This window comes from Elaeis guineensis, chromosome 14, assembly GCF_000442705.2.
Source record: "Elaeis guineensis isolate ETL-2024a chromosome 14, EG11, whole genome shotgun sequence".
Taxonomy (NCBI): Eukaryota; Viridiplantae; Streptophyta; class Magnoliopsida; order Arecales; family Arecaceae; genus Elaeis; species Elaeis guineensis.
In genome coordinates, this window is record NC_026006.2 from 23,431,938 (window position 1) to 23,576,116 (window position 144,179).

General features: G+C 38.8%; 2 pseudogenes; both read right to left on the bottom strand.

The window, feature by feature from the left end:
* Positions 1-3,468: 3,468 nt before the first annotated feature.
* On the bottom strand, positions 3,469-16,190 carry LOC105034675 (uncharacterized; annotated as a pseudogene).
* A 286-nt stretch (positions 16,191-16,476) lies between these two features.
* Positions 16,477-72,129, bottom strand: LOC140853749 (uncharacterized; annotated as a pseudogene).
* Between the last annotated feature and the right edge of the window lie 72,050 nt (positions 72,130-144,179).

Genomic DNA, 144,179 nt, shown 5'->3' on the forward strand with positions numbered 1-144,179 from the left:
TTGAGAACCTAGTACCACTTTACTATGATAATACTGGAGTAGTTGCTCAAGCAAAGGAACTAAAATCTTATCATAAATCTAAGCACATTCTAAGGCACTTCCACTTCATTCGTGAGATTGTCGAGAGATAAGATGTAGTCGTTGAACGAATAAATACAAAAAATAACATAAAAGAACAGTTCACTAAAACTCTACCATAGTAGTAGTTCGATCACCACCTTGATTGTATGGGGTTAAAATATAAGGATGATTGACTTTAGTGCAAGTGAGAGATTGAAAAAATACACTACAGTATGATGGAGCTTTGCTGACGCAAAATTACTCCATTATCGATGCTTATAAGCATCACAAAAAAATACCTCGATACTTTCAAAAGCGTAAAACATGCATCGTTAAATGAAGTGTGGAAACTATTCTTTCGGATACTTTGATAAAGTATCGTTAAAATCAGAAATATTTTCAATGTTAGCATTTGCGTTGGTATAAATATAAATTCTAACACTTATAAGCGTCTGCAATTTGTAAACTATTTTTGATGCTTTAAAGCATCAGTATTTACTAAATTTGGAAAAAAAATAAAAAATACATAATCCAAAAATAATCTGTATAATAATATATATACCTATCCAAAATTTATTAAAAATATTGAAACAATATGAACCAGTTTCATATTTAGGCAGAGCGCAAAAACTTTGGAATCTCTCAGGTTGCATTTGCCTTTTTACTTGCTCCTTTCAAACTCATCTCCTTTTTTTTCCGCTTTCCGCCTCAATGGTCTCCTTCGTCTCTCTCTCTTTTTCTTTATTTTTTGTGATTCTATCTCTTTTAGGCACCTAATTTCTTCTCCTAGTTGATCATATGCGGCCTTCCAATGGTGAACTCGAGATTTTAGTTTAAAGATGTCAAGCCAAGAGTTGAAGCAGATGCTCAGTCTGAAATTGGATGCATCCCGCCAAAGCATTCCCAGCAGCGCTCGTCTGTTACTAGGAGATATTTGGGCTGCTCACTGTTGCATCCATCTAAAGCCCTGGCATTAGAGGAGACCATTTGTAAAACTATTTCAAAGACCAAAGAAACCCTCTGACCTCTAAATTGTTAGGGAGTATAATTCCTGCATAAAGCAAACTTGAGTGGCCTCTGTATGATTCGCCCCCTTGCTTTTCCTGCTGAGGATGCATGTGAACGACTCTGCCCTCTTTAGATCCATCATGCATATGAAAGTAATATAATTCCTGTAAGTATGAAGTCATATAACTTATGTTGGTAATCAGATTTTGCACTCTTTTGAAGCAAGGACCTTCTTCCAAGCACCTGAAACCTGCTGACGCATTAATTAAAATGGAATCATAAGTAAACCCAGCAGTCCATTTAAACCCTGTTTGAAACCAGTGTGAAGAATAAAGATTTCAACAACAGCAGATTAGTGGCATTAACATCCAGCTAGCATTAATCCTTCCCTGTTTTCTTCCCTGTTTTCCTGCCAGATAGAGAGGGATGAATTAACTTCAATCAAAACTCGTCAAGCTTTAAAGATGATACAATTTTAGTTTGTCCCTTCCCACTAATAAACTTCTGGTATCCATGCAACTGATCTGAGTTACAGAAAAAGAAATAATGAATCAAAACCAATAAGCCCCCTCTCTTTTACATTTACCATCATGTTGGTTAGCTGGTCCTTAGAAATGCAAGTCTTGATGTCAAATGGGCAAATACAAAAATCCAGAAAGCAATGCTGTAAGCATTGCCATACGCAGAAACAGTTAAGACACAAACAAGAGAAATAAAAGCACTGCAAACAAAAGGTTTAACCATTAGTACAATGCATTTTAGAGCTGTTAATGGATCGGTCCAGACCCGAGACCCGTAGATAATTACCTGATGGATCTGGATCTGGTATTAATATTGGACTCATTTATCCGGACTCGGATCCGAATCCGATAAACCATCATGTAAACAGATAGGATCTGAATATTTAATACCCAGATCTGATAGATTCGAGACCCGAATAATATATATATATATATATATATATATATATATATATATATATATATATATATATATATATATAATAATTATATATTGTTGTTATACTTGTATGTTGTTATGTTTTTGGATGCTTTAATTGGAGTTTTACTTATTGAATTTGAATAACTTTTATATTTTTATTTTTATGATCATATGATTGTATAATTTTTAGGTGTTTTCCTAGGTTATTGTATAATTTTTAGGGTTTTTTTTTTGAAACTTTAAATATGAGTTTTGGGTCCTGGAATTGGATCCGGATATTCGGGACCCATTAGGGTCTGGATCTGGTATTTCAAAGCTAGACCCGTCGGGTATCCGGTTCCGGATCCGATACCAATAACTAAGATCGGGTCCGGATCAAGATATCCAGGTTCTGACTCGAATTCGATCCGTTGATAGGTCTATTTCGTATAGTTAAGCTCTCAGATCTCATAGCCCTATAAATTTAACGTGGGTCAAATAATGGTATTTCACATTGACCATTTCATGTGCAAACAGAAGATGTCGTAAAAGAAGAAGAAGAACAAGAAGAGAAGAGAAAAGATGGCAGCCATGACAATGAGTAAAAGCAGCAGCAGCGGAGTCGGTGGTGCCGTGGTGGTATAGCAAGGGCACACTAATGCTCAAAAGAAATAGCCATACAGCCACTCCATAAACATGTTTCCATCATTGGGCATCATCAAAGTTCAAGACTTAACAAGAATCCTGCCAAATAAACACCAGGAAAACAACCTAAAACGGATTTCTACTTAACAGTTTAATATCTTGCAAGTTTGAATCATGCCAAAATCCAACATCTCAAAGAATCCACACTTTGATTCAAGACATGATACCGAGATATCATGCCAAAATGATTGGACAATAAGTGTCAAAAAAGCGACATGAACAGCCTTCGATATCGGGCATCCGAATAAACCATAAGAAATCCCATCTTTTTGTTTGTTCTTAAAAGAAAAAACATGTCAACAAATCCCCCAAAAAAAAAAACTGGACCTACAACTCATTCAAACTGGACCTACAAGAAACTGCCTTCATCAACAACAAAACTTCCCAAACACAACTCATTACCAACTCATTCAAAAATACTAGGAAACCCCACCATATCTTACTACCATAAATTTAGATGCAATATTTTGACAACCATTATGAAAACAAGAAGTCAAAGTCTCAATAATAAAAGGAAAGATGGCATGAAACTTACACGCTCAAATCGGTATATACTTTCATCATGAAGGAGCACGCGAGCATTTTCATGATAAACTAGATCCAAAAAGAGAACTGTAGGTTAGTATAAAATACATACAGCTGTCTATTATAATAAAATTCAAATAGCAACATAAAGTCATAATAACATTCCATATCACATAACAAAATCATGATTGCACTGTCCATCAAGTTCATGAATTACAAAACTCAAAATAAAGATAGAGGCATGGGCTATTAGTCATCCATAGAAGTATGATTGTCATTGACTCCACGACTGTTGAAACTACTAGAAGCCTACAACAAATGTATAAAAACTTCAGTGTTGAAAATACAAAAATCATAATGTAAATTAAATAATAAGTTTATAAACAAATATAAATATAATAAGATATGTGCCCTAGAAGAGTCCACAAAAGTATTTAATGCAAATGTCAGCCGATCAATCTAAGTCTTCAAGGTGGATATCACAGTGTCATAGTTCTGTTTTATCACCCCCATCTGTGCCTCCACCTGTGCCTGCACCCGTGCCTCTACCTGCTCTTCGATCCATGCCTCCATGCGAAACTCAAGCATAGAAATATCAACATTGCTAGAGCTCTCTCTAGCATCCTGAGTATATCGACGTTTGTCAGATAACTGAGTGAGGATGACTCCAACTCTATAATCCCTTACTCGACCATAGCGATCCGGTCCCAGCAGCTTTGTCATCACTTGGGCCTTAACACAACTAACCTCTGTAGATGCTGAGGACTTGCCCACACGCTCTGCAATAAGAGATGAAGCTCTCTCTTATATTCAATATATATATATATATATTATATTAATTTTATAATTAAAAATAAAGTATAAATCATTGCACTAAATGATTATAAATACATACAAATATATCTCTCGACTCATCAGTAACAAAATAGCCATCTCAATGAACATGAGTTATCTTGTAAAACTCCACCTGACCAGGCTCTCTACCATGCTCATCCATCTACAAAAAATATAAATTTCATAAAATATACAATCCATAAATATCAATCGACAAATATTTTCAAATTGAAGGAAACATGTAGTAGTGCTATGCATGCAATTTTAAAATTTTATGCAGTGAAAGAATAAGATTAAATATTTTAATCTAAATTATATACATAAGATCTAATCTAGACTATCATGTCAAAATAAATAATATAAATTATGATGCACTTTAGATCTGAAAACAAATACTCGCATCAATCTCATCAATGCTACAATCATAAATCTAACTATTAGATCTAACAAAATAATCAGGATAGGTTAGAAACAATTACCAAATCACAAAAATCTTGATCTTTACTTGTCCAGCACTTAGAGAACCTCTCCTTCAGGTTGCTTGCAGCTACACGAAGTCATCTGGCCTCTACAGCATGTCCACACAAAGATTGGCGCAGATCAGGATCCTTGGAGGTGCTAGCCTGTAAGGAACTTCGAGGCTGATTTTTTCTTTCTTCTTCAAAAGCTTTGGATGCTCCAAAGGATGAAGAGATCTGGAAGAGGAAGAGAGGAAGAGGAGGAGAAGCTCTAAAAAAACAAAAACTAACAAGGGAACCAAAGATAGGATGCCAAGAGAGGAGACCCCTTTAAATAGAATTGGGATTAGGGTTTTCATCCAAGGGAGGGCGCCACAATCTCCATGCCAAAACATAATTTTGGGCATCCAAAAATTTCTAGAAGTTGGTCTTTGGCATCAAGAGGAGATTTGGTATCTCACACACCCAAAAACACCTTAAAGAAATTAAGAAAAAAATCATTTTGGCACCTCAAACTTTCCTTATTTGAAAAATCACTGTCCTTCTTATCACCTTATCTGTAATTCGGATCGCATTCGAATTAGGCAGGAGATAGGATTATGACTCATCAACCTTTGCTGCCCCCTCTTATTGAGCTCTCCCTCATGATGCCAAAAATCTCAAGCCAAATCAAATTTGACATTGAGATATGGGCATGGGTTCCGGTGTGGCGGAAAAGATAAGGATAGAGTCCTTATCGATTGAGACTCTTCATTTCCAAATTAATTCTAAACCAAATAAAATATGATTTGAATCCAATGTTAGAAATGAACTCAATTAAATTAGAAGCCCAATCATCTCAATAATTTTCTAATCCAATTAGAAATTAACTGAGTCCAAGTCCTGATCGAATCAGAATCAAATTTTTCTTATAAGCAGACTTGATCATATCAAATCCAATTTGAGTCAAACTGAATCTGATTCAATTAGACTTGATCCAAAGCTCTTTACTCAATCAAATTAAGTTAATTAATAATCTAATTATTAATTAATTCTCTATTAATAGTAGAGTTTCAGTCCAGTTGGATTCACCTTCAGAGTCTCAGTCCTAGTGGGACTCCTCACCAGAGTCACAATCCAATTGGACTCTTCAGCCATCAGATCTGATCAAATCTCTAATGTGTGTGACCCTATAGGTTCAAACCTAAGTTGGTAGCATAGGAATAATTTTCTATACCAATCGATATAACCATCTAGCAATGGGATCTGATGTCTAGATAGGTCGAAAGATTGCAAAACAATATTCTAGAACCTACTGATGTATGGTTACCATATAATTCATTCCTTTGACCCTAATGCTCAAGATGACTTAGGTTTTAACTATCAATCCTAATTTAGTCGACCACATTGTATTTAAACCTTTCAAATACATCATATGGATTATCCTGATCAAAGTTTTACTAAATTGAAATACACTGATGCATATCTCTTACTAATTTAGAGAGGTTAATTTCTTCTTAGCTCATACACCGACTTGATAAATATTTGACTGCACCTAGTGTCCTTCCATCACTGAGTTAGAAACTCAGATAGTCTGATACTAAAGTACAGTGAGTTGCTTACAAGTCACTATGGTGGTATCAGATCTGAGGGATACTTATACCCATATCCTTCATGAGCTACTCTTGACAGCAGAGTGCTCGGTAAATGATTACGTTCGATACGAATGTACTTCTACATTCTATCTGCATGCCATAATAATATCTCCACACTCCTTGATTAAGAGGAAACCAACTCATATGGCACATAACGATCTATACTCGATATTGCTATCATTCTATTAACAGTATATCATTTGGTCGCAAATATTTTTAAGGACTAAACGACAAATCCTCTTTTGTCGATTAATTATAATCCTAAGGATTTCATTATAACACAGGAGTTCAAAATAAGATGGACAATTTGTAATGAAAAGGCCAAATAACTTTATTAATAAAAAATCATATACGATTTACAAGAATGAGCACAATTGTCAACAGACTGGTGATTGGCTTTGGGACACATTTTTTAATAACTCTCACTTGGACTAAAGCCAATCAGTATAGTATCGTATACCCATCTTCGACTTTTGATCATCGAACTCTTTAATTTTGAGAGCTTTAGTAAATGGGTCGGCTAGGTTCTCCTTTCTGTCAATCTTTTGAAAGTCGATGTCATCTCAATCCACGATCTTCCGGATGAGATGATAGTAGTGTAGAATATGCTTGATGCGCTGATGGGACCTCGACTCTTTGACTTGAGAATGACTCCAGTATTGTTGCAGTATAGCAAGACAGGGTCATCAATGGAGAATGTCACTCCAAGCTCGCTGATGAACTTTCAGAATGATACAGCTTCCTTCGCAGCATCAAATGCCACGATATACTCTGCTTCACAGACAGAGTCAGCCGCAATATGCTGCTTGAAACTTTTTCAGCAGATCGCTCCATCATTCAGGATAAAAATATAATCCGACACACTCTTCCTATCATTATGGTTTGACTGAAAGTTGAAGTTGGTGAACCCCACTAGTTTCAAGTCAGTTTTACCATACATAAGCCATTGATCCTTAGTATTTCTTAAATACTTTAGAATGGTCTTTACGACCTTCCAGTGGTTCTCTCCTGGATCAGATTGGTATTTACTCACTACCCCTAATGAGTATACTATGTCTGATCTTGTACATGTCATGGCATACATAATAGAACCCACTACCGAAGCATATAGAACTCTACTCATATGCTCTCTCTCTTGAGGAGTTATCGGATAATCCTTCTTCGAGAGAGATATTTCATGGCCGATCGGAAGATAGCTTTTCTTAGAATTCTCCATGCTGAACTGTTTCAGCATGGTATCTATATACGTAGATTGAGAGAACTCGAGCAGCCTCTTAGATCTATCTCTATAGATCTTCATCTCTAGGATGTAGGCTGCTTCTCTTAGATTTTTCATGAAGAATTATGATGACAGCCATACTTTTATCTCCTGTAATGCAGGGATAACATTTCTGATTAAGAGAATATCGTCCACATATAAAATAAAAAAATATAATTATTGAACTATTAGCCCACTTATATATGCAGGATTCTTAACGAAGCCATACATTCTGATTATCTTATCAAAATATATGTTCCAACTCCAAGATGCTTGCTTCAATTCATAAATAGATCTCTGAAGCTTGCACACCTTGAACTCATATGTGGATGTGAACCTTTTAGGTTGTATCATATACACCTCTTCGTTCAGTTCTCTATTTAGAAAAGCTGTCTTCATATCCATTTGCTAGACTTCATAGTCCAGGTATACTGCTATCGCAATCTTGATCTGAATGGACTTGAGTATTACCACAAGAAAAAATATCTCGTTATAGTCAATACCATAACACTGACGATAATCTTTGACAATCAAATAGACTTTATAAGTCTCCACCTTTCCTTGTGCATCCTTCTTTCTTTTGAAGACTCACTTACACCCTATGGGTTTAACTTCTTCAGGTGGGTCAACTAATATCCATCATCGTTGATCTTCATGAACTTCATTTCGGATTTCATGACTTTAAACTATTTATCAGAGTCAGACCTTTGCATCGCATCCATGTAGGTGATTGAATCCTCATTGCTCTCATCAAGTTCAACAAGATCTCCATCTCAGATCAAAAAATCATAGTATTTATCTGGCTGATACAGTACTCTACCAGATCACCTTAAGGATGTTTGTATATTAGGCTCCAAATTTGATCTTATCGAATCCAATTTAGATTTAATTATTGATGTTGGTTCTTCTACCTGTCGAACTTCGTCAAGCTTGATTTTAGAGACACTTATTCTTTCACTAAGAAATTTCTTTTCCACAAAGTGTGCCTTATTGCTGACAAATACCTTTTGTTCAACAGGCAGGTAAAAATAATATCCTCTTATTTCTTTGGGATACCCTATGAAATTACACTTATTGGATCTAGATTTGAGCTTATCAATTTGTAATCGTTTAACATAAGCTGGACACCTCGATACTTTAAAGTAAGAGAGGTTCAGCCTACACCCTAATCATATCTCATATGGTGTTTTACTAACTAACTTGCCCGAAATATTATTGAGCATAAAACAGGCTATCTCAAGTGCATATCCCCAAAAAGAGATCGGCAGAGTTGCAAACCCCATCATAGACCGAACTATGTCCAACAAGTTTCGATTCCTCCTTCTGAAATGCCATTATGCTGTGGTGTCCCTGAAGGGGTCCATTATGAGAAAATTCCATTCTCTTCTAGATATGTTAGAAATTCTTTAAAAATATATTCACCCCCTCGATCAGATCGAAGAGTTTTAATATTTTTTCTAATTTATTTTTCTACTTCATTACAGAATCATTTAAATATTTTAAATAATTCGAACTTATGTTTCATCAAGTAGACGTATCCATATCTAGATAGGTCATCTGTAAATGTAATAAAATAACTATGCCTTTCTTTGGCATATATGCTCATGGATCTACATACATTAGTATGTACCAGACCCAGAACATCACTGGCTCGTTCACCTTTTTCAATAAAAAGTGACTTGATCATTTTTTTAGGTAGACAAGACTCACAGGTAGGTAATGATTCATAATCATTTTTATCAAGAATCTCTTTTTGAGCTAACCTGTTCATCCTGTTCTTGTTGATATGACTTAGCCTACAATGCCAAAGATAGGCATCCATACATTAGGCCTAGATACAACATAGATATCATTATTCAACTATCCATATAATATTGTAACATCATTCAAAATGATATCATAAAAATTTTTCTTTATTAATATTTCATAATTTGACTTGGCCAAAAAGCTTACAGAAATAATGTTCAAAAAAAAACTGAGACAGTAATGACATTTATTAAGAATAATATATTGAGACTCAAATACAAGCTTGATGATTCCTTAAGCTAGAACTGGAATTGATCTTCCATCTCCAATATTCATGAATCTCTCGCCATCTTCAAATCTCCTACTGACCTAAAGATCTTACAATGAATTACAAAATTAATAGGGCTATCGGTATCGAATACACAGGTCATTATATCAAAAAGAGAGATGTTACAAGGTGTTATCATATAATTATCTTGTCTAGTAACTGATTGCTTCTTCTTCTTTGGCCTACTCAGGTCAAAGAAAGCTATATACTGAGGACAGTTCCTCTTCCAGTGATCCTGTTTCTTGCAAAAGAAGTACTTTGCCTGACTTTGATTAGCCTTAAACTTAAGTTTCTGGGACTGACTCTCAGCACCTTGCACCTTCTTATTTTTCTTATTTTTCTCTTTCTTAAAGGGACGATGACTATCCAAAAAAGATCCTCCCTCTACATTCACCATCTCCTTGTGGAGCTGGTAATCATTCTTAAAAGACTATAACAATCCTAACAAATCATGGTAGTTAACTACAGGCTTCATCATTCTAAAATGACTGAGAAACGATAGGTAAGACTTGGGCAAGGAGTTCAGGATTATATCTTTCTCCAACTATTCGTGCAAGGAGAAGCCGAGCTTGCTCAGTTTCTCAATCTATTCGATCATGTACAATGCATGATTGATGACAGAAGCACCCTCCCTCATCTGAGAATTAAAAACGATGCAATTAGTCTTGTACCATTCAACATCATCGAGAGTACCAAAGAAATCTCTCAATACTTAGAGTATTTTCTCTGATTGAGCCTCTTTAAATTTTTGACTGAATTCGTCATTCATGGAGGCTCACATAATACAACGAACCATGGTGCGATCGTTAAGCCACTTCAAATAAGTATCTCGAACCATGCCATGGGCATTGGGAGCAGGCTTTTCAGGTGTCGGATCTGTAATCACATACAGGATCTGCTCGTGCTCCAGGACGATCTTGAGTTTTTGATACCAGTTATCAAAATTTGGTCTGATTAACTTCTCACTGTCCAATAGTGATCGGAGCGACAAGTTTGAGGCCATATCTACACATACAAGAAAAAATCAAAATCTAATCAGTATATGAATTTATTAATCCTAAAGATATAGACTTTAGTCTAAAGATTCTCTCACTATTTTATATGAATTGATAGCATCTATCTCTAATTCGAAGAATTACGTTAATTCTTTAGCAGGTACTAGAATCTACTTTAGACTGCATACAAGTCCGAAGATGGCTCGATCAACTCATATGCACCTATAGGTAGGTTCTCAATCAATTATTTCTTCAAATAACTTCTAGTAATTAATTTAACCTCAGATTTTATTTCAGTAGGCGATGAGTCTCTACTGAAATTTCAGTTAGGTCAAACCATTAACATAAACTTATTCAGTGATTCTAAATAATGAATGATGAAGCTCGAGGATGGCTTGATCAATCTAACCATTTATCAGATAGTACAATAGAGTCATCATATGATGAATAATAATTTCATTATTCAGAGAGAATACCAGATGAATGGCACCTACAATGTCAATAAAAAATAATGGACCCATTATCATTCACCTTAATAAAAGACTATGATTTAGTTATCACTATAACTAGCTCAGTTTAGGGACCTAATAATTTAGAGAATTTAATTAATTTTTTAAAAAAATAAAGAAGAGATCAGACCACAATCCTTCTACTGACTTCATCAAGTCATTGAATCGGATTAAGGTCATACTGATTGAAATGGTATCTATATCAGTCACACTAATCAACCTTAATGGCATGGGTTAACTCGAATCACTTAACAATCTAATCAAAATCTAATTCACTAAATTGGCCAGGCAAGTAAGATCGATGGGAGGGTCTACTAAGTTTGCCTTAGACACCATCAAAATGATCAAGTAAGTCATTCCCAATTAAAAATCACTGGTCGAAATGCCAAACTTACCTTAAACATCAATTGATTAATTAATTTTGATTTGATCAACCTAATGATTCAGGTTCAACTACTGAGCCACAATCAAAGTCCATTTGGTCTAATCAAAGATATAGACTTAACCATCTACAACTATTGTATTAGAGAAATCCTGATTAATCTAATTCAATATTTGATTAGACTTAATCAATTTCTCTATATGATCAATTAATTCTTTGATTCTAACCTTAGGTCTAATCCAATTAATAGGATTTGATTTGAACTAATGCATGCCTCATGTTCTATGCAATGTTATTAGATTTCAATTTATAATTTTAGATCTAATCAATCCAACACTTAATTCTTAATTAAGTTTTTGCATCAACATGATTTAGATTTTGAAATAATTTTTGTGTAAATTTTTTATATTAAATCATAATTTTTTTTTGGATCAAATCTAAAATTTTTATGATTTTAATTAAAATAATTTTGATTAATCAAGATTAGATGTAACTAATTTCTTGGCAACTTGCATCACATGCAACAATGCCTAGGGTTTCAAGATCTAACATTTTGCAAGAAAGTAAATTTTTCTTCTTTTGCTTTCTTCTTCATGGGATCTTACCGTGGCACCCCTATACGCCATAAAAGTATCCCATTGAATGAAAAGAGAGGATCATGTAACCCTACTTGTTTCTATGATCGGACGGCCTGGTGATTATCCAGTTCGAGTACTTTGCTACTCAGATCATCTAATCTAAACAAAATAAAATCAGATTTAAAAATAAATATATGTAGATCCAATCTAAATCATAAATAATCAGATCTAAAATCATAAAATTAGATCTAAAGGCATAATAAATCATATTATAATCAACCTAGCTCTAATACCAATTGAAGAAAACATGTGGTAGTGCTATGCATGCAATTTTAAAATTTTATACAGTGAAAGAATAAGATTAAATATTTTAATTTAAATTACATGCATAAGATCTAATCTATACTATCATATCAAGATACATAATATGAATTATGATGTACTTTAGATATGAAAATAAATATTCGCATTGATTTCATTGATGCTGCAATCATAGATCTAACTATTAGATCTAACAAAACAATCAAGATAGGTTAGAAACAATTATCAAACCACAGAAATCTTGATCTTCACTGGTCTAACACTTGGGGAAGCTCTTCTTCAGATTTCTTGCAGCTACACGAAGTCATCTAACCACTATAGCACATCCACATGAAGACTGGCACAAATCATGGTCCTTGGAGGTGCTAGCCTGTAAGGAACTTCGAAGCTAATTTCTTTCTTTTTCTTCAAAGGCCTTGGATGCTCCAAAGGTTGAAAAGATTTGGAGGAGGAAGAGAGGAAGAGGAGAAAAAGCTCTAGAAAAACAAAAACTAACAAGTAAACCAAAGATGGGATGCCAAGAGAGGAGACCCCTTTAAATAGAATTGGGATTAGGATTTTCATCCAAGGGAGGGTGCCACAATCTCCATGCAAAAACACAATTTTGGGCATCCAAAAATTTCCAAAAGTTGGTCTTTGGCATTAAGAGAAGATCTAATATCTTAAACATCCAAAAACACCTCAAGCAAATTAAGGAAAAAATTATTTATGTGCCTCCAACTTTTCTTGTTTGAAAAATCTCTTTCCTTCTTATCACCTTATCTCTAATTCAGATCGCATTCGAATTAGACAGGAGATAGGATTATGACTCATCAACCTTTATTGCCCCCTCTTATTGAGCTCTCTCTCATGAGGCCAAAAATCTTAAGCCAAATCAAATTTGACATTGAGATATGGGCATGGGTTCAGGTGTGGCACAAAAGATAAGGATAGAGTTCTTGCCGACTGGGACTGTTTATTTTCAAATTAATTCTAAACCAAATCAAATCTGGTTTGAACCCAATGTTAGAAATAAATCTAATCAAATTATAAGCTCAATCATCTTAATAATTTTTTGATCCAATTAGAAATTAATTAAATCTAAATTTTAATCGAATCAGGATCAAATTTTTCTTGTAAGCAGGCTTGATCATATCGAACCCAATTTGAATCAAACTAAACTTAATTCAATTAGACTTGATCCAAAGCTCTTTACTCAATCAAATTAAGTTAATTAGTAATCTAATTATTAATTAATTTTTTATTAATAGTAGAGTCCCAGTCTAGTGAGACTCTCCTCCAGAGTTTCAGTCTCAGTAGGACTTCTCACCAGAGTCACAATCCAATTGGACTCTTCAACCATCAGATCTGATCAAACCTTCTAATGTGTGTGACCCCATAGGTTCGAACCTAAGCCAGTAGTATAAGAATAATGGGATCTAACATCCGGATCGATCGAAAGATTACAAAGCAACATTCTAAAACCTACCGGCATATGGTTACCGTATAATTCATCCCTTTGATCCTAATGCTCATGGTGACTTAGGGTTTAACTATAAATCCTAATTTAGTCAACCACATTGTATTTCAATCTTTCAAATCTATCACATGGATTATTCTGGATAAGATTTTACTAAATTAAAATACACTGATGCATATCTCCTGCTAATTTAGAGGAATCAATTGCTTCTTGACTCTCACACCCACTTGATAAGTACTTGACTGTATCCAATGTCCTTCCATCACTAAGTTAAAAACTCAGATGGTCTGGTACTAAAGTACAGTGAGTTGCTTATAAGTTATCATAGTGATCTCAAGTCTAGGGGACACTTATACCTATACCCTTCACGAGCTACTCTTGACAGTAGAGTACTCGACAAATAATCACGTTCGATGTAAATGTACTCTTACATTCCATCTGCATACCATAACAGTATCTTCACACTCCTTGATTAAGAGGACCATCAACTCATATGGCACACAATGACCTATACTCGATATTGCTATCGTCCTATTAACAACATATCATTTGATCGCGAATATTTTTAAAGTCTAAACAATAAATCCTTCTTTATTGATTAATTATAATCTTAAGAACTTCATTACAACACAGAAGTTCAAAATAAGATGAATAATTTGTAATGAAAAAGCCAAATAACTTTTATTAACAAAAATTCATATACAATTTACAAGAATGAGCACAATCGTCAATAGACTAACGATTGGCTTTAGGATATATTTTTCAACACAAATATAATTCATAAAATTTGTAATATGCTAAATATTTTAAAATACACTTACGTATTCTTGTTTGCATTGTACATAGCTCTTGGACCTTGATATATGAGGAATAGACTAAGCTGCTCGTGCAGCTCTACCAATAGCAGAACATGCCTACAAAATAAATTAAACAGTGTAACATCTCTTGTATATATCTAAATTATCTATATTAGTAATCAATATAATATAAGATATATGATGAATGTATATAATTACCTGTTCTTCCTTAGAAAACCAATAGTGGACAAGCTCCCTCCACTGATGAGGATCAATATTAGGAGGACAAATATGAACAACATCATCCCCCACCAAACCCTCTCTCTTGTAGTCCTTCTTTAGCGTTGCCTTATATTCTTTTCATTTTCGATTAAGAGACTTCAACATCCATTCATGGCTGTCTGGAGGGAGTACAAATGTACTCTACATTGAAGCAATGAAGAATATCCAATTATTAAACAACATAATAAATTGGGTATAAATAAATTAATATAAATTATTAAGTCATCATTTTACCTCTACTAATCATAGAATCTCAAGCTTATATGAGTGAAGAATATTGTTCCATCTAGAATAATTCAAAGGACAAAGCTGACCCTTTCGTGCAACAGTACCTAAGAAGCTTGTCAACAATCTAGCTGACTTGTTGATGGGCTGCCCCAACTGATTGCATCGGATGACGACCCTCTCACCCTCAGCTAAGTGCCAAATATCTCTACCCCATGTGGGTCCACGTCTAACCATGATCTTTCGGATGCATCTACAACAAAAACAAAATGAGAATTAATATTAAGAATCACCTAACAAAAATTAATACTCAAGTCTAGATAGTCATGAATATATAATATTTGTATCAAAATACCCTGGATATATATCTCATCCATAACAGGATTCTCCTCAGTTGGAAAATCCGATTGTGACTCAAAAGGATCGACATCAGACTGTTGCAGGAATGACAAAGGACTGGCCTCAGACTATTGGGGCTGCCTCGACTATTGGGATTGAGCAGAAGACAATCCACCCTGAGAAGTATATAACTCCATATCATCGAATCTTCTGCTTCGAGGCATGATGTCACCTAATATTCACAAATAGAAACACAAATCAGATAACATAAGTTATGAAATTATAAACACAATATTGATTAAATTTCTAATAAGAAGCAAAATCTATTAAACGAACATGAATATATAATAAATGTGCACATCTTAAATCTTTTATCAATTCAAAATCAGTCAATATTTTTTCCTTCAATATTCATTCTAACCAAGCTTGTAGCATTTAGATCATCAGTCGATGTAAAATTATAAGGCATACGCTATGTATAAGTCTCATCATCTTCTACTTCTAACCCCTTTCCTATATCATACAAGTCTCGAGGTTTTGTTCTCACCACAACAGCCCATTCCTTATCTTTCAAGTCTTGTACAAAAAAAACTTGATGAGGTTGAGATGAAAAAACAAATGGATCATCCTTTAATAACACACTAGTATGTATCAGCCTTGAAAAATTTACAAGTGTAAATCCATTCATATCTTGCTTTAAGCCCCTTGGGAAGTTTATATCCACTCAATTATATCGAAATAATACAACTTTAAAATTTTCATAATAATCCAACTCAAAAATATTTGTAAATATACCATAATAAGTCTTTCCATCTGCTTCCACCATGATGCCACTGTTTTGGGTTTTTCTAAATTTTTCACATTCTTTTGTATGAAATTTAAATCCATTAATGATGAAACCATTATATTGTTTACAATATTATTAGGACCTCAAGCAATGGCAATTAATTCATCTAAATAGTTACTCTAAATCATCATTGGTACCTAAAAACAAACATGATAAAATTGTTAATATATTATTTGATGCTTATAAATGTACTCCAATATTAATCTTTCATCTCACATAGATGACTAACTTATTTAAAAAGCCATTTAGGGAATAACTCGATCAATCATCGTTGCTCAATCCTTGGATTGGGTTGAATGATATGGTTTGCCTGTCTCTGAATAACCAAAAATTCACTACAAAAAAAAATAATTCATTAATTAAGAATATTATATATGATGACAATGAAATAAATCAATATATTATTGTTGCTCCTTGGATTGATTTTGATGATTACAAAATATTTGAAGAGGTACTAATGATTTTCACTTGAAAAAGACTTATTGCTTTTCAGGGGCAAAATTGTAATTTTACCAAACCCTGATTTGAAAGCATCAAGTGATAGAATAAAAGATTTGTGATCCATTAGTGAAAATTTTATTATTTTTGAACTTGTATTTTGAAAGATATTCATATTTGAAAAATATGAGTCGACCCCATGAGTCGACTCATGGCACAATGAGCTGATTGGCACGCAGATTTTTTGGGTGGCACAGTCTGTGAGTCGATCCCATGGGGTCGACCCCCAGGCATGAGTCGACCCTATGAGTCGACCCCTGCTGTTTTTAGGTCAAAAATTACAGAACCTTATTTTCTGCTATTTTTCCATAGAGGTCGACCCATGAGTCGACCCATGAGCATGAGTCGACCCATGAGTCGACTCCTGTGATGGGAATGTTCTGCAACGGCTAGTTTTTAACCCATTTTAAGTATTTTTAATACTCATTTAATGTGATCTAACAGCTCTATTTCAGCCCAAATTATTCTCCACCATTCTTTAAAGCTATAAAATGGACAAAAAGATGGGAATCATCAACAAAAATCAAGAAGAGAGATTTTTGAAAAGAGGATTTCAAGCAACTTTTCAGCCCTAAGCAAGAGCTCACTCAAAGCATTCAAGAAGCCTTTAATTCAAGCTCACCAACTCCTCAAGTGCACATTCAAGTCTCCAACCACCTTGAAGAAATCAAAAAGAGCCTTCTTCTCTTTGAGTAAAGTGTATTTAAAGCCTCATTCGCTCATTAAAGGAGCTTTCTTTTGTATTTACTGAGCTATTGATTGTTATAATCTGTTTAAGCTATTGTTTTTGTTTTGGAAGGGTTCCAAAACAAGGGAAGGTTGATCCGAACCTTGAATCTGAGTGTATTGGGTTGGTTTGTATCCGAAAAATAAGTGGTCTAGCTTGGGATAGCTAGAGTTGGAGTTTTCGATGTTTGTATTTAGGTTGAATACAAGTTAGTGGATTGGAATTCTCAAGTAGGAGCTTGGAGAGTGGATGTAGGTGTAAGGTTGGCACCGAACCACTATAAATCCTTTTGTTTGTGTTGTGCCTAATTGCTCTTCTTTAAAATTTTCTTATTCTCTTGCATTCTTGCATTCAACCATTAGCCTTGAATCAACTATACTCTCCTCATTTATTTAGCTATTATTAAACATTTATTGTAAGTCATAAGTTAAGTTTAAAATTTAAGAAACCCAATTCACCCCCCCTCTTGGGTTGCATAGCTGGGCAACAAGTGGTATCAGAGCCCGGTGCTCTAGCCCTACTTTGATCTAACCAATCAAAGAGCTAAAGATCTATGGCAACTCAAGTTGGCACTTCTCTAGCCGAGGGGCAGTCCACTAACCGACCTCCACTTTTCAATGGATCCAATTATACCTATTGGAAAGCTCGGATGAAAATCTTCATTCAAGCACTCGACTATGATATGTGGAGTATCATAGTGAACGGCCCTCACACACCCACTAAAATTATTGATGGTGTGGAATCAGCCAAACCCGAAAAAGAGTGGGAAGAGGTTGATAAGAAAATGGCACAACTAAATGCTAAAGCTATGAATGTCTTGTATTGTGCTCTTGATGCAAATAAATTTAATCGTATTTCAACTTGCTTGTCTGCTAAAAAAATATGGGATATATTAGAAGTAACCCATGAAGGTACTAATCAAGTAAAGGAGTCCAAAATTAACATGCTCGTGCATAAATATGAATTGTTTAAAATAAAGCATGATGAGTCTATAACTGAAATATTTATTTGCTTTACTGATATTATAAATAGTTTAAAGAGTCTTGGTAAGTCCTATTCTAATAGTGAGCTTGTAAGAAAGATTCTCAGATCCTTACCAAGAGCTTAGGAAGCCAAAGTGACCGCCATCCAAGAAGCCAAGGATTTGAACATTCTACCCTTGGAAGAGCTTCTTGGATCATTGATGACACATGAGCTGAGCATGAAACAACATCAAGAGGAAGAAGTAAAAAAGAAGAGAACAATCGTCCTCAAATCCACAGCTCCACCAGATGAAGAAACTGATGACACCAAAAATGAAGAGCAGGATGAAGAGATGGCACTCATTACTCAAAGGTTCAAGAAGTTTTTGAGAAAAAGGAAACAAGGAATGAGGAAGAGGCCATTCACAAAAGGAGAACAGAGCAAAGAAAAGGATAAAGACCAACTCCTTATCTACTATGAATGCAAGAAATCGGGATGCCCACAACTGAAGAAGGGTCCCAAGAAGTATAAGAAGAAGGCCATGATGGCCACTTGGAGTGGGAGTGATGACTCAAGCTCCGAAGAGGAAGACTCAACTGAACAGCCAACTTGTGCCTTATGGCACATGAGAATGAGGTAAATTTCGAAACTCCTAGTGACTTTACATTTGAAGAACTGCATGAAGTTTTTTATGATTTAATTGATGAACTAAAGAAACTAGGGATAAAGAACAAAGATCTAAAATCAAAAAATTAATCTTTACTGAAACAAAATGAGAGCATTTCAATTGAAAAATCTACCCTGGTTCAAGAAAATCAAAATTTAAAGAATGAAATCGCCAAGCTAAAACCAATAGTTGAAAAATTCATCTTGAGTTCTAATAAACTTAATATGATTCTTAAAAATCAAAAGGTCGTGTATGATAAGGCTGGACTTGGCTATAAACCCTTGAAGAAACAAAAGTATCTAAAAAATATCTATGTAAACTCTTCAAGTAACAAGTTTTCTAATATTACTTGCTTCAAATGTGGTAGAGTAGGATACAAGTCATATACTTGCTTCTCTAACAAATCTGTAAACTCAAATGTAAAGAAAATATGGGTTCCAAAAGGAACCATTATGACTAACCAAAAAGGACCCAAGAAAGCTTGGGTACCTAAAACAAAAACTTGACTTTTGCCTGCAGGTGTGTCTAGCATCCCAAGGAGAAAACAGAAAATGATATCTTGATAGCGGATACTCGAGATACATGACTGGTGATGAATCCTAATTCATCACACTTGATGCTAAGAATGGAGGGATGGTCACCTTTGGAGACAATGGTAAAGGAAAGATCATCGGTATAGGTAACATTGGTATCACTCCCTCCAAATACATTGAAAATATTTTGTTAGTAGATGGTTTAAAGCATAATTTACTAAGTATTAGTCAATTCTGTGATAAAGGATATAAAGTTATTTTTGAATCTTCTGTTTGCATTGTAACTAGTCCTATTAATGAAGGCATTAAATTTGTTGGACATAGACATGGTAATGTTTATATGGTAGATTTGAATGATCTATCCAAGATAAACATGCAATGTCTAGTATCCTTGAATGCCAAGATTAATGAGACTAGTTGGCTTTGGCATTGTAGGCTTGCACATATTAGTATGCATTCACTTTCAAAACTCATTAAGAAGGAATTGGTTCTTGGTTTGCCAAAATTAAATTTTGAAAAAGATAGAATCTGTAATGCATGCCAACTAGGTAAACAAACAAGAGTTTCATTTAAATCTAAAAATATTGTTTCAACTTCTAGACCTTTAGAGCTATTGCACATGGATTTATTTGGACCTACTAGAACTACTAGTCTAGGAGGAAAATGATATGGTTTTGTAATTATTGATGATTTCTCTCATTTTACATGGGTTTTCTTCTTGGCACACAAAGATGAAACTTTTCAAGTTTGCTCTAAATTTTATCGAAAAGTCACAAATGAGAAAGGATTTTCAATTCTAAATATTCGAAGTGATCATGGAACCGAATTTGAAAATCAAGACTTTGAAAAATTTTGTGATGAAAAAGGAATAGGTCACAATTTTTCAGTACCTAGGACACTCCAACAAAATGGGATAGTAGAAAGGAAAAATAGAACCTTAGAAGAAATGGCCCGTACCATGCTATGTGAAAGCAACCTTTCAAGATACTTTTGGATGAAAGCTATTAACACAGCATGTTACATTTTAAATCATACTTTGATTAGACAAATTTTAAAGAAAACCCCCTATGAGCTTTGGAAAGGAAGAAATCCTAATATTGCATATTTTCATATTTTTGATTGCCGATGTTTTGTATTAAATAATGATAAAGAAAGACTTGAAAAATTTGATGCAAAATCAGATGAAACAATCTTTCTTGGTTACTCCTCCACTAGTAAAGTTTTTAGAGTTTTCAATAAAAGAACCTTAGTAGTAGAGGAGTCAATACATGTTGTCTTTGATGAATCTAACGATCTTCCTTCAAGGAAGAATGAAGGTGTTGATGATGCAGATCCTCTTATAGAAGGAATGAAGGAGATCACTCTGAAAGATTTAACAATTCAAGATGATGAGGAACATGAAGACAAACAGGATGAGGGAGATGAAGAACATCAAGAACAACCTCAAGGTACAAATGACCTACCCAAAGAATGGAGGTATGTTCACAATCACCCTAAGGAGCTAATTATTGGTGATCCTATGCATGGGGTAAGAACTCGTTCTTCACTTAAAGATGCATTCAATCATTGTGCTTTTGTCTCTCATCTTGAACCTAAAACCATTGAAGAAGCTGAAAATGATTATAATTGGATTAATGCAATGCAAGAGGAACTTAATCAATTTGAAAGAAATAATGTATGGACTTTAGTATCAAGACCTAAAAATTATTCAATAATTGGCACAAAATGGGTTTTTAAGAATAAATTAGATGGACATGGAAATGTAATAAGAAATAAAGCAAGATCGGTTGCTAAAGGTTATAATCAAGAAGAAGGAATTGATTTTGATGAGACCTTTGCACCTGTTGCTAGACTAGAAGCAATTAGACTTCTACTTGCATATGATTACTTTATGAAATTTAAATTATTTCAAATGGATGTCAAAAGTATATTTTTAAATGGATACATTGCTGAAGAAGTCTATGTAGAACAACCCTTAGGTTTTGAAAATCATGCCTTTCCTAATCATGTTTTTAAATTAAATAAAGCTCTATATGGTTTGAAACAAGCACCCAGGGCTTGGTATGATAGGCTAAGCAAATTTTTACTTAATAATAGTTTTTCAAGAGGTAATGTAGACACAACCCTTTTCATTAAAAGAAATCAAGATGATATATTAGTTATACAAATATATGTTGATGATATTATTTTTGGGTCTACTAATGAATCTCTTTGTCAAGATTTTGCAAAGTTCATGCAGGGGGAGTTGGAGATGAGCATGATGGGAGAACTTACATTCTTTCTCGGACTCCAAATCAAATAAACAAAGGAAGGAATCTCCATCATCCAAAGCAAGTACACAAGGGAATTACTCAAAAGATTTGGAATGGAGAACTCTAAAACAATTGGCACACCCATGAGCCCTTCATGTAAGCTTGACAAGGATGAAGAAGGTAAAAGTGTAGACTTAAAATATCATAGAGGTATGATTGGCTCTCTGCTATATTTAACTGCGAGTAGACCTGATATTATGTTTAGTGTCTGTCTTTGTGCTTGATTTCAATCTAATCCTAAAGAATCTCACTTGAATGCTGTTAAAAGAATCCTTAGATATTTAAATGGTACTCAAACTCTAGGATTATGGTACTCTAAGGACTCATTAATTGATTTAATAGGATATTCAGATGCTGATTTTGCTGGATGTAGATTAGATAGAAAAAGCACTAGTGGAACTTGCCAATTTCTTGGAGTTAACCTAATCTCCTGATTTAGCAAGAAATAAAATTCGATAGCACCGTCTACGACCGAGGCTGAATACATTGCAGCCAGAAGTTGTTGTGCTCAAATCTTATGGATTAAGCAACAACTCGAAGATTTTGGTATCAAACTTAATGAAACACCCATAAGATGTGATAACACTAGTACCATAAATCTTACTAAAAATCTAATTCAGTATTCTAGGTCTAAACATATTGAAATCAGACATCATTTTATAAGAGAACATATTCAAAATAAAGACATAATTTTTGACTATGTTTGTACTGAAAAATAATTAGCCGACATCTTTACAAAGGCCCTAAGTGAAGATAGATTCTGTGAAATTAGGAGAGAACTAGGAATCCTTGATCCATCTGCTTAAATGTCTCTCTAATCCCAAGGGTTCAATGTCAAAAACTCTTTGAACTCAATTCTCATCATTTCTCTTGGGCTTAAAAGCTCAAAATTATCATTCTCATAATTGATCATTGAGCAAATATCCTTCTCCTAAAGTTTCAAATTTTTTGAAAATTGTTCATCATTTTTTCTGAATTTCTGTGAATCATGAGTCGACCCTCTAGGGTCAACCCAATGGCAAACTTGTAGTTTTGGCCAAAATCCCACGGGCTTCTTCTTCTTTTTGTTAAAATCCCATTCATTGAGCTGACCCATTCCCCCGTCTTCTTCCTCCCTCCAAAACCTTAAGTCCCCTTCTTCTTCCTTTCCAAATCTAAGTCCTACCCCCAAGATTCTTCTCCCATCACACCTCTCACCTCAAATCGACCCTTAGGAATCGATTTCATCCCCATCTCATCCCTTATTTGGAGCGGTTGGAGCGTGCCCTAGCTTCCACCCTTTTTCTCCAAATCGGGGTTTCACTCCTCTAAAAATCCCTATCCTTCCCCTAAAATCCCTCTATCTCTTTACACATTTGACCTCCCAAGACCCCTTGCTTGCTCTGGTGGTGGAAATGGCTCCAAAAATGAAGCTCCCACAAAGAAGGAAGTCGGTCTGCGAGTTGGAAGAGGGCGTGCGCAGGAAGAGATAGGCTTCTCAGACCTCTTCTGCTTCCATTCCTATTTCGGCATCTGCTCTAGGTTCTTCTCGGTCTCCATTAAGCCCCAGTAAAATTTTCTTATCTGTTAGAAAGGTAGAACCCGAGAAAAATGTAGACTTCAGATTTTTTGAAAAAGAGGGGTTCTCCATTGGTTCAAAAATCAAAGATCAAGGTTGGGGATTTTACTGCTCTCTTAAAGAAGTTACCTATGTAGATTTGGTTAGAAAATTTTATCTGAACTTGTGCTATGGCAATGGAACAGTAACATCCACTGTTAAGGAAATAGATATCTGTTTAGATACTGTACTTTTGGAAGAGATTCTTCATTTACCCTGTGAGGGATACTCAAACATGGAACTCCCAGTCAAGGAAGAAGAAATTAATGTGATTTTAGAAGGAACCTTCTCGGGAAGCCTAAACAAACTAGAAGCCAAGATCCTATCCATTGAGATGAGGATACTACATCAATTGGTAACAAAGCTTTTCTTTCCTAGAAGTGGTAGACATGACCTCCTCTCAGGCCGAGACATCTGCATCATGTTTCATGTGATTACCCAAACCCCCTTAAACCTCGCAGCATTAATGATAGAAGCTATGAGGAAAACCCTGAATAGATTCAAGGCACATCTACCTTACGGTATGGCCCTCACTTTGGTATTCAGGAGGTTTGGAGTTAGTTTTGAGGGGGAGGCAGCAGCTAGGCTTTCTCACTCTGACACCATCAACCAACATACTTTGCACCGCATGGGATTTACTAGGACTGATGGTGGTTGGACTAAGGGTGCAGAAGAGAGAGTTGAGGACAGAGCTGAGAAAGAAGGTTCTTCATCACCTCTCCATGATATCAGGGCAGCATCTCCAGACATTCAGTTCGTTTCATATCTCGAGGCTGGCCCATCAGAGTCTACTAGGAGGCACACTCCAGTCCAGTAGCCAGACAGCAGAGCACATCCCTCAGAGATCAGATTGGCGATGACCAGATTGAGATGATCTCTTAGCGTGTGGCTTCCTTACTTTCTCGACAGTGGGGCACTTCAGCTTTTGCACAGGGATCCACATCACATGATGTATCTGATCAGACTTTGATCCCTCACATCTTCACTGTCTTTCAGATGATCTCAGATCAGTCAGTTCACATTCAGCAGCTTGAGGGTTATATATTGAGATTGACCGGGAGAGTACTTGACTTACAGGGGCAAGTGTTAGCTCTGACACATCCACAGCCACAGGAGTGCACCACTGAGGTCTCAGACCTATCTATGGAGGCAGCCAGACTTAGAGGAGTATTGGAGAGTGGATTTAATTTTCTGAGGAGAGAGATCAGAGGCTCTAGTGAGCATGCATCCACCTAGTTCACTGCACTGCTACAGTCTGTTTCGAGAGCTCTGAACCTTCTGGACACCATCAGACTCTCTCTTGCAGTTCAGTCTGTTGCTTCTCAGCCTTCAGGATCATCTCGCCCGCCCACTCGTGCCGGCACCTCCACTCGTGGCAAAGGCAGATGGGGTAGAGGACGAGCCCTTGGTCATGATCCTTCATCTCCCCACCCCATCTCCGATTCATCTGACTCTGATCCATCCAGTCATGATCTCTACTAGATCCTTGTAGTTAGTCTTATCTTTTGTCTCTTTCTAGGATCTATCTTTTGGGCCATGTAATGATGTTGACTGGTTGACTTTTGTATTTTGATATTTGTATTGGAACAACTATATGGTATCAGTCACTTTTTGATTATATATATATCTACTCTTTGACTTTTAATGTATGACCTTTAAATTGAGTTACTTTCAATTATGTGCATACTATGAATTGCAATTTCATATCTATGATATCCAATGGTATATATTTTATGTTTGCTGTATTCAGGGAGAGTAAACAAAAGTAACATTAGTAAAATTATTTTCATCAAAAGCAAGAAATAGAGAAAATATATTCAAAAAAGGGGGAGTAAACAATTTTTTTTTGATGTTGTCAAAAAGGGGGAGAAATTAAAGAATCAAAAGTGTTGGGTATAAAATACCCACAGCCGGAACCCTCAGCGGAATCAACTACAGAACAGCACCGCCCGGACTCCTACGGGAGCCGGGCTCCGCCTCCGACATCAACTACAGAACAGCTCCGCCCGGACTCCTACGAGAGCCGGGCCCTGTCGCCGACATCGACTACAGGACGGCTCCGCCCGGACTCCTACGGGAGTCGGGCTCCGTCACCGACAACTCCAACAGTTACAAACAGAACAGCTCCACTCGGACTCCTATGGGAGCCGGGCCCCGCCGCCGACATCGACTACAGGACGGCTCCGCCCGGACTCCTACGGGAGCCGGGCTCCGTCACCGACAACTCCAACAGTTACAAGCAGAACAGCTCCGCCCGGACTCCCACGGGAGCCGGGCCCCACCGCCGACATCAACTACAGAACAGCTCCGCCCGGACTCCTACGGGAGCCGGGCCCCGCCGCCGACATCGACTACAGGACGGCTCCGCCCGGACTCCTATGGGAGCCAGGCTCCGTCACCGACAACTCCAACAGTTACAAGCAGAACAGCTCCGCCCGGACTCCCACGGGAGCCGGGCCCCGCCGCCGACATCAACTACAGAACAGCTCTGCCCGGACTCCTACGGGAGCTGGGCCCCACCGCCGACATCGACTACAGGACGGCTCCGCCCGGACTCCTACGGGAGCCGGGCTCCATCACCGACAACTCCAACAGTTACAAGCAGAACAGCTCCGCCCGGACTCCCACGGGAGTCGGGCCCCACCGCCGACATCAACTACAGAACAGCTCTGCCCGGACTCCCACGGGAGCCGGGCCCCACCGCCAACATCGACTACAGGACAGCTCCGCCTGGACTCCTACGGGAGTCGGGCTCCGTCCTCAATAACGACTGCTGGTAATCCCCGTCCAGACTCCTACGGGAGTCGGACTTCGCCTTTAACTTTAATTGCAGGGAGACTTCGCCCGTACTCTTATGGGAGCCGGGCTTCATCCTCGACGCCAACAACTGCAGCCGCCAGCAGACTCCGCCCGGACTCCTACGGGAGCCGGGCTCCGTCCTCAACAACGACTGCTGGTAATCCCCATCCGGACTCCTACGGGAGCCGAACTTCGCCTTTAACTTTAATTGCAGGGAGACTTCGCCCGTACTCTTATGGGAGCCGAGCTTCATCCTCGACGCCAACAACTGCAGCCGCCAGCAGACTCCGCCCGGACTCCTACGGGAGTCGGGCTCCGTCCTCAACAACGACTGCTGGTAATCCCCGTCCGGACTCCTACGGGAGCCAGACTTTGCCTTTAACTTTAATTGCAGGAAGACTTCGCCCGTACTCTTATGGGAGCCGGGCTTCATCCTCGACGCCAACAACTGCAGCCGCCAGCAGACTCCGCCCGGACTCCTACGGGAGCCGGGCTCCGTCCTCAACAACGACTGCTGGTAATCCCCGTCCGGACTCCTACGGGAGCCGGACTTCGCCTTTAACTTTAATTGCAGGGAGACTTCGCCCGTACCCTTATGGGAGCCGGGCTTCATCCTCGATGCCAACAACTGCAGCCGCAAGCAGACTCCGCCCGGACTCCTATGGGAGCCGGGCTCCGTCCTCGGCCCCAATGGCTGTAGACAAATTTAGTCCGGACTCCTACGGGGGCCGGACTCCGACCGCTGTCGAACTTCATCCGATGTATCTGCACCCCCTGGCAGGCCACCATAACGGCCACGATCCTGCTCCACTTCCTGTGGCGGATTCCACGCAGCTCCATCATTCCCTGACAGGCCGCAATAACCATCGCCGCTCTGCTCCACTTCCTGTGGCGGATTCCGCACAGCTCCACTACCCCCTGGCAGGCCACAATAACGGCCACGAACCTGCTCCACCTCCTGCGACGGATACCGGGCGATTCTCCCACCCGCTGGCAAGTCACGACAACGGACGCTGCTCCACTCCTCGCAACTGATTCCACGTGGCGAGCTACGGTGATAGCCACGATTCAGCTCCACTACCCCTCGCAGTAAATTCTCCCTGACTATGGGCCGCCCACGACCAGACGGTTACAGACGTCGCCATCAATCCGTTATCTCCTCCACCTATAAAAAGGGGGGATCCAGGTATGTTATTCTCTAAGCTCATTTCTTATCTCAAAACTCTGCTAAATTCTCCGTTCGAGCACTCCATTCTTGTTGAGGCAGAGAACTGACTTGAGCGTCGGAGGGTCTTGCCGGAGCAACCCCACCTCCGATTTAGACTTCCCTTGCAGGTCTCGGCGGCGACCGCGGCTTCTCCGACTCCAGCTTCTCCGGCGCAAGCAGATTTTTGCACCAACAGGATTGGCGCTAGAGGAAGGGGTGTGTCTTCGCAGCACCCTTATTCTTAAAGGAGTGTTCAACAGAGCCGTCTCCGACCGTCTCTCCGTCACCCACTCCTAATCTCCCTTCGCGAGATCGACACTCGATGCCTCCGCGCAAGGCATCCACCCGGCGGTCTACGGCCTCCGCGGCCAGATCTCAGGCTCCGGCCTCCCCTCCAGTTTCTCAGCCTCCTCCTCCTCCCCCTCTGGTGGCGGCGGTCGGTGTGGAGCAATTTGACTTGCTGGCACAGCAGGTCAGAGGCCTCGTCGAGGCCGTACAAGCAATGCAGCAGCAGCAACCGCAGGCGTCGGCGCATCCGGAAGGGGCATCTCCGGAATGCCAGAACCCGACGGCGGGGCGGGCCGCCTGGGCCAGCCGCTCCGTCCTTCTCGGGAAGGCAAATTCGAGGGTAGAGAGCCCTCAATCGGATCACGACTCCACCCCTGGAAGATTCCTGCCCCCGTTCTGCCAAAGGACCCTCGAGACTCGAAGTCGAGAGGATTTCCTGGATCGGAGGCTCCAGGAGATGAACCGGCAGATTGAAGAACTCCGCCACGCGCCCCCCGCTTATGGTGAGGATATTTGCACTGACCCTCCCTTCTCCCAAATGATTATGCAGGAACCGATCCCGCCAAACTTCAAGCTTCCCCAGTTCGAAAGCTACGACAGGACTTCGGACCCGGTTGATCATCTAGAGGCCTTCCGAACGATGATGCTGCTTCACGGCGCTCCTGACGCCATCTTATGCCGGACTTTTCCATCTACTTTGAAGGGAGCAGCGAGGAACTGGTACTCGGCTCTGAAGCCGGGTACCATCTTTTCCTTCGATCAAATGAGCCACCAATTTGTGGCCCATTTTGTCAGCAGCCGGTGTCTCCGAAAGGGTTCGGAGTCCCTCATCAACATCAAGCAGAGGGAAGGGAGTCCATACGGGCCTACGTCAACCGCTTTAACATCGCAGCGTTGGAGGTCCAGAACTTGGACCAATCAGTTGCCATGGCCGCCCTGAAAGGCGGCCTTCAGAAGAATGATCTTTTGTACTCCCTGGAGAAGAAGATCCCAGAAATTTTGCCGATTTACTGGCTCGGGTTGAAGGATACGCCCGAGCGGAAGAAGCCTTCAAAATGAAGGACGAAGAGACAGTAAGGGAGCGTCAAGCGGGAGATTCGAGTAAGCCCGCAGTTGAGAAAAGGCCCAAGAAAGCCCGACCGCGTTCCCGATCCCCTCCTGGACATAAGCACGCCCATACTCCACCCCGGGCACGCAGGCAGAGAAGCCCGGACCGCGGGGTTCGGCGGGACTCCCCACCAGGGAGATTTTGCAACTACGCCCCCTCAACGCCTCGAAGGCCCAAGTATTAATGGAGGTCAGGGAGCAGCTCCCTAGGCCGGAGAGGATGCGCACACATCCCGGGAAGCGCAACCCCAACAAGTTCTGCCTCTACCACCGCGACCACGGCCACGACACCGAAGAATGTATCCAGCTCCAGGACGAGATCGAGGAGCTCATTCGGCGAGGTTGACTCGACAGATTCATCCGCCGTAGGCCTGAGGGTAGAGGAGACCGGCCAAGAGCCCTCCCACCGCCTGAACCGCAGAAAAGGGAGGAGCAGCCCGGGGACCGGCCTCCCATCGGGACCATCGACTCCATCACCGGAGGGCCTCAAGGAGGAGCGAGAAAACTATAAATGTATCACTTACTATTTCGCCTTGAATCTACTTTTCTTTCTGCCTAACGTGCCCCTCCCACCTAGTGTGGATGTATTATGACTGGATATGATCCCTCCAAAAACACAGCCATATCAGGAACAGGAGGAGAACCTCATCCTGACATGAGCAAAGTCAAAGGCCCGGTTCTTTTAGACCGGATGGGGGGAGAGGCCTTACAACGTCCTAATGTGCCCCCACAGCCTTGTTAGGGACAGGAGGAAAATCTCGCCCTAACTTGAGCAAAGTCAAAGGCCCGATTCTTTTAGATCGGATGGGGGGAGAGGCCTTGCAACGCCCTAATGTACCCCCACAGCCCTGTTAGGGACAGGAGGAGAACCTCGCCCTAACTTGAGCAAAGTCAAAGGCCCGGTTCTTTTAGACCGGATGGGGGGAGAGGCCTTACAACGCCCTAATGTGCCCCCACAGCCATGTCAGGAACAGGAGGAGAACCTCGTCCTGACATGAGCAAAGTCGAAGGCCCGATTCTTTTAGACCGGATGGGGGAGAGGCCTCACAGTGCCCTAACGCTCCCCCACAAGCCAGGCTGGTAACGCGAGGAGAACCTCATGCCGGTTCGAGCAAAATGGAAGGCCCGGACTCCTACGGGAGCCGGGTTCCAACGCCAGGGAAGACTTCACCCGGACTCCTACGGGAGCCGGGTTCCAACACCGGGGAAGACCTCACCCGGACTCCTATGGGAGCCGGGTTCCAATGCCAAGGCAGACTTCACCTGGACTCCTACGGGAGCCGGGTTCCAACGCCAGGGAAGACCTCACCCGGACTCCTACGGGAGCCGGGTTCCAACGCCAAAGAAGACCTCGCCCAGACTCCTACGGGAGCCGGGTTCCAACGCCAAGGCAGACTTCACCCGGACTCCTACGGGAGCCGGGTTCCAACGCCAGGGAAGACCTCGCCCGGACTCCTACGGGAGCCGGGTTCCAACGCCAAGGAAGACCTCGCCCGGACTCCTACGGGAGCCGGGTTCCAACGCCGGGGAAGACCTCACCCGGACTCCTACGGGAGCCGGGTTCCAACGCCAGGGAAGACCTTGCCCGGACTCCTACGGGAGCCGGGTTCCAACGCCAAGGAAGACCTCGCCCGGACTCCTACGGGAGCTGGGTTCCAACGTCGGGGAAGACCTCACCCGAACTCCTACGGGAGTCGGGTTCCAACGCCAAGGCAGACTTCACCCGGACTCCTACGGGAGTCGGGTTCCAACGCCAGGGAAGACCTCGTCCGGACTCCTACGGGAGCCGGGTTCCAACGCCAAAGAAGACCTCGCCCGGACTCCTACGGGAGCCGGGTTTCAATGCCAAGGCAGACTTCACCCGGACTCCTACGGGAGTCGGGTTCCAACGCCAGGGAAGACCTCGCCCGGACTCCTACGGGAGCCGGGTTCCAACGCCAAAGAAGACCTCGCCCGGACTCCTACGGGAGCCGGGTTCCAACGCCAAGGCAGACTTCACCCGGACTCCTACGGGAGTCGGGTTCCAACGCCAGGGAAGACCTCGTCCGGACTCCTATGGGAGTCGGGTTCCAACGCCAAAGAAGACCTCGCCCGGACTCCTACGGGAGCCGGGTTTCAATGCCAAGGCAGACTTCACCCGGACTCCTACGGGAGTCGGGTTCCAACGCCAGGGAAGACCTCGCCCGGACTCCTACGGGAGTCGGGTTCCAACGCCAAAGAAGACCTCGCCCGGACTCCTACGGGAGCCGGGTTCCAACGCGAAGGCAGACTTCACCCGGACTCCTACGGGAGCCGGATTCCAACGCCAGGGAAGACTTCACCCGGACTCCTATGGGAGCCGGGTTCCAACGCCAAGGAAGACTCCACCCGGACTCCTATGGGAGCCGGGTTCCGCCTACAAGGAAGACTTCGCTCGGACTCCTACGGGAGCCGGGCCCCATCCGCGACTTCTGTGGCAAGGGTTAATGGCGACGAAACTCGGCCGCCTAACATGATCGGATGAAAGGAAAAAGCCCCCCCCCCGACGACGTCTACATCAGACAAGTCAAACATCAAGAAAGGTTCTGCAGACAACAATATTAGCGCAGCGTGCGGACGAGGTAACGCAAAATGCTCTTTTCATTTCATTTTCGATATATACACACTACAAGGCCAGGACGGCCAAGGAAAGAAGGACAAAACGACAAAAAGGAAATAACTGCATGATAAGACAGAAAGACAAAAGAGCTCTAAGGAGGTCCTGCTCCCTCCGACCTAGGGTTATCTACTCCATCCCTCAACCAGGACTGCCTCAGGTTCTCTATTGCTTCTTCTAGTTCTTCCCTCTTCCGCAGCGCATCCTGGAGCGCCCGACGAAGTTGCTGGCTCTCAGCCTCCGCTTCTCGATGCCACTTCCGCAAAACTTTGGACTCCGCCTCCGCATCTGCGACGGCCTTCCGCTCAAGTGCCAGTTGGATCTTCACTTGTTGCAGCTCGGCCGTCTTCTCCCCGAGGGAGACAGAAATCCCTTCAACAGTGCCTCTCAGGGCCTGGAGCTCTTCGGAATCTTGGGCAGAAGTAAGCTGCGCCCTATTAGCCAGCTGTCTCTGGAGACGAACGACTTCGTCAGCCACCGTCCGGAATCTCCCTTTATACTCTTCCACTTGCCGGCGCTAGCTGGCCTGCTGCACTTCGTGGCTCATCTCGGCGTCTTGAAGCTGCTTCTGAAGGTCGGAGACCTTCTGCGACCACTTCTGTCCATCATCAACCCGGGCCAAGAGTCGGGATGAGTTTCCTTCCAGCTGGCCAATCTTCCTCTTCGCAGCTGACAGCTCCACCTTAAGGGCGCTGATCCTGGCCTCTTGAGCCCAAATTCGGTCGTTGGTGCTCTTCTTGCATTCCTCGAGCTCCTTTGTGAAGTTCGCCTTCCTCCAGCTGTAATCCATGATCGCCTTCACATGGAGACTCCGAAAGTGGGCGGCCTCGGCGGCGGCTTCAGAATGGCCTTCTCTCGATTTGCGGAGCTCGCCTTTCGACTTCTTCAACTTCTTCGTCAGGTGAAGGACCTCCTTTTTCAACCGCTGGATTGTCGATTTCAGCGGGACCCCCAGGGGCAAGGGGAGTGCTTCAGCAGGGCACTGCCATCGGAAGATGCAAGCATCAAAGATCGACTCATTACAAGAAGAAAAGCAGAAAGAAGGAGGGGGGGAAGGAGAAGCCATCCACAATAAGAAATTCGACTTTATTGATTGAATAATTTTGAAGACAAACAGAAAGAAAATATGGCGACAAAATAAGGGCACAAGATCAGAGGTCTTAGACCTCAGGGACAGGAGGTGGAGAACTCAGCGCGGGGGGTGTGACTGCGGTGGCGGCAGATGAGGGGCCGGCCTCATCTTCAGACTCCTCAAGAAAGCCGAGATCGAGGTCGAGGTATTTGCTGGCCACCTTCTCTTGGCAGAGCTCGAACCCCTTAGTGAACGCCTCCTGGCCGAACTGGACGTTCAGGTCCCTCATCTCCGCGGAGGCCTTGAATTCCTCCACCGCAAGAGCCCTGCCCTCCGAGACCAGAACCGGAGTTTGCTCGACCAAATGGGCGACCTCGGCCTCCGCCTTCCTCGCCGACTCCTCCAAGATTCGTCTCTCCTCTTCCCGGGCTCGCCTTTCTCTCTCCAGGGCCTCCTGGAGGGCGACTACTTCGACCGACTTCGCTTGGAGGCGAGCAACCTCGGCTTGGCAGCGTTCCTCCGCCTGAAGGAGGTCCCTCCTCATGCGGCTCGTCGCCTCGACATAGGTGAAGAGCTGGTGCCCAATCTGCAAGGATGGATGGAGAATTACGACAAAGATCGGGTGACCGTGTAAATAAATATCCACTTACCTCGAGGAAGGACCCCAAAGAGTCCCAAGCCCGCTGCTCAGGATCAGCGCGGTCGATCCTCTCCACGACGTCGGACAAGATGCAGCCGTCAAGCAGCCGCCTGATCAAGTTTCTATCGTTGAAGGGGTTCTCCGATCCCCCCTCGGAGCAGACGGACTCATCTGCAGTAGCTTGGTGGCTGCTCGCCCTGCGAGCCACCGATTTCCTCCTCCTCCCCGCGGTAGGCCCCTCCGTGGGGCGAACCCCTGGAGCGGGGGCCCCAGTCGGCGGGCTCCTCGAGGAGGCTCGGGGAGCCACGGGCTCGGCATCTGAAGGAATGTCGATGGCCGGGGCCGTCTGGACGGGCGCGGCCAAGCTCATCTCCTCCGCCCTGGCCCTCTTCGCCGATCCGGAGGCCGCCGCACCCTTTCTCTTCTGAGCTCTCATGCCCCTGGCAAGCATCCGCATCGCTTTGGCATCCATTGCTAAAAAAAAAAAAGAAAAAAAAAAAGAAAGAAAAAAGAAAGAGTGGGGAGGAAAAAGAGGTAAAGAGAAGAAAAAGAGGAAGGCGAGAAAAGAAAAGATAAGATGAATACTCGCTGGATCCTGAGGGCTCAGGCCGATGTTGAAAAGAAGCTGCTCCCTCAGAAGATTAGGAAGAGAAGGAGCGGGATAAGTTAGAAGCTTCTGGGCAGCCTGGAGGTCGTCCTCCCCCAGGCTGGGAGCCCGGCGGACGGAATCCCTTAGAGACCCCCAAGGGGGCAGGCCCAATTCTAGGGTCGGGCAGTGGACGAAGAGGTATTTCTCCTTCCATTTGTGAATCGAAGAAGGGGCGCCCTTCAGCAACCCCTTCTTACCAAACTGGGGGGAGAAGTACCACCAGTCCTTCGCCGAAGGATGGCGTTTGAAGGTATAAAAATGCCTAAACAAGGAGAGGGACGGCTGAACCTCGGCTATGTGGCAGAGGGAGAGAAACCCTATCAAAAACCTAAAGAAATTCGGGGCCACGGAAGCAAGAGAAATGTCCAAGAAGCGGAAGAAGGCAGCGACAAAGACAGGAAGCGGAAGCCGGAGTCCGGCACGGAACGCTTCCTGATACAAATAGAAGCGACCGGGAGGAGGAGTGCTGGCCCGATCAGAGGGGCCAGGTAGCTCCAGGTCGTACTCCGGAGGAACCCCATACCGAACCCTTATCAGAAGGAGTTCATCCGAAGTCGACGAACATAGAATAGCGCCCGGTGCGAAAACCGGGCGAGGCCCAGCCCCGGACGTGGGTTCGTCCGCAGAGATAGGGACCTGGGGGTTTGAAGCAGAAGAACTCTCAGAACTGTCGGGAGCAGAAGAGTCAGAAGACATTTTGAGTAGTTTCGAAGGGAGGATCTAAAGGACCCTAAAAAGACAGACCGAAAGAGGAACGAGAGGCCGAAGGCTAACTCGGAGGAAGGCACAAAAGTAATGAAGAGAGGAGAAACCCCTAGGCAGTGAGAGGAAGGTTGGCACTAACCTATATTACTCTGAGGGACCTGGGGGACGAGAAACGGGAGGCGCCTACGGCTCGAGAAGACGTTCACTAGAGCAGGGCTCTCGAAGAGAAGATAGACACCAGCGAAAACTCAGGAATGAAGTAGGACGCCTGAAGGGGGGAGGACGGGTTTAAATAGACCCTGGGATCCGGCACCATAATGATCGCGAATCCCCCGGGCCAGTCCGCATCCGACACGTGTCCCACTCCCCCTGGCAGACGGCTAAAAGCGGCTGACGGTTGGCAGGATCATAATTGCGCCGTACCTAGGCCAGTGTACCTACGAGAATTTCGAAGCATCCCCTCGTACTGCTCCAATTCGAAAAGACTCCAGCATGCGCTCATTTAATGCCAAAATATCTGGAGGCGGCAGTGCGCAGGATTCGAAGGGACGGTTCTGGCTGTGCCCATCTCTCTCTCTCTGTACTTCCTTCGTTTGAAATTCAAACTCGGAAGTAGGGGGACTGGTGTTGGGTATAAAATACCCACAGCCGGAACCCTCAGCGGAATCAACTACAGAACAGCACCGCCCGGACTCCTACGGGAGCCGGGCTCCGCCCGGACTCCTACGGGAGCCGGGCTCCGCCTCTGACATCAACTACAGAACAGCTCCGCCCGGACTCCTACGGGAGCCGGGCCCCACCGCCGACATCGACTATAGGACGGCTCCACCCGGACTCCTATGAGAGCCGGGCTCCATCACTGACAACTCCAACAGTTACAAACAGAACAGCTCCGTCCGGACTCCTACAGGAGCCGGGCCCCACCGCCGACATTGACTACAGGACGGCTCCGCCCGGACTCCTACGGGAGCCGGGCTCCATCACCAACAACTCCAACAGTTACAAGCAGAATAGCTCCGCCCGGACTCCCACGGGAGCCGGGCCCCGCCGCCGACATCAACTACAGAACAGCTCCGCCCGGACTCCTACGGGAGCTGGGCCCCGCCACCGACATCGACTACAGGACGGCTCTGCCCGGACTCCTACGGGAGCCGGGCTCCGTCACCGACAACTCCAACAGTTACAAGCAGAACAGCTCCGCCCGGACTCCCACGGGAGCCGGGCTCCGCCGCCGACATCAACTACAGAACAGCTCCGCCCGGACTCCTACGGGAGCCGGGCCCCATCGCCGACATCGACTATAGGATGGCTCCGCCCAGACTCCTACGGGAGCCGGGCTCCATCACCGACAACTCCAACAGTTACAAGTAGAACAGCTCCGCCCAGACTCCCACGGGAGCCGGGCCCCGCCGCCGACATCAACTACAGAACAGCTCCGCCCAGACTCCCACGGGAGCCAGGCCCCGCCGCCGACATCGACTACAGGACAGCTCCGCCCGGACTCCTATGGGAGCCGGGCTCCGTCCTCAACAACGACTGCTGGTAATCCCCGTCTGGACTCCTACGGGAGCCGGACTTCGCCTTTAATTTAATTGCAGGGAGACTTCGCCCGTACTCTTATGGGAGCCGGGCTTCATCCTCGACGCCAACAACTGCAGCCGCCAGCAGACTCCGCCCGGACTCCTACGGGAGCCGGGCTCCGTCCTCAACAACGACTGCTGGTAATCTCTGTCCGGACTCCTACGGGAGCCGGACTTCGCCTTTAACTTTAATTGCAGGGAGACTTCGCCCGTACTCTTATGGGAGCCGGGCTTCATCCTCGACGCCAACAACTGCAGCCGCCAGCAGACTCCGCCCGAATTCCTACGGAAGTCGGGCTCCGTCCTCAACAACGACTGCTGGTAATCCCCGTCCGGACTCCTACGGGAGCCGGACTTCGCCTTTAACTTTAATTGCAGGGAGACTTCGCCCGTACTCTTATGGGAGCCGGGCTTCATCCTCGACGCCAACAACTGCAGTCGCCAGCAGACTCCGCCCGGACTCCTACGGGAGCCAGGCTCCGTCCTCAACAACGACTGCTAGTAATCCCCGTCCGGACTCCTACGGGAGCCGGACTTCGCCTTTAACTTTAATTGCAGGGAGACTTCGCCCGTACCCTTATGGGAGCCGGGCTTCATCCTCGACGCCAACAACTGCAGCCGCAAGCAGACTCCGTCCGGACTCCTACGGGAGCCGGGCTCCGTCCTCGGCCCCAACGGCTGCAGACAAATTTAGTCCGGACTCCTACAGGGGCCGGACTCCGACCGCTGCCGAACTTCATCCGATGTATCTGCACCCCCTGGCAGGCCACCATAACGGCCACGATCCTGCTCCACTTCCTGTGGCGGATTCCGCGCAGCTCCATCATTCCCTGACAGGCCGCAGTAACCATCGCCGCTCTGCTCCACTTCCTGTGGCAGATTCCGCACAGCTCCACTACCCCCTGGCAGGCCACAATAACGGCCACGAACCTGCTCCACCTCCTGCAACGGATACCGGGCGATTCTCCCACCCACTGGCAAGTCACGACAACGGATGCTGCTCCACTCCTCGCAACTGATTCCACGTGGCGAGCTACGGTGATAGCCACGATTCAGCTCCACTACCCCTCGCAATAAATTCTCCCTGACTATGGGCGGCCCACGACCAGACGGTTACAGACGTCGCCATCAATCCGTTACCTCCTCCGCCTATAAAAAGGGGAGGATCCAGATACGTTATTCTCTAAGCTCATTTCTTATCTCAAAACTCTGCTAAATTCTCTGTTCGAGCACTCCATTCTTGTTGAGGTAGAGAACTGACTTAAGCATCGGAGGGTCTTGCCGGAGCAACCCCACCTCCGATTTAGACTTCCCTTGCAGGTCCCGGCGGCGACCGTGGCTTCTCTGACTCCAGCTTCTCCGGCGCAAGCAGATTTTTGCACCAACAAAAAGCAAATTGATAAAAGAATCAAAAGCAAATTGATAAAAGAATCAAAAGCAACTTGATAAAAGAATCAAAAGCAAATTGAGCAAAAAGTTAAGCAAATGAGCAAATTTTCAAATTCTTAGGCATGCTCTGATACCAAAATTAAATAATCAAATGAGCAAATGAGATATTTTCAAATGAGCAAAGAGCAAATTTTCAAATTCTTAGGCAAATTCTGCTTTGTTCTGATACCAAAAATTCTGCTCTGATACCAAAAATCACATAATCCAATAAGCAAATATTTTTAAATGAGCAAACTTTCAAATGAGCAAATTTTCAAATTATTAAGTAATAGACAAATTGTTAGGCAAATGAGCAACACAAGCAAATGGGCACATGTATCACGTGCCAAAGAATCAATCTTCTTTTCAAGCAAATGCACTTATAAGTAATTTTCAATTTGGTAGCAAATTTTTTATTTATCTTCAAACTACCTATGATGCATTTCATTCCTTTGAAATTCATGCTCAATGTTTTATACATGCTTTTGCTCAAATATTTTGTCATCATCAAAAAGGAGGAGATTGTTGCTCCTTGGATTAATTTTGATGATTACAAAGCATTTGAAGGGGTACTAATGATTTTCGCTTGAAAAAAACTTTTTGCTTTTCAGGGACAAAATCATAATTTTATCAAATCCTGATTTGAAAGCATCAAGTGATAGAACAAAAGATTTGTGATCCATTGGTGAAAATTTTATTATTTTTGGACTTGTATTTTGAAAGATATTCATGTTTGAAAAATATAAGTCGATCCCATGAGTCGACTCATGGCACAATGAGCTGATTGGCATGCAGATTTTTTGGGTGGCACAGTCTGTGAGTCGACCCATGGGATCGACCCCCAGGCATGAGTCGACCCTATGAGTCGACCCCTGCTGTTTTTAGGCCAAAAATTACAGAACTTTATTTTCTGCTGTTTTTCTACAGAGGTCGACCCATGAGTCGACCCATGAGCATGAGTCGACCCATGAGTCGACTCCTGTGACGGGAATGTTCCGCAACGGCTAGTTTTTAACTCATTTTAAGTACTTTTAATGCTCATTTAATATGGTCTAACGGCTCTATTTCAGCTCAGATTGTTCTCCACTATTCCTTAAAGCTATAAAAGAGATAAAAAGATGGAAATCATCAACAAGAATCAAGAAGAGAGATTTTTGAAAAGAGAATTTCAAGCAACTTTTCAGCCCTAAGCAAGAGCTCACTCAAAGCATTCAAGAAGCCTTTAATTCAAGCTCACCAACTCCTCAAGTGCACATTCAAGTCTCCAACCACCTTGAGAAAATCAAAAAGAGCATTCTTCTCTTTGAGTAAAGTATATTTAAAGCCTCATTCACTCATTAAAGGAGCTTTCTTTTATATTTACTGAGCTATTAATTGTTATACTCTGTTTAAGCTATTATTTTTGTTTTGAAAGGGTTCCAAAATAAGAGAAGATTGATTCGAACCTTGAATTGGAGTGTATTGGGTTGGCTTGTACCCGAAAAATAAGTGGTCTAGTTTGAGATAGCTAGAGTCAGAGTTTCTGACATTTGTATTCAGGTTGAATACAAGTTAGTGGATTGGAATTCTCAAGTAGGAGCTTGGGGAGTGGATGTAGATGCAAGGTTGGCACCGAACCACTATAAATCCTTTTATTTGTGTTGTGCCTAATTGCTCTTCTTTAGAATTTTCTTATTCTCTTACATTCTTGCATTCAACCATTAGCCTTGAATCAACTATACTCTCCTCATTTATTTAGCTATTGTTAAACATTTGTTGTAAGTCATAAGTTAAGTTTAAAATTTTAGAAACCCAATTCACCCTCCCTCTTGGGTTGCATAGTTGGGCAATAATTATTATACTAACCTGTGATACTGAGATATTATGTCACTATAAAGTAACACATAATGATAGGCTTGTGCTAAGGATTTTCTATCCAGAACCACACTATCAACCTTCTCCAAAACTCTTCCAACAGTTGAGAACTTATAAATTTTTGAGTTATCAATAATATCATAATTTCTTTGTGGTCGATTAAAAAGGATCTCTATATTTTCAAGATATCTTGAATAAAATATCAAATATTCTTTAGCAATATATCCTTTCATAATTGAGCCTTTAGGATGGGCTCTATTTTATACATAATATTTTAAACACATAAGATACCTTCAAAAATTAAAAATTTATTAAATCATCAATATGGTAATGACATTATTTATACTAAATAATTTTTAAATTATAAAGTGTAGCAACTGTTAGATTTATGTCCTAGGAGCCAATTATTGGCTGACAAATTTTTTAATTCTAGGGCTTAATCTTATACTTGTAATATTTTTATTATCAATAAGGGATTTTTTTATTCTAATCATGTTTATGTATCCATAATTTATTCTAAAAATTAATAAAGATGATTTTTGTATATTCTTAAAGTGTTAAAAATTTGAGACATGCATTAATTAGTGGTTAATTTCTAAATACTCTCAATCAAAAGATCATCACAGAGGACAGTGATCAATGCATTCGAGATTGGTGCACGGTTCATCTTCCTTGTAGGCAGATAAGTCTCGGATCTGCAATGTAGGGACACCGGGGTAAAGGTATGGGTGGTTGTTAGAGAACAACTTGTACTGAGCATGATCAATATGAAAAATTACTTGGATGTCTACTCACTTATTAGTGATCTTCTCGATGCTGCAGTGGTGTGAGTGGTCCTTTGATCTATGGTATCATCAGCTTTTCGCAATGAGGCTACTGAGTTTGACTGCACGTTCTCTTTATCTCTAGCCATTCAGATTCTTACTATATATGTTAAGTACAGTAGGTTCAGATTCGCTATTTAGAGTAGCATGCACCTAGATAGAATCTATCAATTTTGATAGAAAAGGAGAAGTCCTATACGATTTGTGAGATTGAGTTCAAAAAGTCTTTAGCCAAAGCAAGTATGAATATTGAAAAAGAGTTTTCACGGGATTCACAAATAAACTCGAATCGAGTCAATCTAGCATATGACTGACGATGGGGTCTGATGAATTCTTCATGATCTCTGTCAAGTCGGAACTCACGATAGAAGGACTGAATCATATGATAATTGCACCTAGAGATTCATACTTTTATTTTATTGGGTTGTCACTACATACTGCTAGATATCATTGGTGGATTATGAGACTCATCAGATGTCATCTTGATGATCGATGACTCTCGAAGAATAGAGTTAGAATTGTTCTAACCTATCAAAAAGAGTTTCGATGATATTATGATGGAGATCACAATATATCTCACTACCAAATAGAATGGAACCTATGGGATCACACATTAAGGGATTTAATCCTGAATTTACTAATTGGACTTATGAAGTTCTAATTGGGTTAGGGTTTATTGAAATTCTATTGGTTTTAAGAAAATCATGTTAGCACATGGTTAAACCTAATTCTTCTGAGGACTTCAATTGGATCAAGTCCATTGCATTGAACCTAATCTAAATCCATTAAGATTTAGTTGGGCACCTAATTGTGAGCTCAAGAGGATTGAATTAAGTCAATGAGTTGGCTAAATTATCTCTTCATTATCTCCTCATTTATTTTCTGATATTGTGTGTGGAATTAAAGGAAAGAAGAGATAGCGCCATGCATCTCTTTTAGAAATTCCATGGGATGCCAACCTTGGATTGGTGTGAGAAAGAGAGAGGGGTCCACCCTCTCTCTTGCATTGGCATGGAAAGAAGAGAGAGAGGGGCTACACCCCCTCTCTTGTGCATGAAAAAAATCCTAAGAGGCATCCAGTGTTGGTGGCCCATCTACCTGCCCTCTATTATAAGGGGCACCCACTTAGTCTGCCTTATTTGGCTAGGGCACCCCATGTGCTTGCCAAAAAAGATTCATACCCTACCAATTAAATCTAATTTTAATGAAAAATAATCAAATTAAAAAAGTAAAAATCTTTATGAGATAAGAACTAACCTTTTTAAGCTAATTGGTTCTTGATTTGGATCAAGAAAGGATCTATATAAAGAGACACTCTTAGGGTTTTAAAAGAATAATAGAATTTTGAGAAATCAAAACTCTCCTCTCTCCTTCTCCATGCCACACCCTCTCTCCCTCTTTTCTTTTTCATGCCCAAGGGTTGGGTACCCGTATTCCATATGCCAAGAAGAAGAAGAGTCTCTTCTACAGCAAGAAACAAGAAGGAGGCTGTAGTTCAAGGGTTGAAGTTGCAGTCGAGATCATTTGCTGATCAAGATTTAAAGAGGTATAAATCTTTTTTGGAGAAGAAAGATCACCATGAGAAGAAGGATTCAAGGTTAATCTCGATGGATATCTGTAGAGGTCGGGTACGTGTGCGGCTCAAGGACCTTCGAATCTGAGACATCAGTAACGATGAATTTCTATCCATGCAAAGGTATTGAGATTTGATCTCATACTTATTTTAATTTGCAGATTATATGTATATCTTTATTTTGGAGCTTGGATAGGATTATATAAAATCTAATGCATGTGGAGTTAAAGGGTTTAACTCGATTCATTTTTCGCTGCTCTTGTAAAGATTTTTGAAATCTATGCATGTATCCTACTCGATTTTCTAACAGTGGTATCAAAGTTACTAATTTTTAAAAACATATATAATCTGATTTTTATCTTATATTTGAAAGTTTTGATGATTTAAAATTGATCTTATGCTAGTATAAGGTTGTCCTTGTTGGGAATAGTGTCCCAAAGCCAATCGTCAGTCTATTGACGGTTGTGCTCCTTTTTGTATTAGTACATGAATTATAAATAAATAAAAGTTATTTTGATATTTTTTCATCACAAATGTTTCATCTTCTAATGAACTCCTGTGTTGTGGTGAAGTCCTTAGGACTATTTAGACTCGACAAAGGAGGATTTGTCGCTTAGTCCTTAAACATGTTCACGACCAAATGATACGTTGTTACTAAGGACGACAACGTTTATCGAGCATAGGTCGTTGTGTGCCATATGGGTTGGTTGTCCTCATAACCAAAGAGTGTAGAGACACTGGTATGGCATACAGATGAGATGTAATGGTACATCTGCACTGAACATGACCAACTCCGGAGCTATTTCTGCTATCAAGATTTGCTCCGATGGGATATGGGTATAAATGTCTCTCCGACCTGAGACCACCACGGTGACTTGCAAGCAATTCACTACACTTAGGCACTGGACTACCTGAATTTCTAATTCAATGACGGAAGGTTGCTGGGTGTAGTCAAGTACTTGACTTGTCGGTGCGTGTGTCAAGATGGGATTGACCACTCTAATTTAGGAGCTGTGTACAGTCGTGTTTCAATTTAGCAAAACCTTGGCCAGGGTAGTCCTAGTGAGGAGTCACAGGACTAATTGAGTTGAGCACGATTCGGATGATATCATTAGGGTTGACAGTTTAACCCTGAGTCGTCCTAAATACAGGGGTCAAAAGGGATGAATTATACGGTAACCATATTCACGTAGGTTCTGAATGTTGTGATTGTGATTATTCGACCTATCCGGTCATTGGGTACCATTGCTAGATGGTCACTTCGATTAGTACAGAAATTGGTTCCTGTGCTACCGGTTTAGGTTCGAACCTGCGGGGTCACACACATTAGAGGTTCCTTTCTGATCTGATGGCTGATTATGAGTCTTATCTATCTGGGACTCTATGATTGAGAATTAGGATTCTCTAATCATGAGTTCCACACATTTTGGGTACCAGGGTCAAAATTTTGAATTTCAAATTTTGAATTTGAAATTTGAACTCTTTGATCAGGGCTTCATATCGATGGTCTCTGATGCCTAATTGCCCATCAGATTTGGATTCAATATTTATGAGAGGTTTAATTAGTGATTTAATCACTAATTAACTCAATTTGATTGAATAATTATTTTTGGATCAAGTCCAAATTGAATTGGATTTAGTTTGGATTGACCCGATTAGGTTAAATGTTGACCTAATCGCTAAGGTGGTTTAGTCCCTGATTTGATCAGGGATTAGGTTTAGTTAATTCCTAATTTGATTAAGATTTTATTGAGCCTAATTAAGCCTAATTATGTTGGGTTTAATCTGGTCTAATTGTGCTTAACCTATTTTAAACTAGGTTGGCTCAATTTGAATCAAACCACCTTGTTTTAAATTCTCTGCGACACCCAACTTCCTTGCACCCATTTGAATTCACGAGAAGAAACTTCTCGTGAAATTTTTCTCACACAAAACCCTTCCCCACGCCCTCATTTGTGCGCCATATGGATGGATAAAATAATTAGTTAGCCATTCAAATTCAAAGCATGATTGAATTTGAATGGATAACTTATCACTTGCCCTTTCATCCTTATCCATTTTGTGCGCCACATTACTTACATGAGAAAAGGTTTCTCGTGAAATATTTTCTACGCACAAAGAGCCACGCCCCTTCTCTTCTCACGCCCAAAAGGATAGGGATAAGTTAGTTTTCGTTTGAATTCAAATTTGATTTGAATTCAAATGTGTAACCTCTTGTCTTTATCCTCTCACGCGGATAAGACACGTTCGACGTTATTTTAAAAAGAGGAGAAAGGTGGGACGTGCGTAGAAATTTTTAGGAGAGAAACTTTGGGGCGTGAGAAAGGCTTCTGCGTAAGGTGAAGGTCCAAAACCTTCCGAGAGAAAAAGAAAGAAAAGAGAGAAAATTGGGCGCAGGGTTTTTGGTGTGTACCCTAGGGTTTCTACCTAGGGTTCGGGAAGTGAGATTGGTATGCCACGAGTGTCGTGAGTCCACCAAATTTTAGGGAGAGATCCATCAGCCTCTCAAGCAACTGTGCAGATGATCCGAAGCATCTGAGAAGTCAGCACACATCGATCGAAGGAGTTCGATCAACATCTGCCATCAAAAGGGTGAAATCACGAACTAGCATTCGTGAGGAGCTGATCAGATGGGAGCTTCGTGTGGACGATCCACAGAGGCCAGACATTTATGTGGCTGTGACGTGATGATCAGAGCCCCTCGACAGTGATCAGATTACGGTGATCGACTACCCGCAAAAGGTGATGTGTTCTGAACACAGTACTGTAAAACGTTTACTGATTCAAATTTGAATTTCAAATTTAAATGCATGCTGTTGTATCATATTTAGATCCTAGTGTAGGATTAATTAGTATTAATTAATGAGATTAATTAATAATTTTACTGTAAAATAGTAATTTTGAAAAATTTTTAAAATTACCATTTTGCCCCTGCACTAAATTTTCGCTTCAAATGGTATCAGAGCCAGGTTCTAGAATATGATATACATATGCATGCATAGATTAAGGTGTAATCTATAAGTTTAAATTTAAAATTCAAAATTTAAAATTCAAAATTCAAAAAGATTTGAAATTTGAAATTTGTTAGAAGTTTCAAATTTGAAATTCAAAATTCAAAATTTGAAATTTGATTGAAATCTCAAATTTGAAATTTGAAATTTGAAATTTGAAATTTGAAATTTAAAATTTGAAATTCAAAAATTTAAAATTTGAAATTTAAAATTTGATTGAAATCTCAAATTTGAAATTTGAAATTTGAAATTTGAAATTTGAAATTTGAAATTCAAAATTTAAAATTCAAAGATTGGAAATTCAAAATTTGAAATTTGGTTGAAATCTCAAATTTAAAATTTAAAATTTGAAATTTGAAATTTAAAATTTAAAATTCAAAATTTAAATTTTGAAATTGGTATATTTAGATATACTTGATCCAAGTAGCAAGTAATCTAATTGGGTTGGTTGCCATGCCCGTCCGGTCATAGGAGAAAAATAGGGTTTAAAGGCCCTCTCTTCCCATTCGATGGGGTCTCCTATGGCGATAGGGGTGCCGATGCAATTATATCCCATGCCGATGAAGCAGTGAAAGGACTTAATTAAGAAATTTATCATGAATGTGTTAGATTAGATCTAAAAGAAAATTTATGATTTATTTTGAGTTATTTTCTGTTATGAAATGAGCAATAGAATTGCTGTTTATGAAATGTGCTGACCCATTTGTGAAATGAGTTAACACATTTGGTGAACAGAAAATAAAATCTTTCAAATTTGAAAATTGTTTTCAAAATGCCAAATCCTGACCCATCAGCCCAAGTACTTAATTAAAAGAATTAAGTGTTGTCTAGTAGGTCTAGAATTGTGAATTAAGACCTAAGACAATTGCATAAACTTGTGGGTCAATGGGTTAGATGAATTAGGTCCATAATTGGGTTAGACCTAAGGTTAGTTTAAAAAATAGACTAAATGGAGTAATTGGTCAAATCTAATCAAAAGTTGAATTAGATTAGGTCAAGGATACTCTAGACTCAACTTCAATAGTTGTAGTTGAATGGGTCCATATCTTTAACTAGATCAAGATGGACTTAATTCATGGCTACGCGGTGGAGCCCTATTTACTAAGTTGATCAAAATTAAAACTAATGAACCGGTTGGTGTCTAAGGTAAGTTTGGCAGTTTTGACCAGTGGTTCTTAAGCGGGAGCTACTCGCATTGATTCGATCATTGACGAGTTAATGGCAAATCCCCACCACTGATCTCACTTACCTGACCAATCTGGTAAGTTAGATTTTGATTAGATCACTTGGTGATTGAGCTCACCCATGTTATTAGGTAAATCAGTGTGACTGATTTAGGTGCTCCTAATGCCAGCTTTAATTAAATCCTTTTTTAATCTGACTTGGTGAAGTCAGTGGGAGGATTGAAATTGGCTGGATGATTTCTTCTCTACAATTTTTTAATAAAATCCTCAAAATTATTAGGTCCCTAAAATGATTAAGTTATAATGATAACTAAGTCATAGCCTCCCATTAAGTGAGTGATAATGAGTCCATTAGTTCAATGATCATTGGAGGCCCAAAGGCCTGGTGCTCATTGGCTAATGGAATTATTATTCATAATATGATAATTTGATTGAGTCTTTCTGATGGTGGTTAGGTTGGCCGGCCAAAGTCGGGCCTGATCATTTATTGGTCCGATTCACTAAATTAAGTCATGTTAATGGTTAGACCTAACCAGATCTTTTCAGTGGAGGCCAAAGCCTACTGATTAGGTTCTGGGGCAAAATCAATTACTAGAAGTTGTTTAGAGAAACAACTGGTTAAGAACCTACCCATAGATGCACATGGGTTGACCAACCAAAGTTGGGCTCGTGTGTAGTCTGTGTGGATTCTAGTACCCATTAAGGAATTAAAGTAATTCCTCGAATTGGAGGATGAGGCTACCAGTTCGTAAAAATATTGGAAAAACTTTAGACTAAAATCCAAGTCTTTAGTATTAATTTATGTACTAATAGAGGTCTCATTTTTCTTTAAGCAGCTATGGCCACTACCCTGTCGCTCTGGTCATTATTAGATAATGACAAGCTCATGGGACCCAATTTCGATAGCTGGTATCGAAAATTGAAAATCGTCCTTGAGCATGAGCGGATCCTTTATGTAGTAACGGATCCAGCACCTGAGGAGCCAGCTCCGAATGCTAGTAAGGCGATCCGAGACACTTACTTGAAGTGGCTCAATGACCGCACCACCGTTCGATGTATTATGCTGGCAGCAATGAATGACGAGTTCAGTCGAAGGTTTGAGAATGCCCAGCCACAGGAGATGCTTCAAATGTTGAACGACTCTTTTGGCACGCCTGACGATGTTGAAAGGCACAAAACTAGTTGTGCCATTTTCAATGCTCGGATGAGGGATGGGGCCTCAGTCACTGATCATGTACTGTACATGATCGAGATGATTGAGCGCCTAAGCAAATTGGGCTTTCCTCTGCACGAGCAGCTCGGTAAGGATGCGATCCTTAATTCCTTGCCCATGTCCTTCCTCCCATTCCTTACTCATTTTCGAATGACAAAGCCTGCAGTAAACTACCACGGATTGTTGGGGTTGCTGCAGAACTTTGAGAAGGATCACCAACTCCATAAGGAGTCGGTGAATGTAGTGGGAGGGTCTTCTTCTCGTCGTCAACCCTTTGGGATGGGGAAGAAGAACAAGAAAAAAAAAATAAGAAGGTGCAAACTCATGCTGGGACAGTAGCACGGGGTCAGACCAAGAAGCGCAAGCACGACCAGAGCCAGGCGGAGTGCTTCTTTTGCAAGAAGCACGGGCATTGGAAGAGGAACTGTCCTCAATACATTGCCTCCCTGGACCCGAACAGGCCAAAGAAGAAGCAAGGTAATTATATGATAACTCCTTGCAACTTTTTGATTTGTGATACTACTGCCTGGGTATTGGATACCGGAAGCCCTTATCATATTTGTAATTCGATGCAGGGTCTGCAGGTCAGTAGGAGATTTGATGAAGGCGAGAGGTTCCTGAATGTTGGAGATGGAAGCAAAGTTCCAGTTCTAGCTTTAGGAATCATGAGTCTTGTAATCAATTCTCGTAATGTAATTCTGAGTGAATATCACTATTATCCAAGTTTTTTATTAAATATTATTTCTGTAGGCCTTTTGGCCATGTACGGTTATGATTTTTTAATAAAAGGAAATATTTGCAATATCATTTTGAATGGTGTTACAATATTTGTTGGACAATTAAATAATAGAATTTACTTACTATCACAGCCTGTTAATGTGGTTCAAAAATTCAGTAAACGCTCTAGAATAGATAATGTGTCAGAAGTCTACCTTTGGCACTGTAGGCTAGGTCATATCAATAAGAACAGGATAAATAGGTTGGCTCAAGAAGAAATTCTTGAAGTTAGTGATTGTGAATCACTTCCAACCTATGAGTCCTGTCTTCTTGGGAAGATGACCAAGTCACCTTTTACTGGAAAAGGTGAGCGAGCTAGTGAACTCTTAGGTCTGGTACATTCTGATGTATGTGGACCCATGAGCTCAAGTGCAAGAGGTGGATTTTTCTACTTCATAACCTTCACAGACGACCTATCTAGGTATGGGTATGTCTATTTAATGAAGCATAAGTCAGAATCATTTAAAATGTTCAAACTATTTCGAAATGAGGTAGAAAAATAAACTGGGAAGTGTATTAAAACTCTTCGATCTGATCGAGGAGGTGAATACCTTTCCAATGAGTTTCTGACGTATCTAGGGGAGAATGAGATTCTCTCTCAGTGGACTCCTCCTGGAACACCACAGCATAATGGTGTGTCTGAAAGGAAGAATCGGATCCTGTTAGACATGGTTCGATCCATGATGGGGTTTGCTGGTCTGCCGATCTCCCTCTGAGGATATGCACTCGAATCGGCTTGTTACCTTCTAAATAGAGTTCCGAGTAAGTCTGTAGCCAAAATGCCATATGAGATATGGATAGGACGTAAGCCAGTACTCTCGCAACTAAGGGTTTGGGGGTGTCCGGCTTATGTTAAACGTTTAATTACAGACAAGCTTGGACCTAGGTCTGACAAGTGTAATTTTATAGGGTACCCAAAAGAGACCAAAGGGTATAATTTCTACCTTGCTGATGAGCAAAAGGTGTTTGTCAGCCTTAAGGCAATTTTTTTAGAAAAGGAGTTCCTTAGTAAAGGAACTGTTGCCTCTAAAGTCGAACTTGATGAAGTTCGATAGGTGAAAAAATCGACACATGTTACTGAACCTGAACCGAATTTGATTAGATTAGATCCGGAGCCCATTGATTATGCACCCTTAAGGCGGTCTGGTAGAGTACCACATCAACCGGACAGATACTATGGTTTCTTGGTCCGGGATGGTGATCCTGTCGAACTTGATGAAAATGATGAGGATCCGATCACCTACATGGATGCAATGCAGAGACCTGACTCTGAGAAATGGCTAGAGGTCATGAAATCCGAAATGGAGTCCATGAAGGTCAACGATGTGTGGACATTGGTTGACCCACCCGAAGGAGTAAAACTCATAGGGTGTAAGTGGGTCTTCAAAAGGAAGAGGGGTGCAGACGGAAAGGTGGAGACCTATAAAGCCCGTCTGGTTGCCAAGGGATATCGTCAACGTTATGGTATAGACTATGACGAGATGTTTTCTCCTGTGGCAATGCTCAAATCCATTCAGATTATGCTTGCGATAGCTGCCCATCTGGACTATGAAATCTGGCAGATGGATGTGAAGACAGCTTTCCTAAATGGAGAGCTGGACGAAGAGGTGTATATGATACAACCTGAAGGGTTCACATCCACAGATGAGTCTAAGGTGTGCAAGCTACAGAGGTCCATTTATGGACTTAAGCAGGCATCTCGGAGTTGGAACATACATTTTGATAGGACGATCAAAACGTATGGCTTCGTTAAGAACGGAGAAAAGCCCTGCATTTATAAGTGGGCTAATGGTCCAGTAGTAGTATTTCTTGTATTGTATGTGGATGATATTCTCTTAATCGGGATGATGTCCCTACATTACAGGGAATAAAGATTTGGCTATCGTCACAGTTCTCCATGAAGGATCTGGGAGAAGCTTCTTACATCCTAGGGATGAGGATCTATAGGGATAGATCCAAAAAGTTGCTTGGCTTATCCCAGTCCACGTACATTGATACTATGCTGAAAAGGTTCAGCATGGAAAATTCCAAGAAAGGCTATCTACCGATAGGCCATGGAATTTCTCTCTCGAAGAGGGATTGTCCGACAACACCTCAAGAGAGAGAGCGTATGGGTAGGATTCCATATGCTTCAGCAGTGGGATCTATCATGTACGCCATGACATGTACACGACCAGATGTGGCATACTCACTAGGGGTAGTGAGTAGATACCAATCTGATCCAGGAGAGAATCACTGGAAGGTTGTTAAAACCATCCTGAAGTATTTAAGAAATACTAAGGACCAGTGGCTTATATATGGTGAATCGGACTTGAGACTTATAGGGTTTACAGACTCTAGTTTCCAGTCTGATCGCGATGATAGCAAGAGTGTGTCAGGATTTATTTTTACCCTTAATGGTGGGGCTGTTTGCTGGAAGAGTTCCAAGCAGCACACTGTGGCTGATTCAGTATGCGAGATGGAGTATATTGCTGCATCAGATGCTGCCAAAGAAGCAGTGTGGCTGAGGAAATTCATCACCGAGCTCGGAGTAGCATCCTCCCTTGTTGGTCCAGTTCTGCTCTACTGTGACAGCTCTGGAGCCATTGCTCAGGCGAAGGAACCAAAGGCACACCAGCGGATGAAGCATATTCTGCACCGCTACCATCTCATCCGGGAGATCATGGATTGAGGTGACGTTGACCTTCAGAAGATCGACGGGAAGGAGAACCTCGCCGACCCATTCACTAAAGCCATTGCGGTGAAGGAGTTCAATGACTACAAGTCGAAGATGGGTATTAGATACTGCACCGATAGGCTTTAGGCCAAGTGGGAGATTGTTGGGAATAGTGTCCCAAAGCCAATCGTCAGCCTGTTGATGGTTGTGCTCTTTTTTGTATTAGTACATGAATTATAAATAAATAAAAATTATTTTGGTATTTTTTCATCACAAATGTTTCATCTTCTAATGAACTTCTGTGTTGTGGTGAAGTCCTTAGGACTATTTAGACTCGACAAAGGAGGATTTGTCGCTTAGTCCTTAAACATGTTCGCGACCAAATGATACGTTGTTACCAAGGACGACAACGTTTATCGAGCATAGGTCGTTGTGTGCCATATGGGTTGGTTGTCCTCATAACCAAAGAGTGTAGAGACACTGGTATGGCATACAGGTGAGATGTAATGGTACATCTGCACTGAACGTGACCAACTCCGGAGCTATTTCTGCTGTCAAGATTTGCTCCGATGGGATATGGGTATAAATATCCCTCCGATCTGAGACCGCCACGGTGACTTGCAAGCAACTCGCTGCACTTAGGCACTGGACTACCTGAATTTCTAATTCAGTGACGGAAGGTTGCTGGGTGTAGTCAAGTACTTGACTTGTCGGTGCGTGTGTCAAGATGGGATTGACCACTCTAGTTTAGGAGTTGTGTACAGTCGTATTTCAATTTAGCAAAACCTTGGCCAGGATAGTCCTAGTGAGGAGTCACAGGACTAATTGAGTTGAGCACGATTCGGATGATATCATCAGGGTTGATAGTTTAACCCTGAGTCGTCCTAAACATAGGGGTCAAAAGGGATGAATTATACGGTAACCATATTCACGTAGGTTCTGAATGTTGTGATTGCGATTATTCGACCTATCCGGTCGTCGGATACCATTGCTAGATGGTCACTTCGATTAGTACAGGAATTGGTTTCTGTGCTATCGGTTTAGGTTCGAACCTGCAGGGTCACACACATTAGAGGTTCCTTTCTGATCTGATGGCTGATTATGAGTCTTATCTATCTGAGACTCTATGATTGAGAATTAGAATTCTCTAATCATGAGTTCCACACATTTTGGGTACCGGGGTCAAAATTTTGAATTTCAAATTTTGAATTTGAAATTTGAACTCTTTGATCAGGGCTTCATATCGATGGTCTCTGATGCCTGATTGCCCATCGAATTTGGACTCAATATTTATGAGAGGTTTAATTAGTGATTTAATCATTAATTAACTTAATTTGATTGAGTAATTATTTTTAGATCAAGTCCAAATTGAATTGGATTCAGTTTGGATTGACCCGATTAGGTTAAATGTTGACCTAATCGCTAAGGTGGTTTAGTCCCTGATTTGATCAGGGGTTAGGTTTAGTTAATTCCTGATTTGATTAGAATTTTATTGAGCCTAATTAAGCCTAATTATGTTGGGTTTAATCTGGTCTAATTGTGCTTAACCTATTTTAAACTAGGTTGGCTCAATTTGAATCAAATCACCTTGTTTTAAATTCCCTGCGACACCCAACTTCCTTGCACCCATTTGAATTCACGAGAAGAAACTTCTCGTGAAATTTTTCTCATGCAAAACCCTTCCCCACGCCCTCATTTGTGCACCATATGGATGGATAAAATAATTAGTTAGCCATTCAAATTCAAAGCATGTTTGAATTTGAATGGATAACTTATCACTTGCCCTTTCATCCTTATCCATTTTGTGCGCCACATTACTTACACGAGAAAAGGTTTCTTATGAAATATTTTCCATGCACAAAGAGCCATGCCCCTTCTCTTCTCATGCCCAAAAGGATAGGGATAAGTTGGTTTTCGTTTGAATTCAAATTTGATTTGAATTCAAATGTGTAACCTCTTGTCTTTATCCTCTCACGCGGATAAGACACGTTCGATGTTGTTTTAAAAAGAGGAGAAAGGTGGGACATGCGTAGAAATTTTTAGGAGAGAAACTTTGGGGCATGAGGAAGGCTTCTGCACAAGGTGAAGGTCCAAAACCTTCCGAGAGAAAAAGAAAGAAAAGAGAGAAAATTGGGTGCAGGGTTTTTGGTGTGTATCCTAGGGTTTCTACCTAGGGTTCGGGAAGTGAGATTGGTGTGCCACGAGTGTCGAGAGTCCATTAAATTTTAGGGAGAGATCCATCAGCCTCTCAAGCAACTGTGCAAATGATCCGGAGTATCTGAGAAGTCAGCACACATCGATCGAAGGAGTTCGATCAACATCTGCCATCAAAAGGGTGAAATCACGAACTAGCATTCGTGAGGAGCTGATCAGACGGGAGCTTCGTGTGGACGATCCGCAGAGGTCAGATATTTGTGTGACTGCGACATGATGATCAGAGCCCCCCGACGGTGATCAAATTATGGTGATCGACTACCCGCAAAAGGTGATGTGTTCTGAACACAGTACTGTAAAATGTTTACTGATTCAAATTTGAATTTCAAATTTAAATGCATGCCGTTGTATCATATTTAGATCTTAGTGTAGGGTTAATTAGTATTAATTAATGAGATTAATTAATAATTCCACTGTAAAATAGTAATTTTGAAAAAGTTTTAAAATTATCATTTTGCCCCTGCACTAAATTTTCGCTTCAGTCCTGGTATAGGGTTTACCCCTTATATTGAAAAGGTTATCCTCGCACAAGATTGATCGATTTTGAAACCTATTTTCGAAGCAATTAAATCAATCTTTTAAATCAAAAAATTAGTGTATGTGATATATCTTATTTCATATTTAGATCTAAAATTAGAATGATTAAAAATTTACATCAAACTGGTATAAGATTGTCCTGATATAGGATTTATCTCCTATATTGAAAAGGTTGTCCTAGTTTGATATAAATCAATTTCTTAAAAAATATTTTTAAAAATATTTTAATTATTATTTTAGATCTAATTATATATCTATTTAATATATATAATTTTAGTTTTAGATCTGAAATTTAATGTATATATGATACATATTTTAGTTTAGATCTGAAACTACATATATATGATATATGGCATTAGGTTTAGATTTGAAACATTTTTAAGATCATAAATCACTAATGCATGCAATGAAACATAATCTAAAAAAATTATTTTTGAATCTAAAATTATATTATTGCATGTGAATATGGGTTGAACAAATTAGGTCTAATAATCAAACTACAATTAGAGTCAAATTGATTAGATCAGGCTAGAATCCGTTGTCGATTTTGAGTATTTGATTAAACATAATCAACGATTGATTAGGATTAGGTCAAAGGAGCTCAAAGTCGAGTTTAGTTGTAGTTGATCCCATCGATTCATATTTTAATATGAATTGATTGACTCAAAACCAAATTTGGCTCAGTGGTTTGCATCCGTTTCAATATGTTAACCTGATCGATTCTAATCAATCAATTTGGTATCTAAGATGAGTATTTAGATAGTGGTTATTTAATTGATTTTATTGTCTAATCTGACCAATTTGATTGATGTCTAAAGAAAGCAACAGGGGAACCCCACTCATCTTAACTTACTTGGCCATCTTGGGAGATTCAGTTTCATGCTAGGTTACTTGTTACTCGAGTTTACCCATACTGACTAGGTTGGTTAGACATGCGGATGTGCTAACCTAAATTTGATTAGTTGGATGTTATATCTGCTGATTTAGAAGAGACCTAAATCAAAATCTTCTCACTAAATATTAAGTCTAGAGGTCTTCCATCATTGTAGAGATACGGATGCCTTCCTGACATTGATTATTCTCAGCTAGTTACAGTGGTTCTGTTGCATCGAAAAGATACAACCACTCTATTGACATTTGATATCCCGAGGTAGAGATGGGGTTGGGCCCAATAACTGTTAGGCGAGAGTCCCAATGACGGCTTTGCATCTGCTGGTGAATGATGGGTCTAACTTAACTAAGAAATGTGCCAATAATTGTTAGTTGAGGCCACAGGACTTAGAGACCAAGCCCACTACATGTTGCTTAATGAAGCAATGGATAAAGTATTGTCCACTCATTAGTCTGTGCTCACCAATAACTGTTAGGTGAGGTATGCATAGATTAATGAGACCATAGTATCTACTTAAAATCAATTGTGTATAGATTTTGTTTCTTCATCCGAGGAGTGTGGAAGATTCGAAGAAATAGTAGAAGCTTTTATTTATTTTTAAAGTCTCTAGAATAAATATTTATAAATATAAATATCTAACTAGAAATTATTCTTTTTACAGATAACTATGTCGAATTCCAACCTCTTAGCTCGTACCCTCGATACCAATAGGTTGATTGATATAAACTATAAAGACTGGCTCTAAAATTTGAGAATCGTTCTCAGTTCTAAAAAATTTACCCATGTCCTTGATCAAGATGCGCCTGTATTACCAGCTCGTCCATCCCCTGATCAATGAGCCACACTTGAGAAGTGGATAGATGAAGATAACAAGGTAAAGTGTTATATTTTAGCATCCATGTCCAATGATCTTCAGTGATAGTATAAAAATATGAGGACTACCAAAGAGATGCTGACTTACCTGCAAGAGTTGTACGGTGAACAAAATCTCACAGCTCACTTTGAGGTCTCTAAGAGACTATTCAGAGTGAAAATACGTGATAGACAGTCTGTTAATGATCATTGTTTGACAATAATCAAGGACATTGAGGAATTTCAGAAGCTCAGTATGAACATGAACAAGAAACTGTGGGTGGATCTGATCCTTCAGTCTCTTTCTGATTCATATGGGCAGTTTATCAAGAACTACCACATGAAAAAAATTGATAGCACTTTGTCCAAGTTACTGAATATGCTAGTAATAGTAGAGGGCACCTTGAAGAGTTTAAGGGATACAATTCTGGCTGTGGAGCGGACTTTCTCCAAACGAGAGTCTTCTTTCAAGCAGAAGAAGCCTGCGAAGAAGCAAAAGAATGAGGCTAAGTCCAAGAAGTAGGTTCTAAAGAAGGCCGACGATAAGGAAAAGTGTTTTCATTGTAATATTGAAGGCCACTGGAGAAGAAACTATTCGGCCTACCTCGCGACTGTCAAGAGTAGGAAGAAGGATGGATCTTCTGAAGGTACATCTAATATGCTAGTTATTGAAACTAATCTAATAATTTTTTTTTAGTTTGATTTTAGATTCTGAATCAAGTGCTCATTTGTGCACTTCTATGCAGGATCTTAAAGAAGTGAGAGGGATAAGGGAAGGCGAAATTATTTTTCAGGTCGACAATGGAGCAAGGGTTGCTGCTGTGGCCGTCGGGACCTATCTTCTGTGATTACCATTAGAAGTTAGTTTAATTCTTAAAGACTACTATTATGTACCTACTGTCAGTAAGAATTTGATTTCCATATCTATACTAGCACAGGATAGTTATAATTTTTATTTCAATAAAGATATGTGTTCGATTTATTTCAGAAAAAAAGTTATTGCACGTACTTTCTTAATTGACAGTCTTTATCATTTGCATATAGATGTGAGTGTAAATATTAACGAGCAAATTATGAATGCCATAGGGTCTAAGAGACTTGGAGATAGGATTAGCCGAAAGTATCTGTGGCATTTTAGATTAGGCCATATAGCAGAGGACAGACTCAACAAACTGAAAAAAAATAGGTTTCTTGGATCATTGACTTTCGAATCTTATTTGATTTGTGAATCGTATCTTCAAGAAAAAATGGTCAAGCAACCTTTTATGGGATAAGAAAAAAGGGCTATTGAGATATTAGCCCTGGTACATACTGATGTGTATGGTCTATTCGATGTACAAGCTAGGGGTGGCTATGTCTACTTCATAATTTTTATCGATGATTATTCATAGTATAGATTTGTGTATTTGATGCATCATAAGTCTGAAGTATTTGAAAAGTTCATAGAGTTCAAACATGAAATAGAAAAATAGATCAAAAAAATCATAAAGGTTCTTTGATTAGATCGAGGAGGGGAATATCTTAGTCAAAAATTTTGGACCTATCTCAAGGATAATAGCATAATTTTATAGTGGACATCTTTAGGGATATCTCAGCTTAATAGGATATCCGAAAGGAGGAATCGGATCCTGTTAGATATGGTTCAGTCCATGATGAGCTTTACAGACCTTCCTGTCTTTCTTTGGAGATATGCTTTACTTTCTATGATTCATCTTTTGAATCGATTCTCTTTAAATCCGTTCCTATCACACCATATGAGTTATAACATGGTAAGAAGCCAACTCTAGGGTACCTCAAGATTTAAAGATATCCAATCCATATCAAATGATAGCAGACGAACAAGTTAGAGGCTAGGTCCTTTAGGGCTCGCTTCATAGGATATCCTAAGGAAATCATGGGATACTACTTCTATCTTTCTGAAGATCATTGTGAGCCATCATGCCGTCTTCTTAGAATAGAGTTTATCCAAGATGGAAGCAGTGAGAGAAAGATTGAGCTCGAAGAGAAAGTCACTGAAAAGCATCGAGTCCAAGAACCTAAACCCAGTAGTGAGCCGGTAGATGTGATCCCTCCTCCATCTCGTAGATCAAGTAAGGTCTCCCGTCCTCTTGAAAGGTACTTAGGTATTCTTACAGAAGATTTAGAGGAAGCATTCTTTGTGGGAGATAGGGATATTAGTAATGATCCCAAGACCTACGATGAGGTAATGTTAGATATAGACTCTGAGAAATGGATGGAAGTGATGAAGTCAGAAATTGACTTCATTCATTCTAACTAAATTTGGTTCTTAGTAGATCCACCTGAAAGTATGGTACCTATTAGGTGTAAATAGATTTATAAAAGAAAAATTGGATCATATGGTAAGATAGAGACTTATGAGGCACGGCTAGTCGAGAAAGATTATAGTCAACATGAAGGCATTAACTATCATGAAATTTTTCACCCGTAGCCATGTTGAAATCCATCTGTACTTTGCTTATGATAGCAGTCTTTTTGTTAGATGTATGTCCTAGAAGCCAAAATGGCTGATACATTGTAATTACTGTAGGACACAATTTTGTACTTAACATATTGATATGATTAATAAAAGGGCAAGTTTATTTTTCATTCAAGTATGATGTGTCCTTGAATCATCCATGAAATTAGCTTTTGATACATATTCTCAAAAAGTTGAGAATTAAAGACATGTATTTAATTTCTAAATACTCTCGATCATAGGATTATCATGAGGATGGTGATCGATCCTGATAGACCGATGCATAAATCACTTCTTTCGATGTAGATAAGTCTTTAATTTATTATGTAGAGATACAGAGCGATGAGTGCAGATAGTTGTTAGAGAACAACTAGTACTGAGCATGACCATACGAGAAATCACTTGAATTTCTACTCGATCGTCAGTGATTATCTCGATGTTATAGTTGTGTGACTGATCTTTTGATCTGAGATGGTATTGTCACTCGCAGTAAGGCTGTTGGAGTTTGATTGACATATAAATATGGATTTCAATGAGCCCTTATAGTAGATATTAACAACGGTTGGTCCACTGTAGGAGTAGGATGTGCATCAAGATGAGATTTATCGACTTTGGTAGAAAGGAATAGTCCTATAAAATTTGAGAGACTAAGTCTGAGAATCTATGGCCACAGTAGTATGATTGATGGAAAAGAATTTTTATAAAAATCATAATTAGACTTGAGTTGATCGAATCTATCATATGACTGATATTGAGGTTTGACGATTTATCCATGATCTGCCATCTAATCAGGACTCATGATAGAGGGACTGAATCACACGTTAACTACACCTAGAGATTCATTTCGGTTCTATTGGGTTGCCACTACATACTGCTAAGTGTCATTGGTGGATTGTGAGAGCTCACTAGGATTGTTTTGGATCGACAATCCTTGTTGAGTTAGAGTGAATTGTTCTGACCTATTGAAAAGAATTTCAATGATACTTTGATAGAGATCATTGTATATCTCACTACCAAATAGAATTGAACCTATGAAATTACACAACAAAGGGATTAGACCTAAAATTAACAATTGAGTTTATGAAGTATCAATTGGGTTTAGAAAAATCCGATTGGATTCAAGATAACCTTGCTAGCATATGGTTGGATCCAATTTTTTCTTTATGTTTGAATTTCTTATTTGATAAGATAATTTAAACTTAATTATTTATTAATAATCTAAATGAATTAGATTCATTAGACTCCAATTATTGGGTGTTTAAGATTTTGGATCAATTAAATTAGGGTGCAAGTCCTTAATTAATTTTTCTTGATAGTTATTATGGGGCGCCATCTTAATTTGATCAAATTGGGCATGTCCCATGATTAGAGGACTTATGGATCTTATATGGGACATCTCTTGGATGCAAAAGAGGGTGTGAAATAATGGGTGCAAGGGCTCCAAGAGTTGGCACCTAATAGAATTTTTAATATAAGTTGAATAACTTAAGTTATTAGGAAACCTAATGCAAGTAGGACTTATATTATGAGATTAAATAGGATTCAATCCTCATGCCTATTTAAAGGGACCTCCCCTAAGGTCCCTAGAGCATCCAACCAGTAGCCTACATCCATTTTTGGAGACTCCCCACGCCCTCTCTTCCTCTCCCCTTCTCTTTTCCCTTAGTGTTCCACATGCCCCACATCTTGGGCATCCCACTTCTCTACACCAAGACTATTGGGCATACCTTTATTACTGATTTCTAATATTTGGTAGCAGCATAAAGTAAGAGAAGAAGAGAAGAAGAAGATCAAAAAAAGAGATCAAGAGTTGATCGCGATCCAGACTTCGTTTAGATTCAGCAGGTTGAATTTTCTTAGAAAAAAAAATTTACTTGAAGAGGACTATTCCAGGCTGATCCTGAGTGGATACTCATAGTGGCTGGATACTTGTATGGCTAGAAAAAAATCTTTCTCTTTTAGATCCAGATTTGAAGAAAGAGATTGCGAAACAGGTATGTGATTTGATCACCATATGAATTTTAGCATATGTCAATTTTAGCACATGAACTAGATCCTTGTGGTTTTATATTTTATGCATGCATGATTCTGATTAAAAATATTTTAATCTTATATTCTACCATGGTGTTTAGAAAATAAAATTTTGAAACACACATGCATGCCCCAAACCTCAAATTTCAACACTTTCATGATTATGAAATTTGGCAGATGGATGTGAAAACTGTCTTCCTAAATGGATATCTTGAGAAAGATATCTATATGGAGTAGCCTTTGGATTTCACATCAAGTGATAGTAATCATAAGGTCTGTAAGCTGTAAAAGTCCATATATGGACTCAAGCAAGCATCTTGGAGTTGGAACACTCATTTTAATGATATGATCAAAATATTTGATTTCATCAAAAAAGAAGAGTCGTGTGTATAAAAAGGTCAGTGAGAATGCTGTCATATTTTTTGTATTGTATGTGGATGTTATCCTTCTGATTGAGAATGATATTCTCATGCTGACATCGGTCAAAGTATGGTTGTCAAAAGAGTTTGCCATGAAAGACCTAAGAGAAGCTTCCTACATTCTTAGTATAAAGGTCTATAGGGATAGATCTAAAAGAATGATAGGACTCTCATAGCAAATATATATAGAGGAGGTGATGAAGAGGTTCAGCATGAAAAACTCCAATAGGAGTCTTTTGCCCCTTAGACATGGCATTCATCTCTCCAAGAAGATTTGTCCTGATACACCTGAGGAGATCCAGTGCATGAGTAAGATTCCTTATGCTTCGATAATAGGAAGCCTTATATATGTCATGTACATGACTTGATATAGCCCTTGTCATGAGTGTCATGAGCAGATATCAGGCAAATTCAGGTGAAGAATACTGGATTGCTGTTAAAAATATCTTTAAGTACTTGAGAAGGACTAAGAATTTGTTGTTGGTCTTTGGTGGAGTATCAGAGTTGAAAGTTGAGGAATACATCGATTTAGACTTCATAACTAATGTTGATGATAGAAAATCTATATCGGAGTATATTTTCTTATGTAATGGTGGTATGATTAGCTGAAGAAATTTTAAGCAGTCGATCATTATAGATTTAATCATGGAAGTCGAGTACATCGCCATCTCTAAAGCTGTTAAGAAAATCTTTTGGTTCAAGAAGTTCGTTACAAATCTAGGTGTGATGCCATTGCATTGCACTGCGACAATAATGGCACCATAGTCCTCGCTAAGAATCTCAGGTCTCATCAGAAGTGCAAGCATATAGAGCAGTGGTTTCACATCATATGCGAATACCTCGAGAAGAAGTTCGTCAAGGTGTAGAGAGTCGAATTTGTGCTAAACATGATGGATCTACTAACCAAATCTCTCAGCCAGCAGAAGACCGAAGCTCACCTTAAGAAGATGGATCTTAGGTATATAGTCAATTGACTTTAGGTCAAGTGAGAGTTTGTTAGATTTGTGCCTTAGAAGCCAATTGTTGGCTGACACATTTTATAATTTCATAGTTTAATCTTATACTTGTAATATTTTTATTATCAATAAGAATTTTTTTATTCTAATCATGTTTATGTGTCCATGTTTGTCCTAAAAATTAATAAAAATAATTTTTGTATATTCTCAAAGTGTTGAAAATTTGAGACATACATTCATTAGTAGTTAATTTCTAAATACTCTCGATCAAAGGATCATCATGAAGTACAGTAATCAATCCATTTGAGATCGATACATAGTTCACCTTCCTTGTAGACAGATGAGTCTCAAGTCTACAGTGCAGGGACATTGGGGTGAGGGTGTGGATGGTTGTTAAAGAATAACTTATATTGAGAGTGATCAATATGAGAAACCACTTGAATGTCTACTCACTCATCAGTGATCTTCTCGATGTTGCAGTGGTATGAGTGATCTTTTGACCTATGATGTTATCGACTATTCGCAGCGAGGCTATTGAGTTTGACTGCACGTTTTCTGAATTCCTAGCTATTTAGATCTTTACTGTGTATGTTGGCTACAATAGGTTCAGATTCGCTGTTTGGAGTAGGATGCACCTAGATGGAATCTATCGATCTTGCTAGAAAAAGAGAAGTCCTATATGATTTGCGAGATTGAGTTTAAAAAGTCTTTGACCAAAGCAAGTGTAAATACTGAAAAAGAGTTTTCACGAGATTCACAAATGAACTTGAGTCGAGCCAATCTAGCATATGACTAGCGATGGGATCTGATGAGTTCTCCATATCCTCCATCAAGTTGAAACTCATGATAGAAGGACTGAATCATATGATAACTGCATCTAGGAGTTCATACTTTCATTCTACTAGATTGTCACTATATATTGATATGTGTCACTGATGGATTGTGGGACTCATCGAGCATCGTCTTGATGATCGATGACCCTCGAAGGGTAGAGTTGAAATTATTCCAATCCATCGAAAAGAATTTTGATGATATTGTGATGGAGATCACAATATATCTCACTATCAGATAGAATGAAACTTATGAGGTCACACATTAAGAGATTTAATCTTGAATTTGCCAATTGAGCTTATGAAGTTCTAATTGGGTTAGGATTTATTGAAATCCTATTGGATTTAAGAGAATCATGCTAGCATATAGTTAAATCAATTCTTCTCAGGACTTCAATTGGATTAAGTCCATTGCATTGAATCTAACCTAAATCCATTAGGATTTAGCTGGATGCCTAATTGTAAGCCCAAGTTGATTGGATTAAGTCAATGAGTTGGCTAAATTATCTCTTCATTTATTTCTTGATATTGTGTGTGGAATTAAGAGAAAGAAGAGATGGCGCCATGCATCTCTTTTGAAAATTTCGTGGGATGCCAACCTTGGATTGGCATGAGGAAGAGAGAGGGGCCCACCCTCTCTCTTGCATTGGCATGGAAAGGAGAGGGAGAGAGCTTGTGCATGAAAAAATCCTAAGGGGCACCAAGTGCCCCATCTACCTCCCCTCAATTATAAGGGGTGCTCACTCACGTTTATCTTATTTGACTGGGACGCCCCATAGACGTGCCAAAAGAGATTGATACCCTACTAACTAAGTCTGATTTTAATGAAAAATAATCAGATTAAAAAGGTAGAAATCCTTATGAGATAAGGATTCACCTTTTTAAGTTAATTGGTTCATGATTTAGATCAAAGAAGGATCTATATAAAGAGACAGTCTCTTAGGGTTTTAAAAGAAGAATAGAATTTTGAGAAATCAAAACTCTCCTCTCCTTCTCCACACCACACCCTCTCTCCCTCTTCTCTTTTTCATGCCCAGGGGTTGGGTAGTCGTATTCCACACGCCAAGAAGAAGAAGAGTCATTTCTACAGCAAAAAATGAAGAGAAGGAGTCTGCAGTTCAAGGGTTGAAGTTGTAGTCAAGATCATTTACTGATTAAGATTCAAAGAGGTATAGATCTTTCTTAGAGAAGAAGGATCTACTATGAGAAGAAGGATTCAAGATTGATTTCGGTGGATACCTATAGAGGCTGGACATGTATGCTGCTCCAAGATCTTTGAATCTGAGATTATCAATAGTGATAAATTTCTATCTTCACAAAGGTATTGAGATTTGATCTCATACTTATTTTAATTTTCATATTATATGCATATCTTTATTTCTAGATTTGGATAGGATTAGATGGGTGAAGGAAAAAACTGCCTTTTTTCTTGTAGGATCTTCCAGATCTAATGAGATCTGAAATGAAATATTTAAAAAAAAAATTATTCTACTTTATTTTAAATCTAAGATCTATTAGATCTGATTCTTATTATCTAATATTTAATCTAAAATTAAATCTAAAATTATGAGGAATAGAGAAATACCTCTAGGGTAACTAGATTACCTTGTAGATGATCGCAGCAATGTCCGAGGTTCTAAAATAGCCATGTAGTCACCTGGGCTCTATTGGTATCCATCAAGTAGGATCTAGATCATCTTCTCCTCGCAAATCTTTGCTCCAAAAATTAGATCTGGATCTGATCTGAAAGATTTTTAAAAGATCTTCTGAAGCTGGAGCAGCAGCTTCTCGATAAATCTCTGCAGCCTTCTAATCAGGAAGCCACCATGCCTTGGACAAGCACCAGATGGACGCCCAACCTCTTGGACATGAAGAGGGGAGGGAGAGGAGCAGAGGGGGTATGGAGAAGTGGAGGGGTTTCATATTTTTGCTGGGTATTGAGCAGATTCTCTAAACCCTAGGTGCAGACAGGGTTTAAATAGACCCTGCTGCGCCATGCAGTGCCCCATCATTCGATCAATTAGAAAATTTTAATTAATTCTGAAAAAATTTTAATTGATGGAGTGTTGTCATTTGATCATATCAGATAAAAACCCCACCAAACCCTCATACTGTTGGTGCCAACATTGGATAAACACAGTGAGATTGGCGCCCAACAGTTTGAGTCGATCAAGGCATAGAGTCCTCATCTCATGGGACTCTATCCTTATCCACTTGGGGCGCACGCCATATCTGATTATGGTACCCACTTTGAGAGTAAAATTAGCAGGTGGACACTCCATAAAAACTTTTCAATGACCTCTTGCCAAGTGGCCTTCAGTCCAAGATCCATAAGTCAACATTTGACCGATGTCCTAAAATGAAAATGGCAGGTACAGGAATTGGCAGGTGTTATCTTAAATTCATCTCATGAATTAAGATAAGACTTTTTTGAGCTGGACTAGCTCCAATCAGACTGAGAAAAACCTTCTCAAGGTTCTCTAGGTGAGTCAAATCATATTTGGCTCAATCAAGATGAAAAAGATTGCATGAGAAGAAAGTTAGGCTCAATCGTGTGCTAGCACGATTTCCTTGAACCCAATTGGATCTAATCCAAATCAATCAAACTGGGCTAGCTTGATTAATGACATCCAGATCCTAACTCTTGTTTGTGTGATCCAGTTAGGTTCATTTTCATATGGTAATGAGACATGTCATGATCTTATCATCGACATCATTGAAACTCCTTTCGATGGACCAAAACTCTTCTGATTCAGATAATTAGAATGATCAATCGTCAAGATCATTCTAATTGCTCCCAAAATCCACCAGTGACACCTAGCAGTATATGGTGGCAACCCATCAGAAATGAAGATGAATCTCTTGGTGCAGCTACCTGTGTAATTGAGTTCTTCTATCATGAGTCCCGACTGAATTAGGGTTAAGGTGAACTTGTCAAACCCAACATTAGTCATATGAATCAATCGATCGATCCGAGTCCGATGTGAAACCCTAATAGAAAACTCTTTTTCATTATTTCACTCTGCCATGGCCATGGGTTTAAGGACTCAATCTTTCGATCATCATAGGACTACTCCTCTTATCTATCGAGGTTGATAGATCCCATCTTGGTGCAATCTGGTTCCTACAATGAATATGCTGCAGCCAACATACACCTCAGGATTCCGAATAGTTAAGAGATCAAGTTATGGTGTAGTCAAACTATAACACACTCAAGATAAACTATCGATGTACCTCAGATCAAAGAACTAGACCCACAGCTGCAGCATCGAGCTAGTCATCGATGAGAAGGTAGACTTCCTTATGACTGCTCGAGGTGGTCACGCTCAGTACTTTCATTCTCAATGAATACCTGTACTTTCATTTCGGTGTCTCCACACCGTAGACTCAAGACTCATCTATCCTAAGAAAGTGATCGTACACCAATCTTTCAGATCGATCACCATCCTCGTGATGATCCTATGGTCAGGAGCTGTTTATGAGTTAGTTATGTAAATTTATGCCTTAAATTTTCAACTCTTGAAAATATGAATTAACACTCCTACTAACTCAAAAGATATATCATAGACATAATGTACATAATGTGATAGTAGAATAACCCTTTTATTCATTTATAGTCAAAATTATAAATTTGCCCTCATATTTGTATAGAAATGTGTCAGCCAATCTGGCATCTAGGGCACACATCTAACAAACTCCCACTTGACCTAATGCTAATTGGCTACATATCTAAGTCCCATCTTTTCAAGGTGGGCTTCGATCTTCTGCTGGCCTAATGGCTTTGTCAGTGGGTCTGCCACATTGTCTGTGGAGTCGACTCTCTTAACCTTGACATAACCTTTTTCAAGGTAATCACGGATCAGATGAAATCATCGCTCGATATGCTTGGATTTTTGGTAAGACCTTAGCTCCTTAGCTAGGGCTATGACACCATTATTGTCACAGTAAAGAGGGATGGCATCCGATGACATCACTCCAAGCTTTGCAGCAAACTTTTTGTACCAGAATGCCTCCTTCGCAGCTTCTGATGCAGCAATATACTCTGCCTCCATAGTGGAATCAGCAATCACCGTCTGCTTGGAACTCTTTCAGCTAACTACACCATCATTGCAAATGAACAGACTCCCAGATGTCAACTTTCGATCATCTATATCAGACATAAAATCTAAGTCTGTAAATCCCTGAACCTGGAGTTCTCCATTCTCAAAGACTAGAAACATATCCTTAGTCCTTCTCAAGTACTTAAGAATACATTTCACAGAAGTCCAGTGCTCTTCTCCTGGATTCGACTGATATCTGCTTGAGACACTCACAGTATGGGCTATATCAAGTCGTGTACATAGCATGTCATACATGAGGCTCCCTATTGCCGAAGCATAAGGGATCTTGCTTATGCATTCAATCTCCTCAGGTGTGCTAGGGCACATCTTCTTGGAAAGATGAATGCCATGTCTAAAAGATACTAAACCTCTTTTGGAGTTTTCTATGCTAAACCTTTTTAGCACCTCCTCTATGTACATCTTCTGTGAAAGTCCCAGCATCCTATTTGGTCTATCTCTATAGACCTTAATACTCAGTATAAGGGATGCTTCTCCTAGATCTTTCATAGAGAACTCCTTAGACAATCATATTTTGACTGAGGTCAACATAAAAATATCATTTCCAATTAGGAAGATGTCATCAACGTACAGTATGAGGAAGATAACTGCGCTCCCATTGACCTTCTTGAATACACATGGTTTTTCCTCATTCTGGATGAAACCAAATATTTTGATCACATCATTGAAACGAGTATTCCAACTCCGAGATGCTTGCTTAGGTCCATAAATGGATCTTTGTAGCTTGCAGATCTTGTGATCATCATCACTGGATGTGAAACCAAGCGGCTGTTCCATATAGATATCTTTCTCAAGATATCCATTTAAGAACGCCATTTTTACGTCCACCTGCCATATTTCATAATCGAAATAGGCTGCAACAGCAAGCAATATGCGGATGGATTTTAGCATGGCTACGGACGAAAAGGTATCCTGATAGTCAATGCCTTCGCACTGACTATAACCTTTCGCTACAAGCCTAACCTTGAATGTCTCCACATTTCCATCTGCACCTATCTTTCTCTTGAAGATCTATTTATACCTAATAGGTACAATACCTTCAGGTAGATCCACCAAGGTCCAGACTTGGTTTGAGTGCATCGAGTCAATTTTTGATCTCATTGCCTCTAACCATTCTCAGAGTCGATATCTGATATTATCTTGTCATAGGTCTTGGGGTCATCACCATAAGCCCCATTTTTCGTGAGGAACATTTTCTCTACTTTCTCTTGTATAGTACCTAAATACCTTTTAGGAGGATGGAAAATCCTAATCGATTTATGAGGTGGAAGAGGTTGTGTTAGGACTGGTTCTAATTGATTTGGTTCTTCAAGTTTTTTAGCTCGTTGCTCTTGGGAGATATTATCCTTGAGCTTAATTATTCTTCCGACGCCACTATCTTGAATAAACTATTTTTCAAGAAAAATAGCATGCCGATTCACAATCACATTGTGATCTTCCAGAATATAGAAATAGTATCCTGATAGGATATCCTATGAACCGAGCTCTAAAAGATCTGAACTCTAACTTGTCCTCCTGCTGTCTCTTGACGGAGTCAGACAACCCCAAATTCTGAGATGACTCAGACTTGGCTTCTTATCATGCCATATCTCATACGGTGTGGTAGGAATGATTTTAGAGGAAACCCTATTCAATACATATATTGCTGTTATGAGACAATATCCCCAAAGAAACTCAGAGAGGTCCGTGAAGCTCATCATGGAATGGACCATATCTAATAGGGTCTAATTTCTCCATTCTGAAACCCCGTTAAGTTGTGGCATTCCAGGTGGAGTCCATTGAGAGACTATGCCATTGTCCTTAAAATAGTCTAGGAACTTCCGACTAAGGTATTCACCTCCTCGATCTGATCGAAGAACCTTAATGGGCTTTCTTATTTATTTTTCTACCACATGCCTGAATTTTTTGAACTTTTCAAAAGCTTCAGACTTGTGTTTCATTAGAAACACATACCCGTATCTAGACATATCATTGGTGAAGGTAATGAAGTAGACATAGTTGCCTCTAGCCGGCACATCAAATGGGTTGCACACATCTGTATGTACTAGGGCAAGTAGGTCTGTGGCCCTTTCCCCATGTCCTGTAAAAGAAAGCTTGATCATTTTGCCTTGAAGGCATGATTCACAAACTGGATATGACTCGGAAGTCAACGGACTCAATAGTCTGGATTTCTCCAATTTGTTAATCCTGTCTTTCGCTATATGATCTAGCCTTAGGTGCCATAGTGTCTTTCGCTATATTATTTAGACTATATCTAGGCCTTTTAATTCCCATGGCATTCACATTTTGCTCGATATAAAGTACAGATACATCAATATGTAGCTGATAGAGATCATTAATAAGAAAATAATTTGTAACTTTATTATTTTTATAAAATATGTTACAATGGTCCTTATGAAAGCTAATCACATAGCCTTCTTGTGCTAAACATGAAACAGAAATCAAATTCCTGCTTGCTGCAGGCACATAATAACAATCTCTAAAAACTAAATCTAATCCTAACGGTAATCACAGAGGATAGGTTCTCACAACTACAGCAGCAACTATTGCTCCGTTCTCGATGCATAAGATCATATCCCTATCCCTCAACCTCTTGTTCTCCTCAAAATCTTGTATAGAAGTGCACAAATGAGCACTAGAACCAGAGTCAAGTACCCAACTGGATGCAGAGGAAACCGTAAGATTAGATTCTATAACGAACATACCTTCAGAAGGACCATCCTTCTTGTTCTTCAGGGTGGTCAGGTACTGAGGACAGTTTCATTTTCAATGGCTGTCTGAATTACAGTTGAAATATTTTTCTTTTTCAGTAGCCTTCTTCTTTGGTTTCGTCTTCTTCCTTTTTCCATCCACTTTCTGCTTCTTCGTAGACTTTTTCTTCTTTCCAAAAAACTTTCTCTTGGAAGAAGTCCGCTCCATAGTAAGGACTGAGCCTTTTGAACTCTTCAAAGAAAGCTCAGCCATAACCAACATGTTCATTAACTCAGCCAAGGTACACTACATCTTATGCATATGGAAGTTCATGATGAACTAACCATATGCATCGGACAAGGACTGAAGGATCACATCAATCTGAAAATCCTTGTCTAAGATGATACCGAGCTTCTCAAGCTCCTCAAGGTCCTTGATCATTGTTAAACAATGATCTTGGACTGACTGTCCATCACGCATTTTAGCCTTAAAAAGTCTTTGGCAGACTTGATACTTGGCTGCGCGACTTTGTTTACCAAATAACTCTTGTAGGTGAGCCAACATTTGGTGGGTAGTCATAATATTCTCATGCTGGTGCTGCAAGTCATCAGACATTGCACCAAACATGTAGTACCTGGCTTTGTTATCTTCATCCATCCATTTTTCCAGAGACGCTCTCTGTTCAGCAGTTGGATGTGCTGGCATGGCAGGTGGGTCCTGGTCCAAGACATGAGTCAGTTTCTCAGAATCCAGAATAATTTTGTAGTTTCTCAACCAGTCCTTGAAATTGGATCCAGTCGATCTGTGGGTGTCTAGTATTTTGGTTAGGAGATTGGATGCAGATATGTTTCCTGTAGAGAGTCAATAGTTTCTAATTAGATTTTGTAATCAGACCTAACCAATTTATTTAGGGATTTTATTTTTAAACAAATTAGGCTCCCACTATTTTCTCAGATCCCTACACTCCCTAGGTAGAGATGTGAAAATCTCCATGATTAGTGATTTCTAGTGGGTGATGCGGTTTCACCGACTGGCTCATCACCTCACCTAACAGTTATTGGTGATGGATCAACCGATGAGTCGACAATTCTTGTCCAATGATTCTCTAATCATGGTGCATCCAAAACTTGATCTCTAATTCATGAAGCTCACCGTGCCTGAAATATTGCTTCAATCCTTAGTTAAGTCAGACCCACCATTTGCACGAACTAGATTCCTGATTGGGTCCCTCACCGTATCCAAAATATTGAGCACAATCCATCCTCTAATCCGTAGCATCCAATTCCTAATGGACATAGTTGTATCTTTCCGGTGCAACTGAGCCATTGTAACCAGTCGAGAACAATCAATCCCAGAAAGGATATGGGACTCTATCCTTATCCACTTGGGGTGCATGCCATATCTGATTATGACACCCACTTTGAGGGTAAAATTAGCAGGTGGACACTCCACAAAAACTCTCCAATGACCTCTTGCCAAGTGGCCTTCAGTCCAAGATCCATAAGTCAACATTTGATCGATGTCCTAAAACGAAAATGGCAGGTGACAAGAATTGGTAGGCATTGTCTTAAATTCATCTCATGAATTAAGATAAGACTTTTCTAAGCTGGACTGGCTCCAGTCAGACTGAGAGAAACCTTCTCAAGGTTCTTTGGATGAGTCAAATCATATTTGGCTCAGTCGAGATAAAAAAGATTGCACGAGGAGAAAGTTAGGCTCAATCGTGTGCTAGTACGATTTTCTTGAACCTAATTGGATCTAATCCAAATCAATCAAACTGGACTAGCTTGATTGATGACATCCAGACCCTAACTCTTATTTGTGTGATCCACTTAGGTTTATTTTTGTATGGTAATGAGACATGTCGTGATCTCATCATCGACATCATTGAAACTCCTTTTGATGGACCAGAACTCTTCTGATTCAGATAATTAGAATGATCGATCATCAAGATCATTCTAATTACTTTCAAAATTCACTAGTGACACCTAGCAGTATATGGTGGCAACCCATCAGAAATGAAGACAAACCTCTCGGTGCAGCTACCTGTGTGATTGAGTTCTTCTATCATGAGTCCCGATTGAATTAGGGTTAAGGTGAACTCATCAAAACCAACATCAGTCATATGAATCAATCGATCGATTTGAGTCCGATGTGAAACCCTAATGGAAAATTTTTTTCCATTATTTCACTCTGCCATGGCCATGGGCTTAAAGACTCGATCTTTCGATCATTATAGGACTACTCCTCTTATCTACCGAGATTGATAGATCCCATCTTGGTGCAATCTGGTTCCTACAATGAATATACTACAGCCAACATACACCTCAGAATTTCGAATAGCTAGGAGATCGAGTTATGGTGTAGTCAAACTATAACACACTCAAGATGAACTGTCGATGCACCTCAGATCAGAGAACTAGACACACAGCTGTAGCATCAAGCTAGTCATCGACAAGAAGGTAGACTTCCTTATGACTGCTCGAGATGGTCACGCTCAGTACTCTTGTTCTCAACGAATACCTGTACTCTCATTCTGGTGTCTCCACACCGTAGACTCAAGACTCATCTACCCTAAGAAAGCGATCGTACACCAACCTTCCGGATCGATCACCATCCTCGTGATGATCCTATGGTCAGGAGCTGTTTATGAGTTAGTTATATAAATTCATGCCTTAAATTTTCAACTCTTGAAAATATAAATTAATATTCCTACTAACTGAAAGGATGTATCATAGATATAATGTACACAATGTGATAGTAGAATAACCCTTTTATTCATTTATAGTCAAAATTATAAATTTGCCCTCACATTTGTATAGGAATGTGTCAGCCAATCTGGCATCTAGGGCACACATCTAACAATAGGATCTAATACATGTGGGGTTAAAGGGTTTAATCCAATTCATTTTCTACTGCTCTTGTAAAGATTTTTGAAATCTATGCATGCATCCTATTCAATTTTCTAACAGTAACATCACCTCTCAATAGGATACATCCATCTGTAGTATACTGATTCACCAAGTTTTGCTTTCGCAGCTAAGTGAATAAATAGATGAACCATGATAGTGAAAAATCTAAGAGGAAAGATCTTTTCCATTTTGCAAAGTGTAAATGCAATACTAGACAATTAATTAAGCTCTCATGGATCAAGAACTTTGGAGCATAATGACTTAAAAAATGATGATAATTGAGCGATAATAGCAACCACTTGTTTTAGCATTGATGATCTTAAAGTTAGTGGAAAAATATCTTGCGTCAAAATGTGACCATTATGACTTTTAATATTAAAAAGTTTTCGCTCTTTGAGATTTACATATCTTGAAATATTCGATGCATAGCCATCAGGAATCTTGATATTCTTTAGAAATATCAAGAAAAGATCTTTCCTTTGAATCGACATTGCATACAATACAGAAGGTATATAAACTTACTAGCTCTCTAAGATGACGCTCCTGTCTTATGCCAATCTCTTTCAAATCTAAACATGCTTTTAAGTTATCTTTACTCTTTTCATCCAGATTTAATAATGTACCAATCAAATTATCATAAATATTTTTTTCTATATGCATCACGTCAAGATTATGTCTCAGAAGATTGTACTTCCAATTAGATAAATAAAAAAAATACTCCTTTTCTTCCTTAATTGTTGAACAACTGTATGTGTAGATATATCCATTGTGTCATCATCAATCCAACTTTTCTCTATATGATCATTATCATCGTAGAAATTGTCAACATCCTCAAATACTGCGGAATGAAGATTGTGAGTACTAACATCCTCTGTCAACCCTTCATTTGTTGAGCTTTCAACATCTTCCCTTTTTTTTTCTTAGAACACTTGGAAACCTTACCATACCTATGATTCATGCCATGCATTTACATAAAAACCTCAGCTCCAGATGGTGGTACAGGAGCAGATCGCAACTCTATATTACCATCAAATACATCTTGTTGAAACCGAAATGGATAGTCGACTTCTAACCATCGACGATGGCCCATATAGCAGAATTTTTCTCCATGTTTTAACCAATGTGAATGGGTAGAATCCCTACAAGAGGGATATGTAATATGTCCCTTTGTGCTCCATCCGGATAAATTGGCATATGCAGAAAAATTATTGATAGTCCAAATAAGAGCTATGCTCAATCTGAATGTCTGAGCACTGCAAGTATCAAATGAATCGATACCCTCCCATAGCTACTTTAATTCTTCTATTAAAGATTATAAAAAGACATCAATATCATTGCCTGGACCCTTATCACCTAGAATAACCATTGACAAATTGTTTCATACATATCTATGGTGGCAAATTATATGGAATCATAATGATTGGCCAAGTTCTATAAGCAGAACTCAATATCTGAAATAGATTAAAGCCATCAGTAGCTAAACCCAATCTAACACTATGAACATCTGAGATAAAATCAGGATGCCTATCATTAAATACTTTTCATGCTAAACTATCAGCTGGATGTCTTAACATTCCATCTTTTATACGACCTTCATCATACCATCTCATCGAAGAAGCTATCTTCGATGATGCATAGATTCTTTTCAATCTAGGGATCAGAGGAAAGTAAAATAAAACTTTAGCCAATTTTTTTCTTGCCTTGAGCAGCATCCACTTTGTTTAATATATCACTCTCATCTTCTTTATGTGATGCCCATCGTGAAGAGCCACAGATATTACATAATTCTTGATTAGTATTTTCCTTCTAATACAACATACAGTCATTTGGACAACTATAAATCTTTTCATATCTAAGATCCAATTCCTTTATAAATTTTTTGGCTTTATAAGAAGAAGTTGGCAAAATAGGGTCTTCAGGAAATGCATCATTTAATAATTGAAGCAGTATAGTAAAACTTTTATCAAACCATTCGTTCAAATATTTCAAATGAAATAGACGCACAAGAAATAAAATTTTTGTAAAATTTTTATAATCCGGATATAATTCTTGATCATAATCTATCATCAAATTATTATTGGAGCAACTTTCTCAGGTTGTGGACATCAGGAAATAGCAAGGATCAGATTGTGGAGGTCTTTGAAGGCCAGCAACCAAGCAAAACAAAAATAGCTTTCAAGATTTCAGTAGCCTTGTAAATCCTATTGGAAGGATTTCTTTCTGCGATTTGAACTCCTTCTCTTCTAGATCTAAAATTTACCTTTTGGGACTTGAAAGTACTCTTGATGAAGACTCTAAAAAATAAAAGATGAGACATGGAACTCCTCTTGGGTGGCAAAAAAAGGGCACACAAAAGGGGGGGCGTGCATAAGGAGGGTGCTAAAAACCCTAGCACCTCCTTTCTTTCCTTTTTGGGGTGGGCAGCCAAGAAACCCTAGGTTTTCTTGCTGCTAGGATGTGGAGAAGACTAGAGAGAGAGAAAGAAAGAGAGAGAAGGTTAGGAAGAAAATAATTTAGTATTCCTTCGATTCATCGAGTCAAAAAATAATGTATCTTTATATACAGGGTCAATATGACCCAACCCAAAAGCTCCCCTGGCTAACTTAATATAAGATTGCGCTCACTCAAGCCCATGTACACCCATGACTTGACCCAATCTCATAATCTTAGATTCAATCCTAGTCCAAATATAAGTTAGCCTCTCAAGGCTCAAAATTTCTAAACCTCAAGATCCGAAAGGCTAACAGCCTTTCGTCCTAGGGCCCAAACTAGTCCTAGAGACCCCATGACCACCTTATGGACTTTGGACCTTGGTCTTAGTCTTGGTCCTCTGAGCCTTGAGAGCATCACATAAGGCCCAACAATCTCTATCTTGGTACCCTAAGGCCTCAATCAACTCCATCCTGTCCATCAAGTATATCAGTGTCACATATTTTTGAAAGTTATCCCGTGGAAGTACCTTCATCAGTGCATCCGCTGAATTTTCTTTGGTGTGGATCTTTACTAGCTCTACCTTACCTTTTTTTACAAAATCTTTGATCTGATGATACCTGATATCGATGTACTTCATCCTCGCATGGTAGACAGAGTTCTGTGCAAGTAACAATGCACTCTGATTGTCGCGTTGCACCCTGATGGCCTCCTATGCGAGGCTCATCTCCAACGCCAAGCCCTTCAACCATAGATCCTATTTTATTGCCTCTGTAATGCCAATGTACTCCACCTCAGTTATGGATAAGGTCATGATAGGCTGCAAGCACGATCTCTATGAAATGAGACCTCCAAATAGGCTAAATATAAAATCTATCATCGACCGTTGGATGTCCACGTCTCCATCGAAGTCCGCATCTACGAACCCTTCTATCAACCTTCAAGCCTCTTTGGATGTGTTGGAGAGTCTCTCAGCATCTTCTTGCTGTCCGTAGTAGATGCCAACTCCAACAGTACCCACCAAGTACCTGAAGTTTTCCTTTAGTGCTTGTCAGTGCTTCCTGCCAAGTAGCACCATGAACCAGCTGATCTGGCCTACCGCATGGACGATATCTGGCCTACAACACATTATGACATACATAAGGCTCCCCACACTAGAGGTATATGGTACTCTCTTCATCTTCTGAGCCTCCACCTTAGTCTGTGGCTATATCATCTTCGAGAGTCTAAAGTGCCCGGTGAGTGGCAGCTTCGCCGGTTTCGCTTCTTTCATCCCAAATCTCTCCAAGACCTTCTTGATGTAACCTCCCTATGATAAATGTAGCACCTTCTTGGCTCAATCTCTGAAGATTTTTATACCTAAGATCTTCCTCACAGGCCCCAAATCCTTCATCTCAAATTTTCGAGACAAGGCTGTCTTCAGTTCCTGCACAACCTTCCTACTCTTACATGCTATAAGCATGTCATCTACATACAAGAGTAGAAACATCCTAGACCCATCTTTTAAAGATTTAACATAAATACAAAAGTCATACTCACACTTACAAAGTCCGATGCTCCTCACATAAGAATCAAACCGCTTGTACCATTACCTCAGCAATTGCTTCAGTCCGTACAGTGATTTCTGCAACAAACAGACCTTCCCTTCTTCTTCTGGCTCTCGGAACTTAGGTGGCTGCTTTATGTAGATGCTCTCCTCCAGATGCTCATGAAGAAATACCATCTTGACATCTATCTGCTCCAGCCCCAAGTCCTAAGCTGCTATGATGCTCAGCGGCACCCTGATAGAAGTATGCCTGACGATGGGAGAGAAAAATTCACTGAAGTCGATATCTTTCTTCTGAGAGTATTCCTTGGCCACTAGACTCACCTTGTACCTGATATCTTCCTACTCCAAAGGCCCCTCCTTGCATTGGTAAACCTACTTACAACCAATGGATTTCTTACCTTGTGGCAACTGCACCAATCGCCACATCTTGTTCTTGTGGAGAGAGCATCTCCTCGGATATTGCTTGGACCTACCTCTCTCTGTCCTGACTCTTCATAGCCTCCTCATAGGTGTAGGGGTCCCTATTCACTATCACCAAAGCATATGACACTGTCTCTTCGAAGCCATATCATTTCGGTTGCCTGACATTCTTTTTGGGCTTGTGCAGTGCAATCTCGATATCCGTCCTAGGTCCTGTTTGCTCCTGCTGGATCTCCTGGCTTCTTTCATTTATCTGAGCTCTCTCCACCTATAGAGACATCTTTAGGGAGTGCTCCACCTGAATATCAAGTCCTTCCGATGCACCGCAAGTGGCAAAATAGAATAGGATGTTAGTTGTCCAGCACTGCCCTGCTGGACCTCCTACTGCTCCTGCTGCTTCTCTTTGCCATCTCACCTTTGGAGAACTAAATTTTTATCAAAGGTGATATTCCTACAGATGATAACCTTTTTCTCTAAGGGATCCTATAGCCAGTATCCCTTAACTCCTCATGGATATCCCAAGAACCCATCTTTCGTGACCTGGCATCCAATTTGCTCCGCTCACCAGCATCGATGTGCACAAATGCCTTGCACCCAAACACCCTTAGATGGCTCAACTCAATCTTCCTGCCAGACTATTTTTTCTTTGGAATACTACTATCTAACTTGGAGTGAGATTACCGATTCATCAAATAACAGGCTGCATCCACTGTATCAACCCAGAACACCTTAGGAAGCCCTACCTCCAGCCTTATGCACCTTGCCTTTTTTATAAGGGTTTTGTTCATCCTCTCGGCTATCCTATTTTGCTGAGGAGTCTCTCTCACTTAAAAGTAGCTTTTGATACCATAATTCTCACAAAAAATTTGAAACTCCTTGCTGATGTACTCCCCACCATTGTCGGACAACAAATACTTCAAGCTCCAACCTGTCTCCTTCTCCACCTCAGCTTTTCACACCTTAAATTTGATGAAGACTTCTGATTTCTCCTTCATGAAGTAGACCCATACCTTCCTTGAGAAATCATCTATAAAGGTCAAGAAGTATCTCACCCTGTTTCTTGCTGAAATCGGGACAGATCCCTACGCATCAGTGTGAACTAGTTCCAGTGGGGCTACATTGCAGGCTGAACTACTGGCAAATTGCACTCTCCTTACTTTTTCATCTGGTATGGCTCATATACCTCTGAGATACCTTCATCTAGATTTAGAATCAAACTATACTTGCTTAGCTCCTTCATCCCATGATCTCCCATGTGGCCTAGGTGGTAGTCCCATGACCGGTGAGCCCCCTACTGGTCCTGCGCTGCTACTGCTGCATCAGATTCTTTGGTCACCATAGATCCTTTCATTCTGTAAAGGTTGTTCTTCATCCTCCTACCTCTCATCATACTATGACTCTATTTGAGATGTTCAACACCCCACTCCTGACACAACTGCTGAAGCTGTAGCCGCTCTACTTCAGGTAACCAAGTGACACGAGATTCTTCTGCAGATCAGGGATGTGCTTCACATTAGTGAAAGTCCACACCATCCCATCAAACATCCTCACCCAAATGCTCTCAATACCAGTAACTCGACATGGGTGATCATCTTCAAGTGTCACGCTCCCTTCATCCGTCTTGGTGTATGTAGCGAACCAAGACCGGTTTGGGGTGTAGTAATACGAACAGGCTGAATCCAAGGTCCATACATCTGTATTTTGCTTGTGACCATCTAATATCACCAAGAGATTATCCTCCACCTCACTATCGATCATCATACTCAATGCATCAGATCCTCCCTTATTTTTCTTCTTGTTCTTCCACTGTGGGCAATCTCATTTGAAGTGTCCGATCTCGTTGCACTTGTAGCACCTGGCTTCTTTCTTGCTCCTGCTCTTTCGAGATTTTGACCATCCCTTTGCTTGCCTCTTTTTCTTCTTCTTCCTGATCTCTCCCCATGGCCAAACCCTCCTAAGGAGCACCTTCCTTGGTCAACTTCTCTCACTGTTCATTGGACCGCAGCACTGAGACCATATCTTTATACTCTAGGGTCTCCTTGCCGTAGAGCAGCGTCGTCATCAATGGATCATAGGAAGGGGGCAGCGAGCATAGCAGCAGTAATGACCTATCTTTCTCCTCCATCTTCACCTCGATGTTCAGCAACTCATTACACATCTGATCGAATTTCTGGATGTGACCCAAGACATCTCCACCTTTCTACATCCTAAGACTGTACAGTCTCTTCTTCAACATCAACTTGTTACACATATTTTTCTCCATATACGTTGTGCATAATTTTGATCACAAACCTTTTGAGATCCTCTCCTCTAATATTAAATAGAGCACCGCATTCACCAAATATCCTCTAATCATAGAACAAGCCTTCTTCTCTAGGGACATCCACTGACAATCTGTCGTCCCTTCAGGCTTCTCCTCTAATGCCTAATCTAGATCTGCTTGAACCAAAAGATCTTTTATCCGAATTTTTCATATGAAATTTTTTTTTCCCATCAAAATTTTCAAAATCAACCTTCATGTTGCTTCTCATGGCTGGATCCAAATCAAAAACACAACAAAACTCCAAGGGATTTGAGAAGTATCTTGACAGAGTTCTTGCTGAAATTTCAGCCTTTGAAGATTTTCAACTCTGGAGTCTCTTTCTTTCTTCACACAATCTGTGCTTTGATACCAATTATTGGAGCAACTTTTTTAGGTTGTGGACATCAGGAAACAACAAAGATCAGATCGTGGAGATCTTTGAAGGCCAGCAACCAAGCAAAATAAAAATACCTTTCAAAATTTCAGTAACCTTGTAAATCCTGTCGGTAGAATTTTTTTCTATGATTTAAACCCCTTCTCCATCAGATCTAAAACTCACCTTTTGTGATCTGGAAGTATCCTTGATGAAGCCTCCAAAAAATAAAAGATAAGGCATGGAACTCCTCTTGGATGGCCAAGAGGGGGCACACAAAAGGGGGGGCGTGCACAAGGAGGGTGCTAGAAACCCTAGCACCTCCTTTCTTTCCTTTTTGGGGTGGGCGGCGAAGAAACCCTAGGGTTTCTTGCTGCTAGGACATGGAGAAGATCAGAGAGAGAGAAAGAAAGAGAGAGAAGGTTAAGAAGAAAATGATTTAGTATTCCTTCGATTCATTGAGTTAGAAAATAATGTATCTTTATATACAGGGTCAATGTAACCCACCCAAAAATTCGCTTGACTAACTCAATATAAGATTGCGCTCACCCAAGCCTATGTACATGCATGATTTGATCCAATCTCATAATTTTGAACTCAATCCTAGTCTAAATATAAGTTAGCCCCTCAAGACCTAAAATCCCTGAACCTCAAGACCCGAAAGGCTAGCAGCCTTTCATCCTAGGGCCCAAACTAGCCTTAGAAACTCTATGACCACCTCATGGACTTTGGACCTTGGCCTGAGCTTTAGTCCCTTGAGCCTTGGGAGAATCACATAAAGCCCAACAATTATGATACCGATATTCTATCTCATTATTAGATGAACGCCAAGCCCTCTCAACATGCATAGGATCAATAAATGTAGACTTATCGGGCATCACATCTATTTCTTGTTCTTTACTGAAATATCCTAAATTTTCAATACCAAATTCCAGAGCATCTCTAAACAAACCCATCATATCATCATCTCTTGCAGAATTTTTTTGTAGATTACTGGTTCCAATATCAGATCTATATTTTATATGTGAGGATTGATTATATAAAGATGGCAACATGAATTCTTCAAGAAATACCTATTCAGCATATCCTCTTACAAAACCATTCCACACCAAATGTTCTTCGATAGTTTGTGGATTGAGAGAAGAATTATTTACATATTTTCGGCATGGACAAAAAATCTTTTCATTCATTGATCCTTTCTCAACAGCAAATTTAATGAAATTTTGCACTCCTTCAAAATAATCTTGATTGGATCTTGACTTGTTTATCCAACTTTTGTCCATTGTATGAGAACAATAATTGAATAATAAATTTTAAAAAAAAAGTTATACAAATAAAATTATTCAAATAATCAAGATTACAATTTACATCAAAAAATTTATAAGGGCACAATGAAGTATACATTAAAATAGTAATTCAGCAAACCACATTACATAATATGCTGTTAAACAAAGCATTGTTAAACAAGCCACATAAAATTTCTAATCTTAGTTCAATTTTTTTAAAGTTTTCAAATGATGCAAGATTAGAAGGGTTTAGACATCAAGTTACAAGGGACCAATTTCATGTCTAGGCTCTTTTCAGTTGTTCATTCATGAACATTACCTGGACACTTAAATTTTGCCTAAGTATCCTAACCTGATACTTAAACATGCAGATTGATATGACACTTAGACAAGCCTTCATAAGAAGTAGCTTGGATATGATAGGGCCTGATGATTAGACATGCAGCCACACCAGAAATACCAAGCAGAATCCCAACATAGATTTTGAAAGGGAGTAGAAGATGCATGTACATCAAATACACTGAGTCATGTTAGGATTTCTAGAATGATATAAAGGCATGGATAGGAATATAATTCTTTTGGTGGATGAGGTTATTGTGCTACATCTTTATCAACAAATAATCAAGGATTCCTATGGAGGGAAAGAAAAAGGAAATAAGCCAAGCATCAAAATATGCATCTAATGAAAGAATTTGCAACAAGCGAACCTGTATAAGGCATATCATTGTATCAGCCTAAAATAAAAAAAGCAATTATCTTTGAAATGAAGATTAGCACAAACCAGTGAGTAAAGTTCTCCAACTCAATTTTGTAGAGGAGTCCCACTTAATGCCCACTTATATAGAGATTGTAAGGCAAAAACAGCTTTTGCAGGATTGCAATGCCTATCTTTTATGAAATGAGCCTGCCCAACAATATAAAGAGTCTCAGAGAGTCTGAGTCAGTAATTAATAAATTGCTTCACGAAAGAAAAGACATCATTGAATAATATAAGATACCAGTTACAAGGTTCAGAATAAAAAATAGTCACTTAATCAAACAGCTAGTTAGCAAATAACATCATTTATGCTCCTGTGTGACACCTGCTGCCAACTCAACATTAGGATGAACAACAAATGAAAAGAACAAACAAACAAAACACAAGCAACAAAGCAATTCTTGTACTAAGCATTGATTGTGAAATATCAGATCTAATGGTTCCACCAAGTCCCAACCCACAGACTAACAAACCAAGGAAGAAACAAAAGGAATAAATTAAAGAAAACATTCAAAATTACAACAGAAGTTGAAACCTATCCTATAAAGTGTAACATGCAAAAGTTTCTGCCATTGTTTGCCACTTATTTGTTCTGGCAATAGATTAATCTTGTTTTTTCTTTTTCTAAAGGATGTGAACAGGAAACTTTGAGTTAAGATACATATCTTCAGAGTACATGATTTATAGAAAAGCGAAATCTTTCAGATTTAGTGCCTTCAAATCAACTGCTTCAAAGCCCAAATATTTGCAATTAGTTACAATCTTTTGACAAACAAACCGTTCAAAAAAATTAAACAGACCGATAGTTATCTTTTAGCCAACAAACCATTCAAAAAAAATTACATAGAGGCAAGGAAAAAGAAAAAGAAGAAGAAGAGTAGAAATCATGTATATCGACAAAAGTTGGAAAATTCCATCGCTTGATGGAACAAGAAGTTCCCATTCTTTCACTGAGATCTTCGCCAAAGGCCATAAACAAAGAACAAGCCAAGTAGAAATTTGAGAAAAGCATCGAAAAAGAAGAAGAAGGGAAGGAATGCTACATGAATTTCGACTCAAGAAAAAAAGCCACGTGCTTTCGAGCCTTAGAGTCACCATCAGAGATCTCCGACGGAGAGCCCGGATTCCCCACCTTGGCATTTCAATGCTCCCAGAAGCTCCATAAAAAGGGAGAATTAATACGAACATCTCAAACCCTAATGAAAGAATAGTGCCATACAAGCCAATCATATGGGGATGCGAAAGGACTTTTCTGTGTCATCTTCCTATTCATTTGCATGACATTAGTTATTTTATTTATGAGGTATTGTGTTTTATCATTAGCTGCATCATATTTTTATGATTATGATAAACTCCATGGATTAGGACAATAATTTTAGGATCATGATGAGATCATGCCAATGAGATCTAAAATCTTGATAGCCCCAGTCTAAAATATTCTCAGTCGTTGGATCATCGAGTCGGAGATCGATGATATCGGTAAGACTGGTACATCCTATGTATGCTCGATGGAGAGCGTGGTTGATCTCACAATCATTTATATGGTGATACTAATAAAAGGATGTAGATGCTCATTAGAGAATGAGTTCACTGAATTGACTTGCATGAAGAACATCTGATGGAACCTTACAGCATGTCAACAGATGGTTCTTCAGTGAGAGTGGTGCATGTGATCATTTGACCTGAGATTACCATTGTACCTTGTGTACATGGACCCTTACTTTGGTTTATTCCCTAGCACACTACTTTGAGATGTGTATGGGATATTCTGGGTATGGTGAAGTGTGTATGGAGATTGTGAGTGGTCAATAAGAAATCGATCACTCTTTGTAGGAGGAGAGATATCCTATGTGATCTCATAGGATGATGACTCTGAGTCTCTGGCCAGAACAGGAATGAACAGTAGAAAAAATTTTTACTGGTTCATCAATCGAGTCATCGTCATCAGATCAAGATAGATATGGATAGGTATTTGGATTGGACATATTTTCATGCCCATGACCTTTTCGAGATGTTGTGTGATCGAAGGATTGAATTGCACGATAACTCACCATGAAAGGATAATTTTGGTATTTCTATCAAATTCTAAATCTTTTAGATAGTCATGATACATTGCTAGACGTCAATCTTGACTCATAGACTCATCAGAATTAAAAGAGTTTAATTTAAAAATCAATTAAGAAGAGTCCTAGTTGATTGGGACTCTTGAGCTGACCTAATCCAATTGGATTAGGGTTACGTCAAGAGTCTGGATCCACTGCTGGCTAGATTTGGAACCCACTGGGTTACACATAATAAAAATTTGATCTTGATCTAATCTATTTAGATTTATTGTAAATCTAATGGGTTAATTGAATTGCTAGCATATGTATTAACTCCAGTTTTCAATTGGGTTCAGTGCAAAGGTGTTTGTGCTAACTCTTGACTTGTTGCCTTGACCTAATATGATTGGATTTGAACCATCTAATTGTTAGGTGGTTTATCTAATTTTTAATAGAAGAGTTCCATGTGAAATAACCTCCTCCACGCCAAAGTGCCACACACAAAAATAATCCCCGCCCCATTTAATTTTGGTGTTAAAGAAGGAGAGTCCTTCTTTCATACTTCTCTTTCATAATCCCCATCCCATTATTTTGTGCGACATCAGATGACACCTTGGGATATGTGGGTGTGAAAGAGGAGGAGAAGTCCTCTGGGAAGGAACTCCATGCCAAAATAAATTGGGATGCCTCACATTTTGTGCGATGAATTGGAAGTGTCCATTTCATGTTGGACTCTTAGTTCCTTCCTTTAATTTCACGCATTCTCTTAATCCCACGTGCCATCTGATGACCATTGGGATATGTTGGTGTGAAAGAGGAGGAAGAGTCCTTCTCTGGCAAGGAACTCCACACCACAAAATAAATGGGATGCCCCTTCATATTTGTGTTGAAATATGGAAGAGTCTTTATGGTTTTGGATTCTTAATTTCTTATGCCATTCTCTTATTCACACGCCATCAGATGGCATTCAGATTTTTCTACACAGACGAGGAGTCCTTCTGCTAGTTAAACACTTCTTATTCCATGCCTTAATGCTTTGGGTTTCATGCAAAAAATTAATTCTATGCGTGTAAGAATTAAGGGACTCCAACCCTTAGATATTTCTACACAGACGAGGAGTCCTTCTGCTAGTTAAACACTTCTTATTCCATGCCTTAATGCTTTGGGTTCCATGCAAAAAATTAATTCTATGCGTGTAAGAATTAAGGGATGCCAAGAGTTGGCAGCCCTTAGGAAATTTGTGGTGCCCCTTCATATCTTATATAAGGGGCACCCCATATGGGTTAAAAAGCAATCTAAGAGTGGTTAGGCATGGGATTAGATGAGGATAAGTTAGGAAAAATCTGAAGTAAAAAAACAAGAAAAGGAAAAGAAATATAGAAAGGAAAGGAAGAGAGAAAATAGAAAGCATGAGATGCTTGTCCTAAAATCAGGTTGTTCATGTGTTGAATATATAATCTGATTTGTGTGTGGTGAGATTATTTGAAGAAAAATTCTTAGAGTGGTCCTAGTGGAGGTCTCAAAGGCATATAAGTGATAGTGCAATCCATTCTTGAGAAGGACAATCGGCAGTGAGCTTGCGAAGAAGGCTGCAGCACTATGTCGAATTGGGAAGGACCCTGATCAATCCCATGCGGATCACCATTAGAGGACTTCTACTTTAGAGTCTCGTGGAGATTTCAAGATTATCAGTTCGTGATCTTCATATTGGTATATGACATCTGATCCCTTGCTATTATACATGCTTAAGTTATTTGATTGCAATCATCAAGGTTTTCCTAGGACTTTTGTATTCCGGTAGTTTAGTTTAAATGTTAAACTTATTTTCAATAGTTGAATATATATAAATTTTTTTTGAAATTTATATTCCACTGCATCATCGAAACCCAACACCTAAACCCTAGAGAGAGTTTTCAAAGAAGCTTGTGGGAGATCGAGGACAATGGCAACCCCTAATCTAGGGTTTTGTTTTCATGGTAGTATAGAACAAAGATAGAACCATCTAGGTTTGAGTTTTAGGGTAGTGGGGGTGGAGGAGAATGAGGGCGATCCAAGGATGTTTAGGATTCAATCAGGTAGGCAAAAAGTAGTGATGGGAGAGGAGGACGAGATCGAGGGTGAGGTCGACAGCAGTGGTGAAGCAGAACGACGAGAGGCGACGATAAGGAATGATGACTAGGGCTTGGGATGGAGATGCGAGAGCAGGATGACCTTGCAACTGAGATGGAGATGAGGTGGAGAGTCGATTTGCGAAGAGTCAATTTTCGATGGGGACGGGTGGAGTCTATAGAGGGGGTGGATGAGGTAGAGTGGCTTGGGAGAGTAAGAGGGTGGGTTTCGATTGAGAGAATGTGGGGAGGGGATGGGGTTAAGGGTGAATTTTAACGACGCATGGCTGTTGTCCATCGATGTCTTTATGCATCATAAATATTTCTCCATTTAAAATATTCTAATGCTCATAGAAAGCACTGGGGGATGAATGCTGTTATTTAAATTTACCACTGCATTTCACTAGTGTCGGCAATATAAAATTGTTAAATCCTAAAATTTTTATAGTAATAATGTCTTACAAGCCAATCAAAATTTATTTTTTGATGAATTTTTTTTTAATCTTTCTAACTCATGTACTTAACATTTTATAGATAAATAAAAGATATTTATGTTTCATCACATGCTACATCTTATATTTGTTAAGATTATGATGAATCTCATAGATTAGGACAATAATTTTAAGGTTATAATGAGATCATACCAGTGAGATCTAAAATCTTAAAATCTTAATCTATAATTTTTTTCATCAATGAATCATTGAGTCGGGGATCAATATTTTCAAAAAGACTAACATATCCTTTGTATGCTTGAAGGAGAGAGTGATTGATCTCATAATCACTTGTATGAGATATTAATACAAGAATATAAGTGCTCATTAGAGAACGAGTTCACTGAATTGATTCATTTTGAGAACATCTTATGGAGTCTTACTTACCTGTCAGAAGATTTTTCTCTTTATGGGAGTTGTGCAAGTAATCCTTTGACCTGAGACTACCATAGAACTTTGTATACATGAATCCATATTTTGGTTCATACTTATTCATGATTTAGTTATGTATGGGGTGTCCTTGTTAGAAAATTGCTACAGTTTCAAATGTGAAGTTCAAAAATTTTCTAAGCATCTAAGTAGCAAAAGTAAATCAATTAAAATATTTTTAATTAAACCATGTACCAGATCTAATCTAAAAATCATAGTTAGGATCTTGATATGAACATTCAACCATGATCTAAAATCTGAAAAAAAAATAATCGGTTAGTAAAACAAATCAAACGGAGATCGGATCTCCATCCTCAAATCCTATGGATGTCTTGGATTCTGATCGTAGCCGTGCATGTTTTCGACTTTTGCTGGTATCACATGGAGATGCTTGATCGAAGTATCAAGATCATCGATGTGCTAGCACCTTGCAAATCTCGCTCTTCAGCCTTGGATCTAGATCTCTTCTTCTAGATCTCGAAGAAGAAGATCACTACGCGAATTCTTTCACACAGATCCAATGGGATCTGAACCACATCACCATGAAGAGAAGAAGAATCTTTTTTCTTCTCTTCTTCTCTCTCTTTTCTCTTCTTAGATTTGATCACCATCAGATTTGGGTGTTGGATGAAGGGGAGAAGGAAGGAGAATGCATTGGGAGAGGAAGTTATGATGTAAGAAAGAAGACTCTAGTTCATGTCTCACACACGCTTTCTCTTCACGTTGAGTTTTGCTGCACAAAACTAATTTCTTTTCTCCCAACCACTTCTTCACGCCATAAAAGATCTTCTCTCCTTGAATCATAGCTGTTCAAATCACAAAAAAAGATTAGATGGGCATTGAGATAAGGGAAGAAGAAGGAAATATATCTCACGCTAATAATTAGCGCACGCCCTCCTTTCTTCAATTTTTTTGTCACACCAAAAAATTCTTCTATACCCCAATCAGATGGATTTCTATCCTATTTTGAATCAAATTTAAATAAAAAAAAATTTAAAGAAAAAAGAATATCAGATAAGGTGGGATGCCAATAGATAGATTTTTATCTTATTTTAATCAAATTCAAATAAAAAAAATCTAGAGAAAAAAGAATACCAGATAAGATGGGGCACCAACTATTGGCGCCCTTCCCCTTTCACGCGTGCAAGAAAAGAAGGATGAGAAAAATAATGCCCCTCTTTCTTTTTTGGCATGATTTTTGGAGAAGAGTCTTAGGGGATCTGGACTCTTCAAGTTATGGTTCTTCTGGTTCAAGTTGGGCCTTAATCGGATTCAAATCGAGTCCGAATCGAGTCGAATTCGAAAAGACTATCAAGCTTGATCCAATCAAGCTTGAAATCTAAATCTGATTTGCATAATTGAACCTAATTAATATTAAATTAAACTAAGTTTAATTAAATTAAATTTGATTTAAATTAATTAAAACTTAATTTATAATTTAATTAATTTTAAAAAAATTATAATATTTATAATTAAGTTCCTGTGATAATAATTAACGGTTGCCAAAATATAATCAATACAAATTAGCAGTTTCTAAAATTTAAACTATCAATTCGATTGATAATTTGAATATGATCCAAGCCATTGATCAGGTCATGCTTCTTTTATGTATGACCCTTCAGGTTCTATTCTATCTGGTAGTGAGACATACCGTGATCTCTATCACAGTATCATTGAAACTCTTTTTGATAGGCTGAAATGATTCTAACTCACCTCAACAAAGATCGTTGATCCAAAAATGATCTCAGTGAGTTCTCACGATCCACCAGTGACGTCTAGCAATATGTAGTGACAATCCAGCAGAATAGAAAAGATGAACCTCTAGGTGCAGTTATTGTGTGATACAATCCCTCTATCGTGAGTTCCAACTTGATGGAGGTCATGAAAAACTCGTCAAACCCCATCATTAGTCATATGCTAGATTAGCTCAACTCAAATTCATCTATGAGTCTTGTGAAAACTTTTTTTCAGTATTTACTCTTACTCTGGTCAGAAATTTTCTGAACTTAGTCTTACGAATCACATAGGACTTCTCCTTCTCTATCAAGATCGATAGATTCTATCTAAGTACATCCTACTCTAAACAGCGAACCTGAACCTACAATAGCCAACATACATAGTAAGGACCCGAATGGCTAGAGACCAAGAGAACGTACAGTCAAACTAAGTAGCCTCGCTGCAAATAGCCAACACATTGCAGGTCAAAGGACCAGTCACACCATTAGAGCATCAAGAAAATCACTGATGAGTGAGTAGACATCCAAGTGGTTTCTCATGTTGGTCATGTTCAGTGCAAGTTATTCTCTAACAACCACCTGCACTCTCACCCCAGTGTCTCTACATCGCAGACTCGAGACTCACTGTCCTAAAGGAAGGTGATCTGTACACTGATCTTGAATAGATTGATCATTATCCTCCATAACGATCCTTCGATCAGAAGTATTTAGAAATTAACCACTAATGATGTAAGTCTCAAATTCTCAACACTTTGAGAATATACAAAATCATCTTTATTAATTTCTAAGATAAATCATGAACACATAAGACATGATTGGTTATAAGGACTGCCCATCAAGTATAAAACATGTCCTAAAGGAAAGTATGTGTCAGTCAAGATTGGCTTCTAGGGTACACATCTAACAAACTCCCATTTGTACTAAAGCCAATCTGCCATATATCTGAGCCTCATCTTCTGAAGACATGCTTCAGTGTTTAGCTGGCTAATTGACTTGGGTGTACCATTATTATGTGGAGTCTACTCTCTATACCTTCATGTATTTTTACTTGAGATAATCACATATATCTCTATTCTATGTGCATGGACTTCTGGTGAGATCTTGGCTCCTTAGCGAGAGCTATGGATCATTATCTTTGCAGTACAATGTCATAGTATCTAATGATAGATATCAAGTTCCATAATTATAATAAGAACCAGAATGTATCCTGCACATCTATAGCATATTCAGCTTCCATTGATCGATTGCCTAGAACCCTTCTAACATACCGAATCAATCATAACTCAAGAATACATGCTGATGTAGACATTCTACCATCAGCATCAGTGTATCCTCCCACTCTTAGCTCTAACCCTTTTTCAAAGATGAAGAATAATCTCTTAGTGCTTCTCAAGTACTTAGAAATATTTTTACAGCAATCCAATACTCCCAGCTTGGATTCGACTAATATCTGCTCGTGACTTTCACAGCAGGATGTACCAAGTCAAGTATATAGCGTGGCATATACCCATGCCTAAGAGGATAATGGATCTCTCTTGGATGTTTCAATGCTAAACCCTTTAAGCACCTCTTCTATGTATTTGTCTGTGAAAAAACAAACATCTTTTTAGGATCTAACTTTATAGTCTTTTATTTTTAGAATATTTGATCTAGGTCTTTCAAAAAAAAATTCTATATGTAACCACATCATAATCGATGTCAGTATGAGACCCTCCCACTGACCTTCATATAACTACATGATTCCTCATATCACGTCGTTGTAGGTTCTGGGGTCATCCCTATGTTCCCATTCTCTCTTGAGAAATACTTTCTCTGAATCTTTTGTATACAAAGTACCTTTCTAAAGGATGGAGATCCTAATAGATCTACGAGATGGAGGAAGTACTATATATACTGGCTCATCTTAAATAGATTGTACAGGTCCTGTGACTTGTTGTTCTTTAGAGATTTCTCTTTGAGTTCATCCTCCCACTGTTTTTAAGAAAACAGTATGATTGCTCATAATCATATTGTGAACCACTGAAAAGAAAAAGTGACATCTCAAACCCTTTTGGGATACCCCATAAATAAGTTCTCATAGACCTATCCTCTAACTTGTCCATCACATCATATCTCATATGGTGTGGTAAAATCAACTTTAGAGGAAATCTAATTTAAATTTTAGAAATTAAATCTTGTTCCTAAAGAAACAATAGTTAAATTAGTGATGTTCATGATGGACTGGACTATATCTCATACAGTGCCATCACTCCTCACAGATACATCGTTGAACTGAGATGTACAAGAAAAATTTCATCATGAAATTATGCCATTCTTTTTAGATAATCGATAAATTTTTTATTTAGTATTGCATCCTCGATCTGATGGAAGTATTTTTAAAAATTTTTGATTTATCTTTTCTACTTCATATCTGAATTCTTTAAACTTTTTAAAATCTTTCAGATTTGTATCTCACATACATATCGATACCATAATTGCTTATCGACAAATATGATGAAGTAGTGATAACCTCCTAGTCTAACTCATCAAATGGGCCATGCACATCGTATGCATACTAGGGTAAGTATCTCAGTGGTCCGATCCTTTTAACCAACAAAAGATAGCTTGGTCATTAATCCTCAAAGAGATGATTCATAGACTAGACATGACTTAACAATCAATGAACCCAAAGGCCCATTTTCTCCAGTCGGTAAATCATTTCTTCTCATACATGACCTAGCCAAATGAACTATCTATATACTTCAGGTTATTTGGTTCTAGATCTCTCAGACCTAATGGCATTCACTATTTTCTCAAATAATTTTCATAAATGCATCACCATGCAAATGATAAAAAATTAAATTTAAACGATAATCACCGAGATTAGGTGCCCACGGTCTAGTACAACTTTTGTACCATTATTGACTCAAAAGAGTCACTTCACCTTCTCTTAGTCCTCTTCCTTTCTTAGATCTTATATTAAAGTGCGTTATATGCACTAAAGTCTAATGAAAAAGAGAAAATTGTAAGAACAATTTGGAGCAATTCGATATACCTTCACAAGGTGTATCAATGTTTCTTTAGATTCTTCAGGTATGTACCTTTAAACTTTTCAATATCCCTTAGTTATCAGGATATTGATCAATTTAGTTAAGATACTATAATATTATTCATATAATAGTTTAATAAATTATCTGTATGAATTAGAGATTGTAGGATCAAATCTATTAGTAATTTTTTATACATAGCCATGTCGAGCTTTTCAAGCTCTTTAATATCCTTGATCATCGATCATGGACAAACTATCCATCATACATCTCATGTATTGTGCGACTCTGATCATCTCACAACTATTGCAGATGAATCGCATGCCATTGGCAGTCTACATGTCTTTATACATATATTGAATTTCATCAACTATGGAATCCAATTTATAACACCTAACCTAATTGTCAATGTCTAACCATTTGTCAAGTATAACTCGTTGACTGTGGATTGGACAAACTGATGATATTGTGTTAACCTGATCAAGAACATGGCTTAATTTTTAAAAGCTAAGAACTAGTCTTAGATTTCTGAGCCAGAATATATAATTGATTTCGGCTAAGTGGTTGATATCTAGGATTCGAGCTAGAGAATTGGAAGCTGAAGAATTGATCATAGAGAGTAAAGATTTAATTAGATGATTGTACTTGTAATAGTTTGTTCTATAAACTTTAAAAATAAACAAAGGCTCCCACTAATTTTTTGAGTCTTTCACACTCTTCGGGTGGAGAAATAAAAATCTAATGCGATAAGTAATTTTAGTGGATGCTGTGGTCTTATTGATGCATGGCACCTCACCTAACAGTTATTGGTGATACGTATATCATTGCATGGATAACTCTTTATCCATATACTTCTTTAAGCATGTTGCAGCAATTTGGTCTCTAAGTCCTGTGGCCTCACCCAACAGTTATTGACATAATTTTTAAACCTAATTTAAAGAGTCTGAAGTTGATCGAAATAATTTTGATAATTCATTAGTAAAGATTGGTGACTTTTCTATAAAGATCGATACTATACCCAATCTTATGAAGTTGAAAATAAAAATGATTCATCTGAAGAATTCGATAAAATTTTGATTGAAGAAATCTCTTCTGATAAAATTATTGAGACTGTTCATAGTCTCGATATTGATATTGAATCAATTACTGAAGTCAATCTGAATTTTATATCTTTACTTGAATCCTTTGAGTCAAGTCCAGGCATCAGTCAATTGAAGGTATTGTTAGAAAATATGTCCTAAAAGCCAATCGTCAAGCTGTTGACGGTTGAGCAACCAAGTATTGTAATTGATTTGTTAATAAATAAAATATATTTTTGGCATTTTCATCATAAGTTTTCATCTTCTAACGAACTCCATTGTTATGATGAAGTCCTTAGGACTATTTAAGTTCGATAAAGAGAAGATTTATCGATTAGTCCTTAAAATTGTTCACGACCAAATATAGGCTGTTAATAAGGATGACAGCTTCTATCGAGCATAGGTCACTGTAGACCATATAGGTTGGTTGTCCTCTTAACCAAGGAGTGTGAAGACACTGGTATGGCATACAGATGAGATGTAAGGGTACATCATCATTGAACGTGACCAACTTCAAAGCATTCTGCTGTTGAGAATATCTTTGATGGGATATAGGTATAAGTATCCCTTAGACCAGAGATCGCCTCAGTGACTTGCAAGCAACTCACTGTGCTTTGGTACTGGATTAACTAAATTTCTAATTCAGTGATGAAAGTTTTTTTAGCACAGTCAAGTACTTACGAAGTCAGAATGTGATCGAGATTGGATTGACCACTCCAAGAGTTGGAGAAGAATGAGTCATTGTATTTCAATTTAGCAAAACCTTGACCAGGATAATCCATCAGGTGGATTTGATATTTTGAAATACAATATGGACAACCTGATCAGAGTTGACAGGTGAACTCTAAGGTGCCCTATGATCATTTTGGTCAAGGAGATGAATTATATAAAAATTATATCCGCATGGGTTCTAAGAATGTTGTTCTACACATTCGATCTATCCGATCGTCGGATACCATTGCTAGATGATCACTTCGATTGATATAAAAATTTATTTCTATACTACTAGCTTAGGTTCGAACCTATGAGGTCACACACATTAGAGTTCATGATCCAATCGGATAGTTGATCAATGATTAAGAATCATTCTAGGGTTAAACGATCAATATAATTGACATTTAATCTAGTGCAAATATTACAGGAGGATCGATTAGCCATTCAATTGCTAATTGGCTTAATTTGATTAAGCCAATATATTGAGATTAAGTCTAATTAAATATGATTTAATTATATTTAGTTTGGGCTTGATTGGATCAAGTCCAATTAGTTTATTGGATAAGCCAAGTGCAAAGAAAAACTAGTCCTAGTTCAATTAAGACTTGGGTCAACCTAATTTCTAATTTGATTAAAAAATTAAAATAGATTTAAATCTAATTTAATCTGATTAAATTAGGTTTTCAATTGGGTTAAGATTTATTTTAGTTGGGTTGATCTAATTTTGATTTGATTTGATTTGAGAAACCAAATTAAAATAACTCAGAAGATAGAATCCTAGTAAGACTAGGATTCTACCTTGCACCACATAAGCCCCCCACGCCCTCTTTCTTATTCCACGCCAATTCTCTCTTATTTTATGCGACAAAAATTTTTTCTCAGGTCTTCACCATGCCCAAAAGGTTTCCTCTCTTCTTTCTTACATGGAAGATGGTTGTGGATCAAATCAAAGTAGGAACAAGTTTGGATTTTAAATTCCATGAGATAGAGTTTTAGAAATCCAAAACTCTTTCCTTTTTGCATCAATTTTACCTAGATTTTTTTTTGAGATTTTTGTGGCTTTTATGGCACTTGATAGGCACCCTTTGCTATTAGTCCATGCATAAAAAGAAGGAGGGGCACTCAATAGTTGGGCGCCCCTTATCTTGCCATGTTTGGATAAACCTTGACTAGGTATTTGACCTAGAGAAGGACTCTATCATATCTCTCTATATAAAATAAATTTTTTTATAAAATTTTTGTGAAAAATATATCAAAGAGATACCTTTGGGGTGTTCAAAAATTAGAGAGAAAGAAGATTGGGACATGGAGATATAATTGACACAAGATAGGGTGTCTAGAGAGAGCAAAGAGAAGAAGAAGAGGGTCTTCTTCTACGGTTGTTGTGTTCATCTCTTTTCTTCCTCCATCTTGAATTTTCTGAGAGCATCTCAGATTTGAAACTCCTCCTCCTACTTCTCATCTTTGGTAGAGTCCAAATCAAGAAGAAGGAGGCACCTGATCAACCATCGAAGAAGGATCAGCGCAGTACTAGCATACTATGCTGATTTTCTGGAGCAAGATTCTGATCGAGATTCGTGAGCTCGTGTGGATGACTCCTAGAGGTTGGATGTATGTGTGGCTCGCAACATCATCCTCAAGCCTGGATCAGCAAGGTTAGAACGTCTAACTTGCAAGATAATAGATCTGATCTATTATTTATTACATACATTAGATGTAGCATAGAAATATGTTGATATGATCAATATGTAGTTCATTCTCTATATATTTTAATTTCTAATTTAATATCATATAATAATCATGTAATAGGATTTTAGATCTAGAGATTCTCTAATTTTATAAAATAAATTTTGATTTATTTTATTCTTCCACTGCATGATCTTGAAAAAGTTTCGAGATCTAATCCTGAAACCCTAGATCTGGTTTCTACAATTGGTATCAGAGCCTAGGTTATTCATTACATGATTATTTATACATGCTTAAATTATTTTTTAGATTAGATTTAATTTATAATCTGATTATTAAATCTGAAAGTAAAATTTTTAGATCAATCACGAATTGCAAGGTTGTCTTGCTGTAAGGTTTACCCCTTACAGTGCAAAGGTTGTCCTAGTTCGTATAGATCTATCTTTAATCATAAATTTGTTAGATGTGATCTAGATTAAATTTATAATTTATTAAATTTAAAAGATATTTAAATCTAAAATAAAATCTCTTTGTTAATATAACCTGTGCAAAGAACCATCATATTTTTGTCTGAAAAATTTGCGCAGTTTAAAGTTAAAATTGTTTCAATTACATGAACCTGTTTAGATTAGATCTAAAGTAGTTTCATATTTATTTCATTTACATCTTGATTATGAATCAAACATGCAACTTGGTTGGTGAAACCATGTTGTAAAATTATTTTATAAATATAAAAATTATTTTCAAAAAGCCGAACCCCAACCCTCAGTTCAAAACTTAATTGAGAATTAAGAAGTTATTTTGATTAGGTTCTAGGATTGTGAATTAAAGAACCTAAGACACAAACCATAACACATTGGATTAATGGGTTAGTGGGAATTAGGTCCATTAATTGGGTTAGACCTAAGGTTAGATTAAAGATTGACTTAATTAGAGAATTGACTAAATCTAGTCAATTGTTGTCTTAGATTAGGTCAAAGATTCTCTAGATCAATTACAATAATTGTAGTTGGTCAAGTTCATATCTTTAACGAGAACCAAATGGACTTGATTCTTGGCTAAGCGGTCTAGAATGAACTGTTAGGTTGATCTAATCGAAACTAATCAAACCAGTTGGTGTCTAAGGTAAACCAGACTGGTGATTTTTAATTGGCAGCCCGCTTACCTGACCATTTCTGATGGTGTCTAAGGTGGCAGACCCTCCCATCGATCGAACTTACCTAGCCTCTTGGTGGAATTATATTTTGATTAGATCACTTGACAATTCGAGCTGACTCATGTTAGCTAGGTAAATCAGTGTATCTGATTTAGGTGCTCCTAGACCAGCCCTTTTAATGGTCTCCCTTAAGCTGACTTGGTGAAGCCAGTGGGAGGATTATGATAAGCTGGTTCATCTGACCTCATCCTCTAAATCAATTAAATCCCCTAAAATTATTAGGTTCTTAAAATAAAATAGTTATGGTGATAACTAGATCATAGCCTCCCATTAAGTGGATGATAATGGGTCCATCATTTGGATAATCATTGGAGGCCCAAAGGCCTGGTGCTTATCGGCTGATGGAATTGTCATTCATAATATGATTTTTTGACTACATCTTTCAAAATGGTAGTTAGATTAGCCAACCAAAATTGGGCCTAATCATTCATTGGCTAAATGGGCTAAGTATGGTCATGTTAATGGTTGGACCTAACCAGACCTTTTCAGTGGAGGCCAAAGCCTACTGATTAGGGACTGGGGCAAAATTAAAATTACTAAAACTTGTTTAGAGAAATAATTGGTTATGAACCTACCCTTAGATGCACATGGGTTAGCCAACCAAAGTTGGGCTTGTGTGTAGTCTAAGTGGATTCTAGTATCCACTAAGGAATTAGGGTAATTTCTTGAATTAGAGGTAGAGGCTACCAATTTGAATAAAATAGTGGGAGAAATCTTTTGATTAAAGTCCAAATCTTTAGGTTTAATGAACCAATTACTAATTAGGTTATGATTTTTTTTTGTGCAGATATGGCCACTTTCCTATCACTCTGATCATTGTTGGACAATGATAAGCTGGTGGGATCCAACTTCGATAGCTGGTACCGAAAGTTGAAGATAGTTCTGGAGCATGAATGGATCCTATATGTGATAACGGATCCTGCACTTGAGGAGCCAACTGTCAATGCACGTGGAACAGTCAGAGATACTTATCAAAAATGGCTCAGTGATCGGACCATGGTACGCTACATCATGTTGGCTGCCATGAGCGACGAGTTCAATCATAAATTTGAGATGGCTCAGCCAAAGGACATGCTTCAAGTGTTGGAGGATGCTTTTGGCACACCCGATGACGTGGAGAGAGGCACAAGACTAGTTGTGCCATCTTCAACGTCAAAATGCGAGATGGTGCCTCTGTCACTGATCATATATTGTACATGATCGAGTTGATGGAGTGTTTGAGCAAGCTCGGCTTTCCCTTGCATGAGCAGTTTGGGAAAGATGCAATACTGAACTCGCTGCCCAAGTCTTATCTCCCATTCCTCACTCATTATAGAATGACAAAGCCTGAAGTAAACTACCACGAATTACTGGGGTTGCTTCAGAACTTTGAGAAGGATCACCAACTCCACAAAGAGTCGGTGAACTTAGTGGGAGGTTCATCTTCTGGTTCTCGACCCTTTAAGAAAGAAAAGAAGAATAAGAAGAAGAAAGTGAAGAAGGTGCAAGTTCAGGTTGGGACATCAGTGCAGGGTCAGATCAGAAAGATCAAACCCGATAAGGGTCAAGCTGAATGCTTCTTTTGCAAGAAGTGGGGGCACTGGAAGAGAAACTGTTCTCAGTACATTGCCTCCCTGGATCCGAACAGGCAGAGAAAGAACCAAGTCACCTTTTACTAGAAAAGGTGAGAGAGCTACTGAGCTCTTGGGCCTAGTACATACTGATGTATGCGGGCCCATGAGCACAAGTGCTAGAGGTGGATATTTCTACTTCATCACTTTCACGGATGATCTATCCAGATATGGATATGTCTATCTAATGAAACATAAGTCAGATTCATTTAAAATATTCAAACAATTCCAAAGTGAAGTAGAAAAATAAACTGAAAAGAGTATTAAAACTCTTCGATCTGATCGAGGAAGAAAATACCTTTCTGGTGAGTTTCTCACATATCTAGGAGAGATAAAATTATCTCTCAATGGACTCCTCCAGGAACACCACAGCATAATGGTGTGTCTGAAAGGAGAAAATGATCCGATCTATGATGGATTTTGCCAACTTGCCGATATCCTTCTAGGGATATGCACTCGAATCGGCTTGTTATCTATTAAATAGGGTTCCAAGTAAGTCTGTAATTAAGACCCCATATGAGATATAGACAGGGCGTAAGCTAGCACTTTCATACCTTAGGGTCTGGAGGTGCCCGGCCTATGTCAAATGGTTAGTTACAGATAAACTCAGACCTAGGTCTGACAAATGCACATTCATAGGGTACCCCAAAGAGATCAAAGGATATTTTTTCTACCATGCTGATGAACAAAAGGTATTCTTCAGCCTTAAGGCAATCTTTTTAGAAAAGGAGTTCCTTGGTGAAGGAACCGTTGCCTCTAAGGTTGAACTTGATGAAGTTCAATAGATAGAAGGACCGACACCAACAGCTGAACCTGAGTCAGATTTGATTAGATTAGATTCAGAGCCCAATGTACCTATCCATTAAGGCGATCCGGTAGAGTACCATGTCAGTTGGACAGATACTACAGTTTCTTGGTCCGAGATGGTGATCCCATCGAGCTCGATGAGAATGATGAGGATCTGATCACCTATATGAATGCAATGTAGAGACTTGATTCCGAAAAATGGCTTGAAGCCATGAAATCCGAAATAGAGTCCATGAAGGTCAATGATGTATGGACATTGGTTGACCCACCTGAAGGGGTTAAACCCATTAGGTGTAAATGGATCTTCAAAAGGAAGAGGGGCGCAGACGGAAAGGTGGAGACCTATAAATCTCGTCTGGTTGCCAAGGGATATCGTCAACGTTATGGTATTGACTATGACGAGATATTTTTTTTTGTAGTAATGCTCAAATCCATTCGGATAATGCTTGCAATAGCTACCCATCTGGATTATGAGATCTAGCAGATGGATGTAAAGATAGCTTTTCTGAATGGAGAGCTGACCGAAGAGGTATATATGATACAACCTGAGGGGTTTACATCCACAGATGAGTCCAAAGTTTGCAAGCTTTAGAGATCCATTTATGGATTAAAGCATGCTTCTCGGAGTTGGAACATGCATTTTGATAAGGTGATCAAAATGTATGGCTTCATTAAGAACGGAGAAGAGCCTTGCATCTATAAATGGGCAAATGGTCCAGTTGTGGTATTCCTTGTCTTGTACGTGGATGATATTCTCTTAATCGAGAATGACATCCCCGCACTACAGGAAATAAAAGTTTGGTTGTCATCGTAGTTCTCCATGAAGGACTTGGGTGAAGCATCCTACATCTTAGGGATGAAGATCTATAGGGATAGATCTAAAAAGATGCTTGGGTTATCCCAGTCTACGTACTAGATACTATGCTGAAGAGGTTCAGCATGGAGAATTTCAAGAAGGGCTATCTACCGATAGGCCATGGAATTTCTCTCTCTAAGAAGGATTGTCCGATAACTTCTGAAGAGAGAGAGCATATGAGTAGAGTCCCATATGCTTTGGTCGTGGGATCTATCATGTATGTCATGATATGTACAAGGCCAGATGTGGCATACTCACTAGGAGTAGTGAGTAGATACCAATCTGATCCTGGAGAAAATCACTGGAAAGTGGTTAAAACCATCCTTAAGTATTTAAGAAATACTAAAGACCAATGGTTGGTTTATGGCAAGTCAGATCTGAAACTTATGGGGTTCACAGACTCCAGCTTTCAATCTGACCATGATGACAGCAGAAGCGTGTTGGGTTATATCTTTACTCTGAATGGTAGAGCCATCTGCTGGAAGAGTTTCAAGCAGCATACTATGGCAGACTCTATTTGTGAGGCGGAGTACATCACAGTATCAGACGCCACGAAGGAAGCTATGTGGCTGAGAAAATTCATCATCGAGCTTGGAGTAGCACCCTCCCTCGATGGTCCGATCCTGCTCTACTGTGACAGCACTGGTGCTATAGCTTAGGCGAAGGAACCCAAAGTACACCAGCGGATAAAACATATTTTGCATCGCTTCTACCTGGTCTAGAAGATCGTGAATCGAGGTGACGTCGATCTTCAGAAGATCGACGGAAAGGAGAACCTGACCGATCCCTTCACTAAAACCCTGACGATAAAGGAGTTCGACAACCATAAGTCGAAGATGGGTATTAGATACTGTGTCGAATGGCTTTAGGACAAGTGGGAGTTATTGGAAAATATATCCCAAAAGCCAATCGTTAAGCTGTTGACGGTTGAGCAACCAAGTATTGTAATTGATTTGTTAATAAATAAAATATATTTTTGATATTTTCATCATAAGTTTTCATCTTCTAATGAACTTCATTGTTATGATGAAGTCTTTAGGACTATTTAAGTTCGATAAAGAGAGGATTTATCGATTAGTCCTTAAAATTATTCACAACCAAATGATAGGCTGTTAATAAGGACGACAGCTTCTATCGAGCATAGGTCGCTGTAGGCCATATAGGTTGGTTGTCCTCTTAACCAAGGAGTGTGGAGATACTGGTATGGCATACAAATGAGATGTAAGGGTACATCATCATTGAACGTGACCAACTCCAGAGCATTTTACTGTCGAGAATGTCTCTAATGGGATATAGGTATAAGTGTCCCTTAGACCTGAGATTGCCTCAGTGACTTGCAAGCAACTCACTGTGCTTTGGTACTGGACTAATTGAATTTTTAATTTAGTGATGGAAGGCTTCTAGACACAGTCAAGTACTTGCAAAGTTAGAGTGTGATCAAGGTGGGATTGACCACTCCAAGAGTTGGAGAAGAATGAGTCACTGTATTTCAATTTAGCAAAACCTTGGCTAGGGTAATCCATCAGATAGATTTGATATTTTGAAATACAATGTGGACAACCTGATCAGAGTTGACAGTTGAACTCTGAGATGTCCTATGATCATTTTGGTCAAGAGGATGAATTATATGGAAACTATATCCGTATGGGTTCTAAGGATGTTGTTCTACACATTCGATCTATCCGATTGTCGAGTACCATTGCTAGATGGTCACTTTGATTGGTATAAAAATTTATTTTTATGCTACCGACTTAGGTTTGGACCTATGAGGTCACACACATTAGAGTTCATGATCCGATTGGATAGTCGATTAACGATTAAGAATCGTTCTAGGGTTAAACGATCAATACGATTGATATTTAACCTAGTGCAAGTATTACAGGAAGATTGATTAGCAATTCAATTGCTAATTGGCTTAATTTGATTAAGTCAATGGGCTGAGATTAAGTATAATTGAATATGATTTAATTAGATTTAGTTTGGGCTTGATTGGATCAAGTCCAATTGATTTATTGGATAAGCCAAGTGCAAGGAAAAACTAGTCTTAGTTCAATTAAGACTTGGGTCAACCTAATTTCTAATTTGATTAAAAAATTAAAATAGATTTAAATCTAATTTAATCTGATTAAATTAGGTTCTTAGTTGGGTTAAAATATATTTTAATTGGGTTGATCTAATTTTGATTTGAGAAACTAAATTAAAACAAGTCATAAGATAGAATCCTAGTAAGACTAAGATTCTACCTTGTGCCACATAAGCCCCCCATGCCCTCTCTCTTATTCCACGCCAATTCTCTCTTATTTTGTGTGACAAAAATCCTCTCCCAGGTATTCACCACACCCAAAAGGTTTCCTCTCTTCTTTCTTACATGGAAGATGGTTGTGGATCAAATCAAAGTAGGAATAAGTTTGGATTTCAAATTCTATGAGATAGAGTTTTAGAAATCCAAAACTCTTTCCTTTTTGCACTGATTTTATTTAAATTTTTTTTTGAGATTTTTATGGCTTTTATGGAACTTGATAGGTTTCCTTTGCTGTTGGTCCATGCACAAAAAGAAGGAGGGGGTGCCCAAGAGTTGGGCGCCCCTTATCTTGCCATATTTGGATAAACCTTGACTAGGTATTTGACTTAGACAAGAACTCTATCATATCTCTCTATATAAAATAAATTTGTTAATAAAAGTTTTATAAAAAATAGATCAAAGAGAGACCTCTGGGGCATCTAGAAATCAAAGAGAAAAAAGGTTGGAGTGTGGAGATATAATAGACATAAGATAGGGTGTCTAGAGAGAGCAAAGAGAAGAAGAAGAGGGTCTTCTTCTAGGATTGTTGTGTTCATCTCTTCTCTTCCTCCATCTTGAGTTTTCTGAGAGTGTCTCAGATCTGAAATTCTTCCTCCTACTTCTCATCATTGGAAGAATCCAAATCAAGAAGAAGAAGGCATCTGATCAACCATCGAAGAAGGATCAGCGCAGTACTAGCATACTGTGCTGATTTTCTAGAGCAGGACTTTTGATCGAGATTCATGGGCTCGTGTGGATGACTCCTAGAGGTTGGATGCATGTGTGGCTTGCAACATCATCCTCAAACCCGGATCAGCAAGGTTAGAACGTCTAACTTGCAAGGTAATAGATCTGATCTATTGTTTATTACATACATTAGATGTAGCATAGAAACATGTTAATATGATCAACATGTAGTTCATTCTCTATCCATTTTAATTTTTGATTTAATACCATGTAATAATCATGTAATAGGATCTTAGATCTAGAGATTCTCTGATTTTATAAAATAAATTTTGATTTATTTTAGTCTTCCGCTGCATGATCTTAAAAAAGTTTCAAGATCTAACCTTGAAACCCTAGATCTGGTTCCTACAGGTATCAGGTAAAGGACACGATGAGATCATTGAAAAAATTACTGAGGAAGATTACATGGATTTAACTAAGGTATCTCCAACATTTGACCTCTATGAAGCACAATTTGATAAGGAATTCTCAGAAGAATTAGATAAAATTATACTGAATCATTTTGATAGATTTTTTTCTTATGAAACCCTTGAAGATAATACTTCTACATTTGATTCGTGTGCTTCTACACCTGATTTATGGCTAGACTTTTTACCAGAATTTAAATTTTTAAACCAGCCCACCTTAGATCCATCACCCTCATCTAGTAGGTCTAGTTTAATTCCTTTATCTGAAGAAATTCATGAAATCTCATGTTTCTCTAAGGATAAAGAAATTAATAATTCTGTAGGAATTAGCAATCTCTTAGTCTCAAAAAATTTTGAGGATAAGAGAATAGTTAGTAGGAAGAATATAGTTAGTGAATCATTTTTTTCAGAAAACACCAAAGATAAACTGATTCCTAACTATAAACTGTAGTACAGATCCCTAGGATAATAAATTATTATTCTAGAATGATCTTAGTGGATTCACAATTGACAGAAACCTTTGACAACTTGTCCACTATCCATTCTAGAAAGAAACCTCTTGACTGGAATCTTGATGGACTTACTGAATTTCAAATAGCTAACAATTGTCATCAACTGACAATGAAACATTTGAAAGCCTGTAAGATCCATGATTATTCACAAATTCTAATTGCTAAGATAATGATAACTTACTTGTTAAGACAATTAAAAGGTTGGTGGAAAATCCCTTCCACTAGCTCAGAAATTGTGAATGTTGTTCAAAAGAATTCTAAAGGCGACAATCCTTTAGATTATCCTTTGAACACAGTAGATAAATTTTATATGGATATTAATAATAAGTTAGATAGTCTTAGGAGTAGCAATATAGTTGAGTTTAGATGGTATAGAGATACCAACTCTATTATATTAGGTTTAAAATTATCTTCTTTAGGGTTAAAACCTCACTCTGCTATATTAGGATTGTTTCTAGGTTTAGGAATTAATTTAAAAATTGCTCTTTTACTCTTAAAAAAAGATAGAACTAGATTAGAATATATTTATAATATTAGTAGATTAGATAGAGTAATTTCTTTTGGTGAATCCAAGTTGAATAACAAGCTAAAGATAGGAGATCAATTTAGAAATATACCTAATAAAGAAAAGATAAAGGAACTCTATATTTTAAAAGATTTCTGTTATGAACTTGGATTTCAACCAGGTAAATCATATATAAAGAAATATATAAAATTCAAAAAAAAAATTGATAAAAGAGCTAGAAAGATCCTTAAAAAAAAAGTAAAAATCTTTCGAGACTATAAAATAAGTATCACTAGACTGCTAATAATATAAATATATAACCCTTAATAATATAGATAGATTTTGGAAGAAATCCAATAATGGCTGATTTAATCACTTCTCTGAAAACTTTAGAGGATCAATAAAATTAGATTGAGAGATTTTATCTATAACCTTAAATCCTAAAACTTTATTAGAACAAGATAAAATCTCTATCTAAGCCATAAGATTCAAAACTCTATTCGAAAAATGATTATTTTATGCAACTTCTCATACAAAGAAAATTTGAATTGGTAAATGAATTACTTCTAAAACTGACATTATAATCTTTAAATTCTAGAAGTAGAATTCTATTATAATTTTGTCCAGAGAATCCTTTAAACTATTTTCTGAATTATAGAAACCAAGATACCATCAAGAGCTCTAGAGTTAATTCTTAATTCTTCTGAGATACTCATAAATTTTATTTTTTAGGGATTCAAAAAGGAAGAAAAAGAGAAAAGCCCCTTTATATGACAGACTGAGTAAAGATCTAAAAATTGTGGAATCTTTCCATTATGATCTTCCCCAAGAAACATGTTCTATAATTTATAAAGTATGGGATGCTCATCTATTTCGATCTGAAAAGGCGTTCCTCCACCATATGACCAATCTAATTAACCACTTAGCCGGAAAAAGAATGTTTTTTAAAAGCTATCAAAGAACATATTTGTAAAGTTGTAAGATAGGTAATACAATCTACCTCTGAACTCATTTCTCTCTATAATCTCTATGAAATACCAGAGACGCCAACAATGATTAAGTTCAAAAGATTTGATTACTGAAAAAAGGTACAAGAAGTTTTAAATTTTGAACTCCAAGAAGATATCTATAAAAAAACAACTCAGCCTGATGAATCAAAGAAACTCCTTGAAGATATACAATTATTTTTAGATAATTGGACCTATCCCAAGCTCTTTCTACCCCAGATCAATATACTGACTAGAGCAGAAACAATCAGAGCTTTATATAAAGGACTTGTAAAACTGATCTCGATAGATTGTGCCATGCCATATGATATGTTTTCTTCTATTGTTGCCACTATACTAAGAGATGTGAAAAAAAATTGAGAATATCTTGAAGTACAAATATACAGTGGTATAGAAGAAAAGAAGATAGGAGGCATTGAGTATCCTTTTCAAATCTACGATATCACTACTCTTGAGGATGTGGATAATCAGTAGGATTTCGATCAAGAATAACAAAAGAAAAAAAGAAATCTGTCAAAAACTTTGATCCATCTGCCAAAGACTTTGATCCCAAAATTTATGAAGTAATATCATATTTAGAAATCTATTGGACAGCCAGAAAACTACAACAATAGAAATGTTGGTCTGATGGGCGAATTTGGGTAACTACCAATCTTTCAACAAGAATACCAATTCAAGAGGATCCTCAAGATCTTCTATGTAGAGAAAATTCATATACAAAATGGAGTACTCTTCTCAACTTAGAAAATTATCTTGAAAAAATTCAAAGCCAAAAATTATTTAAAGAAGGAGTCATGTCATGCTCAAAGATTGAAGAAGAATTCGGATATGATTGCAGACAAATAGACATTCACCTATATTATGATCGAGAAAGTTGAGCAAGATAATTTTCTCTAGTACTCAACCAACTCATTCTGAAAGGTTGAGCTTTGTAAAAAAAAAAAAATATTTTTACTAACCCTTCTACCAATATTTTGGTAGAAAAATTTTCTTTCAGGTACAATCCAGTGGTTTTTCTAGCCACTTCTACAACCAAATGACTACCACCATCTTCTAAAGATAACATAAACCATTACTACTATTCTTGAAGCCAGTCTAACTCTTAGAGATGGTTCATTTCAAAAGCTGATCAACATCAGAATCCAAAAAGGACAAGCAAGCTATAGGAAGATTTCTGATATCATCACTATTCATCTACAAGAAGATTTCTGATACTGTACAAAGACGACAAGATGCTACAGAAATTTAGATTTAAAATCAATTTAGTTTCAATTTTGATTCTGACATCTAGAAGACTCCGGATTTCAAGTTAAGTAAAGTCTGTCAGACTCCAAATTGATTGAAGTTCACATAGTTCTTTTCTCCATCTATAAATAATGAAGGAAGCCTTTGTTCTGGGAGGAGGCCGAGTGTGGGGAGGCAAGGCCGAGAGGGATTCGGTGCTAATGATAGAGTCTTTCTTTCTTATCTCAATTCCCCCTTCCTTTTGTTGGAGCACGATCCCAGCTCCTCCCACGGACCTTGGGTGCAGTAGAACTAGCAACGAACAAATCTGGAGACTTCTGGACTCGATCAAAGGCCCTTGACGAAATCAGCCTGGTTGCTGTCTTCTTCGTCAGCCTTTCGTTCCAGATGAAGAATGCCTCTAAGATCACCTCTAAAAAATCCAAGATCTGGTACCCAACTAGATCAGGCCTGGACCGAGGTCTTTCAATTTGTAGATCTTGAATCAGGGTATTCTAGATAGGGAAGAAGATAGATAGAACCAGACCTTGCAGATCTATCCTGCTGCAGCCTTTCCTGTAGATCTGTTGATGGAGATCTCACCCGCACCTCAAACGACCTCAGATCAACTCCAGATCTGAGAGAAACTTGTACCAACTTCTTCTCAAGAGATTTTAGATCCTGGACCTGATATTTGGATGACTGCAAGAGAGGGAGAGAGAAAAGTGGTTGGCGGCATAAAGGGGGAGCCTAGCGCCTCCCCTTGCTTTTCCTGCCTTTTTGGGACCTGGCGGCAAGAAACCCTAGGGTTTCTTGCTCCTGGGGCATGGAGAATAGTTGGAGAGAGAGGGAGAAGAGAGAGAGAGACTGGAGAGAAAGAGTTTTCGTATTCCTTGGCTTTATCAAACCTATACAGTGCATGTATATATAAACACAGGGACAAGTGACCCAAACCCAAAACTCCCTTGACCAACTCTATGGGAGATTAGGTTAACCCAAGCCCATGTACACCCATGACTCAACCTAATCTCACCTATCCTGGGCTTAGACCTGGCCCATAAAGAGTTGGTCCCTTGAGGCCCACATAACCTAGACCTCAAGAACCCGAAAGGCCAACAGCCTCTCAACCTAGGGCCCAACTAGCCCTAGAGCCTCCATGAAGCCCTCATGAATGATGGACCTTGGCCTTAGCCTTGGTCCTCTAGGCCTTGGGCACACCACCTGGATTACAACAATCTCCACCTTGGTGTCCCAAGGCCTCAACCAGCTCCACTCTGTCCATCAGCCGAATCAGCTCAACACATCTCTAAAAGCTGTTCCGTGGAAGTACCTTCGTAAGTGCATCAGCTGGGTTCTCCTTGGTGTGTACCTTTACTAGCTCCACCTCGCCATCCTCCACAAGCTCCCTGATCCAATGATACCGAATGTCGATGTGCTTTATCCTTGCATGATAGACTGAGTTCTGTGCTAGTAGAAGTGCACTCTGGCTGTCACAGTGCACTCTAATGGCCTCCTGAGTAAGGCCCATCTCCGTCAACAAACCCTTCAGCCAAATTGCCTCCTTAGCTACTTCTGTCAACCCGATGTACTCCACCTCTGTAGTGGATAGGGCCGTGATAGGCTGCAGACTCGATCTCCAAGAAATATGACCTCCATACAGGCTAAAGATGAAGCCTATCGTAGACCTCTGGGTATCCACATCTCCACCGAAGTCTGCATCTACATAACCGCCAATCAGCCCCTGAGCCTCCCTAGATATGTCAGAGTATCCCACTGCACCTCCTCGCTATCTGTAGCAGATGCCAACTCCAACTAAACCTGCCAGGTATCTGAATATCCACTTCAGAGCTCTCTAGTGCTCCTTGCCAGGCTGCGCAATGAACCTGCTAACCTGACTCACTACATGAGCGATGTCTGGCCTACAACAGACCATCGCATACATCAAGCTCCCAACTCCTGAAGCATAAGGAACCATCTCCATCTCTTGAGCCTCCACCTCAGTCTGTGGCGCCATGGTCTTCGAGAGTCTGAAGTGACCGGCAAGTGGCAGCTCCGCCGGCTTTGCTCCCTTCATCCCAAACCTCTCTAAGACCTTCTGTATGTAGCCCCCCTGAGATAGATGCAGCACCCTTCGGGCTTGGTCTCTGAAAATCTCCATGCCTAGGATCTTCCTTGTAGGGCCCAAATCCTTCATCTCAAACTCTCGAGATAAGAATGCCTTCAGATCCTGCACAACCTTCTTACTCTTGCATGCTATAAGCATGTCATCCACATACAAGAGTAGGAACACCCTAGAACCATCCTCAAGAGACTGAACATAAACATAGGGATCAAACTCGCACCTGAAAAATTCAATGCTGCACACATAGGAGTCGAACCGCTTGTACCATTGCCTCGGCGACTGCTTCAGCCCATACAGCAACTTCTACAACAAACAAACCTTTCCCTCTGATCCTGGATCCCTGAAACTGGGTGGCTGCTCCATGTAAATCCTCTCCTTCAAATTCCCATGGAGGAACGCCATCTTGACATCCATCTGCTCCAGCTCTAAATCCTGAGCTGCTACAATGCTCAGCAACACTCTGATGGAAGTATGTCTGACGACGGGAGAGAAGACCTCGCTGAAGTCGATACTTTCCTTCTGGGAGTATCCCTTGGCCACTAACCTCGCCTTGAATTTGATACCTCCCTGCTCTGAAGGCCCTTCCTTGCGATTGTAGACCCATTTGCAGCCAATGGGCCTCTTCCCCTGTGGCAACTGCACCAATCGCCACGTCTGGTTCTGGTGGAGAGACTGCATCTCCTCGGACATTGCCTGGACCCACTGCTCTCTGTCCTGACTCTCAATAGCCTCCTGATACGTATATGGGTCTTCATTCACTGTCACCAGGGCATATGACAGTATCTCCTCGAAGCCATATCGGTCCGGTTGCCTGATGGTCCTCTTGGGCTTGTGTAGGGCAACACCGATATCAGTCCTTGGTCCAGCTCGCTCCTGCTGGACCTCTTCGCCTCGATCATCCGTCTGAGTCCTCTCCACCTGTGGAGACACCTTAGGTAGGTGCTCCACTTGAATATCATATCCTCCAGTAGTACCTGCAAGAGGCAAAATCAAAGAGGTAAGCTGTCCAGCAGCACCCTGCTGGACCTCCTTCTGCTCCTGCTGCTCCTCCATGCCTGCTCGCCTCCGTAGGACTGACTCCTCATCAAAAGTCACATCCCGACTAATGATGACCTTCTTTTTCAAGGGATCCCATAGCTTGTATCCCTTAACTCCTCGCGGATAGCCTAGAAACACCATCTTGCATGATCTGGCATCTAGCTTGCTCCGCTCACCAGCTCCAATGTGCACATAGACCGTGAACCCAAATACCCATAGATGGCCCAGCCCAACTATCCTCCCAGACCACACCTCCTTTGGAAGCCTGCCATCCAACCTGGTGTGAGGTGACTGATTGATCAAGTAACCCGTTGCGTCAACTGTGTCAACCCAGAACTCCTTTGGAAGCCCTGCCTGCAGCCTCATGCATCGTGCCTTTTCCAGAAGTGTTCTGTTCATCCTCTCGGCTACCCCATTCTGCTGTGGAGTCTCCTTAATTGAGAAGTATCTCCTGATCCCACACTCCTCACAGTAGTCCTGGAACTCTCTGCTGGTGTACTCTCCGCCATTATCTGACCTCAGACACTTCACGCTCCTCCCCTGCTCCTTCTCCACCTCAGCTCTCCAGATCTTGAACTTGGTGAAGACCTCTGACTTTTCTCTCATGAAGTAAATCCAGAGTTTTCTTGAGAAATCATCAATCAGGGTCATGAAGTATCTGGCCCCATTCCTAGCTGAAACTGGGGCTGGTCCCCACACATCCGTGTGTACTAACTCCAGAGGGGCTGCACTGCGGGTTGTACTGATGTTGAACTGAACTCTCCTCTGCTTTTCCATCTGGCAAGACTCACAGATCTCCCCTGTAGCACCATCCTCCAGATCAGAGATGAGTCCTCTCCTGCTCAACTCCCTCAGCCCCTTGTCACCCATGTGGCCTAGGCGGTAGTGCCACATCCTGTAAGCCCCCTGCTGGTCCTGTGCTGCAGCTGCTGCATCAGACTCTCCGGTCACCACAGATCCCTCCATGTGATAGAGGTTATTGTCCAACCTCCTGCCTCTCATCACCACCATAGCTCCATTGGAGATGTTTTATACTCCGCTTCTAGCCCTACTACTGAAGTTGTATCCACTGTGCTCCAAGTAGCCTAGTGACACCAGATTCTTTTCCAGCTCCGGGACGTGCTTTACATTTGTCAATGTCTTCACAATCCCATCAAACATCCTCACCGTGACTGTCCCTATCCCAGCCACCTTGCAAGGATGATTGTCGCCTAGAGTCACTGATCCCTCATCTGTCTTGGTGTATGTCGCAAACCAAGACCTGTGTGGTGTGTAGTGATGTGAGCACGTAGAGTCTAGTGTCCACTCCTCTGTGTAATGCCTGTGACCATCTGATACCACAAGTAGATCATCCTCCACCTACTGCCCAGTAACTGCACTCACTGATTTTGAGCCACTTCTTTCTCCCTTCTTGCTCTTCCATAGTGGACATTCTCGCTTGAAGTGCCCGAACTCGTTGCACTTAAAGTATTTCATCTCTTTCTTTCCTTTCCTAGACTTGGACCACCCCCTGGACTTGCTTCTGCCTCTGCCTCTACCTGTCCTCTCCCTTACTGCCAAACCCTCCTAGGGAGCCCGATCTCTGGTCAACTTTTTTCTTTGCTCATTAGACCTCAGCACCGAGACCATGTCCTCATATTCCAGAGTCTCCTTACCGTAGAGCAGTGTAGTCACCAAAGAGTCATATGATCCTGACAGCGAACACAAAAGCAACAGGGACTTGTCCTCCTCATCCAACTTCACCCCGATATTCATCAACTCTGTGCACAACTGGTCGAACCTCTGAATGTGGCCAATCACATCAGATCCCTCCTGCATCCGAAGACTGTACAACCTCTTCTTCAGTATCAGCTTGTTGCACATATTCTTCCCCATATATATGGTGTGCAACTTCGACCAAAGACCCTTCGGGGTCTTTTCTTCCAGCACCGAATACAACACCGCATCCGCCAAACATCCTCTGATCACCGAGCATGCTTTCTTCTCTAACGATGCCCATTGTCTATCTGTCATTCCCTCAGGCTTCTCATCCAAAGCCTGATCTAGATCTGCTTGTACCAGAAGATCCTCCACCTAAATTTTTCACATGAAAAAATTTCTCTTACCATCAAACTTCTCGATATCAATCTTCATATTGCTGCCCATGACTAGATCCAAGCCAAACAAGCAATATAAAATCAAGAAGTATAGAATATACCTTGACGGTACCTTGCTAAAAATTTTCAGTACTTGGGATCTTTAACTTCTCATGCTTGGAATCACTTCCTCACCATTGTGGCTCTGATACCAACTATTGGAGCATGATCCCGGCTCCTCCCACGGATCTTGGGTGTAGTAGAACCAGCAACGAACAAATCTGGAGACTTCTGGACTCGATCAAAGGCCCTTGACGAAATCAGCCTGGTTGCTGCCTTCTTCGTCAGCCTTTCATTCCAGATGAAGAATGCCTCTAAGATCATCTCTAAAAAATCCAAGATCTGGTACCCAACTAGATAAGGCCTGAACCGAGGTCTTCCAATTTATAGATCTTAAATCGGAGTATTTTAGATAGGTAAGAAGGTAGATAGAACCAGACCTTACAGATCTATCCTGCTGCAGCCTTTCCTGTAGATCTGTTGATGGAGATCTCACCCATGCCTCAAACGACCTTAGATCAACTCCAGATCTGAGAGAAACTTGTATCAACCTCTTCTCAAGAGATTTCATATCCTAGACCTGATGTTTGGATGACTGAAAGAGAGGGAGAGAGAAAAGTGATTGGCGGCCCAAAGGGGGAGCCTAGCACCTCCCCTTGCTTTTCCTGCCTTTTTGAGACCTAGCGGCAAGAAACCCTAGGGTTTCTTGCTCCTGGGGCATGGAGAATAGCTGGAGAGAGAGGGAGAAGAGAGAGAGAGACTTGAGAGAAAGAGTTTTCATATTTCTTGGCTTTATCAAACCTATACAGTGCATATATATATAAACACAGGGTCAAGTGACCCAAACCCAAAACTCCCTTGACCAACTCTATGGGAGATTAGGTTAACCCAAGCCCATGTACACCTATGACTCGACCTAATCTCACCTATCCTGGACCCAGACCTGGCCCATAAAGAGTTGGTCCCTTGAGGCCCACATAACCTAGACCTCAAGAACCCAAAAGGCCCATAGCCTTTCAACCTAGGGCCCAACTAGCCCTAGAGCCTCCATGAAGCCCTCATGAATGATGGACCTTGGCCTTGGCCTTGATCCCCTGGGCCTTGGACACACCACCTGGATCACAACACCTTTCTCCTCTCATCCTCTATCTTCTTCCTCCCAAACCTCCATTAAACTTCTTCATCCCTCCATCTTCTCCACGAAGTCTTCATTTTCTTCATCTAAACTCCCTTAATCTTCTTCATCTGTTTCCACTAGAGCTGACAACTCTATGTAAACTATCTTCATTTCTTCCACCACACTCCATCTTTTCCCTTAAAAAACTCTTTCAGAAAAGCATCTTCACCATTTCTCTCTTTGTTTATTCTCCTCCTTTTGTTGTCTTCCACCAGAACACCACTTCGTTTCATCATTCCTTCATTAAAAAATCATTTCCTTTCATCCGCTACATCACTTTCCATTGTTTATTCCTTCACTTTCAAACATCCTCCATTTAAATATTCATCCCATTCTCTTCCTCCGCAGTACTCTACAGAAACCTTATTTCTTTGTCACTTAGCTCCGTTAACTCATGTGAGTTTTTGTAAATAAGTATGCTTATAGTGTGTTTACTCATGTATTAGTATATATTAGTATTTGTGATTTAACTTTAAATTTGCTTAAACTTGATTAGTATACATAAAGCTTGTACGGTGTGTATTTTAATTTTATCAGACTTCATGTAAGTGTGCTTTTATAAATAAAGCTTATTTTTTTATTTTACTATTGTTAATTAGATTTTAAGCTTTCTTTATGCTTAAGCTTGTTTATATTATTGTTCATTACTGTAGCTGTACTGTAGCTAATTACTACAGTATATGCACTGTGCAGTACTGTAATAGAAATACTATGCAGTACTATTGCGCACTGTAGAGTAAACAACGGATCAGTCTCTTAAGGGTAAACAACCCTAAGGTTGGTAGAGATTGTGAAGTAAATAACAGATCAATCAGGGTAAATAACCTAAATACCATTTGTAATATATTTTAAGATTATACTAAAATCATAGTACAATCTATCATACAATCATGAAGTAAACAAAGGAGCGATTATATGCTATTAAATTAGTTAAAATACTCTATTTTACTTTAAGCTTTTATTTATTTCTTTGTTCTATTATTTAAGTACTGCACTTTATTTTATTTTGTTAGTTTTATTCTTTTTTTTATATTAAGCAGTTTTATTTTATTTAAGTTTATCTGCTTTTAGTTAAATTTAGTTTTGTACATTCTACTTTGTTTCTATTTTATTTACTGTATTTTTCTTAGTTAAATTTTATTTTTTTTCTATTAGTAGTCTTTCCATTTTTTATTTTGCTCTATTCTTACTTATTTTATTTTATTTACTATAGCCAGTTAGCAGTTAGTTTGTTTGCTCTGTTAGTCTTATTTACTGTAGTTAGTCCTTAGTCTTATTTACTGTAGTTAGTCATAGTTCAGTTTACTTTTAATTTTCAGTTAGTTTATCTTTTAAGTTTGTTAATTATAGCTTAGTAGTTTATTCAGTAGTTTATATTTTATATTTTACTCTTATTAATAGTCTAAAATTTACTCTATAGTTTATTTATTGCATTAATGCTTCTTGCTCTTATATTAGTTCTTCTTGCTTTTATATCAGTTTGTTTACTTGCTGTCTGGATAGTGTTAGTAATTACAAAATTTAATTCATTAATCTATAGTTTCTAGTTTACATTCAGCTATTAGCTTATACCTTAGTCTATGCTCTCATATTAGCTTTCTGTTAACTTATGCTCCAATTTATAATTAGCCTAGCTTACACTTTAGATTTGCATTAGCCTTTGTTGCCTGTATCTTAGTCTAGGTTTTATCTTATGTGCTTAATTTGTCTTTAGATTTTCTTTAGTCTATTTATCATATGTCTAAGTAGTCTATTCATCGTACCTTTGAGTCTTGTTAGTCTTTTACCCTTATCTTCTATAATCTGTCTACTATCTGTTTAGATATTACCTATAGGTTTGATTTCATATACTCCTTAATCATAGTTTATTTTGCTGTCATACTCCTAGATTTCAGACTGTTAGATATACAGTGCATGCAGACAGTATCGTATATGTTATAGTTCGTCTATCCATATACTGCTTCTATGTGTACGCATGTAGCCTATCCATTTGCTGCTTCTACGTATATGCATGTAGCTTTTACTGCTGTGTCACACTGCTGTGATAATATACTGCTAGGCACTGTGATACTTCCACCTCATAGTTATCGGGGTTCCTGATCTGCATCAAGAGAGTCCGTTAGGACTTACGAAATATCATACCTCCGTTGCTCCGACCCACTCACACACACACTGCTGCTTCCACGTGTATGTGCATTGGTCCGGGTCAAATTGGTACCAGAGCTATTTTTCATGTCGAAGAGGGGATCTGTCAATTTTCTTAACCATATAGAGAGCATGATCGGATAGGTAGTACGATAAATCCTGTGTTAGCCTGAAAGGCGTTTAGAGTGGTAAGTCACAAATTGACTGTTGGTGTCATCTTAATAGCTGATATCCTTAGACCTCTTGCCGAATCTCTGAAATCTGAAATGAATGAAAAATCTAACTGATTCTGATCTGATGGTTATCCACGTTAAAAATATCTCTTTTAACTCAAAAATATCTCTAAAAAGCAAAATAAATAGAAAAACTATACCGATTGAGGAGCTAGAAGATAGGTTAGATGATTATAGTATAAAACTTAAAATAAAAACTTCATTCGATTCTCTAGGTAATATAAAAATAGATGTAAAATAAATAGCTAGATTAGTAGTTAAAGATATATTTGACACATATTTAGATGATAAATACTTAAGAATAGCTGATTTTCAGATAGATAGAGAACTACTAAGTGCAGACTTTAATTCTATTAAAAATCAAAAAAGAAAAATATGGTTTTATAGGATATATAATAAGAAAAAATAAAATTTTATAAGAGAAGTATGGTCTGCCCAAATGTGGACTGAAAGAAATATTTCTTTCTTTGATTGGTTTATAAAGTACTATCCTAAAGGTCTTGAAAATATAAATCCTAAATATCAAGAGTTTGGAATTAAGGTTCTTTCCCAAAATTGGGTGATATCTTCATCTAGAAAAGATAAGGTACATATTCAGCCAATAAGATGCCAAAAGCCTATTAAAAACTTTACTGAAGATCTAAAAATTACCCCAAAATCTAGTAAGTCAGTGACTGCTCTAAAGAAAATAAGCACTAGTCTGCTGAAAGAAATAACTAAGGATCATAAAGAAACTCGTTCTGATAAGATCTCTGAGTATTTAGATCAGGATAAGGAATGATAGAATTATATGAATTATTTTCTTAACCTTGAAGAAACACAGGCTGATAGCCTTCTAGAAATTGAAAACAAATCTAAATTTGATTGAGATTATTCTAACTATTTATTAGTAAAGATTGATGACTTTTCTATAAAGATTAATACTATATTCGATCTGATTGGTGACTCTTCCATGAAGATAGATACTATACCCAATCTCTTAGAAATTGAAACTGAATCAGGTGAAGAATCTGACAAAATATTGATTAAAGAGAACCTTTCTGATGAAATCATTGAAACTGTTTATGATCCTGATACTGAAGTTAATTTGAACCCTATATCTGTTAAGTCAAGATTAGGCATCAGTCAATTAAAGGTACCAATTGAACATAAAATCATTGAGGAGATCACTAAAGAAGAACATTTGGATCTGACTAAAGAACCTCCAACACCTGACCTTTCAGAAGCACCATTAGAAAAGGAGTTTCTAGAAGAATTAAATGAAATCATATTGAACCAAACTGATAAAACTCCTTCTGATGAAATACTTGAAGAAAATACTTCTATATTTGATCTGTGTGCTTCTACATGTGATCTATTCGATTTAAAGACCAAGCCAAACTCTTTACCTGATTTAAATTCTTTGAATCAGTCACTTTTATCCAATAGATCTATCCCTATATCTAAAGAAATTCATAAAACTTCATGTTTCTCTAAGGATATAGGAATTAATAATCCCTTAATCCTAGAAAATACTAAGAACAAGAGAATAGTTAGTAGAGAAAATATAGTTAGCAAACAGTTTATCTCGAAAAGTACCAAAGATAAATTAATTCCTAACTACAAACTAGTAGTTCTGATCTCTAAAATAATAAATCATTATCCTAGATCGAACTTAGTAGATTCACAGTTGACAGAGATATCTGATAACTTATCCACTATCCATTCTAAGAGAAGAACTCTTGGTTGGAACTCTGATGGATTTATAGATTACTATCAACTGATAATGATATACTTGAAATCCTATAAAATCCATATTTATTCATAAATTTCAATTGCCGAAATAATGGTAAATTACTTATTAAAACAATTGAAAGGTTGGTGAAAATCCTCTTCTGCTAACTTAGATGTTGTGAATATGGTTCAAAAGAAGTCTAAAGGCAACAATCTTTTAGATTATCTTTTGAACATTATTGATAATCCATATATAGATATTGTTAATAAATTAAGTAGTCATAGGAGTAATAATTTAATTAAGTTTAGATGGTATAAAGATATTTACTTCATTTTAGAATTATCTCCTTTAGGTTTAAAAGTTAATTTAGGAAATACAGATAGAGTAACTCTTTTTAGTAAATCTAAATTGATCATAAAGTTATACAAAAGAAAAGGGAGAAATGATATCTATGACTTAAAAGATTTTAGCTATAAATTTGGATCTCGAGTAAATAGATTGCATGAAAAGAAATATAAAAAATCCAAAAGGAAGTTTGATAAGCGAATTCAAAAGACTCCTAAAAAGCTAAGAACTCGAAAGAAACTAAATGAAAAATGGATCTGTGATGCTTTATTTAAACTAAAAGATGGATATTACTTTAGACATGAAGCTTTGTTAGATTCTGGATCTGACATAAACTGTATTAGACAAGACTTAATTCCTCCGAAATACTTTGAAAGAATTAATCAAAACCTCCAAACTATCGAAGGAAGAAGTCTGAAAGTAAACTATAAGATCTTTGAACTTAATATATGCATAGAAAAACTCTGTATTAAAATGTCATTCTTATTAGTCAAAACTCTAGAACAAGGAGCTATATTAGGAAATCCTTTCTTAGCCTATTTTAAACCTTTTACTATTACAGAAAAAGAAATCATTACACAAGGCAACCAGAGAATATTGTTTAAGACTTGCTATAATTCTGAAGAGTTTTCAAAATATGTACAAGAATTATCCTACAAAAATAATACAAAACTAAAATCCAAATATCATAAAAAGATAAGAAGAAGATTAAAATTAATGAAAGATCATAAATCTTTATATAAAATATTACAATGGATAAAATATAACACTTAATTTCAAAAAATATATTAAAAGGAATTCATGGAGCCAAGAATTACTTTAAATTTGATATAATATTATGGATCAAGCAGACACAAATTCTTCTTCTTTTTGCTCATTTCATAATTATATATATTCATGATAAGCAACAATGGAAGCACCTGCAAATATTCTTTAGGACTATAATAAGAAATGGACTAGTACTACCAGAAAAGGTAATAGAACTTTTCCAAATTAAAATCCAACTAGATCATAACATCATACTCTCATTAGATCAAGTTTTAAAGTTAGCTGATAAACTTTTAAATAAAGAATGATTAAAACTCTTCTTGGAATGCTTTAATTTTACTGCTAATTTCTATATGGCACTTATCAAAACAAATCGTCCTTACTTAACTATTATATTTAAGAATGGAAAGTCTGTTATGGATGATAATAAAATTTTAAGAACAAAATGCTTTAACAAATTAACAAAAAGAGACTGGAATAAAAAAAGACTGGAACATGAATCCTCAATTCAACTAAAAAATGTGTATCCATATTTCTTTGATAAAAATATAAAGTTTAACAAAAATTGGGGCAAGAAAAAAAAAAATCCCTCCTGTCTTATTCCATAACTCTCTTTGGAAAATTACTTACTATTTAAAGAAATATGGCAAACTCATATATTTAATCAAAAGAAAGATTTTGGAAAAGTTATAAAGTTTTTAATCAATTACCTATATCTACAAGAGAGTACTCTCCTAATTGTTGCTGAATATTATGAACTGATTTTGACATATTTTGATAGGAAAGCATATTTTGGCATCCAATCTCCAAAAGATCAATTCTCTAAAGAGAAGGATCAGGTAAGACAATCTTGGGACTATAAAATGTCCAATATTCCTACTACCTCTACTAAAGAACCATACTGTCCTAATCCTTATATATTCAAATCAGAAGAAAATCTTTTTCCTTTAGAAGCACATGTTCTAAACTCCAATATCCTAGACCTAATAAAAATCCTTCCAAAAGAAAACTTTCATATTCCAAAGATAGGAGAAAAAGATCGAGTTTATCATGAAGAAATTTTGACTTAAACTAAGAGTGTACATATTCATTACAACTATCAGTAGAATGGTGAAATTGCTTTCTCTAAACTTCTCATATTAAAAGTTTTTTCTTTGAAAGATTGGGATCCAGAGCAGAACCCCAATTCTACCAAGACCTTGAGAATAAGAAACTATGGAGATAAAGAATTCAGCTATTGAGATTATCAAAAAGCCTGGATCAATCTTCTTTATATCCAAAACTCAGAATACATGCATTCATGGTTCATAAAATTCAAATATCGAGAAATTTTGCCTATCTGGTTCTATTATCATTGGTGGCTCAAATTTGGAATCATCCGAGACATACTTTCTGAAGATTTGAAATCTGAAGTTCTCAAAAGATATCATAGTATCAATGACATCAATTTGATGAGATTCTGCATCGAGACAGGTCATCCTTAGATATTAAAGTGGGAGTTCAACATAAAATCTGATTAGTTCTTAATATTCTTGAGCAAAAAAATATATATCAAAAGATAGATTTTATTCGATGAAGACCTAATAACCCAAGGATTTACATTAAAATGAGCTTCAAGTGAAACTTTAAATTTTTATCCAATTCAACTATTAATGGACTCATCTAGACTACATATAGAAACTACTGAAAAAATCTTTGAAAGAGCTCCATCTCCCTACAAAAAGATCTATGAAAAATATTTTGAAAAAAATTATGAGCTGCAAAGATCAGAAGCCTCTACTTTCAGAACATCATTCAGAAATCAAAGTATGAAAGAAGAAACAGAAGAAGTATACATGATTGACGACGACTTCGTCACCTATCATCTAAAAACAAGAACTAGAATGTTCTTTTGAAAAAAAAAGAAGAAAGAAGAAAAAAGAAAAATATTTTTACTAATCCTTCTGCCAATCTCTTGGTAGAAAAAAATTTCTTTGCAGGAACAATCTAGTGGCCCTTTTACTAGCCACTTCTATAACCAGATGATTACCACCATCTTTTGAAGATAAAATGAACCACTATTCTCGAAGCCCGCTCATCTTCAAAAAATCGATCTATACCAGGATCTAAAGATGACAAGTAAGCTACAAGAAGATTTCTGACATCACTACTATTCATCTACAGAAAAATTTCTGACATTGTATAGAGACGACAAGATGTTACAGAAATTCAACTATTAATGGACTCATCTAGACTACATATAGAAACTGCTGAAAAAATCTTTGAAAGAGCTCCATCTCCCTACAAAAAGATCTATGAAAAACATTTTGAAAAAAATTATGAGCTGCAAAGATCAGAAGCCTCTACTTTCAGAACATCATTTAGAAATCAAAGTATGAAAGAAGAAACAGAAGAAGTATACATGATCGACGATGACTTCATCACCTATCATCTAGAAACAAGAACTAGAATGTTCTTTTGAAAAAAAAAGAAGAAAGAAGAAAAAAAAAATATTTTTACTAATCCTTCTGCCAATCTCTTGGTAGAAAAAATTTTCTTTACAGGAACAATCTAGTGGCCCTTTTACTAGCCACTTCTATAACCAGATGATTACCACCATCTTTTGAAGATAAAATGAACCACTATTCTCGAAGCCCGTTTATCTTCAAAAAATCAGTCTATACCAGGATCTAAAGACGACAAGCAAGCTACAAGAAGATTTTTGACATCATTACTATTCATCTACAGAAAATTTTCTGATACTGTATAGAGACGACAAGATGCTACAGAAAATCAGACTTAAAATCAATTAAGTTCTGACTTCGATTCCGACTTCTAGAAGACTCCGAATTTCAAGTCAAGTAAAGTCCGTCAGACTCCAAACTGATTGAAGTCTGCATAGTTCTTTTTCTCGCTTATAAATAAAGGGGAAGGCATTCGCCCAGGAGGAGACCGAGCGTGGAGAGGCAAGGCTGAGAGGGGTTCGATGCTAATGACAGAGCCTTTCTTTCTTATCTCCATTCTCCCTTTCTCTTCTCATCCTCTGTCTTCTTCCTCCCAAACCTCTATTAGACTTCTTCATCCCTCCATCTTCTCCACAAAGCACTTGTTTTCTTCACATAAACTCTTTTAATCCTCCTTGTTTGCTTCCTCCATCCCAGACAACTCCATGTGAAAGTTTCCTCCTTTTTTCTTCCACCAAACACCACATCCATTCATTCCCTTAAAAAATTCTTCCACTCCACACATCCAGAGAATCATCTTCTTATTTTCCCTTTGTTTATTAATCTTCTCTTGGTTTCTTCCACAACATCACATCTCATCTCATTCCACTTCCATTATAATATTCATCCACTTTCTCCTTTACCCATTAAACAAACCATTCTCCCATATTCCTCTCTATTTCTTCATTAAAAAATTTATTCCATCTTCCCTTCCACAGATTTCTCCATAAAAATCTGATTTGTTGGTCACTTAGCTCCGTTAACTCATGTGAGTTTTTGTAAATAAGTGTGCTTATGGTGTGTTTACTCATGTATTAGCATATATTAGTGATTGTGGTTTATATTTAAGTTTGCTTAAGCTTGATTAGTGTACATAAAGCTTGTACGGTGTGTATTTCAATTTCATCAGACTCTATGTAAATGTGCTTTTGTAAATAAAGTTTATTTTATTATTGTTAATTAGGTTTTAAGCTTTCTTTATACTTAAGCTTGTTTATATTACTATTCATATTACTGTTCATTACTGTAGCATATGTACTGTGCAGTACTGTAGTAGAAATACTATACAGTACTATTACGCACTGTATTATGTTATTGTAGTATGACGGTAAACAACCAAAATACTATCGAGGCTGTGAAGTAAACAATGAATTAGTCTCCTAAGGGTAAAAAACTCTAAAGTTGGTAGAGATTGTGAAGTAAACAATGGATCAATTAGGATAAACAACTCAAATACCATCTGTAATATGTTATAAGGTTGTACTAAAATTATAGTACAATCTATCATGCAATCGTGAAGTAAATAATGGAATGATTATATGCTATTAAATTAGTTAAAGTATTCTATTTTATTTTAAGCTTTTATTTATTTTTTTGTTCCATTATTTAAGTACTGTACCTTGCTTTATTTTGATAGTTTTATCTTTTCTTTTATATTGAGCAGTTTTATTTTATTTTTAAGTTTATCTGCTCTTAGTTAAACTTAGTTCTGTACATTCTACTTTGTTAAGTTTTATTTCTTTCTGTTAGTAGTCTTTTCTATTTTTGGTTCGTTCTGCTCTTACTTATTTTAGTTTTATTTACTGTAGTCAGTTAGTAGTTAGTTTATTTATTCTATTAATCTTACTTACTGTAGTTAGTTCACCATTTATAACTAGAGTTTAATAATTTACAGTTTACTTTTATTAGTAGTATAGTATACTCAATGGTTTATTTGTTACTTTTATGTTTATTTACTTTGTTAGTTTATTTATAATCTTAATCTTTCGTAGCCTTCAGCTTAGTCTATTTACTTTATGCTGGATAGCTTTAGTTTTAATTATTTTAATCATTCAAAGTTTAGTGATAGTTATAGTTTTAATTATTAAAAGTTTAGTTTATCTTAAGCAACTGAAGTTTTATGTTTTTTAGTTTACATCTTATCTTGTGTTCTTTATTTTAGCCGGTATTCTTTTATTAGCTTTCTATTAATTTATGTTCTAGTTTATAATTAGCTTAGCTTGCGTTTGCCTTAGTATTCCACTAACTTGAGCTTTAGTATGCTTTGGTTTGTGTTTTAGTCTTCCATTAGCTTTTGCTTTAGTTTAGATTTGTATCTCATGTACGTAGTTTGTCTTTAGACTTTCGTTAGTCTATTTGAGTAGTCTATTCATCGTATGTCTGAGTCTTGTTAATCTTTTACTCCTTTACCTTTGCCTTCTGTAGTCTGTCTATCATCTGTTTAGGTAGTATTATCTGTAGGATTGACTTCCTTGACTCTTCAATTATAATCATTTTGCTTTTACTCCTGGATTTTGGACTGTTAGATATATGGTGCATGTGGGCAGTATCGTATACCTTATAGTTCATCTATCTATTTGCTGCTTCTATATATACGCACGTAGCCTCTCCATTTACTACTTCTACGTGTATGCACGTAGCTTTTACTGCTGTGTCACACTGCTATGACAATATACCTCTGTGGCTCTGACCCACTCACACACTACTGTTTCCATGCGTACGCGCATTGGCTCAGGTCGACCCAGACCAACACGTGGATGCGTGAGAGCAGCAGTGTGTGTGTATGTGGGTTGGAGCCATAGACGTATGATATTTCGTAAGTCCTAACGGACTCTCCTGACGTAGATCAGGAATCTCGATAACCATGAGGCGAAAGTATCACAGTGCCCAGCAGTATATTATCACAACAGTGTAACACAATAGTAAAAGCTATATGCGTACATGTAGAAGCAGCAAATAGATAGATTACGTGCGTACACGTAGAAGCAGTAGATACATAGACAAACTATAAAGTATACGATACTGCCCGCATGCACCGTATATCTGATAGTTCGGAACTCAGGAGTATGATAGCAAAATGAACTATGATTGAGGAGTATATGAAATCAAACCTATAGATAATATCTAAACAGATATTAGACAGACTACAGAAGGCAAAGGTAAAAGATTAACAAGACTCAGACATACGATGAATAGACTACTCAGACATACGGTAAATAGACTAATGAAAATCTAAAGACAAATTAAGCACATAAGATAAAACCTAGACTAAGATACAGGTAACAAAGGCTAATGGAAATCTAAAGTGTAAGCTCGGTTAATTATAAACTGGAACATAAGTTAATAGAAAGCTAATATGAGAACACAGACTAAGGTATAAGCTAATAGCTGAATGTAAACCAGAGACTATAGGTTAATGAATTAAATTTTCTAATAACTAAAACTATCCAGACTGCAAGTAAACAAATTGATATAAAAGCAAGAAGAATTAATATAAGAGAAAGAAGCATAAATGCAATAAATAAACTACAAAGTAAATTCTAGGCTATTAATAAGAGTAAAATATAAAATATAAACTACTGAGTAAAGTACTAAGCTATGATTAACAAACTTAAAAGATAAACTAATTGAAAATTAAAAGTAAACTGAACTATGATTAACTACAGTAAATAAGACTAATGACTAACTACAGTAAATAAAACTAACAGAGCAAACAAACTAAATGCTAACTGGCTACAGTAAATAAAATAAAATAAGTAAGAGTAGAGCAAAATAAAAAATAAAAAAGACTACTAACAGAAAGAAATAAAATTTAACTAAAAAAATATAGTAAATAAAATAGAAATAAAGTAGAATGTACAGAACTAAGTTTAACTAAAAGTAGATAAACTTAAATAAAATAGAACTGCTAAATATAAAAGAAAGGATAAAACTATTAAAATGAAGTAAAGTACAGTACTTAAACAACAAAACAAAGAAATAAACAAAAGCTTAAAATAAAATAGAGTACTTTAACTAATTTAATAGCATATAATCGCTCCATTGTTTACTTCGCGATTGCACGATAGATTACACTATATTTTTAGTATAATCTTATAACATATTACAGGTGGTATTTGAGTTGTTTATTCTGATTGATTCGTTGTTTATTTCATAATCTCTACCAATCTTAGGGTTGTTTATCCTTAGAAGATTGATCCATTATTTACTTCACAGCCTTGGTAGCATTCTGGTTGTTTACCATCATGCTATAGTAACATGCTACAGTACGCAACAGTACTGTACAGTATTTCTGCTACAGTACTGCACAGTTACATATGCTACAGTAATTAGCTACAGTACAGCTACCGTAATGAACAGTAATATAAACAAGCTTAGGCGTAAAGAAAGCTTAAAACCTAATTAACAATAGTAAAATGAGCTTTATTTACAAAAACACACTTACATAGAGTCTAATGAAATTGAAATACACATCATACAAGCTTTATATACACTAATCAAACTTAAGCAAACTTAAATACAAATCATAAGTGCTAATATATGCTAATACATGAGTAAACACACCATAAGCACATTTATTTATAAAAACCTACATGAGTTAATGAAGCTAAGTGACAGAGAAATAAGATTTCTATGGAGGAATCTGTGGAAGGGAAGATGGGATGAATTTTTTAATGGAGAAATAGAGAGAAATACGGGAGAATGGTTTGTTTAATTGGTAAAGGAGAAAGTGGATGAATATTATAATGGAAGTGGAATGAGATAAGACGTGATATTATGGAAGAAACCAAGAGAAAATGAATAAACAAAGGGGAAATAACAAGATGATTCTCTGGATGTGTGGAGTGGAGGAATTTTTTAACGAAAAAGATGGAGTGTGGTGGAAGAAAAGAAGATAGCTCACATGGAGTTGTTGGCTCTGATGGAAACAGATTAAGAAGATTAAGGAAGTTTAGATGAAAGAAATGAAGACTTCATGGAGAAGATGGAGGGATGAAAGAGGATTAGGAGAAGTTTAGATGGAAGAGAACCAAAGAAAAAGGAAGATGGAGATGGAAAAAAAAAGGCTCTGTCATTAGCACTGAACCCCTCTCGGCCTTGCCTCTCCGTGCTCGGCCTTCTTTCGGATGAAGGCCTTTCTTGTTATTTATAGGCGAGGGAAGGTATTCTGCAGTCGAACTATGCAGACTTCAGTTGGTTTGGAGTTCGACGGACTTCCAACTAGCCTGAAATTCAAAAGCCTCTAGAAGTCAGAAACGAAGTTGGAACTTAATTGATTTTAAGTCCACATTCCTGTAGCATTTTATCTTCTTTGTACAGTGTCAGGAATCTTCTTGTAGATGAATAGTAGTAACGTCAAGAATCTTTCTGTAGCTTGCTTGTCATCTTTTAGACTCTATTGTAGTCCGAGTTTGAAGGTGAATCATCTGGCTTCTAGAGTAATAATGATTCATGTTGTCTTTAGAGGATAGTGGTAGTCATCTGGTTATAGAAGTGGCTAGAAGAGCCACTGGATTGTACCTGCAAAAAAATTTTCTGCCAAAAGATTGGTAGAAGGGTTAGTAAAATTCTTTTTTCCAAAAGAATATTCTAGTTCTTGCTTCAGGATGATAAGTGGTGAAGTTGTCGTCTATCATATAAACTTCTTCTGCTTCTTCTTTTATACTTTGATTTTGTAGGATGCTTTGGAAGTAGAAGCTTCTGAATTTTGTAGTTCATAATTTTTTTCAAAATATTTTCCATAGATTTTCTTATAAGGAGATGGAGCTCTTTTAAGGGTTTTTTCAGCAGTTTTTGTATGCAGCCTAGACGAGTCCATTAATAGTTCGATTGGATAAAAATTTGAAGTTCCACTTAAAGTTCTTTCTAATGTAAATTCTTGAATTATTGGATCTTCATCGAATAAAATCTATCTTTAGATGTATATCTTTCTGCTTAAAAATATTGGAAACTGATCAGTTTTTATGTTGAACTCCCACTTTAATATCCAAGGATGACCTGTCATAGTATAGAACCTCATCAGATTAATGTCGTCAATACTATGATATCTCTTGAGAACTTCAAATTTTATATCTTTAGAGAGTATATCTGGGATAATTCCAAATTTGAGCCACCAATAATAATAGAATCAGATAAGTAGAATTTCTTGATATTTGAATTTTATGAACCATGAATGCTTGTATTCTGTGTTTTGAATATAAAAAAAATTGATCCAAGCTTCCTGAAATCCCAATAGCTGAATTCTTTATCTCCATAGTTTTTTATTCTTAAAGTCTTAGTAGAATTGGGGTTCTGCTCTGGATCCCAATCTTTCAAAGAGAAAACTTTTAGTATGAGAAGTTTAGAGTAAGCAATCTCACCATTCTGTTGATAGTTGTGATGAACATGTATGTTTTTTATTTGAGTTAGAATTTTTTCATGATAAACTTGATCTTTTTCTCCTGTCTTGGGAATATGAAAGTTTTCTTTTGGAAGAGTTTTTATTAGGTCAATGAAGGGAAGTGTTGGGTATAAAATACCCCCCAGCTGAAGTTCGTGATGGGAGTGACCCTCCGAGGATCCAACTGACTTTCGACCTCCGACAACATCTCTTCAAACCTCCCGGGCGGCCGAGCCTCTGCCACACTCCCAAGTTGTGCCGACGGGCAGGACCCCACCAGCGCCGACCAGATTCTTCGCGACAGCCGGACTCCTACGGGAGCCTGATCTCGCCAGCTACAGGCAGACTTCGTTCGGACTCCTACGGGAGCCAGACTCCGCCTTCTACTTCGACCGCAGGAAAACTTCGTCTAGACTCCTACGGGAGCCAGATTTCATCCCCGACTCCAACTACAGGTAAACTTCATCCGGACTCCTATGGGAGCCGGACTTCGTCCTCGACTTCAGCTGCAAGTAAACTTCGTCCGAACTCCTACGGAAGCCGTACTTCGCCCGTAACTCTAATTGTAGGTAAACTCTATCCGGACTCCTACGGGAGCCGAACCCCGCCCACGACTTCACCTGCAGGCTCCGCCCGGACTCCTACGGGAGCCGGACTCCACCCACGACTCCAGCTGCAGGTAAACTTCGTCCGGACTCCTACAGGAGCCAGACTTCACCCCTAACTCTAATTGCAGGTAAATTTTGTTCAGACTCCTACGGGAGCCGGACCTCACCCACGACTTCACCTGCAAACTTCGTCTGGACTCCTACGGGAGCCGGACTTTGTCCCCGACTTCAGCTGCAGGTAAACTTCGTCCGGACTCCTACGGGAGCCGGACTTCGCCCCTAACTCTAATTGCAGGTAAACTCCATCCGGACTCCCATGGGAGCCGGACCCCACCCATGACTTCACCTGCAGGCTCCGCCCGGACTCCTACGGGAGCCGGACTCCACCCATGACTCCAGCTGCAGGTAAACTGTTGGGAAATGTGTCCCAAAAAGCCAATCGTCAAGCTGTTGACGGTTGAGCAACCAAGTATTGTAATTGATTTGTTAATAAATAAAATATATTTGGCATTTTCATCATAAGCTTTCATCTTCTAATGAACTCCGTTGTTATGATGAAGTCCTTAGGACTATTTAGATTCAATAAAGAGAGGATTTATCGATTAGTCCTTAAAACTGTTCACGACCAAATGATAAGCTGTTAATAAGGACGACAGCTTCTATCGAGCATAGGTCGCTGTAGGTCATATGGGTTGGTTGTCCTCTTAACCAAGGAGTGTGGAGACACTGGTATGGCATACAGGTGAGATGTAAGGGTACATCGTCATTGAATGTGACCAACTCTAGAGCATTCTGCTGTCGAGAATGTCTCTGATGGGATATAGGTATAAGTGTCCCTTAGACTTGAGATCACCTCAGTGACTTGCAAGCAACTCACTGTGCTTTGGTACTGGACTAACTGAATTTCTAATTCAGGGACGAAAGGCTTCTGGGCACAGTCAAGTACTTGCGAAGTCAGAGTGTGATCGAGATGGGATTGACCACTCCAAGAGTTGGAGAAGAATGAGTCGCTGTATTTCAATTTAGCAAAATCTTGGCCAGGATAATCCATCAGATGGATTTGATATTTTGAAATACAATGTGGACAACCTGATCAGAGTTGACAGTTGAGCTCTGGGGTGTCCTATGATCATTTTGGTCAAAGGGATGAATTATATGAAAACTATATCCGCATGGGTTCTAAGGATGTTGTTTCTACACATTCGACCTATCCGGACGTCGGGTACCATTGCTAGATGGTCACTTCGATTGGTATAGGAATTTGTTTCTATGCTACCGGCTTAGGTTCGGACCTATGAGGTCACACACATTAGAGTTCATGATCCGATCGGATGGTTGATCAATGATTAAGAATCATTATAGGGTTAAATAATCAATACGATTGACATTTAACCCAGTGCAAGTGTTGCAGGAGGATCGATTAGCAATTTGATTGCTAATTGGCTTAATTTGATTAAGCCAATGGGCTGAGATTAAGTCTAATTAAATATGATTTAAGTAGATTTGGTTTGGGCTTGATTGGATCAAGTCCAATTGGTTTATTAGATAAGCCAAGTGCAAGGAAAGACTAGTCCTAGTTCAACTAGGACTTGGGTCAATCTAATTTCTAATTTGATTAGAAAATTAAATCAGATTTAAATCTAATTTAAATTAAATTAGGTTTTTAATTGGGTTAAGACCTATTTTAATTGGGTTGATCTAATTTTGATTTGATTTGGTTTGGAAAACCAAATTAAAACAAGTTATGAGACAGAATCCTAGTAGGACTAGGATTCCACCTTGCGCCACATAAACCTTCTCCACGCCCTCTCTCTTATTCAACGCCAATCTCCACTTATTTTGTGTGACAAAAGCCCTCTCCCAGATCTCTCCCACATTCACAAAAGGTCTCTTTTCTTCTTTCTTACATGGAAGGTGGTTTGGATCAAATCTAAAAGGAATAAGTTTGGATTTTGAATTCTATGAGATAGAGTTTTAGAAATCCAAAACTCTTTCAATTTTGCACCAAATTTATCCAAATTTATTTTGGAATTTTCATGGCTTTTAGGGTTTACATTGTGCACCCTTTTTTGTTGATCCATCCACGAAAATATGAAGGAGGTGCTCAAGAGTTGGGCGTCCCTTTACTTGCCATGTTTGAATAAGCCTTGACTAGGTGTTTGACCTAGACAAGGACTCTATCATATCTCTCTATATAAGACGAATTTCTTCATGAAATTTAAAGGGGAGATAGTTTTTTGAGAGGCCTTTCTTCCATCCTAAAATCAGAGAGAAATACCTTTGGGTCGTAGAGATATAAAAGACGCAAGTTTGGGTGTCTAGAGAGAAAAATGTGAAGAAGAAGAGGGTCTTCTTCTAGGGTTTTTATTTTCATATCTTTCCTCCTTCCATCTTGAGTTTCCTGAGAGCATCTCAGATCTGAAACTCCTCCTTCTACTTTTCATCTTTGGAAGAGTCCAAATCAAGAAGAAGGAGGCACCTGATCAACCATCAAAGAAGGATCAGCGCAGTACTAGCATACTGTGCTGATTTCCTGAAGCAGGACTTCTGATCGAGATTCGTGGGCTCGTGTGGACGACTCCTAGAGGCCGGACGCATGTGCGGCTTGCAACATCATCCTTAAGCCCAGATCAGTGAGGTTAGAGTGTCTAACCTGCAAGGTAATAGATCTGATCTATTATTTAATACATACATTAGATGTAGCTAGTATAGAAACATGTTGATATGATCAACATGTAGTTCATACTATATTTATATATATTTTAATTTTTGATTTAATGCTATGTAATAATCATGTAATAGAATCTTAGATCTAGGGATTTTCTGATCTTAGAAAATAAATTTTGATTTATTTTAGTCTTCCGCTGTATGATCTTGAAAAAGTTTCAAGATCTAACCCTGAAACCCTAGATCTGGTTCCTACAATTGGTATCAGAGCCTAGGTTCTTTATTACATAATTATTTATACATGCTTAGATTATTTTTTAGATTAGATCTAATTTATAATCTGATTATTAAATCTAAAATTAAAATTTTAGATCAATCACAAACTGCAAGGTTGTCCTGCTGTAAGGTTTACCCCTTACAGTGCAAAGGTTGTCCTAGTTTGTGTAGATCTATCTTTAATCATAAATTTGTTAGATATGATCTAGATTAAATTTATGATTTATTAGATTTAAAAGATGTTTAAATCTGAAATAAAATCTCTTTGTTAATAATTTTTATGCAAAAAAATTATTTAAAGTTGAAATTGTTTCAATTACATGAACCTGTTTAGATTAGATCTAAAGTAGTTTCATGTTTATTTCACTTGCATCTTGATTATGAATCAAACATGCAATATGATTGGTAGAATCATATTGTAAAATTGTTTTACAAATATGAAAATGATTTTTTGAAAAGCCGAACCCAACCCTCAGCCCAAAACTTAATTAAGAATTAAGAAGTTATTTGATTAGGTTCTAGGATTGTGAATTGAAGAACCTAAGACACAAATCATAACACATTGGGTTAATGGGTTAGTGAAAATTAGGTCCATTAATTGGGTTAGACCTATGGTTAGATTAAAGATGGACTTAATTAGAGAATTGACTAAATCTAATCAATTGTTGTCTTAGATTAGGTCAAGGATTCTCTAGATCAATTACAATAGTTGTAGTTGGTCAAGTCCATGTCTTTAATGAGAACCAAATGGACTTGATTCTTGGCTAAGCGATCTAGCACGAACTGTTAGGTTGATCTAATCGAAACTAATTAAACCAGTTGGTGTCTAAGGTAAACCAGACCGGTGGTTTTTAATTGGGAGCCCGCTTACCTGGCCATTTATGATGGTGTCTAAGGCAAGCTTTGGCAGACCCTCCCACTGATCGAACTTACCTGGCCTCTTGGTGAAATTATGTTTTGATCGGATCACTTGACTATTCAAGCTGACCCATGTCAGCTAGGTAAATCAGTGTGACTGATTTAGGTGCTCCTAGACCAGCCCTTTTAATGGTCTCCCTTAAGCTGACTTGGTGAAGTCAGTGGGAGGATCATGATAAGCTGGTTCATCTGACCTCATCCTCTATATTATTTAATCCTCTAAAATTATTAGGTCCTTAAAATGATAAAGTTATGAAGATAACTGAGTCATAGCCTCCCATTAAGGTGTTTGATAATGAGTCCATGAACTCAATAATCATTGCAGACCCAAAGGCCTGGTGCTTGTTGACTAATGGAATTATCACTCATCATATGATGACTTGGAAGTGTCTCTCTAATGGTGGTTAGGTGAGCCAACCAAAGTTGGGCTTAATCATTCGTTGGTTAGATACACCAAGTATGATCATGTTAATGGTTGGACCTAACCGGATCCTTACAGTGGAGGCCAAAGCCTACTGATTAGGTTTCTGGGGCAAAATTAAAATTACTAGAAATTGTTTAGAGAAACAATTGGTTATGAACCTACCCCTAGATGTACATGGGTTGGCCAACCAAAGTTGGGCTTGTGTGCAGTCTAAGTGGATTCTAGTACCCGCTAAGGAATTAGGGTAATTCCTCGAATTGGAGGTAGAGGCTACCAATTCGAATAAAACTGAAAGGAGAAACCTTTTGATTAAAGTCCAAATCTTTAGGTTTAATGAATCAATTACTAATTAGGTTATGGTTCTCCTTTGTGCAAATATGGCCACTTCCCTATCACTCCGATCATTGTTGGACAATGATAAGTTGGTGGGATCCAACTTCGATAGCTGGTATCGAAAGTTGAAGATAGTCCTGGAGCATGAACGGATCCTATATGTGATAATAGATCCTGCACCTGAGGAGCCAGCTGTCAATGCATGTGGAACAATCAGAGACACTTACCAGAAGTGGCTCAGTGATCGGACCACGGTGCGCTGTATCATGCTGGCTATCATGAGCGACGAGTTCAGTCGCAGATTCGAGATGGCTCAGCCAAAGGACAAGCTTCAAGTGTTGGAGGATGCCTTTGGCACACCCAATGACGTGGAGAGGCACAAGACTAGTTGTGCCATCTTCAATGCCAAAATACGGGATGGTGCCTCTGTCACTGATCATGTATTGTACATGATCGAGCTGATGGAATGATTGAGCAAGCTTGACTTTTTCTTGCATGAGCAGCTTGGGAAAGATGCAATACTGAACTCGTTGCCCAAGTCTTATCTCCCATTCCTCACTCATTATAGAATGAAAAAGCCTGAAGAGAACTACCACAGGTTACTGGGGTTGCTTCAGAACTTTGAGAAGGATCACCAACTTCACAAGGAGTTGGTGAATTTAGTGGGAGGTTCGTCTTCTGGTTCTCGACCTTTTGAGAAAGGGAAGAAGAACAAGAAGAAGAAAGTAAAGAAGGTGCAAGTTCAGGCTAGGACATCAGTGCAGAGCCAGACCAAAAAGATCAAGCCTGATAAGAGTCTATTCAACTGGCAAACACCCTAGATTAGATAGTGTGTCAGATATCTACTTATGGCACTGTAGGCTAGGTCATATAAACAAGAACAGAATAAACAGGTAGACTCAAGAGGGAATCCTCAAAGTCAGTGATTGTGAATCACTTCCAACCTGTGAGTTCTGTCTTCTTGGTAAAATGACCAAGTCATCTTTTACTGGAAAAGGTGAGAGAGCTACTGAGCTCTTGAGCCCAGTACATACTGATGTATGTGGGCCCATGAGCACCAGTGCTAGAGGTGGATATTTTTACTTCATAACTTTCACGGATGACCTATCCCGATATGGATATGTCTATCTGATGAAACATAAGTCGGATTCATTTGAAATGTTCAAACGATTCTGAAATGAAGTAGAAAAATAAACTGGGAAGAGTATTAAAACTCTTCGATCTGATCGAGGAGGAGAATACCTTTCTAGTGAGTTTCTCACATATCTAGGAGAGAATGAGATTCTCTCTCAATGGACTCCTCCAGGAACACCATAGCATAATGGTGTGTTTGAAAGGAGGAATCGGACTTTGTTAGACATGGTCCGATCCATGATGGGTTTTTGCTAGCTTGCTGATATCCTTCTGGGGATATGCACTCGAATCGGTCTGTTATCTGTTAAATAGGATTCCAAGTAAGTCTGTAATTAAGACTCCATATGAGATATGGACAGGGCGTAAGCCAGTACTTTCACACCTTAGGGTCTGGGGGTGCCCGGCCTATGTCAAACGATTAATCACAGACAAACTTGGACCTAGGTCTGACAAATGCTCATTCATAGGGTACCCCAGAGAGACTAAAGGATATTTTTTCTACCATGCTGATGAACAAAAGGTGTTCGTCAGCCTTAAGATAATCTTTTTAGAAAAGGAGTTCCTTGGTGAAGGAACCGTTGCCTCTAAGGTTGAACTTGATGAAGTTCAACAGGTAGAAGGACCGACACCAATAGCTGAACCTGAGTCGGATATGATTAGATCAGATCCGGAGCCCAATATACCTGTACCATTAAGGCGATCCGGTAGAGTACCGCATTAGCCGGACAGATACTACGATTTCTTGGTCCGGGACGGTGATCCCATCGAACTTGATGAGAATAATGAGGATCCGATCACCTATATGGATGCTATGCAGAGACCTGATTCTGAGAAATGGCTTAAAGCCATGAAATCCGAAATGGAGTCCATGAAGGTCAACGATGTATGGACATTGGTTGACCCACCTAAAGGGGTTAAACCCATTGGGTGTAAATGGGTCTTCAAAAGGAAGAGGGGCGCAGACGGAAAGGTGGAGACCTATAAAGCCTGTCTGGTTGCCAAAGGGTATCGTCAACGTTATGGTATTGACTATGATGAGACATTTTCTCCTGTGGCAATGCTCAAATCTATTCGGATAATGCTTGCAATAGCTGCCCATCTAGATTATGAGATCTGGCAGATGGATGTAAAGACAGCTTTTCTGAATGGAGAGCTGACCGAAGAGGTGTATATGATACAACCTGAGGGGTTTACATCCACAGATGAGTCCAAGGTGTGCAAGCTTCAGAGATCCATTTATGGATTGAAGCAAGCTTCTCGGAGTTGGAACATGCATTTTGATAAGGTGATCAGAACGTATGGCTTCATTAAGAATGGAGAAGAGCCCTGCATCTATAAATGGGCAAATGGTCCAGTTGTGGTATTCCTTATCTTGTACGTGGATGACATTCTCTTAATCGGGAATGACATCCCCGCACTACAGGGAATAAAAGTTTGGTTGTCATCACAGTTCTCCATGAAGGACTTGGGTGAAGCATCCTACATCCTAGGGATGAAGATCTATAGGGATAGATCTAAAAGGATGCTTGGGTTATCCTAGTCCATGTACATAGATACTGTGCTGAAGAGGTTCAGCATGGAGAATTTCAAGAAGGGCTATCTACCGATAGGCCAAGGAATTTCTCTCTCTAAGAAGGATTGTCCGATAACTCCTGAAGAGAGAGAGCGTATGAGTAGAGTCCCATATGCTTCAGCCGTGGGATCTATCATGTACGCCATGATATGTACAAGACCAGATGTGGCATACTCACTAGGAGTAGTGAGTAGATACCAATCTAATCCTGGAGAAAACCACTGGAAAGTGGTTAAAGCCATCCTTAAGTATTTGAGAAATACTAAGGACCAATGGTTGATTTATGGCGAGTCAGATCTGAAACTTGTGGGGTTCACAGACTCTAGCTTCCAATCTGACCATGATGACAGCAGGAGTGTGTCGGGTTATATCTTTACTCTGAATGGTGGAGCCATCTGCTGGAAGAGTTTCAAGCAGCATAGTGTGGCAGACTCTGTTTGTGAAGCGGAGTACATCGCAGCATCGGATGCCGCGAAGGAAGCTGTGTGGCTGAGGAAATTCATCAATGAGCTTGGAGTAGCATCCTCCTTCGATGGTCCAGTCCTGCTCTACTGCGACAGCACTGGTACCATAGCTCAGGTGAAGGAACCCAAAGCACATCAGCGGATGAAGCACATCTTGCACCGCTTCCACCTGGTCCGAGAGATCGTGGATCGAGGTGACGTCGACCTTCAGAAGATCGACTGAAAGGAGAACCTAGCCGACCCCTTCACTAGAGCCCTGGCAATAAAGGAGTTCGACAACCACAAGTCGAAGATGGGTATTAGATACTGTGCCGAGTGGCTTTAAAACAAGTGAGAGTTGTTGGGAAATGTGTCCCAAAAAGCCAATCGTCAAGCTGTTGATGGTTGAGCAACCAAGTATTGTAATTGATTTATTAATAAATAAAATATATTTGGCATTTTCATCATAAGCTTTCATCTTCTAATGAACTCCGTTGTTATGATGAAGTCCTTAGGACTATTTAGATTCGATAAAGAGAGGATTTATCGATTAGTCCTTAAAACTGTTCACGACCAAATGATAAGCTGTTAATAAGGACGACAGCTTCTATCGAGCATAGGTCGCTGTAGGCCATATGGGTTGGTTGTCCTCTTAACCAAGGAGTGTGGAGACACTGGTATGGCATACAGGTGAGATGTAAGGGTACATCATCATTGAACGTGACCAACTCCAGAGCATTCTGCTGTCGAGAATGTCTCTGATGGGATATAGGTATAAGTGTCCCTTAGACTTGAGATCATCTCAGTGACTTGCAAGCAACTCACTATGCTTTGGTACTGGACTAACTGAATTTCTAATTCAGGGACGGAAGGCTTTTGGGCACAGTCAAGTACTTGCGAAGTCAGAGTGTGATCGAGATGGGATTGACCACTCCAAGAGTTGGAGAAGAATGAGTCGCTGTATTTCAATTTAGCAAAACCTTGGCCAGGGTAATCCATCAGATGGATTTGATATTTTGAAATACAATGTGGACAACCTGATCAGAGTTGACAGTTGAGCTCTGGGGTGTCCTATGATCAGTTTGGTCAAGGGGATGAATTATATGAAAACTATATCCGCATGGGTTCTAAGGATGTTGTTTCTACACATTCGACCTATCCGGACGTCGGGTACCATTGCTAGATGGTCACTTCGATTGGTATAGGAATTTGTTTCTATGCTACCGGCTTAGGTTCGGACCTATGAGGTCACACACATTAGAGTTCATGATCCGATCGGATGGTTGATCAATGATTAAGAATCATTATAGGGTTAAATAATCAATACGATTGACATTTAACCCAGTGCAAGTGTTGCAGGAGGATCGATTAGCAATTTGATTGCTAATTGGCTTAATTTGATTAAGCCAATGGGCTGAGATTAAGTCTAATTAAATATGATTTAATTAGATTTAGTTTGGGCTTGATTGGATCAAGTCCAATTGGTTTATTGGATAAGCCAAGTGCAAGGAAAGACTAGTCCTAGTTCAACTAGGACTTGGGTCAATCTAATTTCTAATTTGATTAGAAAATTAAATCAGATTTAAATCTAATTTAAATCTGATTAAATTAGATTCTTAATTGGGTTAAGACCTATTTTAATTGGGTTGATCTAATTTTGATTTGATTTAGTTTGGGAAACCAAATTAAAACAAGTTATGAGACAGAATCCTAGTAGGACTAGGATTCCACCTTGCGCCACATAAACCTTCTCCACGCCCTCTCTCTTATTCAACGCCAATCTCCACTTATTTTGTGTGACAAAAGCCCTCTCCCAGATCTCTCCCACATTCACAAAAGGTCTCTTCTCTTCTTTCTTACATGGAAGGTGGTTTGGATCAAATCTAAAAGGAATAAGTTTGGATTTTGAATTCTATGAGATAGAGTTTTAGAAATCCAAAACTCTTTCAATTTTGCACCGAATTTATCCAAATTTATTTTGGAATTTTTGTGGCTTTTAGGGTTTACATTGTGAACCCTTTTCTATTGATCCATCCACAAAAATATGAAGGAGGTGCTCAAGAGTTGGGCGTCCCTTTACTTGCCATGTTTGGATAAGCCTTGACTAGGTGTTTGACCTAGACAAGGACTCTATTATATCTCTCTATATAAGACGAGTTTCTTCGTGAAATTTAAAGGGGAGATGGTCTTTTGAAAGACCTTTCTGCCATCCAAAAATCAGAGAGAAATACCTTTGGGTCGTGGAGATATAAAAGATGCAAGTTTGGGTGTCTAGAGAGAAAAACGTGAAGAAGAAGAGGGTCTTCTTCTAGGGTTTTTATTTTCATATCTTTCCTCCTTCCATCTTGAGTTTCCTGAGAGCATCTCAGATCTGAAACTCCTCCTTCTACTTTTCATCTTTGGAAGAGTCCAAATCAAGAAGAAGGAGGCACCTGATCAACCATCAAAGAAGGATCAGCGCAGTACTAGCATACTGTGCTGATTTTCTGAAGCAGGACTTCTGATCGAGATTCGTGGGCTCGTGTGGATGACTCCTAGAGGCCGGACGCGTGTGCGGCTTGCAACATCATCCTTAAGCCCGGATCAGTGAGGTTAGAGCATCTAACTTGCAAGGTAATAGATCTGATCTATTATTTAATACATACATTAGATGTAGCTAGTATAGAAACATGTTGATATGATCAACATGTAGTTCATACTATATTTATATATATTTTAATTTTTGATTTAATGCTATGTAATAATCATGTAATAGGATCTTAGATCTAGGGATTTTCTGATCTTAGAAAATAAATTTTGATTTATTTTAGTCTTTCGCTGTATGATCTTGAAAAAGTTTCAAGATCTAACCCTGAAACCCTAGATCTGGTTCCTACATAAACTTCATCCGGACTCCTATGGGAGTCGGACTTCACCCCTAACTCTAATTGCAGGTAAACTTCGTCCGAACTCCTACAGGAGTCGGACCTCACCCACGACTTCACCTGCAGGCTCCGCCTGGACTCCTACGGAAGCCAGACTCCGCCGACGACCCCTGCTGTTGGTAAACTTCATCCGGACTCCTACGGGAGCCGGACTTCATCCCCGACTCCTGCTGCAGGTAAACTTCGTCCGGACTCCTACGGGAGCCGGACTCCGCCGACGACTCCTGCCACAGGTAAACTTCATTCGGACTCCTATGGGAGCCAGACTTCATCCCCGACTCCAGCTGCAGGTAAACTTCGTCCGAGCTCCTGTGGGAGCCGGACTTCATCCCCGACTTCAACTGAAAGAAGACTCCATCCGGGCTCCTACGAGAGTCGGACTCCAAGCTCCTCTCAGATGGGTAGCTAGCCATCTCTCTCCGTCAGACACCCCAGCCGAACTTCGGTCGATAGGCCTGGACCCCCTGGCAGGCCATAATAATGGCCACGATCCTGCTCCACCTCCTGCGACGGATTTCGTGCGGCTCCATCACCCCCTGGCAGGCCGCAGCAATAGCCACGACTCTGCTCCACCTCCTGTGATGGATTCCACGCGGCTCCATCACTCCCTGGCAGGCCATAATAATGGCCATGATCCTGCTCCACTTCCTGCGATGGATACGGTGCGATTCTTCCAAGTCGTGACAATGGACGCCGCTCCGATCCCCGTGGCAGACTCCACGTGGCATGCCCTGGTGATAGCCATGGGTCCACTCCACTACTCTCCGCAACAAACTTTTTCTGACTCTGGGCGGCCCACTGCCAGACGGTTACAGGCATCGCTATCAGTTTGTTGCCCCTCTGCCTATAAAAAGGGGGACCCCAGATACGTTATTCTATAAGCTCTCATTTTTACCTAGAAACTCTGCTAAAATTTTTGTTCGAGCACTCCATTCTTGTTGAGGCAGAGAACTCACTTGAGCATCGGAGGGTCTTGCCGGAGCAACCCCACCTCTGGTTTAGACTTCTTTTGCAGGTCCCGACGGCAACCGCAACTCCAGCTTCTCCGGCGCAAGCGGATTTTTGCACCAACAAGTAGGAAGGAGATTAGAAAGAGTTTTTAATATTTCTTCATCAAAGTCATCATTGGTTAATTGAGAATCGATATAAATATATCTTTGAGTTTGTCATGATTCCATACTCATGAACATATTCAGGGTGCAGGGATGATCGAAGGATTGTATTGCAAGGTAACTTGCCACTGAAGGATATATTTGATATTTCTACTAAATTTTATATTTTTTGGATGATCATGATATGTTGCTAGATATCAATCTTGACTTATAAATTTGATTGAATTAAAGAGTTTAATTCGATCGCTAATTAGAAAGGGTTCTAATTGTTAAGCTCAGATTAGCTAGATTGGGCCTAAATCGGTTAGATTGAAGTCTAATCAAATTAGATCAACTTACACCCGAATCTACCATTGGCTAGATGTGGAATCCAATAGATCACACACATATAAAACTTAATCAAAGACCCTTATGAAAAAGGTTAATTAAAATTTTGGATTCAATCAGGGTTCCGGTAAGAATACTAGCACGTGTGAAAATTCTAGCTCCTTTGGAGATCAATTTGGTCTCATATCTTACTGATTTTCTAGTCTAATTTGGTGGGCATTTGGGTCAGGTCAAGCCACCTAGAAGCAATCAAAAAGAGGCACCATATCTGATGATTAATGCCAAAAATCAAGAGTCACAAGTTGAGAAGGACTCTTGGCACAAATATGAAGAGCGCATGCACTCTTTGGTGTTGGCATGCAGAAGGACTAAGAGTCCTTCTACTTTGGATCTATAATTTTTTTGACAATAAGATCAGATCATGAGCAACCTAGCAAACTATTAAAAGTATGAAAAATCCATCAGATTATGCATGAAATATTTCTTGGAACATTGTCGTGTGTGAGAGTTTTTCTGGATGTGTGAAGAGACACAAAGTCTCCTTCTATTTAAGGAGTCTTAAATGACCTATTTTATCTAATAATTTTTTTGATAAGGAACACATTCAAGTGCTAATCTCATGTGATAAATCTAAAAAATTATCAAATGTCAGAAGGTTGCTTTTGATGCCCTTTTCTGGGTGTGCGCGCGCATGACAGTGAGAAGGTACTCACACATCTCTCTGATAAAGAGTCCTTCTCAGGTTTAAACACTTATCCAATTGAGGCATCACTTATTGATAGCCTTCCTATTTAAATCATGTGTTACGTGGCAAAATTTCATGCTGATCTGAAGTCAGAAGAGATGCCAAATGCATCTCTTTCTGGGCGTGCGCACATGAGAGGGAATTGATTGATGTATCACATCGTGAAGAGTCTTTCTATTTGAAGACTCTCAGATAAGTAATATGAGGACCTGATATGCTTTTCTAGATGAGGTGTGCCTTCTCTATTGGTGCCCCATCTGGTGCTAGAGAAAGAGGACGGCAAATGGACGGACCATTCAATTCTTACATCCCCTATCCACTCCCTCTCTCCCTCTCTTACAACTCTAGGTTTAGGACAAAGGCTTGTTCTTTTAAGACAAGCCTAATCCTAATAGCTTTAAGGGTTTAAGAGGTTCAAAAAAAGGTGGTCAGGTCTAGTGGGTGGTTTTGAGAGGTTCAGACTCAGGTTTGAAGGAAGGTTTGATCGATTGGTGGCTAATCGAGTTCTAGGGGCTAGAACTCTTGAAGCAAGGTGAAGAAGGTGCACTGTTTTTGGTTCAATTTTCATATAGATTATCATTGGAGGATAGACATTTGGATGCCTCATGAAAATTGGATTAGCTCTATAGGTATTCTTCTGATCCAAATTTATTTTAATTATACTTTGATTGATATAGTCAAGGATTTCTGGATATTAGGGTTTTCGATGCATCAGGTATTTTGAATGAAAATTTTAAACACCTAACCCTTTCGCTGCATCATCGGAACCCAACAGTGATATCTTATTTGAGTGTGGATTCTCATGGTTAAGAGGAGGTATGGAGAAATCTTAGATAGATGGGGTTTTCAGTTGGTTAAGTCCTATTCCAAATAGGACTCATTAATCTTATTCCAACTTTAACTAATCCTTGGATCCAATCCTAACTAACTTAGAACAAACTAACTAATTAGGTCCTAGCCCAATTATGAAACCAATTAGACCCCAATCTAATTAGAGAATTAGTTAGATCAAAAGCTCATTGATCTAGAGATTGATTCTTAGATATAAGATCATATCATAATCAATAGGACTTGATCTAATCAAGCTTATTATCCAATAGGATTTGATCCAATCAAATCTAAATCAAATTAAACTGATCTCTATCAATTAAATTTGATTTGCATCCTTAAGATCAATAGGAACAAGTCCTGTAATCTACTAGGACTGCATCAAAGCAAATCTAACTGAATCCAATTCAATTAGATCTGATCCAATCCTCATTGCTCAATCAAATTGAGATAATTAATAATCAAATTATTAATTAATTATTCTTCTAATTTATTAACTATTAGTAAATAATTTATTGTAATTTTTGTATAGAGTTAATCATCAATTATATTGATAATTAAACCCTTCAATGATTCATAATCATCGATCAGTCATTTGATCAGACAGGTACTTCTATGTGTGTGACCCCATAGGTTTAAACCTAAGCCGATAGTATAAAAATAATTTATGTACTAATCGATGTAACTATCTAACAATAGGATCCGACATTCGGATAGACCAAATGTGTATCTAGTAATACTCTAGAATCTACGTGGATATAGTTATCCTATAATTCATACCTTTGACTCTCGATACTCAAGGATGACTAAGAGTTAAACTGTCAACCCAAGATAAGTGGTCTATATTATGTCTTCACCTCAAAAATTCTGTGACTCCTCACTAGGACTACTTTGGCTAAAATTTTACTGAATTAAAATACAGTGATGCATTATCTCCAATTTTACTTGGAGCGATCAATTCCATCTTGATTCGCACTCAGACTTCACAAGTACTTGACTGTACCCAAAAATCTTCCATCACTGAATTAGAAATTCAGATAGTCTAGCACCAAAGCACAGTGAGTTGCTTGCAAGTTACTAAGGTAGCCTTAGATCAGAGGGATACTTATACCCATATCCCATCAGAGCAACCTTTGATAGTGGAGTACTCCGAAGTTGGTCATGCTCAATGAAACATACTCCTACATTTCACCCATGTGCTATATCTGTATCACCACACGCCTTGGTTAAGAGGACAACCAACTAATATGGTGTACAACGACCTACACTCAATACAATTATCATCCTTGTAACAATTGTATCATTTGATCATGAGCAGAATTTAAGAACCACACGATAAATCCTTCTTTATCATTTTAAAAGTAGCTTTAAAGACTTCATCATAACATATGAGTTCTTTTTAGAAAGATGTATTCCTTATGATGAATTTGTTAGATAATATTTATCATTTTATAATTCATATACATGTATGGAGTACAATCATCTACAACCTAAATGATTGACTTTAGAACATATTTTCCAACAACTCTCACTTGGACCAAAGCCAATCAGATCGATATCAAATATCCGTCTTCCATTTGTGATCATCAAACTCCTTAGATCCAATTGCTCTACTCAATGGGTCGGCCAAGTTCTTTTTTCGATCGATTTTTCTAAGATCGACTTTACCTTAATCTTTTTAGATAAGGTGATTGCAATGTAGAAAGTGTTTGGTTCTCAGATGAAACATCAGTTCTTCAGCTTGAGCTATAGCTCCAGTACTACTGTCAATATAGAAGGACTGGATCATCAATGAAGGGTGCCACTCCAAGATCGCTAATGAACTTCCATAACAAAACAACTTCTTTATCAGCATCAAATATCGTAAAAAACTCCATATCGCAAATAAAACTTGCTACTGAATACTATATGAAACCTTTCTAGCATGTTGCTCCTCTTTTAGGATAAAAACATAACCGACACAACTTTGTTATTTCGATCTGATTAGAAATTGAAATGAATATTTCATAGATTTTAAGTCAGATTCTCCATAAATGAGTCATTGGTCCTTTGTCTTTCATAAATACTTAAGGATGGTTTTCATAATCTTTCAAACCTTTATAGAGAATAGAGATGACAACCAAACTTTTATTTCCTGTAATGTAGGGATATCATTCTCGATTAAAAGAATTTCATCTCAAATAGTATAAAGAATACAATTACAAAACTATCAGCTCATTTGTACATACAAGATTCTGCTTCATTCTCAATGAAGCCATACATTCAAAATATATGTTCCAACTCCGAAAAGCTTGATTCAATCCAAATGGACTTGAGGATTGTCAAAAAAAAAAAATCTTATCATAGTCAACACTATAACTTTGATGAAGTCCCTTAACAACCAGATAGAATTAATAGGTCTCCATCTTTCTGTCTGTATTTTTTATCCATCTAAAATCCACTTACACCCTATGGGTCTTATCTCTTCAGATGAATCAACGAATATCCATACATCATCAATCTTCATGGATTTTATTTCAGATTTAATGGCTCTGAGCCACTTCTCAAAGTTAGATCCCTATATAGCATCCGTATGGGAGATCAAATCTTCTTCTCAAACTTAAAAATTGAAGTATCTGCTCAGCTGACACGGTACTCTACCATATCTACTCAAGGATACCTTTATATCGGACTTCAGATTTGATATAATCAACTTCGATTCTGTTAGTTTGTGTCATAGTCGCTTCCTCTTTCTATCAAGCTTAACCAAGCTTGCTCTTAACGGCATCAGTTCTTTCATCCAGAAATTTTTTTTCTAAAAAGAATGCCTTAGGATTCATTAACATCTCATGTCCATTAAGAAGGTAGAAGAATTATCTCTAATATAATATTTATCAGACAAAGATCCAAGCTAGTCGATTTGTGAACATTTCATATAAGTCTAACACTTCAAACCCTAAGGTAAGAGAGTATCGAATTATCCAAGTCTATATCTCATATGGAGATTTGATGACTGATTTGCTCAGAACATTCTCGAGCACATATCAAGTAGTCTCTAAAACATAACCTCAGGCAGACTACCAAACCCCATAGTGGATCGAACCATATCTAATAAAGTTTGATTCATTCTTTCAGACATCCTTTTAAATAGTGGTGTCCCAAGAGAGGTCTATTGAGAGAGAATCCAATTCTCCTCAAGATATGTCTAAAACATACTATAAAGGTATTCACTTCATCAGTCTGATCGATGAGTTTTAATACTCTTTGTAGTTTATTTTTCTATCTCATTACAGAATTATTTAAATATTTCAATCGATTTAGACATGTGCTTCATAAGCAAGATGCATCTATGCCAAGATAGATTGTCAAAGATTTTAATGAAGTAGTAAGCCCTTTTCTGGTATTTATGTTCATGAGTACAAATACATCAATATATATCAAACTCAAAATATTACTGGCTTATTCATCCTTTTCAATAAAAGGTGACTAAGTCAACTATGCCAAAGGCAGGCTTCCATGATATTATCTAATTTAGGGTGCTAGTTAGATGTGTATTTTATACTAACAAGCTGTGGTACTGAGTTTATGTCATTTTTAATTATCCACTCATTATTGTAGTATCATTCACAATGATATCACAATAATCATTCTTATTGACATCATCAATAAGATTGGACAATAGTGACAATCACTTAAAATGACATCTTCAGCATTGAAAACAAGCTCGACGATTCCTAATGTTAAGACTGGAGTAGACTTCTATCTCTTACATTCAAGAGTCTCTTATCATTTTCAAACCTTCTACTATCCTAAAATCTTTTATAATTATTTACAAATATGACTTGTACTGTTGGTATTCTATACCCAAGTAGTAGTATTACGAATAGAAAAATTTCAAGGAGTTATCATATAACTATCTTATCTAGCAATCATTTGCTAATTTCTCTTTTAAGCCTGTTTGGATCAAGAAAACCAAAACATCGAGGATAATTCCTCTTCCAATGATCCAGCTTCTTCTAAAGAAGCATTCTGTCTAAATGTGGTTAGCCTTAAACTTCTTGATTAATTCAGGCTCAAGAACTATATTCAACTTTTGATACTAGCTATCGAA